The sequence below is a fragment of the Sceloporus occidentalis genome, unplaced genomic scaffold, assembly GCF_023333645.1.
Source record: "Sceloporus occidentalis isolate IW3139 unplaced genomic scaffold, rSceOcc1.0.p SCAF_9, whole genome shotgun sequence".
NCBI lineage: Eukaryota > Metazoa > Chordata > Lepidosauria > Squamata > Phrynosomatidae > Sceloporus > Sceloporus occidentalis.
This window is the reverse complement of record NW_028316989.1, coordinates 41,327,502-41,462,500: the sequence shown is the minus strand read 5'-3', so window position 1 is coordinate 41,462,500 and position 134,999 is coordinate 41,327,502. Positions and strand designations below refer to the sequence as shown.

At 41.4% G+C, this 134,999-nt stretch overlaps 2 protein-coding genes across 3 annotated transcripts in view; both read left to right on the top strand.

Moving 5' to 3' along the window:
* ABHD17C (abhydrolase domain containing 17C, depalmitoylase) overlaps positions 1–27,448 on the top strand; it is a 28,000-nt gene extending 552 nt beyond the window's left edge. The window contains exons 1-3 of one of the 2 annotated variants that reach the window (XM_089539060.1): positions 1–961; positions 19,529–19,708; positions 27,220–27,448. The exon at positions 1–961 is cut by the window's left edge and continues 552 nt beyond it. In XM_089539060.1, the coding sequence (XP_089395186.1) occupies positions 444–961; positions 19,529–19,708; positions 27,220–27,274 (753 nt within the window). In that variant the 5' untranslated portion in view covers positions 1–443 and the 3' untranslated portion in view covers positions 27,275–27,448. Of the gene's footprint in view, positions 962–19,528; positions 19,709–25,916 lie in introns of both variants that reach the window. The other variant, XM_089539059.1, reaches the window with a different exon arrangement.
* A 21,136-nt stretch (positions 27,449–48,584) lies between these two features.
* LOC149307385 (cell surface hyaluronidase CEMIP2-like) lies at positions 48,585–125,224 on the top strand (the record flags this gene model as incomplete). The annotated part of the gene is made up of 22 exons (XM_089539058.1): positions 48,585–48,885; positions 51,244–51,802; positions 54,424–54,593; positions 57,918–58,106; positions 58,673–58,842; positions 59,863–60,072; positions 62,894–63,099; positions 67,815–67,884; positions 69,791–69,919; positions 70,637–70,722; positions 72,716–72,847; positions 72,962–72,997; positions 74,090–74,242; positions 77,516–77,693; positions 83,572–83,787; positions 93,142–93,350; positions 111,351–111,536; positions 114,755–114,977; positions 116,457–116,558; positions 117,207–117,367; positions 119,718–119,827; positions 124,891–125,224. Coding segments are annotated over 22 exons (3,951 nt in total), but the record flags the coding sequence as incomplete, so codon positions are not given.
* Between the last annotated feature and the right edge of the window lie 9,775 nt (positions 125,225–134,999).

Genomic DNA, 134,999 nt, shown 5'->3' with positions numbered 1-134,999 from the left:
GGTCTGGGCAGATATATATTGGCTACAGGAGTTCATTATAGATCTAGATAGATAGATACATAGCAATTGTGTCCGTGGGTCACAGGGGTTCCTCTTAGATATATTTGGGGTTGTGTTTCTTGGGGAAGGGAGTCATGCTGGACTTTCAGGTCAGGTTTAGGTGACACTTCGAAGGCCGAGCGAAAGGAAGGCCTAGAGCTGCGCAAAGTGAAGGACCGCCCTTGGAAGGGGTTTGAGTGGCAGGTGTGGAAGCAATGACTGCTGCTAGAGACTGAGAGTTGGGATTACTTTAATGTGGAAGTCCGGATTCATTTCAAGCTGTTGGTAGCATGAGCTGCGGCTTCTCTGTATAGCTCCGGCCAAGACGTTTCCTCCGGCGTGGGTCCCGGATCCATCCCCGCTCGCTGTCTTCCTTTGGCCTGGTTTCCCCTCAAGCGTCTCTGATGCCAGAACAAGGCCCCAGAATGAACGGTTTCTCTCTGGGCGAGCTGTGTTGGCTCTTCTGCTGCCCGCCCTGCCCCAGCCGCATCGCTGCCAAGCTGGCTTTCCTGCCCCCGGAGCCCACTTACACGGTGATGCAGCCGGAACAGCAGGAAGGAGGGGCGGCCGTGGGGACGCCAACCGGAAGCTGCAGCCTGCACCTGACGGAGCGCGCAGACTGGCAGTACTCCCAGAGGGAGCTGGACGCCGTGGAGGTCTTCTTCTCGCGCACGGCCCGCGATAACCGGCTGGGATGCATGTTCGTGCGCTGCGCTCCTTCCAGCCGGTATACGCTGCTCTTCTCCCACGGCAACGCTGTCGACCTGGGCCAGATGTGCAGCTTCTACATCGGCTTAGGCTCCCGCATCAACTGCAACGTCTTCTCCTATGATTACTCCGGTTACGGAGTGAGCACTGGTAAACCGTCGGAAAAAAACCTTTACGCGGACATCGACGCGGCTTGGCAGGCCCTCAGAACAAGGTAGATCGCGTGTTTGGTGAGCCTGCCTTAAAAAAACGGCGGCTGGCGTTTCTAATCAAATGCTCATGCATTGCCCTGTTTTTATGTACCTACGTGTTCCAGTATTTGCGCATGTGGAAATACTGATGACTGGTCTGACGTTGCTGAGATCCTAAAGGCAGCGTCTAATTCTTCATATTTAATGGAGCTAGTCCAGTGTTGGTGAACCTTTTAGCGTCTGAGTGCCCACACTCAAAGGCGTTCCCACACCTGGTGTTGCCCAGTGCTGGGAGGGCAGGACTTCCACCTTCTGGGGCCAGGACGTCCCGGGAGACAGCTAAAGGTCTGGGAGGAACAGTGCGTACCTGTTCCTACTGTCCCCTCACCCTTCCATCTCGCTGTGTACCCTCAGTAATGGCTTTCCGTGTCAAAGAGGGCATGCATGCCATAGGTTTGCCACCACGGAGCTAGCGTTTCCTCACGTAGTCCCTCATAGAAGTCTCTCCTGTAACTGATTTCATTCTCAAAAGCAATTTGTGGTATAGCATTGTAGGACTGCAAGGTACCCATGAATGTTATTGTACTAGGGGTGACAAGGTCATAGAATCATAGAGTTGCAAGAGACTGCAAGGGCCATTCATTCCAATCCCCTGCCATGCAGGAACTCTCAATCAAAGCATCCCCGACAGATGGCCATCCAGCCTCTGTTTAAAGACCTCCAAAGAAGGAGCCTCCGAAACAGTGTGTTCCACTGTCAAACAGCCTTTACTATCAGGAAGTTCCTCCTAACGTTGAGGTGGAATCTCTTTTCCTCTGGCTTGCATCCATTGTTCCCTGGAGCAGCAGAAAACAAGCTTGCTCCCTCCTCAGTATGACATCCCTTCAAATACTTAAACAGGGCTATCATATCACCTCTTAACCTTCTCTTCTCCAGGCTAAACATCCCCAGCTCCCTAAGGCATTCCTCATAGGGCATGGCTTCCAGACCTTTCACCATTTTAGTCGCCCTCCTTTGGACGTGCTCCAGTTTCTCCGCATCCTTTTTGAATTGTGGTGCCCAGAACTGGACCCAGTATTCCAGGTGGGGCCTGACCAAAGCAGAACAGAGTGGCAATAAAGTTGTGCGAAAATCAGGCAGTTTTCCTAATTGTACCTAAAGCAACTGTACTCTGAAGGTGATGGTAATGTTACAGTGGCTTACTGATATGATCGAGGTGAAAGAAATGGAAAAGGTTAAAAATGCATGAGGCCTGCTTAGTCTATTGTATGTGCTCATAACATCTGTATGGTATCAGAGATGACCATGATAGTGATCACAGGGATTTTTTGGATTCTTGAACAATTCAACAAGTTAACTATGACAAGTCTGAAACACACTTACAGTAGTATTTTAAGACTGGTAATATTACCTAAGAACTGTAATTCATTTCATGGTGGTAGATATTTCAAATATTAGGCCAGGGGTGTTAGATTCCTTGATCTCATTAATAAAACATATACAATGACCTTTCATGCACACAAATTCCATTTTAGAGGGATACAAAGTTAGGGCAATTTTAAAGCATTTGTGACAAGAAATGTTATAGTACAGTGATGGTGAACCTTTTAGAGGCCGAGTGCCCAAATTGCAACCCAAAACCCACTTATTTATTGCAAAGTGCAGTGTCCCTCTGGCTTTCCAGTAACAAACTCTGGCAAACTCTGTGCTGGAGCAATGGCACATGTGCCCACAGAGAGGGCTCTGAGTGCCACCTCTGGCACACGTGCCATAGGTTCACCATCACTGTTATAGTAGAAGGTTATAGTAGTAGTCGCTTTTGGAACTTAGCCGCCTTACAGACGGATCTAAGCGGCGCCGTCGTTGCGCCAGGAATACGCACGAGGGGCGGCGCTTCCGGACGCGCCTTGCCCTTTGCGCGTATTCCGTACGGCAAGATGGCGGCGCCCTATACAGATGGGTGCGGCCATCTTGACGTAACGGATGCGCAGCGCCTGGACATCTAAACCCAGAAGAGCCGTCGCGAATGCGTGCTTTGGCACTTGCGGCGGCTCTTCTGGGTTGCCGGAAGGAGTGCGATTTCTGCACTCCTTTTTTGCAGCGCGGAGGAGTCGCGCGGTTTGGCTGCTGCGGCTCCTCCGCGCTGCAGCCGGCAGCGGTCCAAGACCGCCCCTTTTGGGCGGTCTGTAACTGGCCTTAGTTATTCTTAGCCGGCAGTCTGTGGTGTTTTGAATGTTTCTTCCAGAGAAACATAGCTGATCTCACTTTGGATGCAACTTATGTGGTAATGTCTGATAGGAAGCAAAAGTCTAGTAGATGCAGGCTTACATATGAGTGCTAACACTATTCATATTGGTAACTGTTCACTTTAAGACATTTCCCCTTGCAGTTTCTTAGCATATAAGACCTTTCACTCTTCATTTTGAAAGAATACAGGTTATGCCCACTTACCTGGCAGTAAGCCTCGCTGAACACAAAGGGACTAACTGTAAGTATGTATAGGATTACGTCATTAATGTCACATAATTCTTTCGTCTGAAATATCTTCAGTTTTTCTTTATTTACTATTCCAACATCTCAACAGTCCAAATACCATTCAGTTTGGAGGATTGTAAACCCATCATTTCATAGGACTATCCAGGTTTATGACTAAGCGTGTCATTGTTCTCCATACTCCCTTTAAGCAAACATCCTTATCCCCGTGAGCAGGCCATGACCTTTTCTCTCCAATTTATCTCCTTATATAGCCTTGATAAATAGTGAGAAATGAACCTGTTCCGAGTAGGTTGGCTCTTTTCTCAAGATCAGTTCCAACTTAATTTCTATAGACTTTTCTTTAGTTTTATGTACAGTTTATTCTGGTTCTGGGACAAAAATAAAAACTTTTCAAATTCAGAAAGTTGAATGCTATATGGTCACCATGAACAGAATAACCACTCGCATAAATTTTAGATGTTATTTGTCTAAAGTAAAAAATAATTAAATCACTAATTCAATTTGGGGAGAAAGGCTGACTGAAGATTCTGTTTTCGTTGCACAATATGGTCAAACAGCAGTGCTGGTAGAGTGGAATCTGTACTATTTTAGGGGGCAGTAGGTACACATAGAATAGAATCATAGACTTGGAAAAGACTACAAGGGCCATCCAGTCCAAGCCTCTGCAGGAATTCACAAGCAAAGCACCCCTGACAGATGGCCATCCAGCCTCTGTTTAAAAACTTCCAAAGAAGGAGACTCCATCACTGTCCGAGGAAGTGTGTTGCTCTGTCAAACAGCTCTTACTGTCAGGAAGGTCCTCCTAATGTTGAGGTGGAATCTCTTTTCCCGTAGCTTGCATCCATTGTTCAGTGTTCTAGTCTCTGGAGCAGCAGAAAACAATCTTGCTTCATCCTCAACATGACATCCTTTCAAATAGAATTGTTCTGTAGAAGTGTTCTTTCAAAAAATCTCTAGGTCCTCCAGTGTGACATCTGGCAGACGTTGCCCCTAAAATCATGCTAGAGGCACTAGAGCAGTGGTTTTCAACCTTCCTAATGCCGCGACCCTTTAATATAGTTCCTCATGTTGTGGTGACCCCCAGCCATAAAATTATTTTCATTGCTACATGCAAATATGTGTTTTCCGAAAGGGGTCCTGACCCACAGGTTGGGAACCGTTGCACTAGAGATTCTTAGAGAGATCATATTAATCAAATCTGTGCATAATCAAATCTGCAAAGGTCAAAGCTGCAAATGTGGATGGCTGACTCTAATAAGGTTAAAAGGAGACAAGCTAACTACTAAACCTGTCAAGTTAGGAACTGAAAGCCATAATTCTCTCTTTAATGTAAAGGATGATAAAATCTATTTAAAATCTTACTTCTTTAAAAAGCATGTGTGCTAATTGGTTGTCTTAATTTGAACATATTGCCCAGTTCTAAAGTGAGACCAGTTGAATTGGAACCATTTTGGCAACATTGAGAAACAAAAGTAAGGTACTGGTGTGTTTAGGGGAAACAATTGGTGTTCAGAAATACGTAACACATTTAAACTCTCCAGAGGGAACAAAGACTTGATGAATCCAATGAGGACATGCTAATTGGCTTTCAAGACATAATGGATTGTTGGGTATCATTTGTGAAGGGAAAGTGAGGGTAGCAGAACTGAATAGCTTGTTTGAGCTTCTACCAACTTAAAGTATCTAGTAGTGGGGCTACAGATGGCTCAAACTCTTACATATTCCTGTTAGAAGGAGGGAACACTATCAATACTAACAATTTCTATGGATTATTTTTCTTTTCCTCAGAAAGCTGTAATGCAGGAAGGGACTGAGCTGTCTCCATCTGTTATGGTGCTGGCCTTACTTCTATGATAAAATTAAACTTAGGTCGGTCTCATGACATTTCAACATACCTTTGTCCCTCAAGTCACCCATTAGTCTCAAGCACGTAGTGACTACAGTTGTGGGCTCTATTTTCCTTACTTTTTAACTTTTCTCCTTTGCCTGGTTAGTGTTAACCGTGGTACAGCATTGCACTGATTATTCTTTGCTTTTAAAATGGATTTTAGAACCTTGGTTAAAAGCTATTTGCAAACCCTGGTAATGCTAACACAGAATTTTGTTCCAGTGCCGAACAAATCCTGCAACAGGATGGGCATTAAAATTAAGCTGAAGGCTGGAATGTACCTGAAGCATGTACTCAATTGTGTCACCATGTTCAAATTTAACTAGCATTACATCTGTACCAAACAGAAAATGAAACCCCAAACCTGCCACTTTATATGTGATTAGACTGTTAAATCTCTTGCTGGGAAAATTTGTCTGTGTGCAAATCAATAGAAAGGCAAATCCCAGTAGTCTCTTTATAACAGATCTGTGCTATATTATGTTAGGTTACCATGTACCAAGAAGACTCCATGCAGTTGCTTTCTAGAGTGCTTCCACATAATTCCATCTGTTTTGCTCTAGCTGCAGAGGGAGAGGACAAGCAGCCAGGCACATTCCTTCATGCCAAGACTTAGCTGCTGATGTGTCCTGTTTTATTTAGGTTGTAGGCCCACTGGCAAAAACAGTCAAATTAACAGCTTCACTGTCACTTTGATAGCCTTTTTGGCTAAAAGGCAGTATCTAAATGCTTCAAATGTAAATAAATGAATGCATGCATATTCTCAGAGTTGGAAGTCTCATTTTCTGGAGTCCGTCTCATGTGGAGATGGAAGCAGATTGTTGTCCTTTAAGTATACACCATATGTAACTATGATGGGGAGCAGGACTAGGGCACCCCCTCCTTGTTCATTTTGGCACAGTTATCCACCTCTCTAGCCCTCTTTCCATTGGTGGACCAAGATTTTTTAAATGACAGACCTAAGGCTGATTTAAGGTGCTGCCCTGTGCTTTTATCTTTTTAGTTATTTTTAAAATCGGTTAAATTGTTTTACCCTTGTGTTTTTAATATAACTGGGTTTTTTTTTTAAAAAAACAAACCTTCTGTATAATATGACTTTAGTTGTACTATGCTTTAATTTATTCTAAAGTCCCATGTCAGGGAAAAGGTAGGATATAAAAAAGATAGATACTGTAAATAGATAGGTGTTCTGCTTATCATTGGTGTTCAAAAAGGCATTTGGGAAATCTGAAATAATTTCCTTTGTCCACTGGATCCAACAGGCGAACGCTAACTTTTTCAACTTAAGGAATTTTTCATTAGCTGAGCTGTGATCTTTTTATATTTCATGTTTGCAGCCCTGTTTGGGTGCTCCCTGTGCTTCTGCTCTGTGAAATGAACTCTTGCAACACAACTCTTTGTGTATGATAGTGCACTACAAACCAGCAAGGGTGTCATAACAGTATGCAAGTTGTTTGGAATCCATGTGCTGTTGTGTGGTTTTGATTCCTCAGACATTCACGTTGCTTAGATACAAGCTTCCGAAATCCCAGCTATTTGCTGGAATGGATAGCTTGGTGATCTCTGCATCCGGTTTCAGTTGCTTAAATTATCTTAGACCATAATTTCAGATCGCAGCCTGGTTGTTTGACAGCTCTGTGCTTTTTAAGGACAACTTGAAGGGAGCACTCCCCACAAAGGGGCCTTTATCCTGGGAGGGGTTTTGCATTGGAGAACCAAACCTTATTGTCTTTCTGTTGCTGCCTTTGTCCCCAGTCAGCTCAATGATGGCCACTGAGGGATGTATTCTGCTTTTATAGTCTACACACAGACCCTCTATGCCACCTCAAAATAACTGCAAAACTCTCACTATAATTTTCTTTCTCCTGCATGCTTTTTTACCATCTGTGCAGAGACAGCATGGTGTAGTAATTTGTGTGTTCAGGTGGGACTTTGAGAAACTAGGGTTGAATCCCCACTTGGCCATAGAAACCTTCTAAGTGACTTTGGATAAGTCACACTTAGCTGAAGAGGAAGGCATTAGCAAACCTCCTATGAATAGATCTTGCCAAGAAAAGACTATGATAGGGTTGTCATAATGCAGAGTTAATTTGAAAGCATGTAATAACAACAAACAAGCCCCATAATAATAAAAAAATGTTCTTCAAAAGCTAGCACATTTTAAAAATCCTTTTGGTTGGCCTAAAAATTGTAATACAGGTTGAATATCCCGTACCGGGAATGCCTGTATTAGGGTGGCTCTCCCACTGTGGGGACAGATGTGTTGTTTGAGGATTGCTCATGGATTCCTCTCTATTATGAGGGACCTTAGTGGCAAAGTTCAGAAGCTATGACCGTTCCTAGACAGAGATAATTTGGCCACACAGATCCATTATTTTGTAACTTCAAGGCTGGACTCTTGTGGTTTGAGACTGCACCTAGTACAGAATCAGTACAGTGGTCCCTCCACATTCACTGGGGTTAGGAGTGAAGGATTCCTACGAACATGGAAAAAACATAAATAAAAATAACTCTATTCTTTTTACCGAAGAGAACACCTCTCTAGGAATCTCCAGGTCCTCCAGTGAAACTTTCTGGTCAACATCTGCCAGAAGTTGATCATAGAATCATGCTGGAGGACCTACAAATGCCCCGAGAAGTGCTTTCTCTAGGAACATCTAGGTTCTCCAGCACAACTCTGAGATCAACTTCCAGCTGAATTGTGCTGGAAGACTTAAGAGATTCCTAGAGTGAACATATTAATCAAAACCGCAGATAATCATATCTGCAAAAGACAAAGCTGCAAACGTGGAGGGCCAACTGTAACTACAAGATTGCTTAGTAGGGTTTCCAACTAGGAACATATAAAACCTATGTGGAAAGACCTACACCGATTACCAGTTAAATACAAATGATACTTTGGTTTATGAGTCCCCTAGAGTTCAGAAATATCTGAGAGACCACCTTGTCCCGTGCAAACTAGAATCCATCCAAGTATATTGTGCATTTTGGTTGGCCAATAAAGGTATTACTGAGGGATTTTTGTTTGCATTTGTCAAATGGCCAACAAAGCTACCCCTGCATATTTCCCTGTTCTCCCATCTACACTTCCCTGGTATTTATGTTTGCATGTTTTCCCATTCTCTCATGTACACTTCCCTGGTATTTATGTTTGCATGTTTTCCCATTCTCTCATGTACACTTCCCTGGTATTTATGTTTGCATGTTTTCCCATTCTCTCATGTACACTTCCCTGGTATTTATGTTTGCATGTTTTCCCATTCTCTCATGTACACTTCCCTGGTATTTATGTTTGCATGTTTTCCCATTCTCTCATGTACACTTCCCTGGTATTTATGTTTGCATGTTTTCCCATTCTCTCATGTACACTTCCCTGGTATTTATGTTTGCATGTTTTCCCATTCTCTCATGTACACTTCCCTGGTATTTATGTTTGCATGTTTTCCCATTCTCTCATGTACACTTCCCTGGTATTTATGTTTGCATGTTTTCCCATTCTCTCATGTACACTTCCCTGGTATTTATGTTTGCATGTTTTCCCATTCTCTCATGTACACTTCCCTGGTATTTATGTTTGCATGTTTTCCCATTCTCTCATGTACACTTCCCTGGTATTTATGTTTGCATGTTTTCCCATTCTCTCATGTACACTTCCCTGGTATTTATGTTTGCATGTTTTCCCATTCTCTCATGTACACTTCCCTGGTATTTATGTTTGCATGTTTTCCCATTCTCTCATGTACACTTCCCTGGTATTTATGTTTGCATGTTTTCCCATTCTCTCATGTACACTTCCCTGGTATTTATGTTTGCATGTTTTCCCATTCTCTCATGTACACTTCCCTGGTATTTATGTTTGCATGTTTTCCCATTCTCTCATGTACACTTCCCTGGCATTTATGTTTGCATGTTTCCCCGTTCTCCCATGCACACTTCCCTGGTATTTATGTTATACCATGGCCTACTTATGCTTGTTTGGCAGTAGTAAAGAGGAGGGTGTCCTCCTATGGCTCCCACCATGCGCAGTGACTTTTCCTCTGAAATTTGGTGGGTTTCCAGCATTAATGTTTCTGTTGGAAAGATCTTCATCCGGGCAGTTTTCTGTTTATTTTCCTGATTGTTATATCTGTTGGTTATTTCTGGCTTTTAATGAATTTTGGATTTTTTAAAAAATCCCTTGTTTGACTGTGGTTGCTTTTATTGTGAAATGTTTTGGGCTTTTAAAAATTAAAAGCTGTATATCAGTGCTGAAAATAAATTTTGTGTAAGGTAAATCCACTTAAAATATTATGTGAGTTTAAATGTGTTGTCATTTGCAGGCGTTACTCTTTGCCACTTGAAATATGGAATGTAAATTGTGATGGTAAAATAACATACTTACAGTGATTAGTTAACAAGTCAGATTAATCAGGCAGTTTTTATATAAGGAGCCAAGCTTTATAAATTGTTAAAATGCGAGTTAGTGTTAACTTGTCTGGAATGTTTATGTGACCAATAAATCTCGGTTGGTGACAGCTGCTGTTGAGGATGGAAGTGGAGAGATCTAGTTCCATAAATACAAATGCTCCCCCATGAAAGGGAATTTATATGCAGTCAATTATATTCCTACTGTTTATGGATGTGTTAATGAGTGCTATAACTTCCCGAAAGCATCTTTCACAATAAAGGGGAGGAAATCTAGAAGAGTATATGTTTTCTTAATGAAAGCTGTATGTTTCCCATTGTCACATTTCTTGTATGGAGTACAGAACTCTGGTTAGTAGTTAGGTCTGACTGTGGAGAACTGAGGTTCATATTCTTGTTCTGTCATTTCGAAATGTGAGGCCCTATGCAGAGTACTATCCAGCAGTCTAATCTGTCTCAGGGTGGTGATGATCAATAGTGTAATTTGATGGTGCCCCAAGTTCTTTGGAAGAGTCTTAGGATAAATATATAACAAAACTGATGTTGTAGTTGTAGGAGTATACAGTCCTCCCTTGTCCTCACGGTCTTCGGACTTGCATCCCTCGCTTATACGCAACGGACAAATGGAGGGGTACGCACCCTCGCATGCCCACACATATATTCAAGCCAAAACTCCATTTTTACAAGGGGGTTTGGAACAGATCCCCCACAAAAAAGGAGAAGCGACTGTATACCATCCTCTCTGAGCTGTTTTGTAGTACAGTTTCCATCATTCCCAGCTAACATAGTCAGTGAATGAGGATGAAAGGAACTGTAATTCACAATATCTGGGAGTTGATGGATGCTGACGTTGACACTGTTGTCCCAACTGGATTATAAATTATTTTGAGGCAATGGCTTCAGACTGTAAACTGAAGAGATATTGCTTTACAAATAATGAACACAGCTTGGCAAATCAGTCCACAAAATTTATTAGTTTGTTTTTGTATTTCATTAGCCTGCTGCAGGCACTTCAGTGCTAGTCGCTTTTATAATATCAACTATTTGAAAGAGAAAGTACCAGTTTTCCAGTTTATATATAAACTAGGAAGTTAACACTTTTTAAGGCATGTGCATAAAACATTATGTGTTTATGAAATGCACAGTAAAAATGAAATCCTGTCTAGTGTCCTAGAGGCACTTTTTACTGAATATAGGTGAGCCAGAATAAATTTGTTTATAAAGCATTCAAATGGCAAAACCATCTAGCAAAGCATTTTTTTTTTCTTTTCCAGAAAACATTTTGGTTTCTGTTCTTTCCTGAAGATCAGGGAGGAGAACTTTCTGTGGTGGGTATCAGTTGCAGAAATATTCCCCCAAGGCTGGCTTTCTTTAGAGCTCTCACAGCAGTCCAGTAAAGTATATAATGGAGTGTAGCTTAGTTGTTCTGAATTATTAATGCTTTGGTCAGTGAAGGGAGTCTTTCAGTGGCCAGCAAATGCTTCCTGCCTGTGATAAGTAAGCTTTTAGATTTCCAACATTTCTTTGTTACAGGGCATCCTTAATTAAATGCCACTAACTCAGTTAAAGTAAATTTAGTGCACCGGATAGTTTTCTAGGTGAAGCCGAGTGTACAAAAGTGGTATCGTGCTTGGCCCATCTTCTCTGTTGCTTCTAAAAGTAATGCCACTATTTTAGATAATGAATGCAATAAAAGATGCAACAGCTCAACTTTCTTTTGCTGAATTATAACTAGTATATTCAGCGTTACTAACACACATTTCACATTACATGTCAGTTCCATTTTAAATAGAGACAATCTGATTCAATGCAACCAGTTGGCCGTTCTGTTTCACTAGAGGCTATATGTGAGTCTGTCAAGGCACAGGCAACATCACATTTTTTGTTATACTTGTGAGTGATTGCAAAGCAAGATATTTTTGTGAAGCAGAAACAAGCTTAGAAGTATGTTTATTTGTTAGTTTATTCCACTCAGCCCCAGACTGTGTCAGTTCTTATCTCCTGCTTAGATGACTAAGTAGAACGTATGCTATATTTAACTCATCTAGTCTGATTGATTGCAGCGGTCCAGACAAGTATGGATAAGTGTGTGAAGTGTGTGTGGAGGGCTGCACCTATGGCCCTTTGACAGTAAGATGATCTGCAGTCCTAGGAGAAAGGGATTAGTAGCATATGGACAAGCAACCAAAGATCCAGCTACCATTGTTCACCAGTTACAGCCTATTTCTTTGTCTTTGCATAAAGAAAATTGCTGCTGTCAGACACTGAGCAAAAGAGGACATGCTACTCCAGAACAATGTTTGGACTGGGTGAGAGGCAGTACGATTGTCAATGTATTGTATATTTATAAAAGCCATTTCATGCATCCTTCTGAATAAAAAAGTTGGATGGAAATGAACATATAATATGCTTTGCTTCCTGTATCATTCTCACTAAGCGATGCGGTCACATTAAAATGGGATGAGAGGACAAATGTGAGCTTATTGTAGTGCATACTTGTCCCACCTGTAAAGACAACACCCATCCCTCCTCATTCGCTGGGGTTAGGGGCACAGGACCCCCGTGAATGTGGGAAAATGCAAATAACGAAAACACTATATTTATACCTGAGAGAATACCTCTCTAGGAATCTCTAGGTCCTCCAGTGCAACTCTGTGGTCAACATCTGCCAGATATTGACCACAGAATTGTGCTGGAGGAGATACGAATACCTAGTGGAGTGTTTTCTCTAGGAATCTCTAGGTCCTTCAGTGCAACTTTTGGTTAATGTTGACCATAGAGTTGTGCTGGAGGACCTAGATATTCCTAGAGAGAGCATATTAATAAAATCTGTGAATAATGAAATCTGCAAAAGTCAATGCCGCAAATGTGGAGGGACAAGTGTATTTTCCTTACTTCTCAGAATACTTCATCATGGGCTAGCATTAATGGCAATCTACCTGTGAGAATAGCAACTTGTTTGTGCCTGGGTTAAGGTTTCAACAAGTGATGCTGCAGTTCATAGCATGTTCTAATGACTGTGAAGTGAGGGGAGTGGGGCTTGCCAGCCCATTGCTCAGCTTGCCCATACCATTACCACTCTTCTATTGTTGCTGCAGCATTGTCAAAATCTTACATCTGCATGTGCTGAGAGGCGTGCATGGAAATCACAAGAGTTAGATGGGAAAGCAGGGTGAGCAGAGCTAACCATTGCTTGCTTATTCATCTGACCATGAACTGTAAAATAATAATAATAATAATAATAATAATAATAATAATCCCACTGCAGTCTTTCCACCAGACTCTTTTCATGTAGCAGAATAAACAGGCTGCAGCTGTCTAGTCACATCTCAGCAGGTTTCTTGTAGCACCAGCATCTATATATATATTTCTTTTTTAAAATGTACAAATAAATTTCATAGCAAAATACTTACTCATTCTTTCAAGCTGTCTTGTAGCTCAAAAATACTAAGTTCTGAATCTACTTCCTAAATAAGCAGCTAATGTAAATATGTGTGTTATGCTAACTATCATAGAGCAAATAGGAATCAAACACAGTACACCAAGTTTCATTTTAACATACCAGTGCAGAAACAGCAGCCAGTTTCCAGGGTTTCTGTTTTTGTGTAAGTGAACATGACACAAACTATGCTCTGTATTCATTGTAAGAAGCTTAGGCCTAGCTTAGGGGTTTACACTTTAATTGACTGCTCCTGGTGATCTGTAAGACAAGGTTTTCATTCAAACTGACTTTGCCGTTGCCTTGTGTCACAAAGCAATTCCAGACTTCTCACACCTTTCTGCTTTCCTGTCATTGTTTCATCCTCATATTCTTGCTTTAGTAGGAGCGACTGAAGGAAAGAAAGTGTTCAGTATGGGAAGGGTGTGTGTGAAACTATTAGCCAGCTGCTTCCCAGTTGACAGGAACAGACCCATGTCTATTGTTGCTGCTTCCTGGTAAGTGGGGATTAGGGGACTTTCACAGTCCCTGTGTAGCCCCTAAACTAAACTAGGGCTTGCATAGGGATTGTGAATACATAACAATCTAGTAATGCATTATCTTAGTAAAGTACAGTTAAGTATTGTATCTTCACTCTATGAAGAGTGAAAGGTGAGAGCTTAGTGTCCATCCTGGGAGTGCTTAAAAGAAGCACTCATCCCATCTACTCTCTCCAAGCATCACAACTTCTAGCCTTTTCAAATGTCTGGGAAGAAAAATGGCAATGACTCTATGGGGTTTCCTTTCAAAGGGATAACAAGAGTAATTGGGCTTTGAAGGATTTGAATAAAACAGTTATGTATGTCTGTCGACTTTTCTGGGTTAAAATCAGGCAAAATTATCACAGTATTAAGAGCTGTAATCACTGCTAACATAGGGGGGATACAGATGGGCAGAAAGGGGCAGTGAGACACCGCCCCTTTCTCCCATGGATCATTGCCGTGGGACTGCACTTCGTGGCAACAATGCGCCATTTTCTTCACCTTTGCCAAGGCGCCATTAGTGCCCTGGAGCAGCGCACTGACGTCCCTTGTGTGCTGTGCTGTTTGGACGTGGTACATGAAGCATGTAAACGGTGCATGCATTGTATGAACACACACATCAAAATGGCACCCAGGCAGCACAGAAGGGCTCGAGAGCATGCTGACACTGTGCTCTCCCAAGCCCTAAAATCAGCCCCAGGCCGGCACTTTGCGCCAGTTTGTACCGGGCCATAGTTGCCATTTTCTTTGCTTTTGTCTTTTCATCCTTTTTGACATGTACACATTTTCCATGCTCCGCCTGGTCACCTCCCTTACACATTGCACAGCCACCATTTATTGTAGGTCCCTCCTCATTCATCTAGCCCAGTGAGTCCCAAACTCTGGCCTTCCAGAAGTTTTAGACTTCAGCTCCCAGAATCCCAGAGCATTGGCCAAAATGGCCAAGGCTTCTGGGAGTAAAGTCCCAAACACCTGGAGGACCAGAGTTTGGGAATCACTGAAATTCTTGCCTTTAGGGTGAACACAGTTATGCTGGAATTGGTAAGTTCATTGAAACCATTTTCCTTTGCTTTATCCTTTACATTTTTGTTACATTGCCCCTAAGTTTTATCCCTGACTTATTCATAGGTCATACCAAAATTCATAATTTTGGCCCTCAAACCTGTCCTCAATGTATGTATACATGAGCTGGACTTATAGTTGAGTATATATGGTCGACTCATGTGTAAATTTCTTTAAGGACAACTACTGGTATTTTTACTATACTCTATGAGTGATCTGAAAGTTGCCATAAATTCTGTGAAATGTGTTATTTCTTGAAAGGCAATCAAAAATTGGAGTAAACTTGTTCTTGTATTTGATTTGTCAAGTTTCTTCATTATATTCTTGTTAGTTTCCACTCTGAATATCTTTTTGTTGCAAAATAAAAAATAAAGAAAGGAGAAGGAGGTGCCTGCTAGTATCAATCTAAACATTCTGATTTTTACTTAATGAAGTAGAAAATGTTTTGACAACAGCAGTATTATATTTATCTGAATAGAGGAATTATCTGTGTTTATATGGCCTGCAAGACCAGGATGTTTAGGCAAAATGTTCCAGCGACCTTTAGGTCCAACAATACTTTCCCAAACGCATTGGACGTGATCGGTTTTGTAAATATAATAAAGATCAAAGTCAGATCTGGTCCAGTGAAACATATTTTCCAACTCCCAAACCAATGCAGAAACAGGAAATAAGAAGAAAAATTAAGAGGGCAGTGTTTGTAGGGAAGCATAGCAATGGATTCTCCAGAAAATGGAGCAACTCCAGTTGCTGAGTAGAAGTACTTTGGACAGAAACACTGTTATTGAAGAGGATATGACTAAAAGAAACACTACTTTAACTTGTTGATGTTTTGTTGGTGACATCCAACAGAAAGGGACCTTTCTGAATTTCTTCACTTATACCTCGTAAAACTTGAACGTTACAAGCATGTGTAAGATCAGCCTGATGATCTGCATATGATCATCACACAGCACAGCCTTGCGTATTTCCCAGCAAAAGAAAATCCTATCAAGCTAAATGTTTGCTAATTAGTATGCTGAGATTTATCCTCATGTTTACTAAGACATCTGAATAAAGGTCCCTCTCTGCTGGATGACAGTGTAACTGAAGAAATTCAGAAGCACCCCTCTGTGGAACCTGGAAAGAGTCTGTGCTGCTTATTAAATAAACTGGGAACAAACAGCAACAGTTTTTGCAAATGCTTTGCTAGTTAACATCTGCTAGAACAAGAGAAGGATCCAAAGTCCATAGATACTTCAGTTATTTTTTTCAAGAAAATAACGGGCACTTTAGTGGTTTTGACCCTTAAGCCCCCCAGCAGCTGAAAATCAAAGCCGCTCACCTGGCTGCTCACTTGCTAAGCAAAGATGAACAGCAGGATTAGAGTTCATCGACAAACTATAGTCCCTCAGTAATGGATTGAACAAAGATCATAGAATCAGAGTTGGAAGAGACCGCACGGGCCATCCAGTCCAACCCCCTGCCATGCAGGAAATCCAAACCAAAGCATCCCCAACAGATGGCCATCCAGCCTCTGTTTAAAGACCTCCAAGGAAGGACAATCCACTACACTCCAAGGGAGTTTGTTCCACTGTCGGACAGCCCTTACTGTCAGGAAGTTCTTCCTAATGTTGAGGTGGAATCTCTTTTCCTGTAGCTTGCATCCATTGTTCCGGGTCCTGTTCTCTGGAGCAGCAGAAACCAAGCTTGCTCCCTCCTCAATATGACATCCTTTCAAATATTTAAACAGGGCTATCATATCACCTCTTAACCTTCTCTTCTCCAGGCTAAACATCCCCAGCTCCCTGAGTCGTTCCTCATTGGGCAACGTTTCCAGACCTTTCACCATTTTAGTCACCCTCCTCTGGACACACTCCAGTTTCTCAATGTCCTTTTTGAATTGTGGTGCCCAGGTGGAGCCTGACCAGAGCAGAATACAGTGGCACTGTTACTTCTCTTGATCTAGACACTATACTTTTATTGATGCAGCCTAAAATTGCATTGGCCTTTTTAGCTGCCGCATCGCACTGTTGACTCATGTTCAACTTATGGTCTACTTGGACTCCTAGATCCCTTTCACATGTACTTTCATTCAGCAACGTGTCTTCCATCCTATATCTGTGCATTTCATTTTTCTGCCCTAAGTGCAGTACCTTACATTTCTCTGTGTTGATAATGGCTTCCTGGTACACTTCACATATTTCAACACTGTCTGGCCCCATCTTTATGGGGGCATCCTACACTCAAATATTCTCTTCACCACAGGATAGTTCCATTGCCAAACTGGATTTGCTACTTCATTACCATGCACAAAGGCTAGCTTACAATGTCTTTGTTCACACAGCCATCTTAAAACTGGGCTTGCCACTTCATTTCCATACACACAGGATTTTGAAATCAAATGGACATTCTCACACACCTACGACACATATAAATTTGTCCCTAGTTTACCACGCCACCAAATGCATTTGAGGAAGTAGACTTAAATCTATGAAAGCCTATGCTACCAACTTCGTTTTTTAGTTAGTCTCAAAGATGCTTCAAGATCTCTCTACATACTTGCTAAGCAGGTGTTCTTCCCTGTGCCAAGGTTACAAAATACCAACAATCGATTTCTCTACGCTTGAAGTGGATGGATGTCAGCTGAATATGTGAACTGACACTCTGTTGAACAACATTGTCTTTAGGAAACGTCACAGATCTGTCTGGAGTGTTCCATCTGCAGTGGTTTCTGTACAAATCCAACTTGTCACTTGATGCAACCAACACCATGTGATGAATACTTGTATATGAACCACCAAGGCTACTTACTACTTAATGGAGAGGCGGTTTTCCGGCTTCTAGGGCTCCTGAATGGAAAACTATGTTCAGATGTTGATGTGAACTTTAATTACTCATTAGTATTGTTTGTTGTTTTGTGCCTTTGTCATTTCCAGCTCGGTTTCCTTGGCAAGAATTGTCCAGAGGAAGTTTGCTGTTGCCTTCCTCAGAGGCTGAGGGTGTCACTTTCATGGTTGAGTCGGGATTAGAATCTTAGTCTCTGGAGTTCTTGTCCAACATTCAAATCACTACATCATGGTGGCTCCATTAGAGTCATGCTGTGTTTAAAACTGCTTAATTTGGGGTTAACTTGGGCTACCTTTTCCCTATCCCTTCTGTTCTCTCATTGAACTCTTGCTGAACTCTGTGGAAATTCCTTGTGTTTCTTGTCTTCAAAGTGAATTGTATAATTGGCCTTTTTGAAGTGATTGATTCTGATACTGCCTTTTCCTGTCTTCCCACTGTGTTTCCTCTATGTTCCCATCCTCAAACTGGGATTGGAATCCTGTTGTGCCTGGGATGCTTCTAAAGAGATCATCTTTGCAGGAGCAACTTGGGTGCATACCCATAAATTTTAACCTGGATGCTCCATTCAGTCATATGATTTTCTGTTTTCCTGGAGACAAAAACTCTTTTGATTCAAAGAAGGTATTTTTAGGAGCTGCTCCCTAGCTCTCCTTGAAAATGCACTGTGTACTCCAGGATAGACCACCAAGGAGCCTGGCTGGAACAGTTCGCTTCAAGCAGAGAGTTGTCTTGCAGGTCAAATATTTTTGTGTTAGACTGTGTTCTGAAACCTGTTAAATATTATAAAGTATATAAAAGTTACCTTCCCTCCCTGCATCTTGTTTAATTGATACACAACTGGCAAACTCTTTTGCCACAGGTATTTATGTCTTATGTAGCCTATAAAGGGTTTCCTTTACAAATGATCTCTTCATAACAGACGCATAAAATGGATCATGGCTCCCATTTTACAAGCAGGAAAACTGAGCCTGGAAGAGTTATTTGGTGAAAGCGTTGTAGAACTCTGTGTTCTTCATGATTATAAATATTAAAAACTAAATTCAGTCTCTGTCTCTCTCTCATATTAATATATATATATATATATATATATATATATATATATATATATAAAATGTAACTTTTCTTTGTGCCCAGGGCTGTATACACGTACCATAAGAAAGCCAATATGATATAGTCGCTTGAACATTGGACTATGGAGACCAGAGTCCAACTCCCCACTCGCTCATGGAAGCACACTGGGTGGCCTTTGGCAAGTCACACTCTCTCAGCCTCAGAGGGAGGCAAATGCAAACACCCATCAATTACTTGAAGGCATGCAACAAATAATCATGTGCACATCTATCTGGTTACCAGTTTTTCTTATCTATATTGCTAACTTAGCTTATTGTCATATGTTCCATCTACACTTCCTTTTCTCCCTTCTTCACCCATTGCTTTAGATTTTTCTACCTCAATGCAGTGCTTGAAGACTTCAGTCATTATGGGGTGACTATGGAAAACATTTGCACTTGGCTGAAATCCAAACACTGTGGGTAGCAGTAGGATCAGTGTGCGTTGCCTCAGATTTATTTTGAGTGGTGTGGTTATATTTTAAAATCTGCTTGTGCAATGAGGAAGTCTATGGCGTTAGTCACTGTCCAGGTACAGAAATCAAGGCCAAAATACCAACTTGAGGTCAGATTTCATGGCTGATACCTCTCACATCTTTTGCATTTTCCTCCCAGTACATTTTTGTATTACTGTATCCTAAGTGGCAAGTTGGTTTTTATCTACGAACACGGACGCAGAACTGTTTTTGCCTATAAACAGTATGCAGAACTGTTAAAAACAGCTGGAGTTAGCATTTAAGTATTCTTGACCCAAATAAGTGTTCTTAACTGCAACTTTCAAAATGCTCTGAGTTGTTTTAAATAAGATACGCTTCTGTTTCTCCCCTTTCCTATCCTTGCAGGTATGGTGTCAGTCCTGAAAACATCATTCTGTATGGACAAAGTATCGGAACTGTTCCCACTGTAGACTTGGCATCTCGGTATGAGTGTGCAGCTGTAATCCTTCATTCACCCTTGATGTCTGGGTTGCGGGTAGCTTTCCCGGACACTAGGAAAACATACTGCTTTGATGCTTTCCCAAGGTATGTGCAGAATTCTCTCTGAGGGTAGCATTCTTTATTGATGATACTTGAATTGAATATGTACCTTTTAAATAAACATCTGGGTCATGGGCACATTTACTTAATTGGCAGTACATGTGGCAGGCTCAAGTGAGTGCATATGTAGATTATTACCCTGTGCAAGCAGGCACAGCAAAATTTGAATGCTTAGCCTGAGGGTGATTCATAATTGAGGCCAGATCCCAAACTTTGCATGCATAAGGATTCCAGTTTCAACCTTTGACATTTCTCAGTTAAAGTTACTTTAGGTGAAAGCATGGGAATGACCTCTGAGAGTTCAGAGGGCTACTTCCAGTCAGAATAGACAGCAACTATGGATTTTATACAACTACTCATGCCCATATGTAATATTGATGATCACCATTCTATTTAATTAGAACTTCTTGGCTGTGGTGAACTACCAAGCTCTGCATAAGACTTAATTATTCCCACTGTTAGACCTTTTTTCAGTGTGACCTTTTTAAAGGTTGTGAAGCATCATCTTTAAATATTGCTTTCAAATAATGATACAAGTAATTGTATAATGCCATTAGTTATGAAAAAAGTAGGAACTTCAGAATCTCATTCCTCCACCTATCAGTGAAAATATTTGGCAGACTTATTGGGAATTCTGGATTGCATACACTGGCCCAGTTTGCACATCACAATAAATCTTTTTTATTTTAAAGAAGAAACCCAGACAGTTGTGCCTTTTCTTGATAGGGAAGTTACTCTAGCCTCGTGATTATTTTGACTGCCCATTTCCTGCACCTTTCCTTGCTCTGCAATATTCTTTTTGAAACGCCCAATCAGAACTCTGCACTATATGCCAACTGGGATGTCACAGTATATTTATATAAAGGCATTCCTACATTAATTCCTTTCCTAATGATCCCTCTTTCTTGACGATATAGATACAGACAATAGATACTCTTTTGGAGAGTAGATGTTTTGTAGATTCTTTTTGTGTTTTCATGAAACACAAATTTTACATATTTGCCCACAGCTCCAAAAATGCAATGATATTCTATTCACTATGTGAGTAGAGTCAGTGGGACTGAACAGACTGGTGCTTTGTGCTGGCCTCAGCCCAAACTAGAGGTGCATGGGGGCACCCTGGGCACCATCTTGGCATGCCCCCATACAGACAGGGCACTCCACGATGACGTCTGCACAACGCAGTGCCCAAACAGCACCACACCGATGTCATAATCACGTGTAAGCGCGCCCATGGGAGTCAGTGTGGTTTGGTTGGCACAGTCTCCATCCAGGGCAGAAAGGGGTGGCATCTCACCACCCCTTTCTGCCAGTCTGTATCACCTCAATAGATTGACTGAATCAGAATCATCCTAGAGTAGAGAATAGAATCTTCAGAGCTGTCACATAAAAAATGATGGTCTGTTACTGCATAATGTAAAATTCAAGGTTTTCAGTCAAGATAAATGAGTAGAAGGTACCCTTCTCAGTGTTTGAAATGAAGGACATGAGTATTTTAATAGTTTAATAGACTATATTCAGCAAGGATCTTTCAGCAAACTGTTCTAGTATCTTAGATATGACTTAATGTGGATCTGGGAAGATTTGTTTGCTGAATTTAACTGCTGAAAATTAGTTTAGTGCACCTCACAGTTATTATTATTATTATTTTGCTTGCTTTTAATATGCAGGAGAAAATAACAGAATAACTAGATGGGAGGAAAGTAAGAGAGGTGAGATACTAGCTTCTTGTCCGTGGTAGAGGGAATTGTGTCAGAACAGGGTTGTGGAGTAATGGAGAAGGAGGATCATAGTTTTTCTTAAGCTGCCTTGATCTTGAAGCCATGATCACAGTGCCTACAGTTTAGAATAGTAGCTGAGTTTTATTGTATATATTTATGTATAATTCTAGAAATTTTAGTCAGAAAATTGACACCCTCTCCCCCCCCCCCCCAAAAGTGAGTCAACTTATCCATAGGTCAATGTAAATAATGTACTTTAACTCTCATTTTTAAAAAAGCAACCATCTCCTGGTGAAAGGCAAGAGTATAATCTGTCCTGTAACTACCGACCCCCCCCCCACACTCTTTCTACTCTCCAGCCTTTAGTCTGAGTCCAAACAATTATGCCTGCTGAAATTTTGCAAGTTCTTTGGCATGTTTTTCCTTTGCATCATCCATCATGCTCCTAAGTTTTACCCTTGACTTATCCATGGGTCATATTAAAATCCATGATTGTGGCCCCCAAACCTGACCTTAGCTTATACATGAAGTTGACTTATAGTCGAGTATATACGGTAGTCACAATTTGTTTATGAAAACCAATGTTAACTCCCTAGCTGGCATCCAGTTCATTATGAATATACTGTTTCATTCCTGAAAAAGGCATGTAATACCAGTTAGCCCAAATGTTTATGGCATCTCTCCGATAGAGTACGAAAGTGTTGTCTCAAGAGATGCCATGATCCAGGGGGTCAATTGATTTGCTGGAACAAAATCCATTAAAAAAAGAATTAGAATCCTGGGACAGGACCCTAGCTAGGCAGAGGTTTATAACTAAGTAGGCAGTTCATCTGTTCACACAAGGTAGTTTCTAGTGGTATGGTATATTGCTTCCCCCTCCCTGGTTTTTTAAAGGTTACAAATATTTACAGTATGACAAACTCTTCCTCTGAGCATTTACATTTTCAAAGCTTACACATAAGGCTTTGGGACAGAGCTTGGATGAAAAGGGCCAAGTCAAATAGCAGGTGAAAAACACTAGTGGCAGAGACAACTTAACAGCAGAAGCATTATATCACCTCCCTTGTTATTTCTGCAGAGCTGTTCATTACTAACAGTTTACATTCAGTTTGTATGTTAAACATTTTGATACTCTAATGACTGCCTGCCTGCCTTGGTAGAAGAGAAAATTGTGCATTCACCCTTTGTGTTTTCTGATGTTGGGATTCCATCAGAATGTAGTCTCTGTAGATTCCTCTAGCTGCAGAGCGGTGTGGTTAGGAATACCAAGTAAGGTTAATGTGCTCTTTGAATGCTGCCTTGCTGAGCAGCTGAGCTGGCAGTGGGATGCCTTCCAGTGGTTTTGCAAGCTAGAAATATTGTTTTTCTGAAATGCCTGACTAGGGCTAAATGACACTAACTGTGTACATTCTAAAATGGAAGGACTTCCTTTTCATGCTTCCTAAACTTGAGGAATATATGCATACATTCTTAGCTCCTAAGAATATCAAAAAGATATCTGCATACATAGCTTAACACAAGTATTAACAGAGATGCCACCATGACTTACGCGTTATAGTAGTTGAGATACTTTAAACTCTGTTTGGGGGAAAGGGTAGCCAAATCCTTACACCAGTTCACCCCCTTGAGAGAAGAGTAAAAGACATCAAAAAGAGAGAACAAAAATAAGGAGACAGAATCTTGCTTGGGAGATGCTTTCTTTGTGTGTGCATGGTGCTGATGTGGAGAGATAGTTAGCCATTGACTAATGCCTAGGCCCAGTATCCCATGCAGCCATGGAGCTCATGCAGCAACCAGAACTGAGATCCTGGGAAAGTTAATTTCTCTTAACATAGTCCTACTTTCCATAGTGGTTGTATAAGTGAGGTTAGTGGGGAAGTTACACAGAATCTTGAATTCCTTGGAGCAAAGCTGTAATAGAATTTAGTGAGCGAATGTGCTTTCCAGTCCTGTGTATGTGTATTCAGAAAAACTACTAATTTCAGTAGAAGTAACCTGCAGGTGAGTGTTTACCTAAGAGCAGACTTAGTGTTTCTAAGAGCCAAACTCTTCATTGTGAATCCCAAATGTAGTGCTCTATTGGTTACAGTTTTTAGTTTATTGATCTGCTTGGCTGCTGTATGGAAATAAATATCTATCGTAACCTGCCATGAGCTGTTAATGAGATGATGGCATGAAATATTGCCATATATATTCGACTATAAGTCAACCTTATGTAAAAGCCGAGGGGAAGTTTTGAGGCCAAAATTATGGATTTTGCTATGACCTGTGGATAAATCAAGGATAAAACTTAGGGGCATATAGCAAAGGATCTGAAGGATGAAGCAAAGCAAAAAAATGTCAAAAACTCACAAATTACCAGCAGACATAACTCTTTGTGCTTACTCTCAAGGCTGGATAGATGAGAGAGTAGAGGGGGTCAGTGCTTCCAGAAGTGATTATACTCTTGCTTTTCACCCGGGGGTGGTTCCTTCTTTTAAATAAGAGTTAAGATACACTACTTACATTGACCTGTGGATAAACTGACTCAGATTTTTTGGGTCAATTTTTTGACCCAAATTTCTAGATTTATACATGAGTATATACAGTATTCCAGCCTTCAGTTGCCTTTTTGTTTTCTAATGTTTCTCTTTCTGGATTGCTGCACTGATGTTAGTTGCAAGCAACCCAGCAAGATAAATCTCTGGCAAACTGAAAGCTGTCTCTCCCAACCCTCATTGCCATTCTGTTTCCAATTAATTTTGGCCACTCTGTCTGACATATGGGCAAAGGCCTCTACCCAGCAATATGTAACACAGGATCTCTCAGTAGTGCATGGCAAGAGGTTCTTGCATGGTCTCCATTACTTCTTCCAGGGCGCGCAGGAGGCTTTGCCGGTGCGGCTTTCAGCATATGCTGAAAGCTGCATATGCCGCACCCGCATAAAATGTGGGTGTACTGTACTATTACAGTTTCCTACATTGTAGTAACTGGGAAGGTGTGGTGGTAATCCTTTGCTTTCTTTTTTCTCAAGATAAATTTATGCAGTTAGAAGTTTTAAGTTTCAGATTTGACAACCATGAGTGGCAAATTGCCTTGTTTTATGGGGGTGGGTGCATGTGTGTGTGTGTTCAACCTCTAAAATCCACCACAAACCTCAGGTCCTTTTTAGAGCAGATGCAACCCACATACCAGGCACAGTTGGACAGCATTGCTAGAAAAGAATGAACAAATGGCTTTCTTTTTAGGAACATTTTGGCGTGATGCTTTGAACATGAAACCAGTCCAATGTAATGGTACCATAACATCCCTGTTTAATTTCAGAAGTGGCCAGAGTGAATTGGCTATGATGTTACTCTTTGTCAGAGGCATTCAGAGAACAGTTAGTAAAAAATTGGTGATGTTATCCCAGAGTCTTTCCAGCTCCCTTCCAGGAACCATTTTTAAAAGAAAAGCAGTTCTGCTAGGTCACAACAGGAGTTTGGTTCGTTCAGCATCTTGCTTTCCACAGTGGGCAACCAGATGCCTCTGGAAAGGCAACATGCAAGACATGAAGGCAATGGTCTTCTTGTGTGCTTTGCTTCCTGTCAGCGAGAATTTAGAAATGTGCTGCCTCCAAAACCTGGGCTGTTGCATACAGCCATAGAGCTGAGGTGCACAGCTCCTAGGGTCCAGGGGCTCCATAGGCAAAGATCTTCCAATTTTGTTGACTTTTTAAAAATATATTTTACTCAAAATGCCACATATACTCATAAGACTGTGTGCTACTCAAAGCCAGTCTGCAAGTCATTGGCTGCTGATCATAGCAAGTTTACAGGAAGGAAAGAAACCATAGTCCATGGGCACAAATAGGGTGCTAGTCACTTGCACATTGAGGGGAAAAATCCTTCTAGTCCACTACTTTAGATGCCTTGGGAATCCCTGCTCTACAAGGTTTGCAGAGCAACTGCACCATGTTTTTGGCCTTCAATGTTTTTTTAGGCCCAGGAGCTTTAAAAAAATACCAGCAAGGAAATTGAAACCTCTTGACCTTTTATGGCTCACATTGACATTGACTTCAGTGCCATAAAATCTGTGTATTTTGCAAAGGGTTCTTGGCCATGTGGCAGGGAGTGGTCACACCTGTCCTTACCTCAGAATGGTGCCATAGAACACACCTGACACTGTTGCTGTGAGTTGCTAGCAAATACCAGTAATGAGTAAATGAGCACACTTCCAGGAATTATCTTCCGTGGCTGCTTTTCATGCAACAGGGTTTTAGAATCTGTGGCTCTCCAGATTGGTTGTACCCCAACTCCACTCGGCTTTGGCTGACAGTATGGCCAGCAAATGGGAGCTGTAGTTCAACATCTGGTGGCACAACTTCCCCACCCCACCCCACCTTTCTTGAGGAACCTCATGATTCCCTACAACAGTTGCAAAACTCACCAATGTTTTCTGATGGCTGATCTAACCTGTCATGGTCTCTTGGTTTTCTTTTTCTACTTCCTCAGCATTGACAAGATTTCTAAGGTTACCTCTCCTGTCTTGGTGATTCATGGTACCGAAGATGAAGTAATAGATTTCTCACATGGTTTGGCAATGTATGAGCGATGTCCCCGAGCGGTGGAGCCCCTCTGGGTGGAAGGGGCTGGTCACAACGACATAGAGCTTTATGCACAGTATCTAGAACGACTAAAACAGTTCATATCTCATGAACTCCCTAACTCCTGAAGAAAACCTACTTGATCTCTTTTTTCTTTTTCTTTTTTTTACCTCAGTTAACTGTGAATGGAAGAATTTACCTGTTTTTGCACACGCATTAACTGGATTAGCTGTAATAGCTTTATAACTATGAAGAAATGCCCTGACATTTGGGTGGATCCAAGCAAATCTTGACTGTCTTTTTTATATCAGGAAACTATTGTAATAGTCACTACTGTAATCCCCCAATTTTGTTTTGTTTTGTTTTTTACCTTCATTAACACTAGAAAGAGATGGAGTTGTGGAACGAAAACTAGCTTTGAACATGAGGATACTACTAGTCCAATATAATATTTCCAACCTTTTTCCTTTCCTGCCCATGATTTGTCTCATTTTTGAAAACTCTTCCCACAATTTGGAATGCAAGCAAGTCTGCACCTCAGCTTCCTATTTGATTTATGGATTTGGTCTAAGAGCATCATGTTACTCTCCATGTACCATTTTTAGCTGTGCTATTGTAACTGGAACGTTTTTGTGGTGATTTCTTATTGTGGTTTGGGGGATTCCTTTTCTTCCCTCCCCCTTCTTTTTTGAGGCAATGTTGCCTTCCTCAGTAAATTAATTAATAAATCCCAAGTACACTCATCATTTATACATGGCGCTAATTCTGGAAGATTTCATCAATTATCTGCATATTTAGAAAATGAAATATTGTTAAAGGTATAATGACTACATGACTAACCCTTTTCATTCTTTTTACTTAAAATATGTACATTTACTAAGCCCCAGTATTCAGACGATGTCTGCAGTCTGAATAAGAGCTAACTTTTGCATTTCTTTGTGTAAAGCATTCCTTATAAGAGGTTTTTAAAGAAAATTGTACATAAGTGAATTTACATTATGCATAATTCCTGAACAGTAGTTTTAAATTTAAGTCTAGTTAACAAATTCTGGTTTGTATATGGATATGTTTTGTTATAAGTTTTTATCCCTGCATTATTTTGCTATTAAAATTTTTATAAGATTTCCAAGACAACTAAAAAAAATTTACACATTTACTTTTGATGAATTTATGTAAGATACTTTCATTAAAACTGATCTTTTTTTGTTTAGGGAAATTTTTTCATTCTCAGACACTGGAATCGCACTGAATATGCAAGACACTTAAAATCATAACACTATGAGGCCTGTGGGGTTTCCCCCCCATATGGAACGGCCTTAAATGTACTGTAAGCCTCTGATTGTTGTAAAAATGGATTGCGATTGATTATGGTTTGTGTACTTGTTGCCAGAATGCAACAACAGTGGTTGTAATGGAATAAAGGATGCATGGAGTAAAGAATATTGGCTCTTACTTCATTTTGTTCTATAAGCAGATTTATATGGAAGGCATTAATGTGTTTATATTTATCAAAGGTTGAGAACATGAACACTTGTGTTATAATGTGGTTTAGTGGTTATAGTGCTAAGCTTGAACTCAGAGGCATTCAGATCTTTATAACTCATTTGGAAAGAGTCTTCGGCCGTAACTGTAGTGCAGGAAACTGATGCTCAGTCCCTTGCATCTCCATTTCTGCTTAGAGCCATACAAACCAGTGCTGTGACTTAATATAAGGCTTTGACCAAATCACTAGATGCTGATTTTCAGGAAATCATCATCTCCCAGACCAGTGGCATTCAAAGTCCAAAACACACTGCAGAAATAATGCAATTTGAGACTGCTTTAACTGTCCTGGCTCAGTGCTAGCAAATCCTGGGAATTGTACTTTCTTGCAGCACCAGAGCTCTCTGACAGAGAAGGCTAAATGGTTCACCAAACTACAGTTCCCAGAATTCCCTAGCATTGAGTCATGGCAGTTAAAGCGGTCTCAAACTGGATTATTTCCGCAGTGTTTTGGATCCACAATGCCTTCTAGAAAGCCACACTATCAGGACTGATCTAAAAGAGAGATTGAGTCTGAAGGTGTGTGTCAGAAAGGCTTTCTCCTACAAATTAATCCATTATATATTAGAACTGACAGTAACCCTAGTGCATTGTGCTCTGTGAATCTCAAAGTAAGAAAGGCAGCACTGTCTGAACCCTGGATGTCCACAGTTGTAGGGAATGATCAATAATGGAGTGGCAAGCTCTCTTTCAGGGAAACGTAGTCATCAGTATTGAAATAGGTAATTGGAGCATTCCTGCTGACAAACCCCAATGTCCCATAGAACAAACCCTTTCTCAGACTGATCTACCTAACAGAGCTATTTGCAGTAGCCAAACTTGTGCCACTTTGATGCTATAAATGTGATGGGTAAGTACAGTATTGCAAGATATACTAGAACTTGTTCCTGCTTTTTGACTTGTGTAATGCAGCTGAACATAGGTGACACTTGATCAGTACAGAGGCAGCTATGTGTTCACTGGTGTCACAGCTTGGTCCTTGTATTTCATGCTCATGCTGTGACAGGAATGGAGTGAATTAATGTCAGCGCTGTGGGGTGGCTGCGGTACCCCCTCAGATTTCATGGAACAACAGAGCCACAAGGTGTTGGATCTTCATGCCTGAAACACAGAGGAAACCCGCTTCTTATTATTCCTCAACATATACTGAGAGAGTCAGTCTCTAGAACAGGGGTTCCCAAACATTTTGACTTGCGAAGTCCTTAGGGCTCCATGGAGCACAGGTTGGGAACCTCTCCTCTAGAATATCCATTCTGGAACTTATTTCTGGTGATTTTATATTTGCTTTGTGATCTGCTGTGTGCTTGTATGTCATTTCTGACTTATGGTAACCCTAAGGTGGAACTTATCATGTGGTTTTCCTGGCAGAACTTGTTCAGAGGTGGTTGGCCTTTGCCTTCCTCTAAGGCTGAGAGCATGTGACTTGCCCAAGGCCACCAAGTGGGTTTCCATGGCTAGCACAAACCACTATGCCACACTGGCTCCATACTTTCTCATTATTGGCTACTCCCACTAGCTAGGTCTCTTGGGATCTGTAAGATGTAGACCACACTGGTTTATACCCAAGAACTATGGAGATACCAAATACCAAAATATGATGGGTCTCTCCTTGAATCAATATCAGGTGAAAATTAAAACCAAGAGGTAAAAGTCTCGAAATTGTGCTTTGGACTGGACTTTGTTCTTGCTCATCTCTTCATGCCTGTGGTAAGTACCTTAAGAATGTATTGGTCCTTCCACATTTGCTGGGGTTAGGGGTGAAGGACCCCCGTGAATGTGGAAAAACCACAAATAAAAAAGCACTTTTCTTTTAGCAAAGAGAACACCTCTCTACGAATCTCCAGGTCCTCCAGATCCTCTGGTCAGTATCTCCCAGATGTTGATCATGCTGGAGGACCTACAAATGCCTAGGGAAGTGTTTTCTCTAGGAACTTCTAGGTTCTCCAGCACAGCTCTAGGGTCAACATCTGGCAGAGTTGCACCGGAGGACCTAGAGATTCCTAGAGGAAACATATTAATCAAAACCACAAATAATCAAATCTGCAAAAGTCAGAACTGCAAATGTGGAGGGCCAAGTGTACTATCCAAAATGGGTGCAAACAGGGTGACATAAAATGAGTGGGGTTAAAAGAAATGAAATTCTTACATCTTCCGCAACCTGTTTTAAAGTGGAAATTAGCATCATTGTGGTAAGTAAGGGAATTTATCTAAACCGACTTGGTCCAAAGCCAAGCCAAAGATGGTATGGACTTGGTCCATACCATCTTAACTAAGAAGAGAAACCGCAAAATGCAGGCCTAGACTAACATCTTCACCCCCCCCCCTTCTATGGTTTGTTAACAACTTGCTTGATGAAGAAGCCAGTGAAGCTCCAAAAGCTTGCATCATGTATATTGTGCATTTTGGCTGGCCAATAAAGGTATCGATGTTGGGTGGATTTTTTTAATTGGATTGTTCCAAAGCCGTGTGATTCTATATGTCTCAATCTCACTCAAGCACTTTGGAGGTGTCACTAGTAGGAGATACAGTATTGGATCCTACCATGGGCTGCCATTTAGACCCTGAATTTGTGTGGAAAGATTTTTATCCTTGGTCAAGGCAATTCTCCTGAACCGAATAGCCAACTGTCTGTATCAGGAGCAAAGAAGGACAACTTTATTAGTACAAACCAGAAATGTAGAAGCTTGCATTTGTAATGATGCCGAAAGCTATAAACCCACATGAACAGTAGAGAGGTTCGTTCCCCTGACTTCATTAGCTGAAAAAGTATCAATTCAGAATTAATTTTAACAATTGACAATAGTGTCTGTCAGCATTGGTTAGCCCATTTTGCACAAATGTAGCAAACAGTAAATGATACAATGAGTAGAAGGAGCCACTTTTAATAAGTTTTTAGACTGTACATTGCTTTGGGTCCCAATTGTGGGAGAAAAGTGGGATACAAATTAAGATAACAACAACAACACTTAAACCAATACACCAACCACACTGGTTCCTCTGTTCATCTATACAGTATCACACCATTCAGATGCATTACTAGGGTGGGAATCATTGCGGAATATTTGCCCATAGGGAGTTACTGGAGAATACTTCCTCATAGGGAACCATTGGAGAATACTTGTCCATAGGGAATCATGGCAGAACACTTCCCCATAGAGACATATAGGAGAATACTTGTCTATAGGGAATCATAGGACAATGCTTGCCCATAGGGAAACATTGAAGAATACTTGCCCATAGGGAAACATTGGAAAAATAAGGAATCATAGAACACTTGTCCATAGGGAACCATTGGGGAATACTTTGCCATAGAGAATCATAAGAGAATACCTTTCCATAGGGAACCATTGGGGAATACTTGCCCATAGACATATACAGGAGAATACTTCCCCATAGGGAATCATAGGAGAATACTTGACCATAGGGAACCATTGGGGAATTCTTGCTCCTAGGGAACCAGTGGGGAATTCCTGTCCCTAGAGAATCATTGACTGCATGCTCCATGTTTCCCTCTGGGCAAGTGCTGTCATTTGTTGGACTTGAGCCCCTTTTCCTGGAGGCTTTCCTTTGCAAAGCAGAGAGACCAAGCCAAGCAGGGCAGAGCACTGAAAGCCTCAGGGACCCATCTGGAAAGCCGAGGAGGTGAATGGGCCACTGTTTGTGGGATCCTGAATGCAATATTGATGCAAGGTCCTTGGCCGCCTGGAGGGCTCCGGGGGCTGAAAGGCGGGGTAAAGTGGGCAAGGGAGGTGGCTTGAGTTGCCCACCTCTTTCTTCTTTGGGCATTTCTTAAGGTATTCCGCAGCCATTGCAGCAACTTTCGAGGCGAGAGAGAGATGCTGCGCAGCGCAGAGGATGCAGGTGAGGAAAGGAGGGAGGCTGGCCATCCTCACTGGAGAAATAACCCGCTTTGAGACCGCTTGAACTGCCCTGGCTCTAGTGCTAGGCAATGCTGGGAGCTGGACTTCCTTCATTGCAGCACCAGAGCGATCTCTGAAAAAGAAGGCTAAATTGTCTCACAAGACTACACTTCCCAGAATTCCCTAGCCAATAGCCAGGTCTTTTTAAAGCGGTCTCAAACTGGTTCATTTCTGCAGTGTGTTTGGGACCTATACCTGCCATGGCTCAAAGCTGTGGCATTCTGGGAATGGCAGTTAAACTGGATTATTTCTGCAGCGTGTTTTGGACCTCTCATTGCTAGGGCATCCTGGGAGTTGTAGTTTTATTGCAGCACCAGAGCTATCTCTGACACAGAAGGCTAAATTGTCTCACAAAACCACACTTCCCAGAATTCCCTAGCATTGAGTCAGGCAGTTCAAGCAGTCTGAAACTGGACTGTTTCTGCAGTGTGTTTTGGACTTATATCTGCTATGGCATTCTGGGAATGGCAGTTAAAGCAGTCTCAAACTGGATTATTTCTGCGGTGTGTTTTGGACCTACATCTGCCATGGCTCAAGGCTATGGCATTCTGCGAATAGCAGTTAAACTGGACTATTTCTGCAGTGTGTTTGGGACCTTTAATGTTTGGACCTTTAACAGCTAGGGCATCCTGGGAGTTGTAGTTTATTGCAGCGCCAGAGCTCTCGCTCTCTGACAGAGAAGGCTAAATGTCTCACCAAACTACAGTTCCAAGAATTCCCTAACTTCACTCTGGTGCCACAACAAACTTCACTTCCCAGAATTCCACCGTGCGAAGCTGTAGCCATAAAGTGGCATCAAACTGGATTATTTCTGCAATGAGGATGACTGTACCAAAGGGGTCTGGTGAAGGGGTCAAAAATACGTGGATTAAGCATGGCCCCGCTCTCTGAACCACTTCAGCAATTCGGTTCAAGTGGGAACCATGGTCATTGAAACCGGTTCAAACTGATTTGCGATCCAGTTTAAAAGGTAGTGGGAATGAGGCCCTAGTTTGGTTCTCCTTCTCCTACAAGGGCAAACCACAGTGTCTCCTTGCTGATCTGTTGAGGTGGGTGGCATCGGGTATTTTGGAGGTATGCATCTTTTCCATTTTTCTATGTCAGCCTTGTTCTTGAATATCAGCCCAGAGGGAAATCTGTCTCATCAAAAGACAATTCTCAGTGCATATGGAGAGAGAAAAATTGAAGAATGTTGGCATGGATAGCCATCTGTTTGCTTTTTTTGCAGGGTTTCCCTAGGGTTGGCCTGTCTTTTTCTTGCACCAAGATGTTGCAGGCTGGACCCATCCGCATCCCTTGGGGACTTCCAAGTTCACAATCCTTCCTGCAAGAGAGAGGATCAGAGCATCTCCGGTGCCAAAGAACTCGGCTGAAGAATCAGGTGGAGTGCCATGTACAGCTCCTGGCACCAGTCTCCCATTTTCTGGCATTTGCCAGTCTCCTCCTCCTCCTCTTTCTGCCCGCTTGCTGGCCAGGTGCTGACTTAAGATGTTTAAACATCAGTTAAAAAGAACACATTGTCCTGATGAAAGAAATGAGATTCCCCCATCAATGGACCAGAGACAGCTATGTGACCGCCACACATTCACATTCTGTAACTGGCTGTTTCTTCCTCATCCAGAATGTGGGAGAACCATGTTCCACTTAATGCAGTGAGCATGTTGCTCCTTATTCTAACCATTCACCTAACCTTCCCCTGCTTCATGGTCAGAAAGTTTTCTTTTTGGATTGTAACACCAAAATTTCTCCAGCCAGCATGGCTCCTGGGCCAGGGTACAGCTATGGGGGTGAGGAAGAATAAGGACATTGGCCCCACAAATACGATTTCAGTCCCCAAATTTCTAGCATTGCAGTGTCTTAAAACGTCGACTGAGCATTTACAAATACCATTTAGGCATCCAAAGAAAAGGCAGCATTACTGAGAGAATGCAAACACAGAGAATATAAGAGGTCTAGGTATGGATGCTTTTTGATGTTTGTGGCTTTGCAATGCTAGAAATTTGAAGGATGAAGGAAAATTCTTATTTGGGGGAGCAATGCTCTTATTTTGCCTGCCCCCAATAGCTATACCAGTGGTCCCCAAACTGTGCTCTTTGAGGGATTTTGGACTTCAGCTCCCAGAATCCCAGACTATTGGCTAACATGGCTGAGGCTTCTGGGACCTGAAATCCAAAATCTCTTAAAGGGAACACTTTGGGGACCACTGAGCTATATCCTTGCACTGGCTATGCTATCTGGGGGAGATGGACAACTATAGTCCAAAAAAACCACACCAATGTTCGGGGACTTGTAGTCTGAAAAAGCAACTTTTCTGGCAAGAACAGCGTGAGTTGGTTTGCAGTCAGGACCAGTCCAAGACAACATTAAAAGAAGATTCTCCCCAGTTTGCTAGTGTAGGCAGGGCAAAATGACCCAGACATCTCAGTCTCCCAACATTGGGAAATAACCACTAGGCTGCTATGCCTAAGCAATTGTTGACTGAGGTAATTGTTTCTCTCTGCCTAAAGATAGGGCTGCATAGCAGTACAAAGTTCTCAGTGTGTCGCCAGCATCAGCGCAACACATCATTCTGTGTTGTACGTCATCCTGAATTCTGTTTGTTGCAGCCTGGCTAGTGACTAATAAAGATAACATTTGCAGCGCTGAGTTATTGGAGTGACCCTTGCACTTTCCCTTGCCCCTATCCATTTTCGCCCTTGCACAGCAAAGAAAGAATAGGGATGGGTTGCTAACCAAAGAGGGAATGCGTGTTTAGGAAGGGACCTTGTATTTGTTCATAGAGAGAGCTAGTGTGGTGCAATGGTTTGAGTGTTGAATTAGCACTCTGGAGACCAGGGTTTGAATCCTGGCTCAGCCATGAAAACCCACTGAGTGACTATGGGCAAATTACAGTCTCTCACCCTCAGAGGATGGCAATGGCAAACCCCCTCTGAAGAAACCTGCCAAGAAAACCCTGTGATAGGTTCGCCTTAGAGTCACCATAAGTTGGAAACTACTTGAAGGCACACAATGCACACACATTTGTTCATACTTAGTCCAGTTTTGTCAATTCTGAACTTTCAGGACTTAGAAAGGAGAGGGAGGTATCTTTCTCTGTAACTCAGACCCTGCAGATGCATTGGATGTCAGCTCTCAGAATCGTTGGATAACTGTCCATGCTTACTGGACCATCTGGAAGTTGAAGTCCCATAACTCTGCACAAACAAATGTTGAGAATCACTGGCCTTTGAAGGATATTATTTTAAACGTGTTGGGCAGAACCACTGCAAAGGGGATGGAATCGAATCCCCCCTGCACCCACCCAGTGGGCAGTGCTTATAAGTCTGGTACTGGGAGTGATGTGATGTCACTTCCAGTTGCCATTTAGCATCCATGTTTCCCCAGTGGATCTGAGAGTGGGCCAGTTCACCCACAGCATCTGCAGGTGCTTTGCATGCATTTTGGGCTGAAAATAACCCTACAATCTATCCCTCTAATAGGAACTTTGGAGGCCACAACACTGAGGTTCGGTGGTTTTATGTGCACAGTAGGGGTATACTGGTATATCACTATCATTGCCTTGAACCTTCTTGGTTTTTCTTTCATGAGTGGATATAATCTATTCATTGTGAGGGCCTCCCTGAATTCATCTTAAGGAACAGGGATGTGCACATATAGGACCCTCCAGATGCTATTGGACTGCCTGCATTCATCACCATCAGCTATGTTGGCTAAGTGCCCAGACAGACAGGCTGCTTTGGGTCACTTTGGAGGTATGCTGTTTAAATGACACAAACATCCTAAGAGGCCAGAAGCTGCACCAAAGCTGCACTCCAGTCCTTAGGACTGGAGCATGGCTTTGGCACGGCGTCCAGACTTTTAGGATGCATGCACAATTTAATGCAGCATACCTCCAAAGTGACCCGAAGCAGCTTTATTTTGGCCTTTTGTTTGGGCCCTAAGGCTATTGGGGCTTGCAGTACAAAAACATCTGGAGAACCACACGATTCCTACCCAGTACTGGAGAAGGTGTTCTTTAAAGGTCTGATGGGCCTGGATAACTAATTTAAAATGGGGTGGAGAATTAGTGGCCTTCCAGATGCTCCCATCAAGCTATGCTTGCATAAAAATATGTCTCTAATCAGGCTAGGAAAAAGGGCCAACAGGATGGGTTCACACAACTCTATTGTCCAAAGGAATCATCTTGTAATAATCTTATGGGGAAATCAATTTCTTTTCAGGGCAAGGAGGTGTCACAAGTGGAATTCTTACTTCTATTTATGATTGTTTCAGAAAATAACCTAAATCCTAACAGTACCTCATGGGATATGGATTATAAGGAGCTATTTCAGAGGATTCTCTCAGAGGCCCCTGAATCTCATAAACTCACAAATCTGTTCAGAAGCAGCTTCCCTTTGAGTCACGAGGAACAATGGGAGTTGTCGACAAGTCAGAACCTAACGGCAAGAATGGGAGGAAAACATAGAACCTGTCACCAGCTCTTGCGTTTTTCCCAATACATACTGGTAAAAGCATTTGGACCTACCCTGGCGTCTGAAATTGTTCAACAGGAAAACTGCAGCCGTCCAGATGATCTGCCTCAAATTCGTCTTCATCTCCACAAGCTGCTGCATTCCAAAGTAAAGCCTGAATTCTTATACTGGGTCCTCCATCTGTTTGGAAAAGTGGGAGTGGTGGTCAAAATGAACCAATCCAAGATATCCACTGTGCCAAGGAAGCAGAAGTTTGAGAGAGGAAAATGGGTGGCTACATCTACGGCAAGACAGAATAGTAGGTACCCAAGGAGACAGTGTTTGTCCAATGATCTCTGCATCATATGGGATGGGATGGGATGCCTTCTGGTTTATAAGATCTATTCCCCTCTCTAGCCCACAAAAAAACCTCCAAGGTCCACGAGCGATAGAAACATAAAGCTGTGTTCAGCTGTACACCTGCACCATCCTTAGACACCTCCACTATGTCCATTGCCTCTTGGGGAGGAATAAATTGGGGGGACAATCTCTGCCTTGCATTCATGGGGTTTCAGTTTCATTTAGTTTAGTTGAGCTAGATATAACAAGTGACAGGAAAGCCCTTCTTATCCCAGTGCAATGCTGGAGAACTTCTGGTAAGCAGATGTTGGACAGATGGGGCAATAGTTAAACCTGGTTTAAAAGAATTTCTCATTCCCAATGGGCAGATTCCATGAGTGAGCAAGGCTGAGATGCACTCAATTGGCCTTTATCCATCTGCCCACTGATGCACACTAAAGAAGCTTTCAGAGATTGAAACACTGAAGCACACTACCAAAGGTAGTACATGCACATTAGGAACATAAGAACTGATATGCTGGAACAGATCAAAAGGTTATCTAGTCTAGCATTCTGTTACCACAGTGGCCACCTGAATGGCTCTGGAAGCCCACAAGCAATAGCACTCCTCAGCATCTGGTAATGAAAATCCTTCTACCTTCAAGGGCTTTGGTTCCTGCATCATGATGTGGTGGTGATGCCAGATGTGATGCAACATTGTTCTGAATTTTGGGTTGCCAACTGACCAGGAAAGCCCATATCCCTATTGTTGCCAAATGAGCAGGTTGGGAGAAGGGGGGGAGACACAACAGCCTCTACTTAAAAGTAAGCCGTATTGATATAATTAGAACTTACTGTCTGGTAAGTGTATATAGGAGTTAGGAGTGCAACTCTATTATTATTATTATTATTATTATTATTATTATTATTATTATTATGCTATTGCATGGCATTTAAAAAAAATTGGATACTTCATTCACTATGCTGTAGATTCACACAGCTCTTTTTACCTCTCCTGGCCTCCAAATACTGTCAACGTTGTTGATATTTTTGCTCTGAGTCATGGCAGTCTACCTATTTACGCGCACTAAGTATAAGCTTTGGCATGCTACAATTCAAAGTAAGTGAAACACGCACAGCCGAATTTCCTTTGAGATCAAGAAGGGAAAAGCCTAGTAGTGTGATCGGAGTGCCAATGAGACCTCTATTGGTAACAGGGAAATTGCAGCTGGTTGCATAAAACTGTCATCTTCAGTTTTCCTAGACCTGGTAACCCCAGGGCTATCTTTAAACCTTAAATGGGGGAAGGGTTTCTTTTCTCCAGCACCACATTTCAAATGAATTAATATATATATATCCCATCTGATTTCCCTCTTTTCTCTGACTTCTCCTCTCTTTTTCTTCAACTCTCCTTCCCCCGTCTTTGAAAGGTTTTTGATAATTCAATAAAGAGAGAACCCCATTAGTCTGTTTCTATGAAAGCTTTTGTTGTTGTTATCTACCCTCGAGTCGATCTCGACCCATGGCAACCCTGTAGATGAGACATCTCCAAGACTCCCTATGCTCCCCTGCTCTGCTCAGGTCCTGCAAATTCATACCCATGGACTCCTTAATAGAGTCCATCCATCTAGCATGTGGTCTTCCCCTCTTTCTATATCTAGCTTTCTTAGCATTATAGTCTTTTCCAGTGAGTCGTGTCTCCTCTTGATGTGACCAAAGTACAACAGCCTCTGTCTAGTCATCTTGGTTTCCAGAGAGATTTTTGGTTTGATTTGCTCTAGGACCCATTTGTTTGACTTCTTGGTAACCTCAGCACTTTTCTCCAGCACCACATCTCAAATGAATTAATTCTCTTCCTATCTGCTTTCTTAACTTTCCAGCTCTCACATTCGTACATGGTAATAGGGAATACTTGTACAGTGGGCCCTTGTTATCTGCTGGGGTTTGGTTCTAGGACCCTCCGTGGATAACAAAAGCAGTGGATGCTCAAGTCCCATTCAATCTAGCGGCATAACAAAATGGTGTCTCTTATATAAAATGGAAAATCAAGGTTTGCTATTTGGAATTTATACTTTTTCAGAATATTTTCAAGCTGTGGATGCTTAAATCCGTGAATAAAAAAATCTGTGGATAAGGAGGGCCAACTGTATGATTCTAACTTTTGTGTTGAGTTGTATATCTTTGCATTTTAGGATATTTTCTAGTTCTCTCATAGCTGCCCTCCCCATTCGTAGTCTTCTTATGATTTCTTGTCTGCAGTCCCCATGCTGATCAATATTTGATCCCGGGTATGAAAATGCTGTTACTATTTCTATTTCCTCATTGTCTGGGTTGAATCTGTGTAATTTTTCTGTGGTCATTATTTTTGTTCAATAATAAGCCTGCCTTTGCACTTTCCTCCTTGATCTTCCTTAGTAGTTGTTCCAAGTCTGTGATGTCTTCAGCTAGTAGTATGGTATCGTCTGCGTATCCTTCTTCCTATTTTCACTCCTCCTTCTGCGCCCAATCCTGCTTTTCGATTGCTCCCTCCCCTTTCCCTTTCTCCTTCTTTCTCCTGGATGGATCCTTCTTGGAGTAAGACCTGGAGTTATACAAGACACAGATTACAGAGTTGAAACCTATGTGACTGGTCCTCAAGGCAGACTTCTTGAGACAGGAGTCAGCTTTCCCCACAACATGCAGATAGCCATCTGAGGTGCAAACATACTGCAGAAATAATCCAGTTTGAGACAGCTTTAACTGCCCTGTCTCAGTGCTAGGAAATCCTGGAAATTGTGTAATTTATTGTGACAGAGAAGGTTAAATGTCTCACCAAACACTTCCCAGATTTCCCTATTATTGAGCCAGGGCAGTTAAAGTGGTCTCAAACTGGATTATTTCAGCAGTGTGTTTTGCACCTGAGTCAAAGCGGCATACTGAGAGAGGCCACTGAGCCTCAGAAAGGGCTAGTAGCCAAATGATACCTTGTATTGGAGAAGGCCATCAGAAATAGTAAGGAAGGCCTCCTTGTGTGTAGAGTTGCTCATGACAGTAACATACTCTCCAACATTTCAAAGATGAAAACAGAGAGAAAAATGTGGCCAAGCTACATCAGAATGTAGTCAAGATGGCAAAAGTATATATGATGAAGAATGCTCAAGCTAGCCAAGGCTGCATGCAGCAGTTAGCTTTTGCCTGAACTTCCCGCAAAGGGTAAGAGTCCATTCCCTCCCTTCTGCTGAGTTAATCAATTGCAAAGTACTTTTGCACTTAGAACTCATTTTACAACACCTGGAGTAAATTAAAGGCAAAGGGGGGAAATGTGGAGAACAAAAGAGCAAGTGGAAGATCTTAGAAGCTGTTGGAAAAGTGTGAGGACAGAGAATCAGAACTGTCCCTGCCTGGTCAGGAGAGGTGGAGGGTATGAAGGGTATTAGAAATAAGAGAGTTACTTTAAAAGCATCATATTTTGAGTTTAAGAGGACATAACAATGTTGTTGGTTGTTTTAAAGGAAAATTATATTGCAATACCAAGTAAGGGCTTTAATGTTCTGGTGTAGAAGCATTTACTCCTAAAACATCATTTTCAGGGCAATTTGTGGCAGCTTTTGGGCATGTTGGTATTTTTAATATACTTTAATATTAAAAAGTAATTGAGGGAATTCATTAGTAATTTCTTACTAACATGGCACTCTCTATATAATGTGTAAGTGCTAATGGCAGTGGGATATTTCTTCTTTTCTTAAAAAAAAGTAACAAATCCTGGCTTACCTGTAATGTAAGTTAACGTAAAGGTGATAAGCTCTTGTTACCCAAAATAGCGACAACATTGCTTGCAATTCTTTGCTTTCAAACTGTGGGAAAAACTCAGTCTAATGATGACTTAATGATGATTTAGCATGCTCCGCAACTGTGGGAAACTTAAGTGTTGAGAAGAAAAGAAAAACAGGGAGGGGTGAATGGAAAAACTGGGAGAGGGGAAGTGACTGAGTTCTTCAAGTCAGGCTGAGCAGAAGGTAGATCTGGTTGATTTGTAGATCGACTTATCAAAATGACTTTTCTATTAGAACTCAGGATGGTATGCAGTAAATCAGTCACCTGCCTAACAGTAGCAACCAGAAAATGATGCTTTCCAGCCTATTTAAATTAAAAAAGCATATGTTGACGAGGGAAATATTAACATGAAATGAGTAGTCCTAGTAGTAGTAGTAGTAGTAATAATAGTAATAGTAGCTAGAATCCTCTATCATGATCTGTGTTATGTAACCTTATATATACTTGTCTACATTGCAGAGGCACTAAGAAACCCTGTCAGTGAATTGTGAAGAAGCATAACGGGATGCCGGCATGAGTATCCCAATAAGCAATGAGCTCAATTGATGTACATTGGCATGCCCTAGCTAGTGTCTCAATGCTCAATGGGACTAATGTGCATCAGTACCTTTGTGTATTAGTCCTGTTGTGCATTGCTCACAAACACACTGGTTTTGTTGTGTATTGGTCCCAATGCACACTAGTCATTTTGATGGCTCCTCCACATTAGGAATGTGCAGTGGTCCCTTTACTTCACTGGGGCTATGCTTGAAGGACCCCTATGAATGTGGAAAAACTGCAAATAAAAAGACCACTATTTTTTTAACCTTTCTGGGAATCTCCAGATCCTCCAGTGCAACTCTATGGTCAACATCTGCCAGAAGTTAATCATAGAATCATGCTGGCGGACCTACAAATGCTTAGAGAAGTGTTTTCAAGAATTTCTAGGTTGTCCAGCACTACTCTATGGTCAACTTCTGGCAGAAAGGTACTGGAGGACCTAGAAATTCCTAGAAGGAACATATTAATAAAACCTGCAAATAATCAAATCTGCAAAAGCCAAAACTGCAAATGTGGTGGACCAACTGCATTATTGTTTTGTATGCCCCTTATGGGATACAGATGCTATGGAACAGCCTAGTGCTAGTTTCCACAGATGTAAGTCCACTTACAAAGACTTCAGTCTTCCAGCCAATAATAGCTTTTTGTGTGGAAGGATGTGAAGCGTGTTTAGTTCTGGTCCTTGAGATTAACACAAGAGCCACTGTCCCGTGAATAACCAGGCAATAAACAGCAAAAAGTCATTCATGGGAAAATCCAGTGAATGATTTGCTGCTGATTCATTGCCTGGTTATTCATCGGATAATGGCACTTTAATCACGTTTTATCTTGACATTGTGTGAAAACTATTAGTGCAATTGCAGGATTATCATGGGTTATTTACAGGATAATAGCACTTTGAACATGACGTTATATGAAAACCATTCTTAGCACTCCTGTAAGCCCATGTAGGTCCAAGAGTTGTCCTTTCAGAGAGTCTGGACCTAAGCCTTGTATGGCTTTATAGGTCATACCCAGCACTTTGGATTATGCCCAGAAACGAACTGGTAGCTGGTGAAGCTGGTTTTTGTTCGCTCACTCATTTCTAGGACAGAAAGTAAATGAAGTTTGTGTGCTAGGCACCCTTACTTGGCAGTTTACCTAGATTCAGTGGGAACTGGGTCATTGGGTCAAATGCCTTGAAAGGAAATCTCAATGCAAAACAGCAGCGACAAAAAAGGTATCTGAGAAGCGTTGTATCAGAATGCCTACTAAACTGACTTGATTTCTGTGAGCCGCATTCATTCATTGGTAAAATGTGGTTAGTCTTTCCTTTCTCCATGTGGGCAGAAGCGAGGAAACAGGATGCCAGCCAGAAGGGAGTGGACCAGAGAGGAAAGTGCCTTGTTTCCACAGCAGGGTCCACTCCTTTCTTTTCCTGCCTGCAATCTTGCAGGAAAGAGGTTGAGAAGCATCGTGGGAAACAGCCCAGAGAACTAGTTTTCCAATTGTGCAACTGGTAGTAGTTCTTTCTTACTCAGATACACCATCACCAGAATCGTCACTTGTGTTCTGCACAGGATAGGTGGGGATCTGTATATGAGCCCTTGATTTTCCTATTCTTTTATCCAAAACATCCTCTACAGATGACTATGAAATAAATCAGATTAATGACCAAGGAAGTATGTAGACTGGGCCAAGAAGCCAGTTTAAGTGTCCTCCCAGTGGCCATCTCGAGAGAAGACCAACAGACGTCATCTCACAATATTGTATGATATTAGCGAACATTATACTCGTCCCTCCACATTTGCAGCTTTGGCTTTTGCGGATTTGATTATTCACGGATTTAATTAATATGTTCTCTCTAGGAATATCTAGGTCCTCCTGCACAACTCTATGGTCAACTTTAACCAAAAGTCAGACTGGAGGACCTGGAAATTCCTAGAGAGAACACTCCACTAGGCCTTTGTAGCTCCTCCATGGTCAATGTCCGGCAGAAGTTGACCACAGAGTTGCGCTAAAGGATTCCTAGAGATGTGTTCTCTCAGGTAAAAAGATAGTGTTTTTATTATTTGCAGTTTTTCCATATCCATGGGAGTCCTGTGCCCCTAACCCCAGCCAATGTGGAGGGGAAAATGTAGTTGATTTTCTAGAGGGTGCCAAAGTATAGAATCAGTCTGTCTTTCGAACAGTCCTTGGGATGTGATGTGTCAGTGCCTAGTCAGAAACAAGACTCACTTTGAGGCTGCTTCCGCACTGCAACAATAACTCAGTTTGAGACCGTGGTAAGTGCCCTGGCTCCAGGCCCTGGTGTTCTGGAAATAGCAGTTTGTGATGGCACCAGAGCAAAAATGTTTGGGACACCTCAGTTTCTACTACCCTCTCCCTGTGCCCCATTTTGGAGGAAATTTGGGCTGCATCCTTATGGCAGAAATGATCCGGTTTGAGACCACTTTAACTGCCACGGCTGAAGGCTCTAGCATTCTGGAAATGGCTAGTGGTTGTGGCACCAGAGGGAAGCAGGGGCAAGCAGTGCAGGGAAATGGCAGTGCTCCACTTCTGCCTTTTGATACTTCTTGGCTCAAAAGCACACATTTCCTGTGGTTGCTAATTGATCTACTATTATTTTTTTATTCTGTGTTTTTCGTAGTGGGTGCAATACGCTTGAAGCCTAGTGCATACAATAAGTTGGGATTCTCCTTGGAAGCCAGGATAATCAAGTTGAGGCTGTTGTGCTTTGGCCACATAATGAGAAGGCATGACCACTAGAAGAGATAATAATGCTAGGAAAAGTGGAGGGTAGAAGAAGGCAAGGAAGACGCCATGCCAGTTGGATGGACTCAATCAAGGAGATCACGCATTTGCAGGACCTGACCAGAGCAGCAGAGGACAGCGGTCACTGAGATGCCTCATCTATAGGGTTGCCATGAGTCAGGGTTGAGTGGAGGGCAGCTAACAAACAATAAGCTGGATGGAGGGAGGGGGGGAGAGAGTTAAACAACAGCTGCATTGAAGTAATAAAATAAAGTTATAGTTTATTACATGGTACATCTTAGGTCCAAAGCGCACTGCAGAAATAATCCTGTTTGAGACTGCTTTAACTGCCCTGGCTCAATGCAAGGGAATTCTGGAAACTAGTTTTGTGAGACATTTAGCCTTCTCTGTCAGAGAGCTCTGGTACCACAATAAACTAGAATCTCTATGATTTTTTGGAGGTCTTTAAACAGAAGCTGGATGGCCATCTGTCAGGGCTGCTTTGATTGTGTATTCCTGCATGGCAGGGGTGGGATTGGATGACCCCTGAGGTCTCTTCCAACTCTGATTCTATGGTCCTGGTGTGGAACCAGTTTATTTCTGTGAAGTTTACACTTGTCATGACAGCACTTGGTGCAGTTTGGGCGGGGGGAGGCAACCAAAAAGCCCACTTAAACCAGTGCATTTGGCACTGGACCCTTTAGTGGTTTTTTTAAAAAGAGCTATAGTGATGTGCATCATCAGTAGTGTGACTGTTCTACCGCATTGACTTGGATCGCGCTGCATTGTTCTTGGAAATGGAGATGCCTCTCTTTTACATTGATATGGTGGCAAATGTGAACAGCAACAGGGTTAAAATAGCACCGAGAGACCTGATCGTGGTAAACGTTGTGGGAACACTGAACCGATTCTGAATTGGTGCGGAGATGTGTAAAGTAAAATATGTGTGAATGGCCCCTAGGATTCCCTGGCATTGAGCAGTTAAAGCAGCCTCAAATGGGATTATTTCTGCAGGGTGTTTTGGACCTCAGTTTTCTTCCTGGGAGCTAAGGGAGGCTTCTGCTAGGTCTCTTTAAAAGACTCCTCCAAGGGAGGTCAAGAGAGGCCAGGAAAGAAAAGTCCTTGCCTGACACCTATCGGGTGGCTTCCTTGAGAGCTGAGTCCTTTTGGGTCTGGGTCCCTCTACTGGCAGGCATGCTGGGTTATTTCAACCTGCGAAAAAGTGAAATTCAACAACAATATCCATGTCAGTCTGTAGAATCAGTCTTTGGAACTATCTTGTAGCACCTTTGAGACTAACTTGACTCACGCTCCCAACTTCTTTCTTTCAGTTGGGCTATGTTCCCACTATGATTTAAAGCGAATTGCTGATCGGGTTATAGGACCATCGTTCCCATTTGAAACCGGTTCCGATCCTGCTGTGATCGGTTTTGATCGCAATGAAGTGAGGCAAACGCAAAAACCCCGCTCTTTCCTGACACTAGTTCTTTGGCAGTTCTTTTGAAAAGAATCGATCCCGAAATGTGATCAAGAAGTGGGAACGTCGACAAATGAATTGCATCATTCTGGAAGGAAGGGACTAATGCCAGAGGGGTGTTTACCATCCCTCTTCAGTTTATATTAGATCCACCAGATTTGATGTTTTAGGGGAGGGTGGTGCATTGGGATGTGGGATTATATGTAATTTTAACTCATAAACCGCCTCGATTGTCATTGACAGAGAGGCAGGATAGAAATAAAAGTTTGATTTATCATTATTTATTTACTTGCAGTCGCCTGGGCAATCCGACGCCAGCTCACAGTGAGGCAAGTAGTTGCAAAACTAGTCAATCGAGTCTTCTGTCCATTGATTTTTTAATCTATAGTTCCCAAGCAGGGCTGCCGCTTAGGTCTCCAATGATGCGCAGATGATTGACATGCATTTCGAAGTGGCGCAAACTAGTGAGGATGACAACCGTGCCAAAAAAGAAGCAGTGGCAAAGGGAAGATGGAAAGATCCCCCTTCATAGTGGGAACAGCGGACCTTCTGGAATCGATTTGCCAACACAGAGGGAAGGCGAATTGCAAACCAGTTTAAATGTAAGAGGGAATGAGCCCCTGCTGTCAAAGGTGCTACAAGATCTCTCTACAATACTGCTAAAGAGGGTAACTAGAGGTCCTCACTGGAAAGGAGGGCTGAAGCGCCACAAAATGTAGGACAAAAATGGAGGACCTGACCAGGTAAAAGCTAAAGGCACCCAGATCAATGTGAACCCATGCTTCTTCATCGTGCTCCAAATGGAGGACATTCCAGAATTCCTTCTGGATGGGAGGCGGAAGTGGAGGACCTCTGCTCATCCTGTTTTAGAAGCAAGGTCAGGCTGATTAGACATCCCAACCGCAAAGGAGGACCAGGGCACCGCAAAATGTAGGACATTCGGGGGGGGGGAAGAAATGGAGGACCTGACTAGATAAAAGCTAGAAAGACTCAGATAAATGTTAATCCGTGCATTTTAATGATGCTCCAAATGGAAGCCATTCTGGAATTCCTCTTGGGCAAAAGGTGGAAAAGGAGGACGTGTCCTGGAAAAGGAGGACGGCACCCTGACCCTGCTTGGCTTCTAAGACACTCAGATAAATGTGAGACACTCAGTTAAATGTAAGATGCTCCGATAAGTGTAACAACTGCGTCTTAATGATGCTCCAAATGGAAGACATTCTGGAGATCCTCGAGGAGAGAAGATGGTAATGGAGGACGTGTCCTGGAAAAGGAGGACATCTGGCCACACTGACTCTGCTTAGCTTCTGAGACGCTCAGATCAATGTAAGACACTCAGATAATATAAAGCTATGCTTCCTAATGATGCTCCAAGTGGAGGACATTTGGGGAGTCCTCCTGGAGACAAGAGGGACATGGAGGACATGTCCTGGAAAGGGAGGACGTTTGGTCCTCCTGGACCCTGCTTAGCTTCTAGACACTCGGATCAATGTAAGGCACTCAATAGATAAGTGTAAAATCACCACTTCTTCATGATGCGCCAAATGGAGGACATTCTTGGATTTCTTCCTGGGCAGAAGGCGGAAAAGGAGGACGTGTCTTGGAAATGGAGGACCCGGGACCCTACTTGGCTTCTAGATGCATGGAAGAGACTCAGGTCCAGCATACGACGCTCAGATAATATAAATCCACGCTCCTTCATGGTGCTCCAAATGGAGGACGTTCTCGAATGTCTTCTCTGGGCGGAAGGCGGAAATGGAGGACGTGTCCTGGAAATGGAGGACGTGCCTGGCCACCGCCTGGGCCCTACTTAGCTACTTAGGTGCTAACGATGCTGCAAGTGGAGGACATTGGGGGATTCCCCCTGGAGACAAAGGGGTGGAGGGCATGGAGGACGTGTCCTGGGAATGGAGGACGTGTTTGATTACCCCCCCCCCACTCCGATCCCTGGAAGAGACTCCGATCCGTGCTAACGATGCTCCAAATGGAGGACGTCCTGGGATTTCCTCTGGAGCAAGGAGGAGGGCATGGAGGAGGCGTCCGGGGAAAGGAGGACGCGTCCAGCCATGCCCTTGAAGCTGCTTAGCCCCGGCAGCGGAGGAGGGAGGGCTGGCTGCCTAGATCCCCGGGGATGAGGGGCTCTGTCCGGGCGGAGGAGGCGCCGGGAAGAAGGAGGAGCCCCGAGAGAGAGAGAGAGCCTTAAAAGCCAAGCAGGAGCCCAGCGCAGGCGAAGCAGCCTCGGCCACTGCCCCGGAGCAGCCCCCGGCCAAGGAGGAGCAGGGAAGGGAAGCCGGCGCTGAAGAGGCAGGTGGCAGCAAAGCATGGAGAGCCCCAGGACCAAGTCCACTCATCAGGAGGAGATCTAGACCCGCTCGGAGGAGGCTGCTTCCACACGGCAGGAATTAACCCGCTTTGATCCCGCTTTAACTGCTGCCGCGGCTGCTCAAGGCTCTCTGGCGCCTCGGGAAGGAGGGCAGCAAAGGGAGAGGAGAGCAAAACTGTGTCTGCCTGTCTGTCATCTATCAATCATTTATTTGTCATCTATTTATCTATCCACCATCTGTCTATCATCTCTCTCTCTCTGTCGGTCTGTCTCTCTATCGTCTCTCATCTACCAACTCTTCCTCTCTTATCTATCTATCTATCTATCATCAACTATCACTTCTCTCATCTATCTATCTATCTATCTATCTATCATCAACTATCACTTCTCTCATCTATCTATCTATCTATCTATCTATCTATCTAGCATCTCTCTATATATATCTATCATCTCTCTTTCATCTATCATCAATGATCATTTCTCTCTCTCATCTATCTATTTATCTATCCATCATCTATTTAACTATCAACCATCTGTCTATCATCTCTCTCTCTTCTATCTATTTATTTATCAACCATCTATCATCTTCTCTCTCATTCTATCATCTCACTATCGTCTATCAACTATCATTATCTATCTATCTATCATCTATTTATCATCTCTCAACCAGCTATCATCTCTCTCTCTCTGATCTATCCATCATCTATCCATCCATCTATCTATCATCTATTGATCAACGATCTGTCACCTACCTGCCTGCCTACCTCTCTGTTGCTAAAAGTGTTCATCCTGGCAAAGGGATCTATCTGTCTTAGCATCTCTCTGGTGCCAAAACCAACAACCATCCCCACAATGCCAGAGCCTTGAGCCAGGGCAGTTAAAGTGGTCTCAAACTGGGTTATTCCTGCCGTGAGGACGCAGCCCAAAGCTCTTCCAAAAGGAGGAGAGGGTCGTGGAAACTCAGGCGTCCCAAACATTTTCTGGTGCCATCCCAAATGGGTCGTTCCTGGGATGCCAGTGCCTTGATCCAGGGCAGTTCAAGGGGCCTCAAAGTGGGTTATTTGTGACACAAAAAGGGTCACTTTCTCTCAGGTAAAAGGGGGGCAGAGGAGATGGCTGCCTGACTGGACCAAACCCCACATCGGTTTGTTTGTGTGCGCAAGTGTGAGTGGACTTCTCCGACGGTGCGAGGAGAGAGCGCTCTATTGGTGGTAACAGCATAATAATAATAATAATAATAATAATAATAATAATAATAGGAGGTGGTGATCAAGGTGGCACTCTGGAAGGAGGGAGCACAAGTAGGGTGCAAAGGGCCAGGTAAGGACTGGAAAATGGGGGCCATTTTGTGCCTCCACCTGTTGCCTCACGTTCCTGGAAAGGAAACAGGTGGGAAGTTCCTTGCCAAAAAGGCTACTCCAAATGGGATCCTCCATGACTGACAGAGCCTTCAGGACAAGTAGCTACTGAGGGAAGAATCCACGGCACGCACCAAGGTGGGTACCTCACCTTCGCCCTCTCCATCCTTTCCTGGGTGCTAAGGATTTCAGAGGCTTTCTCTCCTCCTCTGTCTTTTTCTTTCTTTCTCTCTTTTGCAGGGAATTGTTCGCTGCCAGGCGTGCTTCTCCTCCCGTGGCACCCAGGGCACAACCAGAGCCATGCCGCTGTGGTGGGCCGAGGGCAGGCCCTGCGCTTGGAGAGCTCTGCCACTTTCCATTCCTTGTTGGTCCAGGAAGGAGGTAAGAAGGGAAGAGAGGCACCTGGATGCTAGGTTTCCTTAGGAAAGGGTCAGCATCATGGACCCATGGGGGTGAAAAGACACACCGATGGGTCTTGGAACAGATCAAGCCGGAGATCTCATTAGGTTGGATCCAAATTCAAAAGGACGTGAGTAGATTAGAAAGCTGGGCCAAAGCTAACAAAAATGAAACACGTAGATATTGGATCAGGGATGCCTGGCTTAAAGAGACTACTACTTGTGAAGGGCATCTAGGATTTGGGCTAAACAAAGCAGCCCTGAGGAGAGACCACTATCTAGAGATGCTGCTTTCATTGGGAAGAAATGGTTTCCCGATTAGGGCTAAAACCAGGCTTCTCTCTTAAACAATTAATAAGGAAGGCTTAGGGGATTATCATATGGAGGCACTTACATTGCCGAAACGTTGCCGAACTGTTTCAGAAGCACGAAGGTGGGATCGTCCGTTGCACTTCTAAAACATAATTGAGGCTTCCCGCTTTCCTTCTATCGCCGAAGCGTTTGTGGGGAAGCCATTTTTTTGATAACGGGATATCCTGTTATTAAACAATGGCTTCTCCTGGCTTCTCTGCGAATGCTTCATCGACGGAAGGAAAGCGGAAAGCCTCAACTGCGTTTTAGAAGTGCGATGGATGATCCCATATTTGCCCTTCTGAAACAGTTCTGCAACGTTTTGGCAACGTCAGTGCCTCCGTGTGATAAAGGCCATAGGCTCTGCATAATACAGTACCTACTTCCCTCTTAAAATTTGTAAGATATCCTCCCCAGTGATGTTGCAGAGGTGAGAATTGTGTGGCCTTCCAGATGTTGTTGGACTGCACTGCCTATTATTCCTCACCATTGGCTATGTTGGCTAGGGCTTCTGCAATTTGCAGTCCAACAACATCTGATTCCCACCTCTGCATTTAATTCATGGTGAAAGGTGGTCTTTCCCACCCACTCCCCTTACCATGCAGAAGGCAGCTGGACTGACCATTGAAGCTTACTTCAGTACAGGCCATGGCACCTTTTTCTACACCTAAAGGCAGCAGACTGGCTTAAGGTGCACAAGACAAGGTGCATGGCACAGACAAGTGTTCCTTCTCAGCATCTTACTTGGACCTCACTGTTTGCTGAATCAAACGCTTCACTCATCATGATAGCAGAACTGGCTTGGACTACAACTCTCCATCATCCCTGACCACTGGCCCTGTTGGCTCAGGCTGATGAGAGTTACAGTCCAATAACACTTGGAAGGTCAAAAGCTGCCAATTTTGACGTATGAGTTGGGTCAAATATGTATAACCTTTGGATGTGAAGGAACTTTCACATTCCAATGTACATTCCTTCTGTCATATATATATATGTGTGTGTGTGGTCAAGGTTGCACATTCAGCTCCAACTCACCAAATGCAGGTATATAAAGTTAGATAACATGCAGGTGTGAACCTGCCCCAGTGTATTTTCTTGTAACTTGCAAGACCCAGCAGATAGAGATCTTAACCTTTCCAGTTTCAGTCCCAGTGCTTAGCATTGCTTCTTAACATACAAATGGGGCAGAATAACCACACTTAGAAGACTGCACTACAGGTGGACTAGTTCAGCCAAGAAAGCCGTGCACCCTGGTTTGCAAGGGCAAGGCAGTTGACATTTGGAGGTCTTTTAATCATAGGAATTGCAATAAGTTGAAGTTGACATGATGACACATTACAACAACAAAATAACATTTGGCATTATATGGCTAGCATGGTATGTTGGACTGGGACTTGAGAGATCCAGGTTCAAGTCCTTTCTTACTCTATAACGTGGATTGTTTATTGTCTTTCTCTCAGCCTAATCTAAATTATAGGGTTGATATGAAGATAAAGTGGGAAGGAAGAGAGTAATTTACATCATTGTCCCTCCATTGGAACTTTCTAATATTTAAGGCGCATTTCTTGCTGTTCTGTGCCTTCAAGTCATTTCTGACTGATGGCGACCCTAAGGCAAACCTGTCATGGGTTTTTCTTGGCAAGTTGTGTTCAGAGTAGGTTTGCCGTTATATAACTATAATCCTTACAACTCTGCCAAATGTTATTATTTCTTATATTCCCTATGGGAGGATTGAGGCTGAGGCTGAGTGGCTTATTAAAGGCTGTATAGTGAACTTATAAGGGAGAGATTCAGTCCAAGGTCTTCAGAGCTGACCTTGTTATGTTTCTATAGGAACTTTAGCTCTTCAGATGTTTTGGATTACTTTTTCATAGTTCCTTACTCTTGACTTTTGGAAGAAGGTCCAAAATATCTGGATGGCCAAATGCTATGTCACCTAACACATCTGTGGGGGGAAATCCACCCTGTTTTCTGTCCATCTTCCTTTCAGGGATTGTTGCCTTTGCAGATGATCCTGAACAACCCATCACCTTAAGAGCTCAGAGCATCCTCTTGGAGGATGGTGGCGCACTATACGTGGGGACTGCACATTGCCCTTACCATTCAAAGGCAACCATCTCTCTCTATGGGAAATCCACGGAAGGAGCTGATGTGGAAGGCTATGGCCAGAAATTCCTGGGTGTGGGTAGAGGTGGCATTCTGGAGTTGCATGGCAAGAAGCCTCGGCCCTGGACACTTCTGGCGAAAACGTTGTACCCAGGTGGGCTCCAGTACGGCCGCTACCTCTCTGAAAAGCGTTGGAGTAGCCGTGGCCTCAATGTCCGGGTCATTGATGCAGGCACAGCCCAAGTGGTGGCTGCTGATCGCTTCGACACGCACCTTCTTGTGGATGAAAGCCGACGCTTAAGGGAATTCCTTTTCCATCAGTCACCAGGACACCTGATAGCCATCGCAGTGGGAGATTCTGCTGCAAAGAGTCTAACCCTGGAAATGAGATTCTTCCTCAAGAACCTGCTTCATAGTGAACTAATTCTCCATCTGCAATACAGGTAAGCTTAATGGTGTGTGGCTTTCCTGGGAATTAAATAATTAAACCTGGTTTATTTCAGGGTGGGAGAACCTGCGGCTGTGAACTCTTGTTCCCATTAATTCTAGGCAGCATGACCAATAGTGAAGTATGGATATGGAAGATCTCAGCAATGGGTCTCAAAGGGGCAGTTTGACCAAGAGCATGAACAAACATGAACAGGAAGGATAATAATGACTGAGGCTGATCAATTGCAGCTGATACATAATGCATTAATTCAGTGTCCTTAACCAGAAATCCAGCCTGAACAGCTTCATGAGAGAGAGTGGGACACAATAATTTAGTCCACTTCCTAGCCAAGTTTTAATATGCGAACTTAAGAATGGCATTCTGGCTTAGAAGGGTGTATGTTTTGTTTTTTGTCCAAATTTTGTGGACAAAAATTTGTCTTGGAAAATATTCTTAATGAGGATGCACACATTTTGGCTTGGTTGACTAGCCAGCTGTACCTTCCTGACTGCTTTAAGTCCTTTGTACTTGCTAGAGAATTTGAGAGGAGAATAGGTGTAGAGACCACACTCTTCAGTCTTTTGCTGCTGCTTTTGTCTCCAGGGTCTAACTAGGTGATGTGAGCTTTTGCTCAGAGATAATTCCTTGGCGGAAAACCCCAAAGGACCTTCGCTCCTGACAAATGGGTTTGTAAAAGCTTCCAGATGTGCCCTGAAAGCCATAGAGATGTGATCTGCATGTTGCTGCTTCCCCCCATTAGATTGCCATTGTGCTACAAGTAGATCTTGTACTTTTGAATCTTATTTAGGGAAAGAGGTTTGTGGTATAAGCTTTCATAGAGAAAGTCTACTTGTGCTGCACTTGCTTTGCTTGGACTTTCTGTTTGTTTATATATATATATATGTGTGTGTGTGTGTGTCTGTGTGTCTGTGCGCACACACGTGCACTCTTTAATGCCAACTCAATGAGGATTAACTGGTTGTTGATGATAATGATGACTGTTTAGCAATATCTGTGTACTAGGTCCATAGAATGAAAGGAGAGGTCTCTGTCTCAAGCTCTTGTAATATAGCAGCTGATACAACAGAGAGAGGAGAGGACAGACATGAAATGAGTAAACATGGTTTTTCTGTTAGCAAATGAAACAATGCAAAGGAAGAAGGCTTGACTTGTTGGCTCTGGAAAAAAAAATCTTTACTTTCGTAGTAATAAAAATATATTACTAGGTCAAGACTAATAATGAGTACCTGTTGCACTCATATTTGGGCTTAATAATAGTTTACCTTGCTAATACTCTATATGCAAAACATTCAGAAACGGCCTCTAACTGTCTTGACTTTCAGTCAGCATTCAAGTAACCACAGATTTTGAACTTCTTTACATGAGAAGCTGTTAGGCACGTCCAGTTACAGTCATGTAGGGGATTCCGCAGTAGCCCTTGAACCTCTGGGGCTGGGCACTAGAGTGCCTGAGTTTGAACTTCTCCAAAGCAGCTCTGCTGAAAACCTGCAGAACCACCATGGACAGCTCCCAAGCTCTTTCCCTAACTCTTGTATCGCTGTCCACTGCAAGGTTGTTATTGCACATGGCAGTTTGTGGGGGGAAAAGACGTTCCACATTTGTATTCCTCAGAGTCTGGCACCAAATGTGAAAGATACCAATGCATAAACATGTACTGTGCTCACATATGGGCCCAAGCAGACAGGCCAAAATAAAGCTGCTTTGGGTCACTTTGGAGATATGCTATTTAAATGACACACGCATCCTAAGGGGCCGGAAGAACTGCGCATTGTTGTTGTTGTTGTTAACTGCCATCAAGTTGATTTGAACTTCTGACAACCTCATGAATGAGATACCTTCATGTCACCGTATCATTACCAACTCTGCTCAGGTCTTGTAGACTCAGGGCCATGGCTTCATTGATTTGAGTCTATCCACCAGTAATGGGGTCTTCCTCTTTTTCTACTGCTTTCTACCTTGCCAAGCATTGTTGTCTTTCCTAGTGATTCATGTCTTCTCATGATATGGCTAAAGCACATCAGTCTCAGGTTTAGTCATCTCGGCCTGATTTCAGGCTTGATTTGCTCTTGGACTCATTTCTTTGTTTGTTTTGGCAGTCTATGGTATCCACAGAACTCTCTTCCAGCACACCATTTTAAGCGAGTTGATTCTCTTACTATCAGATTTCTTCACAATCCAACTTTTACTGCCATACGTAGAAATTGGTATTACGATGGCATGGACAATCCTAACTTTAGTATTCAATGATATGCCCTCACACTTCAAGATCTTGTACAGTTCCTACATTTTATCTTGTGAGCTGCCTTGGATCCCTTTTTGGGAGAAAGGCGGCATAAAAATGACATAAATAAATAAATTCATAGCTGCCTTCCAAGCCCTAGTCTTCCTCTGATTTCTTACTGTTGTTTTCTTATTGCTACAGTGCATTATATATATCTATTGATTTAGAGTTACTGAATAAAAATGGATATGCTTCCACTCATATGAGACTTGGCGGGGGGAGGTATTCTTCTTTATGCTGAATGTAAAACTAGCCAAAAATATTTTGATGGCTGAGTGTTAACCTCCATGTCATGGGCCTGTTCTTCTCTCCTTTCTCCTCCTCTCCTGTAGACAGCCTTGGGCTCTGGTCGGGATCCTTGGAGGTGATGCATCTTCCACCATAGAAGATGCAGAGCACCCTCCAGGGAATGGAACAGCAAGACTGGCAATAGCAGCAAAAGACATGGAGACATATGATGGCATTGGCTTTAGAATAACTGCCTACAGTGGATGGATCAAAGGTTTTAAAGTCTTTTTCTATTTTGTTGTTGTTGAAGTATTCAGTTTGAACTTTAGTCGCTAATCCTCTCTGCCACCAATTTTAAATTATAACCACAGCAATGTGTATTTTAGCACTATTTTGGAGAAGGCATTCCTCCTTGGTTGACTTAAAATGAAGCATTTTGATCAACAATTGACTAAACATCGCAGTTCTGTCATGTACTTTGTCCTGGGTTTCCACAAATGACAGTTTCTGCTAGTGCACAACAGATAACCTGTTCTTTGACTGAAGTAAAATACTCCATGAAGCTAAGAATGCCCTGTGCCCAGATGGCAGCTTGCTGTTATTCATCTCACCATGGTTTCAAAAGGAGTAAAGCAGTTTCTGTTTCCTAGGCTACATCCGCACTGCAGAAATAATCCAGTTGGACACCGCTTTAACTGCCATGGTTCCATCCTATGGACCTTTGGAAATTATAGTTAGCTCTCTGACAGAGAAAGCAAAATGTCTCAGAAAACTACAGTTCCAATAATTCCATAGCATTGAACCATGGCAATTGAAATTGGATTATTTCTGCAATGTGGATGCAGCCCTAGTTCCCCAGTTTTCATATGAGCCTTTCTGAAACTTGAGATATGTTGGCATATCCCACCACCATCTCATGAAGCCAATAGTGTCATAGGAAAAAGCTTTCTCTGGACCAGTTCCCAAACGGTGCAACTCCCTCCCATGGCTCTATTGAGTATTTTGCTTGGTCTTTGAACCTTGAAATGGAGCTAGCTGTTTTAACTGTTCCATTTAAAATTATTCCATAAGAATGTGTGTAGTCTGTTTTTAAAGTCTTTTTTTTAATTACACATATACTCGAACAATTATTTTCATCCATTGTACGTTGCCTTGGGGGACTTGGCGAGCTGAGAGGTGAACATAAATGATTTAAATAGACAAATAAATTCTTCATGAGCTTTTCTCAGATAGATGCCTCCTGGGTTTTGTGGATTACGGCTCCTGTGATTCCCAGCCAGTATGGCTTAATTCAGGAGCACAGATCCCTTCTGAGCTATTGTATACACTTTATTTTATTGTTACATTTTTTATATCTTTTGTTTTCTCCAAGATACCCAGCGTGGCATTCCGTCTTTCCCAATCTCATTTTAACTTCACAATAACACCAAATAAACTTCAAATGAAATGAAGTGAGGCAGTTTTGCAACCTGAGGAACAGTGACTGTCAATGTCATGCTGTGAACTCCAGAGATGGTCGTGGTTTGATCTCAGCTTTCCCTGATCCTAGGCCAAAGCTTGAATTGTGGGGACTCACAAGCCTCTAGCTCAAGGGTATCAAAATGCATCTTGCTTTAAAAGCAAGGGAGTATTTAAAGGCCTAGGAGAGGACTTCTTAAGACATTGGGAACCTTTAGGGGCAATTTTTGATGATATTGGGGGATGGAGAACTCCTAATTCCTGGGGGGAACAGTGACTAGTCTAAATGTTGTGGGATTACAACGTTCCTATATTACTTCACAATTGGCTTGCTCACTGGGGAACTGTAGTTCAACAACTTCCATAGGGCCAGGCATTTCCCACAGTTGCCCTTATCATGACACCATATCAGTGCTTCAGAAACAAGTTCTCTAATTTCATACGTTTGATACATGCTTTTGATTACATTTGAGAAAAGGGAAAGAAAATCCGAAGGTCAGTGCCTGACCCTGCCCTTTTAGTGGCTAATATTCGAGCTGTCAGTTGACTGACAAAATCAGAAATTGACTTTGTGTGCAGACACGGCTTGTTTGCTCTTCTGGGATTAAAGCCAAGGAGGACTGTTTGATTTGTCGATTTCCAGTAGAGCAAGTCTACATCTGTTAACTAACAATTTTATACAGTAGATAAATGACTGTAGTAGCTTAGAATTTAACTTTCCTCTTTTGATAAGAGTTGAACCAGAGGTTTCTTTGTTTTTGCAGGGGTTAATCTGTACCGCTCCTTGTTCTTCTAAAGTCAACCTTTAAATCCCTGGTTACGAAGGATGTTGGTGGGGAATATGTGGCCCTTTGAGTGTTGTCAAACTCAGACTCCCATCATCCCCAGCCCAGAGCCTTTGGAAAATTACTGTTTTGTACTGTGACTTGCAGAATCTACCAGTCCACAAGGCCAGTGACCAAGGATGATGAAAGCTGCCGCTCACAACATCTGGAATATCACATCTTTCCCTTGGATAGTGCATGCTTTCCAACATGACCCAGTCGACTGGGACTATGGTTACCCAAATAAAAACTGGAGACAGAGCTGGTTGTGTAGAAGAGGGATTTTCAGCAGGTGTATGGCTTGTTCTCTGGCAGCATGAAAAGCAGTACTTGCTGAAATCCCCTCTTCTACAGAACCATGCAGGAGCCTTCTTTAGTTTTCAGTCTGGCAACCCTAGTCAGGACAAATTGGTATGTGTTTTATCTCCGTTATTGCATCCAGGATCTGTGTTCATCTCCCTGAGCTTTGTTTAGTCTGCCTGAGAACAGTCTTCCACTGTCTCTTTCAGTTATCTGCTGTCTGTTCCTTTTTAACTAGCAATGCCAGGGGACTGAACCTTCAGCACACAAAGCAAGCTATCTACCACTAACCTGGGTTTCCTGCCTTCTAAAGAAAGGGCATAATGGAGGCAGTGACTGAGACAGTTTGAGAACAAGTGCTTGCTGAAGCAGGGTCTTGGGGGAGGTTCTTTAAAAGGGTAGGATCTGTTTGCATGTAGTGGATTTGTTTGCATGTAGTGTTTGCATGTAGAGCCAGTGTGGTGTAGTGGTTTAGGACTCCAGAAGGCCAGGGTACAAATTCCTGCTTGACTTTGGAAAACGACTGAGTGACTGTGGGCAAGTCATGCTCTCTCAGGTCTAATCTGCACTGCAGAAATAAAATGCCGTTTGACCCAGCTTTAACTGCCATGGCTCAATGCTATGGAATCCTGGGATATGTATTTTGTTGCGGCACCAGAGCACTCTGACAGAGAAGGCTTAACATCTCACAAAACTATAAATTCCAGAATCCCATAGCATTGAGCCATGGGAGTTAAGGCAGTGTCAAACTGCATTATTTCTGCTGTGCAGATTAGACTTCGGTCTCAGGGGAAAGCAATGCAAAACTTCCTCTGAACAAATCTTGCTAAGAAAGCCCTATGATAGGTTTGCCTTAGGGTCACCACAAGTCGGAAACTATTGGAAGGCATACAGCAACAATTACTGTATTCATTCATTTTTATGCTGCCCTTTAAGACAAGTGGACTGATGAACAGATCACTAATGTTGGTAAACAGCTGTGAAGATGAATGAGGACAATTGTCTTTTCCCTCCAGGAGTTCCTCATCATGGATTTAAAGTTGAAGTTCTGGGTGGTGTAATTTTACATCTAGTGGATGAAGTGACAAGTTGGCAACCTGGAGATGAGATTGTCATTGCCAGCACTGACTACTCCATGCACCAAGCTGAAGAATTTCGCCTGCTGCCTTGCCCTGAATGTCAGAAGAACCAAGTGAAGATTGATGGTATCTCCCCACCTGACACTTGAACTGTCCTTTGCCAGAGAGGTTTTTAGTGTCTTTGATTCCCCGATTTATGAGTGAAGGTCACTCATTTTGCAAATAGCTACAAAAGAAAAGCATTTACAACTGATGCATGCTGATAGCATAGAAAAAGCTTGTGCATGCCATCGATTTATGAATAGATAGGGCAGCTACTGATTTTTCCTTGTGAAAGGATTGTGCTAGAGAGAAAAATGGGATAGGCTAGAGTTGAGAACAGTATGATTTGTTTTCCCTGTACTAAAGATCTTTGGAAAATTGCTAGTCATACAATTTAGTGTTCCAATTAATTTTTTCTCCCCCAAGGGCTGACTGTTAACTCTTCCTCTTGCTCAGTCCCCTTTTCTCCTTGAACACTGAATAGTTTCATGAAGGTCATATAGTTTCGCTAATATGACAACAGAACAGCAAACCAAGAGAGTGTCTGGGACATGAAGAAGTTAGTAGTTACATGTGGCTTTTTAAAAAATTGCTATTTATTAATGCATCATTTTAAACAAGAGGACCTAACTTCATTTTATTTTGACCAGGAATTCCACTTTACCTCCATATGGGTGAGATTGTCGATGGTGTAGACATGAGAGCGGAAGTTGGCCTTTTGACACGAAACATCCTTATACAAGGGGAAATGGAGGATTCCTGTTACGGACCAAACCACTGCCAGTTTTTCAGCTTTGATACATTTGGAGGTCAGATTAAAGTGAGTGCATTTCAATAAATACAGTATTGACAAAATCCAGATCCTGCTCCTGAAAAGGTTGACTCCAAAAGACCTGGTTAGAAAGAAAAGAAACACATACAGTGTTGTGTGTCTACTGAAGGAGTGTATTTCCAAATATCAGCCTCCTTGGGTTCTTCTGAAGAGCCTTTCTCTTGGTAATGCCACCTTCACAGGCATATGGGGCATGAGGCCTAAGAGAGGGTGGCTGCCCCCATGATGTGGCAGTCTCTTCCAAGGTTGGTTCTTCCTTGTCCTTCCACCAGCAGGGAAAAACCCATTTTGATTCAGATGTGTTTTTGATAATTAAATGGATGTACACTCTCCAACTTTGCTTTTAAATGCCTTTAAATTCAGTTCTTTTAATAAGAACTGTTTTAATTAATTATGTCATAATGTTGAAACTTACATTTTCTTGTCTGTGTTCTTAAATCCTCTTGAGAGCTTCCTTGAGTGGAAGTATAGGGAGAAAAATAAGTAATTACTACATTCATTTTATCCATTTCAAGGCACTGAAACAAAGGGTAACAGCTGCTCTTTACTCACTCCACTGCTACTGCCCTCCGCATCAACTACAGTTGGCTCTCCGTTTTCGCGAGGATTCGTTCCAGACCCCCCCTGCGAAAATGGAGGCTTGTGCTTATTCAAGCCCCATAGGCGTGAATGGCACATGCTCCTGTGTGTGCGGCAAGGGCTCATGCGCCATTGCAAACAGCGGAGGTCCCCCCTCCATGTATATTCAAGGCTGCGGATCCCAGATCTGCGCATTAGGAGGGGCGATTGTACTTCTATTCTTCTGCTGTTAAGCATGATCAGGTTGCTGTAAGTTCAGACTCATGAGATTTCCCATGAGCAGCCCATCTGTCCCAAGGCCCTGTTCTGTAAGACATTTCTGCACAAACAGATCTTCCGTATATACGCAATATATTTGTCCAGATATCATTTATGTTTTGTTTTTCTCCTGCAAATTCTTTCCTTGGGTTGTCTGGTTTGTCTCCATAGATCCAAAGGAATTTTACCTCTGTCCACATGGCAGGAGTGGAGTTGAAAAACATGGGCCAGCAAATACTGGGCAGCTACCCAGTGCATTTCCATCTGGCAGGGGATGTGGATGAGAGAGGAGGCTATGACCCACCATCCTACCTTGACAACCTGGCTATCCATCACTGCTTCTCCAGGTGTGTTGCCATCCATGGAACCAATGGCCTTCTGGTAGGAGTTCGTTTTGGTTTCTTTCCCCATCTTTTGTTTTATTCAAAAATTAGAGACAAATGTTAATGTATAAACAAATGTCTTTCAGTTTGGGTTCCATTGAACATTGGGCAAAGAATTGACATTATCGGCTGTGGTGCAACAGTAGATTTTGAAGTGCAGGCATTCATAGTGACGGCACCCATGGTCATGTACATGCACTCCCCAATTCTAAAAGTATAGGCTACTGTCCTGATCCAGATCAACAAACCAGTTCTGTCAGAGCTTGTAAACATTGCTATTTTGAACCACAGGTCTGCAACTAACATAGTCATTGGCCATGCAGGATGGGGGTATTCTGAGGGATTGTAGTCCAAAAAAGTAACTTCGGCAAGCTCTGCTCCTAGCAATTTCATTATACATCAGGAACAAGTATTTTGCAAAGCTAATGAACATTAGTTACTAATTCAAGACCAATCCTTTCTGCAGTACTGTTCTTTATGACAAGAGTAGCTCAAAATAATACGTTGTCTGGGAAAATCTATTCCTTCTGTTGGAATAATTTTTATATGTTCATTGGTAAAAAGAGAAGCGTCTTGTTCCTGTGAGTAAATGGTAGCATTCAAAAATATCAGTTTTACAAAAATGAAACTCCAAGAACCAAACGCATTGTCTGCTCTTACTAATTTTATGAGAATTTCTGAATTGGAATTACACTGTAAGTTTTTTATGTTCTCCTTGGAAAGCAGATTTTCCAAACTACTTCATTTTAACATTTATATGGTGCCTTAAAAACCTTCTTAAACATATATAGTCTCTTCTATAAATTGTCTTAATCATTCTTAATCCTTAATCCCAATTTAGGCAAAACGTAGGACTAAATCCTACTGATACCTACTCCTAAAGAATGTAACATTATTTGAACATGTCCCATGTGTCTCTATGTGTGCACTATAGGGTCTGGATTCTGCAGAGAGAGTTGGAGATCAAAATGCATTGCAATTATTGAATTGCTTGTCTGGGTTTTGGCATTCCTATATCACATTTTTGAAAAGAAAAGCAAGGTGACTAGGTTAGCGCGTGCCTAAAATTTCTTTCCTATAGTAATCTAAATGTCTTTTGGGGCTTTTAAATATGAGATGGCTTGGGATCCTTCCAAATAATAAATGTATATATATAGCTCGGCAACACAATAAATGACCTTCATATTCTCCAGCAATGTTCTGTGATGCTTGATCATGGATAGCTTTGGCATGCAACCTGAGGCTGAAGCAACCCGGCCAAATTGTGTTCAGAATATATCATCCAGGACTGTAGCCAAAAAAGGTCCCTGGTGTGTGATATGTGTACTTAATGAATGTTGAAGGGTGCCTAGCAGGAGGGGGTTGTTAAGTTAGCATTGAGCAAATGTTAATATGTGTGTCCCCCCTGCCACATCTAAAGTTTAAAAAATGGTGCCAAATGCTTTTCTTTTATTGTGATTGATGCAGGCTATTTTAGGGCTGGTTACACTATTAGGGAATGTGAGGTATTTGCCTCAGCTAGTAGAATCTGGATATTATGAAAGGGCAATCAGTAATCTGATTTATTGTTGTTACATATTTACTGTCAGGGATAGGCAGCGATGGTTTTAGGATTTTCTGCCTTGTGTGTGTAAAAATAACTGGGTTGGCTTTGGGTATTAGGCCCCTTAACTTGGATCAGGTGAGTTGCTATTTGGTGTTCTTCCAGGCAGCAACATTTCTCTGAGCAGCACTAGGCTTTGTATTGTAGTCGATGAAGGACCTGATCCTGAGTTCAGATCCTTGTACAATGATGAGGCATCTCAGGTGATTTCTGGGCTGGTTGCCATTCTTCAGATAACTCCCTTCTCTCACAAGTGTTGAGAGCTAAAATGGGCAACTCGGTGCACATTGTTCTGAATGCCTTGTGAAGTGGAACATTGACAGTTGCTTGTGTTGAATGGCCACAAAATGTGGAAGTAAAATTTCCCATGCAATAGTGCCGTGTGATTTGAAATGTTTATATTTAATATGTGCATGCATGTAATACAAATATGTTAAATATTTGTGTACATTTTACAATCCTATCATGCTTAAAACAGTGTCTTACCGGAGGGATTTGAGCTTTGCTGGGTGGCGAAAGGGGATTAATCTCTCCCATGCTACCATGGTCATATCTGACAATCTCCATCCTCAAAGCACTGATGTAAACTTTTCTCTGGAGCCTAATTAAAAATAAGTGGGGGAGAGAGAGAGAGACTTCTTTAGCATGTTATTTATTTATTAGGTTTAGATCCTGCCACTCCTACAGCAAGTTTAAGGGTTTACTTGGTTCCATGTCAGGGCCAGGCTTGGTATTCTGAAGCCAACTTGCAATAAGGGCATTGCTTTCTACCTTCCCAGCATCATAAAGGCTAAAATAAAATACCGAAATGGTTCCATGCACAAGTGGGAAGCTTATACTCTGGCTTCTCTTCAGATCGTATAAATAATTTGCCTTTCACAAGTGGGAACCTTGATCAAGAGGACCATGGCAGAGGGTTGAAAATGAAAAAGACAGAAGCTCCGATGAAATCGCAGTGCCATTTCCCTAACAAGCTCTTCCCACTTTTAGCCAAAAAACCCATGCTCCTGACTCTGAACATCTGCCCTAGTCTTTGATCAGAGAAGTCTTTCCTTAAAAAAACTCCAATCCACCAAAACATTATCCTGACATATTTATGAAGGGGCATAGCAGACCCCATCAAGATTTCTCCTGGATGCAGTCCTATCACCAAAGAAGATAACTCCCTTGTGCTCACAATTGTCACTCTTGTTTTTTGTGTGTACATTTCTCTTAGGTCAAAGATACCATCGGCTATGACACCCTGGGGCACTGTTTCTTCCTTGAAGATGGGACGGAGCAGCGGAACGTGTTCCATCACAACCTGGGGTTGCTTACCAAGGCTGGCACAATCTTACCAACAGATCGTGATGAAGCCATGTGCCTTGCCATGCGTGATAATGTCTATGGAGACTATGTTCCAGTACCAAGCAAGGATTGCATGTAAGTGTAGGAAACAAAAGAGGAACTGTTGCATTGGTTCTTGGATCTGATCTACCCCCTTTTGGCTTTTGACAAAGCATCTATTGGAACAATCTAGTACCTTGGGCACAGTATTTGCAAACTGGGGAACTATGGTCTGTGGGTAATTTCATTGTACAAATGATGTAAAGATCTGCTAACCAAGATGCAGGGCTGCATAATGGATGCTCTGCATTTTTGTTGCATCTGGTGCTCTTTTCTAGTTGGTCCCAAGTATCTTTTCAACAGGGAAGCTCAAATGTTGAGCAAGTAATGTTCTGGAACTGAACTGTATCTAAGTGACTTTCTTTGTCCAAATTATGTGAATGATTTCCTTCCACTACCATATATAACTTCTGACTTTTAAGGCCATTTCCTTGGCATAGCTGCTTGCTTTGCTCTATGAGGTCTCCTGTTTGTTCTCCGAGTATGCTTTTATTCTTTGTGGAAGGAATACTCTCATGTTGCAGCACTGCAAAATAAAATGCTTTTTTGTTTCCGGTTACATAATGGGGTGGCTTTTATCTGTTGTTCTAGCTGGAGATCAGTCTTTGAAAAGTAACTTCTACTTTTTCTTTTTTAAAAAGCAGTGTTTCAAAAACAATATTACAAAGAGCCTCATGGTATATTAAAGACTTAACATGTTTATTACAGCTAAAAATCAAGTTAGCTAGAATGCATTTTTGAGGGCAGGAAAGATAAAACCATAATAAATGTGTTAATTTTTTGCAAACATCATTGTTAAAATAGTCCTCTCTTTGATGCTGCAGAACAACCAAAGCATGGTAAAAGCTTGTTAATTCATTTGTTAAATGGATACTTTGCTAGACTTTTCTCCTCATGTGACTTAATGTGTGCATCTTAAAATTAATTAAATGAGGTTATTAGAATTTGTTAGTGCTCTGTCAGATTGAGTAAAATAGGTGGGGTCCTGGAAAAGATGGAGTCAAACTGAAAGAAGCAAGAACAAGGAGGTTTTAGGACTTGGCCACTGATGACTAGGAAGACCAGGCTGTTCAGAGTAAATGTTTTGGGTTGATTTAATCATCTGTAATAATTCAGGACTGCTTTGATTACTCCTGAATCTTTGCTGTAAACATTTCACATGTATTAATAGAATGAATGAATGAATGAATGAATGAATGAATGAATGAAAATCTTTATTTCTTTAGCCTTAGAGTTTAAGGTTAAAAGATTTAAATCTTTAAAAAAGTATTAAGGTAAAATGAGTACAGAGAATAATGGGCCCGATCTCCACGAACAGCCTAATCTTTTAAACTTGAGATATCATGGATTGAACTTTAGATCCTTAGCTCTTGAATGCAAAATGTGGTTGAACATTGATCTTTGTGCACCACGCATCCTGATTGTGAGAGTATGGGTGGAGTGGATTCATGATTCAGTTTTATAGAAAGACGTTCTGCATATATACAGATGCACTCCAAACATTTCTGATTAAGAAGTCTTCATCCTTGCTTCACTGACATTTTTTCAGCTGTCCACTTATTGCAGCATTTACAACATCCTCCAGCTGAAGGAACACATCTCTCCCTATTAACCTTTGTAACATAATTCCTTAGTAATCTTTTAGTCAATAAGGTATTTGAAGGATCAAAGAAGAATGTACAATAGTGACAGTAAGTGGAAAGAAGAGACACACCAATCAGTGAGAGAACAGGTTGTAAGGTGAAATATGTTTTAGGGCATGCTCTTCCAAACTAACAGTTTGTAGCCATGCTGGATTTCCACTATGCCTACCAGGAGTCATATTATATAGTCTAAAAAACAACCCTACCCTCCCAATCCCCCCAAAGATTCCACATTGGTGGAATTTTAAACTAACAAAAAGAGCACTTTTTGAAGATGCTGGTAACAAAATGTGCTGCTAGGAGTCAAGAGTGACAACTGCTGTGCCATTCTTTGTAAGTTCCATAGTCTGTTCCAAAAATGAATGTTTCGGGTAGAGAATCAACTAACATTGATTAATTAATCTCAGTTATTAATTTTAATGATAATTAATTCACTTCTCAATTTCTATTGAATTTTCAAATTCAATGTTTTAGCCTCTGACAACAGCTGCACCTATGAAAATTAAAATAATACGGTTAAAGCCAACAGCTGCGGATAGTCTGAGACTAGCTGATTGTGATGTAGCCTCAACCTGCCATCATGAGAATGGCCCTATACATTTGAATGGCTTTGCTCTGGTGCCTCACCAAACTACGACTCCCAGAATTCCATAGCATTGAGCCATGGCAGTTAAAATGGTGTCAAATTGGATTATTTCTGCTTTGCACTCACATCTTACTTTAATTCGTAGTTGGGGGATCTGTATCCTTCCAGCAGTTTTTGGACTCCTATTCCAATCAGTCTCAGCCAATCTTGCCAATGGCGAAGGATGCTGGGAGAAACAGTTTATCAGCTTCTGGAGGGCCCAGCTTCAGGTTCTGCACCCATCCATTAATTCGTTTCTCAGACCACAGCTATGGTTATCCTACAGCCCATGCCTAAGGGGGTACTGGGTAAAAAGTAATTAAAAATTGATTAATTTTGTCATCTGCCAGCTGATGAGCTGGTGGCAAAGTTGAGTGAGAATTCACACAGACCTTCTGCCACTATATATAGACTTCAGATAATAACCTAGCACTCTTTGTAATAAGAGTCCCTGCTATAACCTAATACTCTCTGTAATAAGACTCTGCTGTTCTTTATGGGGATTTCCTGGAAATTCTTATCAAGCCAGCAGCAGTGACTAAGAATACTGCTGCATTGTCAGTGATGTCTGCGCAGTAAGTTAGACTCTGAGCCTGTTTAAAGTGGAGATGACATATTCCCTCTTGTGTAGGATCTGTGGTTCCCCCTTTTACCTTTTTTTTCATATGGAATTTGAAACTCCAGCAGAAAAATTGTTCCCAGGCCAAGTCATCTAATGCAAGAGAGTGTGGATGTAAGCAATGGCTAGCTGCAAGCCATGGTTTGCAAGTGGGATACAGTCCATCTCTTACAGCTTTTTAGGTCAAATTCCTTAGTTGTTTCCCTTGTTGGTTTTAACCATTTTATATATGAATGACATATTGACCTTTTCAGACTAGGCCTTGCAAACCTACTTTAAACTGTACTTTCAGCTTTGGTGTACTTTTAAAATATATACTCATCAGCAGCAAAAAACAGTTCTTCATTCCAGTTTAAATGATTATGGCAAGGAAGAGTGGAGGAAGCTACTTCTCAAAACCTTGGACAGCTACATCCAAGCGATTTGGCGTAGGGCATCCAGTTTTCTTACCGCATCCAAAATCCTGCAGATACGCTGATGAATACATATTCCTTCTTTGGCTCTAGCAGTCTTTATTAAAAGTTGCGGGTGGAATTTACTGCTGAGATGTTCAGGCTTATGCCATTTTGGACATGCTTGTTCTTCTGTAGCTTTCCTCTTGTTCTGTCCAGGTCTGCTTTCCTTATATCCTGCCTGTTTGCATTCATCCATAGGTTGCCCCACCATGAAGTTATGAGAAACTGCTTTATATTGAGGCAGATCATTAGTCTCTTCTTTGTACCAAACTTTTAATCATTTTTATAGTGCAAGAAATGCCATTCAGAAAAAACATCCTTCATTTAACATAAGTTGAACCAAAACATGTTTTAAAAGATCACTTTTTAAAGAACAGTTATTGTTTTAGTGCCCATAACATCTGAATATCTGAAAAGGAGGACTAATGCTTGACATTTTTATTTTTATCTGTTTCTGAGAATACTTTATGTTTTATTAGTCTGATTTAATATGAATAATAAGCAGTAAAACTAGTGTTTTATTGAAAGATCTAAATCGTGCCAAAGCCTAATAGCTTTGGACTGTTAATGTTAGAAAGCATTAAAATGTGGTTGATCAATCTTTGTAATACATAAAGTAATGTTTCACAGTATTAATATAATAGACAGGGTTCAATTTTTTTCATTAAAACATTAATGAAAAAAAAAAACACCAAACAATTTAAGTTCTTGGTCTTGGCTGTAATGAATTAATTTCTGCATTTCTAATGATCAGCATCGTATATAATGAATTTTCAAAGCAAATGTTTCAAGCTGTGGGTCATTGGCCAACTCAGATGGTGGATTTTGGGTCCCATTCAAGGTGGCAGAGTTGGCAACGCGTAACTGAGCGATGGAATGCAGTGAACTGAAAAATAGATTCCAGAGTGGTTTGCATGACGTAGCTGTTGAATTTTCTGCCTTGGACACTGCAACCATAGGCTATTCCTGCTCTGTCTTGAGGTGGAGAGACTGTCACTTTCAAGAGGACTTTAGCAATGGAGTCCTCCCCTGGTGTTGCACTATATGGTTCTTAGTGTCCCTTTCAGTTGACAGATTTTGGTTCAGCGCAGTCCAGCTTTTGTGCCAACGGTTTGTGAAATGTAATTTGGAAAGTGGCCCACAGGAGGTTCTGTGAAATGTTTGACATCATTTGAGGCATTTAACTTTACATAAAGGTGTCATTTATTGAATGATGCAGTTAAAAATAACAACAACAAGCATAACACCTTAATGGCAGTATCATGGCTAAACTCCAGGTAGTGCTGTGTTGTATTTTTTATTTCTTCCTATTTAGGATTGCTAATGTTAGAAAGCATTAGAATGTGGTTGATCAATCTTTCTAATAAAATATGAAAAATAAACCACGTTTAACCCCATTTTCCCTCCAGGGCTGTCAGTTCATTCTGGATTGCTAACCCAAATAACCATCTGATAGACAATTCAGCAGCTGGTGCACAGGTAACCTGATGTTATTCATTAGTTACATTTATATCCTTCCTTTCTTTCAGAGAGCTTAAGGTGACGTATGTGTCTCTCTTCCTTTTCCTCCCTTTTATTCTCACAACAACCCTGTGAGGTAGGTCAGATTGAGACAGGGCCACTGTTCTAAGATGACTTCCAGTGATTTCCATGGCCTAGAAGGAAATAGAGCCCAGAGCATAGTGATTCTCTAACCGATGTGCAGGATATCCTGTATTCAGCCCTCCAAAGGAAACTTTGAGGGTATTTTTTCATTTTACTCTTAAATCTTATTCTTTACAAGGATTTTCCTTTCACCTTTTGGAACTGAGCACATGGTAGTTTTAGAGGAGTGCCAAGAACTTGCTGCAAGATCTTTGCCAACTATTCTTTTGGTGAAGACTACACAAATTATCAGCAGCTTAAAATCCTAAATAATAACACCTGTATTTAATCTATAATAAAAATGCTAATAAAAATTCATTTTTTTTAAAAAAAAATCTGGAGACCAAGTCAGTGGTACTTGTGCATTTTTTTACTCACGGGCCACAAAATTAGAAAGTTGTGCTCCATCTCTTTTCCTACGTTATTGGGTTGAATACTTGCATATATGGGGTTTCCTTCTTCTATACACAGGATAAGACACTTGGTTGATATTTCTGGGAAGAGCGTTGAATTTATTGTTCAGAAAACCTAATCCAGACCTGCATAACTTGCCAAACTAGATGTATCACAGTTGGAAAGGAATTTAGAGGTTTTGTAAGGGTGGCCAACATGTGGCCTGCAAGTCTGATTTTGTGGCCCCTACAGAAGACCCTCTGCTAAAACCAAAATAAAATAATGGGAAACACACTTCTAGAAGCCCCCTTTGAAATGTTATTCTCTCTTGTGTTGTCAAAAGTAAAGTTGTAGACTATAGGGCCCAAACAGACAGGCCAAAATAAAGCTGCTTCGGGTCACTTTGGAAGTGTGCTGTTTAAATGCTGCATGTGCCTAAGAGGCTAGAAGCTCCACCAAAGCCATGCTCCAGTCCTAAGGATTGGAGACTAGCTTTGCCGCAGCTTCTGGCCTCTTAAGATATGTGTGTCATTTAAACAGCAAACCTCCAAAATGACCCGAAGCAGCTGTATTTTGGCCTATAGTGTCCAACCCATCCTATACTTATTTCTAATTTTTGTGGACTGCTAGTAGCTACATTAAATGATGATGATGATGATGATGATGATGATAAATTTTACCCACCTCTCTCCAAGGCTTGACATAGGGTACAACATAGATTAAAACACACAAAACCATCTAAATACATGAAGTCAACTATCCTCATCAACCCTATCTCCCATCCCTCACACAGCAACTAGAAGTCTAAAGTGTCTTATCAGACACTGGCTTTCACATATTAGGCAGGGAAACAGACATTAAATGAGATTTAAAGCAAAGAAAACCTGGAAATGCCCAAAGTTTATCATACGACGTGGAAGTTAATGTGAAATATCACAAAGTTAATCCAAACGCAAAGCAGAGAAAACTTTTGGAACAACCCAAAAGTTAAAAAAAAGCTGCCATTTTTCTCTGCTTTGCGTTCGGATTAACTTCACATTATTTCACTTGGGCAGTCCTCTAGTGTGATAAACTAACCGAATTTGCAAGTTTTGTTTAAATTCGAATGTGCTTTAAATCGTGTTTAACTAGTGTGATAAAGCTCTAAGAAAGTGCTAGAAGTAAGACAGGCTGATCAAAATGATCAGAAATCTAGCATTATAGGGATGCTTTTGAAATGCCTTAATGCATGTTAGAATGTCTATTTGAGTTCTATAAAGTGTGCTGAGTTCATCAGGCAGAGAGTGGCATTCACAGGATCTGAGAATTCTATTGCAGCGTTTCTTGGCTTGTGTTTGTTTTTCCCCAGCATGTTGGAATATGGTATATCTTCCACTGGGTTCCCACCGGAGCGTCGGAGGGACAGTATCCAGCAGGGCAGTCTGAACTGACCCCCTTGGGAAGATTTTACAACAACAGAGCCCATTCCAACTTTAAGGCATGTAAACACTGATGCTTTTGGAATGTCTGGTTTTAAAACAAATTAAGATGTGAAGCTCTCCTTTGTTCATTCTCTTACCCAGCTTCCTTCTTTTGAGGTTCTGACTTTGGTCTTCTTCTGCTCATTTATCCTGTCTACTCTCTCTGAACCTCAAGCCTTCTTTCTCAACGCTTGCAGTGTCCGCTTGTCTGCCAGGGTTAGCCACAGGGGAAAAAGCAATAAGAATTCTGCTCCCACGTGACATTTAATTTTGGGTTAAATGGCCAATAGCAACCTTGCAAGGCTTATGGAGGCACTATTAGCCATTTTAGGAATACATGTTTTCCCTAGTGACTCAATATCTAGTGCAGAGTTATGGAATTTTGTAACCCTCCAGATATTGCTGGATTCCAATGCTCATCGGCCCAGTCGGCATGTCTAATGGTAAGGGTTGGTGGGAATTTCAGTTCAATAACATCTCCATAGGGTCATAGTTTGTCCGTCGCTGCTTTGTACTGTGTCTTCTGTTGCAATGCCAATTGCTGTCCCTGCTTAATATTCTCTTGACTTTGCAAACAAATAAAAAAAAGCAACTTTGGAACGTCTTTGCCAACTTAAGCACAATTTGCTTGTTCAAAAATAATTGGACTCAGATGGAGAAAACCACATACGCACACATACCCACATGCATATATATTTATATCTATATCTACTTGTATGTATATAATTTTCCAGGCTGGCTTGTTTATTGGGAAAGGAGTCAAGACAACGAAAGCTAGTGCTGAAAATCCCCGAGAATATCTGACGGTGGATAATGCCAGGTGTGTAAACAAGATGTCACACTGTCACTTGTGCTTGTTTAGTTTAATTTTTATTGCTTTAGGGGACTTTCCAGGCCTTACTAGTGGTTCTTCCTCCATTCCTTGGAAGGGTACAAGAGTTTATTGAGTAACAAAAATGCTCAGCACTGTCTAATAAGCGGAACACATTACAGTGGTCAGGTGTAGTGCAAGTATGGACCTCTGGGCTAAGTATGGGACTCCAGATTTCAGTGGATTGCAATGCCCAGTGTCTCTCATAGTGGGAGATTCTGGCTAAGATTAAGGGGAGCTGCAGACCAGGAATATCCAAAGGCCTGTAGTATTCTCGTCCCTAGTGCAGTGTTGAATTAAGACTACCAAGGATTCAAATATTCATTCAGCTATGAAGAGTTCACTAGCTCATCTGGGACCCCTCACTGTTCCTCACCTTGATCTCACAGAGTTGTTCTAAGAACAAAAGTGTATGTATATGTCTGAGAAAGAAATCATGCATGCCACCTAAAACACCTTATAGGAAAGATGGAACAAAGTTGGCAATATATAAGCTCCCCACAGTTGCCTGGAGGGGCTAAGAGATGTGGGGCCTTCCAAATCTTGTTGGACTGCAGGTTCTATCATTGCTGACTATGTTAGCTGACAAGCTAATATCTGGAGGGGCACATCTTTCACACCTTTGATGTGAATAGTGATGTACTTTGTCCTCATGAGGTCTGGGTTTCCCATTATATGGGTGGAGGATGACATGCACCCAAAGGTTTAAGTGGAAACAGTTGGCTCAGGATTAATCTTAGGACATCCTTTTCATAGGGGCTACATTTACTTCCACAGATTTTAGCCATTTGCATTCAAGCCTCCTCATGTTGACAGAACCCTGGTTTTATCCCCACCCTGGTTTTGTTTCTTCTTGACCATGTTAGTCTGGTCTTTTTTGTAAAGACGCTTTGCTTGATGCCCTATAAATAAGCAATAAAAATAAAGAGTATCTCAGGATTTCTAGAGATCAGTCTCCATGCTTCACATTGGTGCAGTGCCTTTTTAGTGTTTGAAAGAATGCATAGGCATTTTCTTGTCAGTTCTGCCATCAACCTTGTAAGGTATATAACAGGCTTATTCCTACATAAATGTGCTTAGCATCAGGACAATAGAAGCAAACTCTGTTTTATTCCTGAAATCATGACGATGTTATGATTTAAGGAAGTTTAAAGTGCAAAATGATACAGGGCATTAAAAAAAATCCAGATTAATAACATGCTCTTCTTTCCTTCCTCCTTTTGCTGTAACATATTAAGAATCTAGAATCAGTTGTAAAATTAAGGGGAAGAAAAGCATTAGTTGTGCACTTACAATGCTTTGTAATAACCTGCTTTGTAAAGTGGTGTGTGTGTAACTCCCTTCAGTGCTGGGTCTTAAACTATCTGGCTGTGCTGCTTCATTTGAATAAGCCATTGCAGACCAATCACCTCTGATGGAATGTGAGCATTAAGTGAAACCTCATGCTTTTCACTGGATTCAGTTTACACAGAGTGGATGTATAGCAAAATCCCATGATGATATGTATGTGTATGAGCTAGCCAAAGGTTTTGGAACAATTTTTTAAGAGGGGAGGCATAGACCCCTGGCATTAAGGTCTTGAGAGAAGAGAGAATATTCTGGAGAGTTTCCTGGAACAACATCCAGAACAATAAGACACCTCTGTTCCTTAGTGCTTATGGCCTGGAGGTCTCTTTCTACTGTACTGCTCTTCCTGCTTTTACTGTTTTTAGACCTGAGGTACATGATGCAGTAACATAAATCAGTATCCCATTTTGGAAAATGTTCCAGCTTGCATTCATGTGGCCAAAAAAAGCTGACATGCTATGGCTTTGTTTCAGTTGAGGTTTTTGGGGAGCATGGTTAGCATTTGATTGTCAGGCACACACTTACCACGCAGTACTTAAATTGGTGTTCCCATTTTCTCTGGATCGCAGCGATTAACTCTGATCCTTTGGCCCAGGTTCCGTCCTCACCAGGATGCTGACCCCAAAAAGCCTCGGGTTCCTGCTGTGATTGATGGCCTCGTTGCTTTCAAAAATAATGACCATGGAGCCTGGGCAAGAGGAGGAGAGGTCATCTTCCAGCACTGTGGGTAGGTGAACTGAAACATCACATTTGGTCCTTGTTACTGTGCTCTCTAGGGAAGATGAGCATTTTGCATTCCCCAAAACTTCACCTTTTTTTTGGTATGTTTGTTCTTTTCTAGCTTTGCCGACAATGGGATTGGACTAACTCTGGCTAGGTGAGTTGTCCTTTCTGAGTGGGAAGTCTTTGATGCAAATGCAGAAAGTTGGGGTGCTGTCTGAATTAAATCTACAAGCTCCACCTTCTTTGTTGTTGTTTCTCTCTTTGTTGTTGTTGTGTGCTTTCAAGTCATTTCTGACTTATACTGATCCTGAGGTGAACCTATAGGGGTTTTCTTGGCAAGATTTGTTCAGAAGGGGGTTTGCCTTTGCCTTCCTAAGGCTATGAGAGTGGGGCTTGCCCAGGTCACCCAATGCCAGTGCCAAACCCTGGTCACCAGAGGCATAGCCCAATGTTCAAACTACTACACTATATGTCTCTGTTTTACCCAAATCAAGAGAGCCACCCTGTCCCCTTGTAACCTTCTGAACCCCAGATCTGAGATGGTCCTCCATGCTTCCTGTAATTCTTATTGCCAGAAACTTGGCAATGTAATCTTTTAAATTTTGGGGGGAAACTCTGCCAAGCAACATAGAAAAAGAGCCTAAAATCCTTTTATGCTACTTGGGTAGGATTAGGAAGTAATTAATTGCAAATGATGGGTTGCATAATTTATTCCTCTAATAACTGGGGAGACTGTATATTACATTATATAATTTAATGTGGGACAACCACACTTTTTGTTGTGTACCTTGCCTTTTACTTTTACTGTATAACCATACGTTGTGAAGGAGGTACTGGCTTTTGTTTTGCCGTGTTCTACTGAAGTAAAAGCATTTAATTTTTTTTAAACGAATGCAATTAAAACTACTTTAGTTATTTTGAGAAATGGGAAAGCATCCCTGCACAACTCCCCCATAAAGTAACTAACTTTTTGGATCTTGGAACTGTAACTAAAAAGTAATTTTAAAACTAACTTTCTAAGTTCTGCTTCAGTCCAAAGTTCAACATTTGTATGGTGTAGTGGTTTGATGATGGGAATTGTAGCCTAAAATGGCTACAGGTTTCCCACCACAGCTCTTGATCATTATGCTTGGCCTTTCCTCTCCTTTAACCACAGAATGGGAATATTGACATGCCCTGCTGGCAGATAGCTTTGAACCAAGTTGCATATTATCAATCTGACTCTTCCATGTTCATCTAATTATAGTGATGGAACTTTCCCCATAGATGAAGGCTGCAGCTTAGAAGTGTCTCACTCTGTCTTTGTTGGTGAAAGCAGCAATGTTGGATCCCAGGGAGGACAAAACAGCTACTGGGGGAGAGGAGCCACTGGAGAATATAGAACACTGCCCCGAAACAAGTAAGTATTTTGCAGATTGTGGTTTCCCTTGGAAATTAGTGTGAAAAGAAATGCACAAGAAATTGGAACCTCTGAGAACAAGAAAAGCTAATATATCACAGATGCTTTAAATTTATTCCGTGCATCATAATGGCATGTGATATATTGGTGGCTGGAGAGCATATGTATTACACCACCCATATTGAGGAGTTGCTTTCCCTTCATAATAGGGGTGTGAATCTTGTGGCCCTCCAGATGCTGTTGGACTGCAGCTCCCAGCATTCATCATTATTGGCTATGCTGACTATTGCTGCTGGGGATTGTAGTTCCATCACATCTGGAGGGCTGCCTGGTTCCCACCCTATAATGTTATTCCTGAGTATGGGGATGAATTTTATTTTTCTCCATGTCATGAGTGGCAGCCATACACTTGTTGAAAAGAAAGGGTACAATGGTTTCCCTGTTTGGAAACTGGGTACAATGAGATGGGGGATTATCTGAACTTGGTGGCTCCAGTGTCTCAAGTGTGTGCCAGGTTCACTTACTTTATCTGAACAATCCTGCAATTCAGACCTGCAACAAATTGTTGCATTGTATTCTAGTTTTCTAACAGATGTGCTTCTGTGCTAGCTAGCCAAGCCCTCCTCCAGCATCCTCCATTCCATCTCTAACCAATTCAAATTCTTTTCCAACTGATGCTCAATGTTCTGTGACTACTTGGCATGCTTAGTCCTCACTGCCTTTTACATCTGTGTGTCTGTCTTCCAGTGTGCAAGTGCACATTTAACTGCCCTTCTGCAGACCTTAAGGACTTCCTGAGCATGCTCATACTTCCCTTTTGTTCCTTAGTGTCTCTGTTTTGGCTCTACTTCCATTGGCATTTTGTTGGTGCTAGAAGGAGTGCTAGGAAATGAAAACTCTGTGTCCCACCCATAGGGGAAATGCATTGTCGGGGGAGAGGGCCTTCTCTGTGGTGGCACCCCACTAATGGAATACCCTCCCCTTGAGTCCTGATTGCCACCAACATTGGTATTATTTTGGCACCAAGTCAAAACTTGGATTTTTATTAAAGCTTTTGGGACCAAACTGATTTCATCCAGGCTGCACATGTGCTTTTGGCACATTGTTTTAAATTGGTTTAATTAGTTTTAACTTGCCTGGTTTTTAATGGACAAATGATTTAATATATGATTAATCTTTTAAGTTGTGGTTATTTTATTAAATGGATTTCATTGTAAGCCACCTTGAGACCTTTGGTAAATCAGTCCATCTTGTCTAGTTCCTTTTTCTGCTACTACAGCAGCCTTCTCCAGATTGGTGCAAGGATAAAGGCAATGTTGGTTGGTGATGGTGGAAGCTTGGGACCACCAGATTGGGATAGACTATGAGTGAGCATGAAAGAGCCTTGTAACTGACTTCAAGTCCTTCCCCATGTCAGGGAGGGGTGCAGTTAGAGGTACAACATGTGCTTCACATACAAAGATTACAAGTTTAATACCTGGCATCTCCACATAGGGCATGGAAAGACTCAAGTGTGAAACTGTGGAGAGCTGTTTGCAATCATTGTTAACAGCACAGGGTTAGAAGTGGCAATAATTTAATTCAAAATGAACTAGCTTCTTGCATGCTGTCAGAAATTGTCAGGGGGCAACAGGTAGACCAAGGGGAACGCCAGGAGCGCAACTGATCTGTGAGAAGGGGGAAAGCTGAAAAACCAAATGAAAAGCAGGAGTGGGTAAAATCTGGCTTCAATAAATCTGAATAGTTTTTGTCATGCAAACAGTAAGGATAAATGATGGTGCAAGAATGTATACAGTAGACTGAGAATTGTAGATCACCTGAGGGCATTAAGGCGGCATGTGTTTAGACAGCAGGAATGGCAAGGTAATGTGCTAAAAATGAAGAGTAGATCTTCAAAGTGTATGTGTGCACGCACACACACACATGTATGTGAGTATGTAAACAGGGAGAGAGGCTAATGGAGCAGATCAGGGCAAGTATTGCAGAAAGAATCATTAGCAAAAAAGCAACAAGAGAATAACAGATTGAAGGGATGCTTAACAGTAAGAGTTCTCTTGAGTAAAAGGGAAGGGTTCACAGAGTAAAATTAATCAGAATTAAAAAAACAACCCTAAGTTGTGCTGCATGTGTTTCAAAGTGTAACTGAAGAATGTGCAATATGTGTTTTTTAAAAACAAAACAAAACAGGGGCTTTCACAGTTACCATTATCAGACTGTCCCTATCAAAAATGGTAGATAGGAGAATATCACACGGGAGGCTTGCCATGTGTAAATCATCAGGAAATTGTCATAAATTGTGGGAAAACCATGATCTACTTTCACACCCCCATGTGCTTCTCTCATAAGTGAATTGTCATGGAAGCATCAGCGCTCGCTCGTCCCGTCAGTAAAGCGTTCTTGGAGCTGCCATTTGGCAATAATGGAAGATCCCATTATTGCTAAATGGCAGCTCCAAGAACATTTTACTGATGGGATGAGTGACTGCCGACATGTGTCAAAAATAACTTGGTACTGTGCACCTTGACTTATAGGGGAGCATCATTTGGTTCTCTGCTTCAAGAGGCAAACTGTTTAGTAACAGTTCAGTTCCTTATATATTATAGTGTTCACAATGGAGAAGTTGCTGACTCCTTGTAGTGTATCTAAGGCCCCATACAGACAGGCCAAAATAAAGCTGCTTCGGGCCACTTTGGAGGTATGCTATTTAAATGATGCATGCATCCTAAGAGTTCAGAAGCTGCATCAAAGCTGCGCTCCAGTCCTTAGGACTGGATTGTGGCTTTAGCGTGGCTTCCGTACTCTTAGGACGCATACATCATTTAAATAGCATACCTCCAAAATGGCCTGAAGCAGCTTTATTCTGGCCTGTCTGTATGGGGCCAAAGCTACTACAGATTGAGTCTCCCTTATCCAGAATTCCAAAATTCAAAATATTCCAAAACCCAAAATTATTTTCATGAGGGGCTGAGATAGTGACACCTTTGCTTTCTGATGGTTCAGTGTGCACAAACTTGGTTTCATGCACAAAATTATTAAAGAATATCGTATAAAATTACCTTCAGGCTATGTTTATAAGGTGTATATGAAACATAAGTGAATGTTATGTTTAGACTTGGGTCCCATCTCCAAGACATCTCATTATGTACATATATGCAAATAAGAGGTATTCCGAAATCCCCCAAAAAATCCAAAAGACATCTGGCCCCAGGCATTTCGGATAAGGGAGGCTCAACCTGTATTCATATCTTTCTGTTTTCTTATTTTTTATCATAGGACCTTTCCAATCCGTGGCTTCCAGATATATGATGGTCCTGTCAGGTTGACAAAAAGTACTTTTAGGAAATTCATTCCCACTGCTGACAGACACACAAGCGCACTTGGCTTCTTCATGAAGAATGCCTGGCAAATAAGTCCTCAGAACAACGTCTCACTGATCAGAATGGAGAAAAGTGTAAGAGAGGGGTTGATGAATGAAAATGGGCTTTGTTTAGTGTGTGTGTGTGGAGGGGAGAGACTCCAAACTGAAAGCTAATTCAAACACTCATTTGGTCTTTTAGGATTATATAATCTCTGGTTTATGCAGTAGAAAAGTTTGTTTCAAAGTGATGCCATGTTTTAAAAAAGTCCAGACCCTTGTTGAACTGGGGCATTTGTGAGAAAAGAGTGTTCTTTCTAACTTATCTTTTCACTGCAGAGATAAACTTTGACATAGAGTGGGAATTTTGGCATGGCACGGTTTTGGAGAATTCCTCTTTCAGTGTTGAGATTGTATGGTCCTGGGAGGGCTATCCATTTTACCAGTTAACATTTTAGATTAGTACAGATCTTTAGGTGTGGGACGCTCTTGACACACCACTTGACTGAATTCTAACAAATGGCCTGTATGTGACCAATCGTACAAATGATTCAATCAGAACTTGACAAACATTAATTAATTTGCATACTCTAAACTAACTTTCTGCCCAGCAAGACCTAAACATAAACACAGTCAGTATTGAGCACACTGTGAGTAAGCAAGCATACTCCTACCTTTAACACATGGCTGGAAATAGTCTGCGTTGTTCTGTTTGCTCTGCACTTGTTTGTTCTGAGCTGCTGGAAGAAGAGAGGAAGGACTCAGTTGGTCTCATGCCTTTGGACTGCTTCCTTGTGGTTTACTGGTGGTATGTGTACTGGTGCTGGTCTGTGAGCCATCAGCTGCTGGTTTGTGGTGAGTTTCCAGGAAAGCGAGGAACACTTGTAGCCAATGGTCACAAATATGGTACTTGTGTCTGGCACATTAGTGGAAAAAATAATCTTAGTAACCTTAGGGTTATCGAGTGAAAACTGGAGATGTCGCCTGAACCTTTAATGGTTGTGCAGAAGAGGAAATTTTATCAGATGCTGCTTGTCATGCTGAAATGGTTCTACACAACCATTAAAGGTTCCAGAGCTGTTCCCAGTTTTCACTCTGGCAGACTACCAGTCCTGCACATCAGATAACAGCAGACATAATGGCTTAGAGTTGGACCAGAACCAAGCCTCTCCAAGAGGAGAGAGATCCATTTTGATCCAGCCATTCTCCACAGTTCCTTTTTCACAGAGGAATATCACACTACATGGTATTCAGCTGCCCAGGTTCATTCATGCAGAAGAATTGACAGGTGCATGTTCCTGTGACCTCACAATAAAAGCCAAAAACTTGGGTTCAGTGCATGAAGTATTCAGTGTTGCATTGGATCAGTGGCCTGCGACTGGAACCAAAACATCAGTCTTAAACCAATGGCTAAATGGGGATTACTCTAATTGGGATTTGCCTTTAATTTCCTTTTAACCCCCTGTAATCCAGACAAACAATGCACAGTATCTAATAAGAGGGAGAATGACACACATATTGACAGTAAGTGAAGAAGGAATGAAAGGAGATAAATAGACAAGTTGTCACATACCATGCTTCTGGACAGCCTTCCCCAACATGGCAGTTTTCAGATGTGTTGGATTACAAACCCCAGGCTCCTTAGCTAGCAACTGAATTGTGGAACTCAAAGAATCTCAAAACTGCCAAGTTGGGGACGACAATTTAAAATACAAATACAACTAAAAAACAACAAATAGTGCCACTAGGGGGAAACAGTGTCAATCAGAGGAACGTATGCCATCTTCTCCTAGAATTGGTCTTAAAACTAACCAATAACTTCATGTGTAATTTAAAAATTAATTTAAAACTCCTGTCGCTAATGATAATGTGAACTTAATTAGGTTTTGGGGCCCTCTATCTAAATTCCGAAAAGGTTTTGCTTTTTGTATTAATTTCTCTAGCTTTTGATTCAGCTAGCATGTAGACCTGGAATTCATCACATTTTGCCAACTGTGCCCAGTTAACATGGCGATCCAGTCACTAGACCAGCTCAGTTGCTTATGTTTGACTTGACTATGTAAAAGTGTATCACTGAATCACACTGTTGGCTCCATTCCAGCATTGTAATCTGTCATCATGTTCCATTATGTTTCCTGCAATCAAGTTTATTGATCATTAAACTGAGACCAGTCACTTATATAACTGGAGATTTTTGGGCAGGAACAAACAGCAGAGCTATTGCCAGAGTTAATGAAAGGGAGCAGACATCTGAGAGAATTATTTTGCCTAACACTTCAGAGATGCTCTTGACTTTAGATGGTCATAAACCAATGTAAACATTTGACAAGATTTGTCCCATTCATTTATTGCTTAGGATATGATAGGAAGGGCTGAATCTCGGTGCTAGAGCACATATTTGAATGCAAGTACATGCCAGGTTCAATTTCTGGGCTTTCCAGCCAGAACTGGAAAAAGACTACCAGAATCCTTGGCTAGCTGCTGTTAGTCAGTCTACACTAATGTGGTATATTTAATCTAGTTATGCCCCATCATCCCCAACCATCATAGAAGGAATAGGAGTTGTAATCTAATAGATCCAGAGGGCACCAAATATAGGAGTCTGGTATTAACAATACAGAGGTAGGTGAACCACTGTGTTTCAAGACAAGATAGACTCACATACAGAATTCCAGTGTTTGGTTGACTCTAAAACTATGTTGAGTGGTCAGCACCTTCCTACTTATTATAGTAGTCTGCTGTTGTTGTTATTGTTTACAAAACATGGATATGCCCCATGCACCCATCTGTTTCTTGTGTCTTTGTGGTGAAGGAAACATCCTTTTGACCTTAGAGAGTCACATTTCACAATGTCTTACTTGTCTACATTTAGAGAGTCACGTTTCACAATGTCTTACTTGTCTACAAGTTTCCTACAAAAATCAGAGGGCAAACAAGGAATCATTCAGTAGTATATCATAGAATCATAGAATTGGAAGAGACCACAAGGGCCATCCAGTCCAACTCCCTGCCATGCAGGAAATCCAAATCAAAGCATCCCCGACAGATGGCCATCCAGCCTCTGTTTGAAGACCTCTAAGGAAGGAGACTCCACTACACTCCAAGGGAGTTTGTTCCACTGTCGAACAGCCCTTACTGTCAGGAAGTTCCTCCTAATGTTGAGGTGGAATCTCTTTTCCTGTAGCTTGCATCCATTGCTCTGGGTCCTAGTCTCTGGAGCAGCAGAAAACAAGCTTGCTCCCTCCTCAATATGACATCCCTTCAAATATTTAAACAGGGCTATCATATCACCTCTTAACCTTCTCTTCTCCAGGCTGAACATCCCCAGCTCCCTAAGTCGTTCCTCATAGGGCATGGTTTCCAGACCCATCACCATTTTAGTTGCTCTCCTTTGGACATGCTCCAGTTTCTCCACATCCTTTTTAAATTGTGGTGCCCAGAACTGTATCATCCTTGTGAGCATATGCCACTAAGAGTTAGCTGTGCAAAGCAAGAGCACAAGGAATTCATGGAGATCTCACCCCTAGTTAAAGAGGAATCCAGACAATGTTCAACCAGTCACTACCAAATGCAAATCCAAATCAAGGCCCCACATCCTTCATCCACCTTTTGTGGTAGGAGAAGGCAAGAAGCAGGGCCTTTACAACTGTCTCTGTCTGCTGCATGTTCTATTAGGCATTTATCACACTGGGGCTGATTTCGACATTAAAAGAAGATTAAAACACATTTAAAGCATCCCACAAATGAAGTGGAAATGGCGAGTAATTGCGCAAATGATTGTCACACGCAATTGCACAAATAAAGCGATATCAGAAATGCATTGTCGCTGAAATCTCGAAAGTAAAAAGATGTGCATTAATGCTTCTTTATGACCACTGTAATGGCGGGTTTTGCACAATGTCACGTGAAATCGTTATGCTTAATTACATAATTTTTTTCGGGATATTCACATGGTAAACTCCTTAGAAGCTCATGTTTGGTTGTCTTTCAGGGCTGTACTGTCTATGCTACTCTGTCTACTTTATGCTAACATGGCCAATTCCACATTCCAGTGCTGCTGTAAAGCAGAGTACGGTAGACCGGGCCACAGATTTTGGGCCTTATGAAAAGGGTGGCAAATGGTTAGTTATTTAATTTGTTGTTTTGTATTTTTACTACCAGGAGTGAAAAGAAGCAAGTGCGCTTCTTTGTTTTGCTTTGTTTGTCTCATGTGCCAAAATAAACTTGCCCGTCTTTAATTGCCATGTAGTAAAGGTGTGCCGTTTGCGGCTCTGATTCAGAGAGTGAATTTTCTTAAATCTGCCCTGGAGTGCAGAGCGAATGTAAAGCTATTGCTCATCCAGGCACTTGAGTAGCTGTTCATACTAACTGGCAATGTGTGGATGTAATAGCTACAAAGAATGAGTTACTTGTGATTAAGTATCTTTGTAAAAAACACACAACTGATATGCTTGTAAAGGAGTAAAAGAACAAGCTTTTCCTTAGGGTTGCTATCAGTTGGTAATGACCTGAAGACACACAACAACTACAACAACAAATTTGCTAGTAGTGTTCTCCTTTTAAAGAACAATAACTAACAATCTGGTTACTTTAAAAAACTGTAACTAATCAGTTTTTTTTCCCAGTGATGTTCAAAATTCTTCTAATTAGCCTGAACAGAAGATCAAAGATTGAAGTAGACATTTTAAATTGCATAATTAGGAATAATGCCTGAGGTTGGGAGTCAGAAATCCTTGCCAACCTGCAAATTGTCCAGAGATCTCTGCCTAGATTATGACTTAGTTAGAGGACCTAGGCCTGAACCTGTTTATCTTCATAAAGCCTAATTCTTTTTGTGCCTCTGCTTTTCCCCTGAGCAGCATTATGTTTTTTTAAAAACAATAGTAATGTTGAAATAGTGTTTAAATGGACTTTTATTATACCTATAATCTTTTGAAAAGAAAATGAAGTAAATGGAGAGAAGAACTATAGGTCACAGTTAGTCATGAACTGATCCACAATAAGTAAGGTATCCACTGTGCTTGTCTATGACTGTAGTACAGATGAACTGAAGTGAAGGTGTCCAATGTTCTAAGACTTTAGATAAGTGTTACACTGTGAGGACAGCAGGGAATTGCAGTGAGAAACCTGAAACTGGACCCAAGAGACCTTGGCAGTTACAGTCAATAGACAGCCTTGGGTTAAATTGCTCATTCTTGGCTTATATGATCTTCTGTGGTGGCCACGAGAGCAAAATGGGGGCAAATGCATTGAACAACTTGGGAAAAGTGTGCACTGCAAAAATCCTAAATTAGGATTTGTGGAGGAAAAACAAAGTCCAGTGCAACAACCTAAGGTTGCTACATTTCTTGCATTCTTCAAGGAAATTCTGTGTACAGGGCTGTCCCTATCATTATGTATAATGAGGCAAACACAATAGGCAGCAGAAGCTGGGTGACAGTTTCAGAAGTCTCCTTGCCACCCTTCCAGAACCTCCTGATCATTCCTTTTAGATGGAGGACTGAACTATGCAAGCCTTTAAGACCAATCCTCCCACCCCCAAACTTTCAGGTGTGGCAGAGGGTAATGTCAATTCACTAGTGTTGAAGTGAAACTCAGCTGCTAGTCTGTTTTGCTTCTGAATGTGGAACTGGGGTTATCTTGTTCTTTGATCTAAGCAGCAAAATGTCTGGGATCAGCTCTGTTTGTGAGGCGAATTTCAACAGCTGCATCCTTTTCATCCCAGAGATGCAGCACTGGGGAAGTATCGCTGGTTATCTTTCTGCCTATTAGGTAACCATTAAAGAACACAGGAGTTGTAACCCCAGCCTGGGATTCCTACTGTAGAAACATATTGGCCAGATTTTAAAAGGAAAGAAAAAAGAACTGGAATGCAATTGCATTGAGCACTGAATTGCAGTTAGCTGTAGTAATAATGCTATTGTTCCTCTGCTAATGGCAATGTTTATTTTCTTTGGTTTGTCTGTCTCTGAAGGTTGGCCTCAAGGTGTTCCTGGGCAAGCGAGGCCAGTGGTTTGGAGATAACAATAATGATGGTGACAAAGTCTCCATTTTCCATGATTTGGATGGTTCCGTGACAGGCTATCTGGACAGCTTTGTGGGCAGGGCAGACAACTATTTGATTCGTCACCCAGGCTGCCTAATTGTTCCAAGGTGGAATGGGATGATATGCGCTGAGAAATATGCACAGGTAAGACTCAGTTATTGGTATGCACATGAGGATGTTGCCAAACGCTGAGTAGGTTAATAGAAGATAACACTGGCTGTGTTGAACATCTTGGGAGCGATGGAGTCTGATTTGCTGTGGACACCACTTTCGTATTTCTTTCCCTGGCATTTATGTAAATATGTCCAAGCCTAGATCACTTTTTGACATATTAACAAGGGACTATGCGTAGACAGCCAGAGTAGTGCACTACTTCGAATGTTGAACAAGGGCCTGATTCCCACTATCTTTTAAACCAGATTGCAAATCAGTTTAAACTGGTTCAAATGACCCTGTTTCCCACTTGAATCGATTCACTGAAGTGATTCAGAGAGAGGGGCCACGCGCTAGACTCATTTAACCCACATCTTGTTGACACCAATGTTTTTTGCGTCCTTTTGGATAAATCGATTCTGTGCAAGAGTGAACCAGATACAGATCGGAACTAATTGAAATTTGCTTTTGGGCCAGCTCGAGTGGGTCCATTTTGAACCGAATCATTTATGAATGTGAAAATGTGGGAGCTCTGGGCCATTGCAACTAAACCCTGTTTTCTTGGGTCTTTTTCTCAGAGCTTGTTCTTGAAGCCTTAGTAGGTATTTTCAGCCTATCCTTCCTTTGCAGCCATGAGTACTAGTAGCTTGCTTCTAAATTATAGGATTCTCAGGATGCTAAATTGAGCTGCATTCCATGAGCATATGTTTCCAAAGGCTGGCTAAAATCAAGACTGTAGCTTCATTTTTCTTTTGCTCAGTGGGCCCATTTCTGTGTTATGAGTTCTGGTTAGCATCAGAAATGTGACTTAATATGTTAACAGTTGCCAAAAATGGGGTGTGGGCCATTGTTCTTCTTCTCCTTTTCCCTCCATCTCTTAAATCCTTGGATACGTGATTAATGTTCCCCAGGACTTTTTCATTAGCAGCCGAAAAATTTGTAACTGGAGGAGTTTAAATTATGAAATCAGACGTTAGGCTCAGCTAATGTCTGCTTAATATCCTTCACTTCACTTAATATCCACTGCAGTGGACCACTTTTCTACATCGGCACGCAGTATGGGAATAGCCTGTTGTAGGAATTGCAGTTCACCCTGAATATGAAATTGAGCCAAGGGCAAATGTTGAAACCATCAAAAGGTGTAGCCTCATTCTAAGGTGATCTCTACACTTCCATTCAGGTGGTCATTTCAGATAAAAGCAGGGTTTTGTTTAAAGTGCCTGTGTGAACCTCTTTTGACTGCAAATTGAATAGGATACTCTCCTATGTGTATGTGTATTTGTGTATGTGTTTAGGAGCATGAGGGAGAAGCCCTACCATTATTGCAGTTTCATGGTCAGAGATGGGTTGTGTGTACACGCATCTACACTGTAGAAATAATGCACTTTGACACCATTTTAACTGTCATGGCTCCATTGGAACGAATCCTTGGATTTATAGTGTTGTGAGGCACCAGCATTCTTTGACAGAGAAGACAAAACACCTTGTAAAATTAGAAAGCCCAGGAGTCACAGCCATCATGGACAAGAGCTTGCTTTGTTTGAATGGCCCGGAGGAGGAATAAAACCATTTTTGGTTGGTTTCATGTTGTAAACTATGTATACAACTGGATGCCATGATTTAAAGTAAACTTTAGCCAATAGTTGAAAGAGCAGACTACAAGTTCTGGATTGTTTACCATAGCTTGTTTAGCAAATCAGAATTTATTTTAAATCATGATTCTACATTAGCACTTCATGACAAGCCAAAGACTAGGTGAAGTAAAACTGAATGTTGATGTAGTTAGTTCTCCAACTGACTCTTCAGGAGGAGGAGGAGGAGGAGGAGAGAGGAGAATGCTTGAGCTGGGCACTTTGTGCATTATCCTTTATTTTTATGTGTATAGTATTAAAGCGGTAAAAAAAGTGCAGGTCCTAGGCTACATGAAGCCCCCAGTGCCATGTTTCTATTACATTTGACAGTCCCTGCCTTGCTGATATATAAGTCTATCAGAGAGGCTACACTTCATGCACCTGATGAGATGCATCCTGGAAATTTTTCTCAATTAGTCTCAAAAGTTCTACAGTGTTCCCTTATATCTTTTTATGCTGTAACAGATTAACATGGCTGTATATTTATACATGCTTTGTATTATTAATGAGGAAGTGTCCAAATTGATAGTGACTACATCTGGCCCTTCCTATTTGCATTCGCTCCACTTGTACCAAAATGCACTCCCTCAGACCCTTCCCATACTGAATTTCATCTTGCAAGCCCCTAAAGCTTCCCCTTCCCTGCTTTATATCATGTGCAAACATATGTATTTTGCAATTGCCTGTACTGAAGGAATCTATGTAGACCTTTTGTCTCAGACTCTGGTGAGCGATAGCCAGCTCCAGTTAGGCAACACAGAGCTAAGTAGACTTAAAGGCAGCTTTGTCTGTCATGTGTGCCAGACTTTGAATTACAGAGAATTCTCTCCATCAGACAATTTGGAAAAATGGCTAGATCCCAAGTGTCTTTGCTGAACTATGTACTCTCAAGCAGGAAATGGAGCAAGCAAATAGATGCCAATGTACAATAAGCATAATTTTACAGGTTCTTCATGCAAGATTTTATTTTTGTGCAGGGCACACATAGGTCATGGGAAAAGAGTACTTTATATGTGCTCTGTGCATGATAGGTTGTTGTCTCAATGCAAACTTGTTCTATTTTGAAAGATATAAGAGTCTTATTTTACAGTTTGTGTGTGTGTATGTGTATAAGAGAGAGAATAAGAGAGTGCAGATTACCCTTTGAGCAACCTTTTGGACCCATGATCACTAGTTTTGTGAACTGCCATGAACAGAGCACCTTTTTTCCCCTCAGAGTGTTTATATTGTTTCCTTTATCATCTTCTAAGTAATGATACAAATAATGATCGCTTATAGATTTCTTGCATTCCTTTTGGGATGGGAGAATTTTGTTCCAGACCACCTTTGGTGAGAATTTAACCAAATTTGCAAATTTCTTCATATTCACCTTTAATAGCATATCAGACCTTTTAAAAAAAGAAACAAACTTTAATGTGGAAAAAGGCACGCCAAGCTCTTAAAAACGGCTGATTTCTTTATATTCAGGATACAAGAAATTTGAGGTTTGAAAACTCCGTAGGAAAAAGCAAAATGGCCAGTTTTCCTCATCTCTGCATCACTCGCCTCACACAGAAGCAATGTAAAAACTGCTAACATGCTTTCTATGGCACAACCAACATCTCACCTGCACCCACTTAATCTGACACCATAGCTACAGAATTCATGTATTCATAAGAAATCAGTTATGTGCAGTTTTGTCCCTGTGTTTACATTTGACTGGTAATTGTGGGCATACACATGATGGTATGTGTAACTGTGGCCTGTTTCTTGTGCTGTGTGTACTTCGTGATTACAAAAATCATGTTAAGTCTGAATTCAGTGCAAACAACATTTGTGTTGTGGGGTCTGTTCAATTGAAATATAAGCTCTCTCTCTTGCTCTTTCTCTCTTAGTACTGCCACTTTCCTTCTTTATTTCTTGCAAAATGTGTATGGTTTGTTGACTAATTTGCACAATTCAAAGTCCATCCAAACAACATATGGGCTAGGTATTTTTTAAAAAGTGAAAACCACAGTCTGGACTATTTCTGTAGTCACAGGAGACATTTGAAGTTGGGTCTCAATTCTGGAAATGTTTGTATTTCTCCATGGAGTGATGTTTTAAGGTACTGGGGGAAGCTATCCAAGGTTTGTTGGGTGCACAGCCTCATTCACTGGGCCTTATAGAGCCATGAGGAGAGGCGGGTAAGAAATAGATGATGATGATGATGATGATGATGATGATGATGATGATGATGATGATGATCCCACCTTTTTCTCAATAATGTGACTCATGGTGGCTAAAAAGAATATAGATTAAAACTATACAAAAGCTTCAGTAGAAGTATAAATATATTATAATGAGTCCTTGGGGGTTTGGCTCCAGGAGCCCCTATGGATAACAAAATCCATGGATGCTCAAGTCCCACTAAATACAATGGCCCAATAAAATGGCATCAGATAATCTGATTAACCTTTGGCTATGCTTATATTTCATTGGCATCTTTTATTTGCCTACTTTATATCAGTAAGACAACCTGTGAATCATTGAAGAATGTGTGTGGTGGGCTTCTTCATTTAATGCTGGGTTGGGTAACTGCAATAATGGTGGCATTTTGCTCTTGCATGCCTCTAGCAGGCTATATGCTTTCTGGTTGTGATGTCCTGGTGTGTCGAGCACATTTTCATGGACTTAGGGATATATTAATCAAATCTGCTTATCATGGAAGCCTCCAAGACAAGGTAGAGATCTTTGGTATGTTATTGCCTCCCTGAAAGGGGAGATTTAGGGGCTCCACCAAAAAGGCCCTTGCGGCTCTTGTCACCCAAGGGCCACACTTTCCTTGCTCCTGCATTACATTCAGGACTGCTTTTTTTAACGTGGAGCTGTTCTTTCTTCTTTCCTTTTGGGCCATTTATATACTTGTTTCTTTATGGCAGTCCACATAGCGAGACCTTTTTTTCCATCCTAAAAACTTTCCTTGGCTGAGTTTTAAAGCAAGGACCAACAGTAATTTTCTTGGTGATCTGACTCTTCTCTCTTTAGCCAGGTTTTCTCGTTCAATCCACATCTAAAATTGGTGATATATTTCAGCTCAGACCATGCCGAGGCTAAGGAAATATATCAGAATTTGGCATTAGCATAGGAGAGGTGTTTATTTTGAAGGAGAACACAATTTTTAGCTTTCAAAATGCCCATCAGTGTCAGGACCTAAATGTAGCATCCAACTTGCCTGGCTTTTTTCAGACAGACTGGTGTTAGATGCATGCTTAGAGTTTTAGTCCAGAAAAGGCATAAAAGGAGTAATCCAATCATGAAGGCCTGTGAAACCTTTTGGTTCACTTTGATCTTGGAAACTCCATTACTAAATCTGCTTTTCTTTCCCCTCCGGGAGACAAGACCCTGTATTCATCATATAGGCAGGTGAAATCTCCATTGAGTCAATGTGTGTCTTGATCATTTTTATGCCGGGTTTGAATTTGATCCAAGTGTGTGTGGTTGTGGGTGCATGCAACCATACACACATGGATATGAATTATAGACATACACACACACACATCCAAGCATTTTCCCTTGCAGTTTGAATTACATGAAACACTGGCTTAGAATAGTATTCTGGGAGAATCCTGGGGTTTGTCAGGAGCTTATCGGAGTGAGACTTTTGGGAACGCTACAAGTACATTCACTTAGCAGATGGTTAGACAAGATGACCGTCCAACTCCAAAGTTCTCTGAAGTTTCGCCACCCGTAATGGATGAACAGCTAATGATAATGCCACTGGGGAGAAATTATTTATACATTCACAAAGAAAAATTTGGGCTGTAGGTTGAATTGATGTGTGTGTGTACTCCAGAATATTTCCTCAATGCTTAAGGGTCCTGTGCATACTCAAAGATTATGTGGCAGGCTTTTGGAGAAGATCCTCAACAGGCATGTTGAACGTCAAAGCTTTAAACAATATAATCGGCCCTTGTTATTCATTGGGGTTTGGTTCCAAGACCCCCATGGACACCACAATGCATGGATGCTCAAGTCCCATTAAATACAATGGCATAATAACATGGTGTCTCACACAAAATGGGAGAAACAAGGTTTGCTATTTGGAATTTATACTTTCTAAAAAATATTTTCAAGCCATGGATGTTTGAATCTGTGGACGAAGGATCAGTGGATACCGAGGGCCGACTATATTTTGCAAGTTTAGAAACTGTAGTTGTTTTGTGTAGTTTCACACAATATGTGTGGTGTGTATACAAAACTGACTGGACCAAAGACCTTGCTAGTTTAGCATTTTGTTTCCATAGTCACAGCCTATGGGAAACCTAAGTTGCAAGGAGCATGTGAGTGTGATAATACTCTCTTGATCATGTTTCCCAGTGCTGCCTCTGACAGCAGAAACAAAACATAGCTGTTATGTCCAGTAACCACTGATAACCTTATTCTGTGTTAACTTGCTTTATTCTCTTTCAACATTGTTCTGGTTGACCACCATAGCTATGTCTTTTGGAAGCAAATTCCATACTTTATCTGCTGTGTGAAGACGTCTTCTATGGGTAGTTGCACTTGTATTTTGCTATGCTTTATTTCTGTTCTTATTGTATATTGTTTTTAACTGTATATTTTCACTGCAGTAAACTTAAAATGTGAGTTTGGCTCTGGCTTTTTATGATTAAAAGGAGGGATAAAATATTTTAAGCAAATGAGGAATAGGCAGATGTTAAAGGCATTGGAAGTGCCCTGCAAAAGAAGTCATGTTTTTAATTGTAGCTATCAAAGATTACAAACAGTTCCATAAATCTGTGTCTTGCACCCAGCCTGTAGTAAGTCAGCTTTGGATTTCCATATGCATGCAGACAATTTCTACTTTCTTGCAGTGCAAGATAAGGCTGGATTCTCATTCCAATCTAAGTAGTAAAAATTTAACATATAGATTTCAGTGTTGCCTTGTCATAAGGTAGCAGTGAGTTGGAAAGTGAAAAATTGATATGATTATGATTCTTAAAATCTTGCATGTGTTGGATAAAGCTAGAAATGAACCTGGAAATATTCCTACCTCAAAGCTGCCCCTCACATTTATTCTTTTGCTCACTTACTGTATCATTGTTTATATTCATTGCTGGGCTTTCTATTTTGCTTGAAGCATAACATTTCAGGGGAAAGCTACCCTTATTAAAAATACACCATTTGTAAATACTCATTGAGAGAATGATCCACATACAGGAGTGACAAGACTGTCAGAGAGAAGACCCTGTGTTCATCAGTACTAGAGAATGGTAAAATCACCATTTAGTCATTGTGTGTTTTGATCATTCTTATTCTAGGTTTGGATTTGGTCCAAGTGTGTGTTTGCATCCATGCACATGCGCGCGCACACACACACACACACACACACAAAAAGAGTCGGGCACATCCAAATATTTTCCTCACAATTTGGACGCTATGGTGCAGTGGCTATAAATACCAGTTAAATTCCTAGTTTTGCATAAAAGCCATGGAATAAATGAAGTTAATAATATGTCGCCATTGCTAAGATTATTGTTCAGTGTGTGTGTGTGTGTGTGTGATGCATATGTGGATGTGCACACATGTATGTGTGCATGTGTGAACCTGAATGTGTATTGGTGGAGTTCATGGATTCTTAGCAACTGTGGGATAAGGAGACATTCAACAACTGAACCTCTACCTGCAGTTTCATTCCTTGCCAGGAAAAGCTGCATCTGTTGAATCTCTGCCAGTTTACAGAGTTGGATCCTTGCCCAAACTGTCTTGAAATGCTGAAGTAGTAGTCACTGCAGTAGTATCAAGGGGCTGGATTAAAATGTTGTCAGTTGCTTTACTGTATCAGGAAGCAGGGACTTAGAATGTTATAGCAAATCTAATACCCTCAACACAAATAAAGAAGTCTGATACAGGTTTTTTGAACTGGGTTGAGTAGCCCGTGGGTTCTTCCCATCACATGATCTACAGACTGGCAGAGACTCTCCAGGGTCTTGGGCAGTGCTTCTTCCAAGCTGTTCTGAAGATCTTTGGGATTAAACCAAGGAATTTCTGCATGCAATGCATATTCTTTACTACTGACCTACTATGACCCAACCCCATTTAAAGAGGCATTAAACTGACAGTTTTAAAAAGCTTAGAACTGATTCTACTTCCCTTCCACCCAGCCCCAAAATATAAGTTGTTGGGGTTTTATTTGCTTTAGAAGTGATCTGAGTGAATTTTCACATGGATGCCCATTTCTGCCCAAATGTGTGTATCGAGCATCTGACTTTTCTGTAATTTTAGTATAACATCCATGTGAGTTCCAGCCACCTCATTAAAAGAGCTTTTTAAAGGAATGGATGTTCCTTCTACAAGCTTCTGCATGCCCTTAATAGCTTTACTTTTGTACAGCCTTTATTTAGATTTTGTCTTGTTTTTCATAGCTAAAGTAACAAGTACTTCAGAATCGATCTTTGTTATGATCATTAGGTTCTGTCTCCTGACCTACATTGTCCAGGGGAACATGCCAACTCCATACAGAATAATGATTTCACCATGTTTGCAGTTGTATAACACACACACACAGAGGAAACTCCATGTTGTCCAGTTGGAAGAGCAGTATGTTTCTATGCAGTTTATTGCGCTGGGGCTGATTTCGACATTAAAGAGAGATTAAAGCGCATTTAAAGCATCCTGCAAATGAAACGGAAATGGCGACTAACTGCGCGAATGATTATCACACACAATTGTGCAAATAAAGTGATATCAGAAATGCATTGTCGCTGAAATCCTGAAAGTAAAAAGATGCACATTAATGCTTCTTTGTGACCAGTTTAATGGCGGGTTTTGTGAAATTGTTATGCGTAATTATGCAATTTTTCAGATATTCACAGGATATACTCCCGATTTCCTTTGTCTGGTAAACGTCTATGACATCTTTAATTTACTGTATATCTTATTCTTCCTCCAAAGAGGCAAAGGCAGTCCTTTAAGACAGTCACTCCTTTAATTTTTATCCTGCCTTCATTCCGAAGAGCTAAAGACAGTGAAGAAGATGCTCTCTTCCATCCTTATCCTCACAAGAACCCCATGAGATAGGTTAAGACAAAAGAGTATTAGTTGTTCCAGTCCCTTCAGTAAGCTTTGTGGCTAAGCTAGAATTTGAACCTGTGTTTCTCTATGTACACTACACTACAATAGGATACAATAGGATCTGCTGGTAGATCACTGGGTAATGAGAAGCAGAGACTGGAAAAATAACCTTTTTAGACTTTTGCTCTCCAGAGACTAGTATTCAGCGTCCTATGGATCAGTAGTACTAAGTAACCTATGCTGAAGTTACATAGTACCTCTGATCCTGGAAATACTATGCACCCTCAGCATTACAACCATTCATAGCCTCATCCTGTTCTTTCAGGAGACATGTTAGTGTCACATCAGTTATGCAGTCCTTTATCTTGTAACTGCCATATCACCATCTTCTTCCCTTAATTTTTTTTAGCCAATTGAATAATAAACCATCTCTTGCAAGTTTCATTTCAGCGATGCCTATATGGCCCAGGGTTGAACAGAGCTCTGTTAAATGCTATTTGTGTCACACTTGTGCTATTTACATTGGAAACGCTCCATTGGCTTCAGCCCTGGATGCTGAGAACTCTTTTGCTGACAAAAATATTTAAAGGGTATGTGGCTGATCAAATGCATATGTGAAGGCCGAGCTTGGTTGGCTCTTCAACATGCAACCTTTTCTCTCCCCTTTTCTCTCTTTCAGCTCTATATTCAAGCCTGGCGTCCTGAGAATTTGACCTTATCCATTGCCAGAGCTGCATATGATTCCCACCCTCTGAGGCTACAGGGAGTAAACAGAGGGGTATCATACCAACAATACCAGCCTGTGGTGATGCTGGAGCAAGCCTATATTGTCCAGTGGGATGGCAGAGCACCAGAGGAGGTCATCCTTTATCCAGTCAACTTCAATAGGTAGTTAACTGGAGAACAATATGTGTTTTAGATGAAATTTGTCTTTGCTGACTTTTTTAAAAGGTGTAATTTATGCTTCCTGGGACCCTTATGCTAATATAGCAATATGATTCCATTGTGGATGGATTCCAGTATCCATCCACTACCATGGCAACATCCTATGGAACCATAGGATTTGCAGTTTATGGATGGATATTTAAATGTTTCAACCACAAGAGCTCTACTGCCTTACCAAACTACAAGCCCCATGATTCCATAAGATGTTGCCATGGCAATTAAAGTGGAATCAAAATGGTTTAATTGTGAAAGGGATCCTGATTATTTCATTTATAAACTCCTGGAAACATTGGCCTATTTAAAAAACAACAACATGTTAACAAAAGAGGGGAAAATGCATCTGCTTTTAACTTCTGCTGCTATTTCTCTGATGTGCAAAGCTGTTTCTCCTTCCAAGATTTAAGTTACTGTTGGCATCTTGGCTTCAAGATCAAATCCAAGGGATCCCTGGCATGCTCAATCTCATTAGTTTACATTAGCTGCTGAACTCATGATTAATTTCCCATCCACGGTTTCTGTGTGTATATATGTGTAAAGGGCAGCAGTGGTTATGATGAATGCCTTTGCAGGGTTATGTGTTTTCCCCTCTAGTAGTTTAAAAACTGCACTTGCTATTTAATTTTTCTGTTATGTAAAGCTAAAAGAACAAAACACAGGACTTTTCTTTGCTGAAAAGGTAGCACATACCAAATCTGGGCATTTCTCCCACCCCGTCTTCTTTGTTTTCTGTTAAGTAAAATTTAGAAGGTATTCAGTACTACCCTGGAGGCTTTTCTGTGTTGTACTTATTACTGCTTTTTTCTCCTCTGTAATAGACTTTGTGCATAATTCCTTAGTTGATTAGATTCTCAGTTAGTAATCCAGTTGAGATTACTGTTTTTGGGGAGGTACGGGGGCTGGTAAATAGGCTCTTCAGAAAATGAGGTTGTACAAAATCCAGTCCTTGCATTGTTACCTCTGAGCCTGCAAAAACACTCCCCTCCATATGCACTTCAACATTTTATGTGACACAGTCATAGAATCACAGAATCGTAGAGTTGGAAGAGATACCCAAGGGCCATCCATTCCAACCTCCTGCCATGCAGGAACTCATAATCAAAGCACCCCAAACAGATGGTCATTCAATCTCTGTTTAAAAACCCCCAAAGGAGATTCCATCACATATATTCCAACAAAAAGTGTTTCTAGGTTTTTTTTTTCTTACAATGCTGTAAAAATGAAAGTATAAGTAATACAATTTTAATATTTCCAGAGAGCTGGCCTTGCTATTCTATACCCTCTAAGTTTTACATAATAAAAATCAGAGAAGAAGAACATGAAATCTGGAATGGAGTGAATGTCCAACTTTGCTGTGTGTTGGCCACAAGCTTTTGCAGACTACAGTCCACTTGCTCAGATGCATGAGAAATAATCTCAGAAGTTCAGGCCATTGTGATGCAGTATTTTGAGTGCTGGACTAAGACTCAGAGACCAGGGTTCAAATCTCCATTTGGCCATGGAAGCCCACTGGGTAACGTTGGGCAAGTTGTTCCCATTCTGTTTCAGATGGCAATGGCAAAATCCACTGAACAACACTGTGATAGGGTTGCCATAAATCAGAAATGACTTGAACAACAACAACAACAACAACAAATGTTGAGGATGGAATGTGGAGTGCAGAAACTGTTGTTGTGTGCTTCCAAGTTGTTTCTGACTTATAGCAACCCTAAGGCAAACTTATCATGGGGTTTTCTTGGCAAGATTTGTTCAGTGTGGTTTTTGCTTTTCCCTTCTTCTGATGCTGAGAGATTGTGACTTGCCCAAGGTCACTACAATTAAACTACAATTTTATTTTAACAACACTGGCCCGAAACAAACATGACGATAAAAACATATTTAGGCATTGAGCATGACAGTAAACAGAAGTTGGATAAGTGTATGTTCTTGAAGTGGTTTTTTTCTTCCAAGATGTATCCTGTTTCAAAGGGGTGTCTGTGCTGTGCAATGGTTGGGAGGAAAAATATGATGATACTGTTTGTTGTTAACTGCCTTCAAGTTGATCCCGACTAATGTCGACCCTGTGGATGAGACACTTCCAAGACTCCCTATCCTCCTCTGTTCTGCATAGGTCTTGCAAATTCATACCCATGACCTATTTAATAGAGTTCATCTATCTAGCATACAGTCTTTCTCTTTCTACATCCCTCCACCTTTCCTAGCATTATTGTGTTTTCCAATGAGTTGTGCCTTCTCATAATGTGAGACCTCAGCTTTATCATCTTGGATTCCAGAGAGATTTCAGGTTTGATCTGTTCTAGGACCCATTTGTTTGTCTTTTTTGGCTTTCATGGTATCATCACCACTCTTCTTCAGCACTCCTTCTCAAACGAATTGACTTTCCTCCTATCTGCTTTCCTCACTGTCCAGCTCTTGCAACCATACTTAATGATGGGGAATACTGTAGTATTTTGATCCAAGGTGCGGGAACTGTGTTACTATTTCAATTTCCTCATTGTCTAGGTTGAACTTGTGTAGATCCTCCATGGTCATTATTTTTGTTTCCTTTATGTTCAGCAGTAATCCTGCCTTTGCATTTTCTGTGTACTCTATGGTAAATTCAGTGGGCGAGTGTCTGTGTTGCGTTGTAAATGGTCTCCCAGTTCCAGTTCTTGGTGCCTTCATTGAAAACAAAACAAAACACACACAACAAAATCAAATGATTGGGGAGCAGATTAGTGGACACCTCTGCCTGTAATGCATGAGAACTACTGTCACAGCGAGCAGATACTATTGATTTATGGGAACAAATAATCTGATCTTGTAAAGTCAACTTCCTTTGGGAAATTTTCAGTGTGGATTTCCTGTCACTTTAATAAATCACTACTCCAGAATATTTTGTTTTTGTTTTGTGTCACATCATAATATGAGAAGTGGTGTCAGCTCTCCAGTAACACTGGGAAGAAAACTTCCACCGGGGAGATCTTTCAATGTAGGGTAATGAAATATCCTCAGCTACACAGGCTCCTCAAGTATAGTGGCAAAAATTAAAAGGTGGAGGGTTGTAACCTCTGCATAAGGGAACCTCTGACATCTTGTAGAATACAGTTTAAGGTAAAGACTATTCCAGAAGGAAGCACTGAAAGACTAGTGTCTCCACACATGTCTAAAGGAGAGGTTTAAATTGTCCATAATAACATGAGAAGAAAAATATGAAGTTGAAGGCTTTCATGGCTTCCATAGTTTTCTGTGGTTTTTCAGGCTATGTGGCCACGTTCTGGAAGAATTTATTCCCGATGTTTTGCTTGCAACTGTGGCTGGCATTTTCAGAGGGTGGTGGCATGGAAGAGTATGGAGTATATATACCTGTGGGACCCTTATTTGGGAGGAAGTAAGGTGTTTTTTTACGTGTCAGTGGTGGAGTTAACTTGTGTGTTGTCCTCACAAAAAAGGGTCCTAGTTCAAGACCACTTTAACTGCCATGGCTCCATCCTACCGATTTATGGCTTTGTGAGGCACCAGCACTCTTTCAGACCTTGGAGAGCTTACAAATCCCATGTTTCCAAAGGATGGAGCTGCAGTACTTAAAGTGGTGACAAAGTGCATCATTTCTACAGTGTAGAAGCACCTTTAGTTGGCACAGAATAGGGTAATTCAAGGGAAACAGTCTTGGCTTCTGCTGCCTTATGTTTTGCTTGCTAGTAGGCGACTGATATTTTTCTGCTTAAAGTGGCAATTTTTGTCATTCTTGAGGATGTTCCTTAGGTTAAATATATCACGATCATTTGCACCTGGGTCTCATTTTATTAAGCGAAAAGAGTTGGAATGGGAATGGGGCTTTAAGAAACCCCATGGTTGATGATTAACTATTTGACATGAGGAAGAATGCAGAAAATGCCTATTTTGCAAAAGCAGGAAATATGATTGACATGTTTAATAGTAATCTCCTGGTCTTGCTAAGCACAGCATGATAGCATAATGAAGTTATTTTTACCCCAGTGGACCTAGATAGTGGGGGATGTGGATGTTTTTGGAGCGGCAACCATAATGTATCTGGAAGAAATATCCAACGTTGGCTAAGAAAAGATCATAGGGGAAATTAAGAATTTTAACATTGGGATTTAGACAGTTCCTGAGGTCATCTGTAATTCTGACACTGAAGATGTGTGTGTGATTAACTCCTCTATTGTCCTTGGGATATGAGAGGTTTGCCAGAAGAGTGTAAAGTGGAATGAGCTTGAAAAGATTTGAACCTTTTGAGTTGGCATAGCTTTATTAATTGGCTCTGACAAAATATCAGTGCCTAGTTCTGACTGCTAAATCTTTAACAGGGTATTTGTATATATGTGTGTGAATGGCCTACATACCCTAAAGGCACCAGATCCCATCTGATCTTGGAAGCTAAGCAGAGTCACCCCTAGTTAGTACTTGAATGGCCAACCGCCAAGGAATACCAGGTGCTGTAGGCTATATTTCAGAGGAAGGAACTGACAAAACCACCTCTGAGTATCCCTTGCCTAAGAAAATGTTATGAAATTCATGGAGTCACCATAAGTCAACAGAAGACTTGAAGGTGCCTACCCACACATGTATGTATATAAGTATGAATGTATGTGTTGGAAGGGACAGTAAATGATGCGGCTAGAAGAATTCCCCTATCTGGAAAAGTATTTAGGACTATTTAGCTTGTGGGGGGGGGGGGGAAGCATATTGTCCCTCTCTCATATAATGAGCATTCAGGGTCAAGCATATAAAATACAGTAACTTATATTAATATTGCACCTGACAGATTTTGTTGTGTGATAATGTGGAATAGAAATTGATTAAATTGGCTTTAGCCAATCCACACTGCAGAAGTAATCTGCTTTGACACCACTTTAACTACCGTCGCTCAATGCTGTGGAATTCTGGGAATTGCAGTTTGTTGTGGCACCAAAGTGGAATTGATGTACATGAGATAGTTAACACTGTGAAGGTGAAAAATATTTGAAGGGAGTGCAGAAGTTAAATAAACAAAAGCCTTCTGGCTTTTGTAAGTGGCATAACTATTCACTCCCCTAGTCAGTACTTGGTAGAAGCATTTTTGGAAGCAATTAGAGCTGTGCGTCTTCTTGGGTGAGTCTCTACCAGCTTTGGCACATTTGGATCCTGCAATTTTTGTCCCTTCTCTTTGGCAAAATTGCACCACCTCTGCTAGGTTGGATTGGGAATATTGGTGAACAGCTACTTTCAGCAGATTTTAACAGGACTGAGGTCTGAGCATTGACTGGGCTGCTCAGGTTCTTCTTTTTAAAACACTCAAATGTTACATTGGCTGTGTGTTTAGAGTCATTGTGCTGCTTGCAGAGTGGAACAGATTTTTCTAACTATATGGTTCCTTCCATCTTACCCTCAGTCTGGATCATTCTCCTAGTTCCTACTGAGGAAAAGCATCACCATAACATGATGCTTCCACTGCCATGCTTCATTATGGAAATGGTGTTCTTAGGGTCATGAATATTGTTGGCTTTGCAACACATATAGGTTTCCCCCCAGCAAAGCCAAATAGTTCAATTTGGGTCTCATCAGACCATAAGATCTTTTTTATATGTTTTCTGTATCTCCCACGTACCTTTTTTGCAAATTCCAAATGGGCTTTGATATGGGTCTGTTCAAGCAATGGCTTTCTTGCCACACTCTTGTTAACCTCAGCTATGGTCCAAAGCATTGCAGAAATAATCCAGTTTGAAACTGCTTTAACTGCTGTGGCTCAGTACTAGGGCATTCTGGGAACTGTCATTTTGTGAGACATTTAGCCTTCTCAGTCAGAAAAGTCTGGTGCCACAATAAACTATATTTCCCAGGATTCCCTAGCACTGAGCCAGGGCAGCTAAAGCTGTCTCAAACTGGATTATTTCTGCTGTGTGTTTTGGACCCATGCGGAGCTACTGAATCATAATTGTTGCATGGACAGTTTCTCCCAACTCAGCAGCCATATGCTTTGGAAGGGTTAGAGAAGAGCAGCTACTGCAGCAGCCAACACTTTGTGCACATTCATAGCCAGCTTCAGGAGGTGGTTGGCAGCCATGATTATGCACTCACCTTCTTCCTCCTGGAAAGCGGTATTTGGCAATGTGGAAAATAGTTCATGTGACCATGGATTGCCAAAGCACTATCATGGGGAAATGTATGATAAGAAATGATGCCAACCTGGCATGCTTCCATTCTTAAACTAGTGCAGTTGTGATGGGACAGCAGGTTGCTGTGATGAAGTCCTAAACTGGTTCTGTTTGTACTTTCTTTTGGCTTCCCCAACTTGACAGTTTCCATATTCTTTATTTATAACCTCCATAATTCCACTGCTAGCTCTTATGAACATTTAAATAAATTTCAGCTCCCTTCCTCTTGCACTAAAATACCAGTATATCAGAATCAAAGGTAGAATACCAGCCACCTATATATTTTTCCTGGTTTTTCTGCATTTTAAAAGGTGTTTGTGAGCCCCAAGGATAAAAATAATAATAAATTGGCCCCTGGACTTGACACAGATGCCCATCCCTTGCCTAAATGGAATGTAACTTCACAAAAATATAAAGAAATGGTGAGGCTCAAGAGACTAAGCATATTAAAAGCGGAGTTTGCCAAAAGGAGAGTTTGCGGAGGTGGATAGGTGCAGTTGGCAAGGCTGGATCAGAACCTGGCCAAGAAGTAAACCTAAGGTAAGCATTTGGTACAGCAAGCTAAGACGTGCTTCCCTGAGAACTTTTGTCTTTGCTTGTTTTGAAAGGACAAAATTGAATTGGTATTCTTAAATTCAATAAGCTGGCTAGGTTGGATGCATGATTTAATTGCAAGCTGAAATGCTTTCAGAGTCAAATGGTAAGAGGACTGAAGAGGCAGGCTGTATTTACCATTTGTAGTCAGAAAGGTGACAGTAAATAGGATTAAGCACTCAGTAGTACTAATAAGCCTGAGCATGTTTGAGACTTGGTTAGTTGCCTAAAGGAGAAGCAGTTGCAAACTTCTCCTCTGGGCATTTCTTCAGAATGGGTTCCCAGGTAGAAAACGTGTCTCCATATGGATTTATATTTATTTACCCTTATCAGGGTAAAATGCATAGTTATTCTTTCTCTGCATTTTATCCCTTCAGCAATGTGGAATAGTCTGGGAGAGGGGTCAGAGAAATAGGCTTCACAGCTGAGTGAGGACTGGAAACCTTCCTTGGCAGAAACACTAATGACCACATAATGTGGTATATCCATTTTGTTAATATCCATTGAGACATTATTATGCATTGGATGCTGAATTTGAGACTTAAGAATATCATTGGGAATTCAACCATTGTGCCACACAAAGGAACCAAAAGGTTATAATAGCAGAGAAGCTTCTTAAAAGTGTAGGCCAGAGCAGATATTCTCTCTCTTGTGTGTCTGTGTTTATTTATGTGCCTAGAAGTTGACGGTCAGTTTATAGCAACTCCATGAATTTCATAGGGTTTTATTAGGCAAGGAATTCTCAGAGGTGGTTTTTGCCATTTCCTTCCTCTGAAATCAAGCCTGCAGCAGCTGATATTTGTTGGCAGCCAAGTACTAACCAGAGCTGGCCCTGCTTTGCTTCCAAGATCAGACACGATCTGGTGCCTTTAGGGCATTAGATATTCTGACCCTTCTAAAAGTGCTCAGACTTGCTCATTAGCCAGGCAACAAGGAGCATTTCACTTTGTTCCATGGGACTGCTGTGCATTCTGCTTTCTCCTTGCAGTTTTTATGGGATGCTTCTAAAGGGGAACCCCTGTTACATGTATTTACCAGCCTAGCAAATTCATCACAGTGTTGTTTTTTGCTGTCATGGAGAGGAAGAGTGCTTATAGGATTGTTGGCTATAACTCAACTACTCAAGTTTTGCTTTGACTATATATTCCTGCATTGCAAGGGTTTGGACTATATGGCCCTTTTGTGTCTTCCAACCCTATGTTTGGATAGAATAAGTTTGTAAAAGTTCATATTAGGAGTGTTATTCCAAAAAACTAACTTTTCCAGCTATGGAAGGGACTTTGTAAGCTAAGATTCATAAAATCATTTGTTTTTCTCTGGAAATTTTAGCGATTCTACCTCTTGGGATGGAAAGCTGCCGTTAATGTCGGCTGAGCCGAAAGTGTTTCACTATTAATTCTTATCTAAACCCTTGTCGTTTTCTCTGCGGTGTAATTGGCATTGGAGACAAGCAGGATGAATTGGCAGGCTCATACTCTATCTTGGACCAACAATAGCAACACTAACCAGAGACCCGTGCAAGAAGCTTATCTTAGCTGGTTCACTGCAAGTCAGTTAAGATTAAAACTAACTGGGCAGAACAAAAGACCAAAAAAAGATTCTTTTAAGTGCCTGTTCAGTCTTAATGCTCTGGCAGTGGAAGTGGAGAAATGTTTAACATAAGACTGGAAGGAATGCAGATATTAAAATTCTTAGATTTATTGGGTTGACCTCAGATGGAAGACTTTAGGGTGGTAGGATTTGGCACAGAGTGCCACCTAGAAATTGCTGGCGTAGTACAGTAGCTGAGGCGGGAACAAAATTTAAGGGAGGAAATGAAAAATTGCCACTCTTGGCGAGATTTACGAATGTTCTATAATAAATTCTAGTACTTAGGAGAGCACCCTGTATTGCATCCAAAGAAGTGGATTTATATCCATGAAAGCTCATGTGGAAATAAAATAGTTAGTTTTAAAGGTGTTGCCACATTTATTTTTCTTTTCTCCCCTTCCCTCTTTTCCATCTTTCTTTTAATGCAAGGGGTTAAGGGGATATATGCCCCCCAGCAGAATCTGCCTGCCTTCTTTGCTTCCATGTTCCCCAAACGTATCCCCAACATTTTGGAGTCAATCTTGTTTTACAGGTGTAAGGACCAGTAAGGGCTTCAAAAACAGCCTTAGGGGTTGTATGTGTCCTGTCGTCTCTACTTTTCCCACCCAGGATCTAATAATTCAAAATATGTGATGAGCCATTGCCATATTCCAACTTTCCCAGCCTTTCCACCCCTTCCTTGGCCGCTATTTGCAAAAGCAGGTAAAAGCGAAGAATACAAGACTATTTCCACATTCTGTAGTATTAGTGTATTGTGGGGCAGCAAGGAAGAAAAGATGTACCAATACCAGAGGCAATAAGCTGGAGAGTGCAAACAAGGGATAGATCTTAATAGAATCACATTTGGCCCCATACAGACAGGCCAAAATAAAGCTGCTTCGGGTCACTTTGGAGGTTTGCTGTTTAAATGTTGCATGCGTCCTAAGAGTTTGGAAGCCGTACCAAAGCCTCAATCCAATCCTAAGGACTGGAACACAGCTTTGGCACACCTTCTCTTAGGATGCATGCAACATTTAAACAGCATACCTCCAAAGTGACTCAAAGCAGCTTTATTTGGCAGTCTGTATGGGGCCATTTGTTAGCTTTCTGTGGGTAACTGACTGGACTAGATAGGCCAGTGGTTCACCTTTTCTTTATCACAAAACCCCTTTAAATATCTTTTGTTACCACAGACCACCAAGACTTAAGACATAGAACCCTAAAGTTCATCACATGGGGACTGGACGGGTTCAGGTGCGCAGCAGATCACTTTCCCATCTTTGTCTCAATTGTGTGAAAACATTTCAGAGACGTCACGCTGTGTCCCATCATTTAAGTGGAATTGTATTAATGTGAACTCGCAGTAATACAAAATGACAGGACAATTCCACTTCAGTGACAGGACAATGACAGGATAAGCACAACATCATGTCAAAGTCTTTCATGCAGTCGTGGTCAGTTGTGATTCAGTGATGGGACAATGACCAGATAAACGTGACATCATCTGAAAATGATAAGGATGGGACAAGGACATCCTTTTCCCTGTGTGATAATCTCCGAGGCCTAGTCCCCTTGTTCCTCCCCTCCTATGCTTTTTGGCCACCAAAGACCTCTCTGATGTAACTCTACTGCTGCATATGGCTCCATCTGCACTGCAGAAACAAACTAGTTTGACACCGCTTTAACTGCCCTGGCTCAATCTATGGAATTCTAGGAATTGGAGTTTGTTGTGGTCCCAGAGCAGAGCAGAGTTTACAGCAGGTGTGCACAGTTCCCTTACTATACTATGAAAAATTATAACCCCCACCATGCTCTGTAAAGCCCCCTCCCCGTTTTGTTTTTACTTTAATTTTGCTTTTTACTCATGCCCCTGCAACCTCTAGGAGTCTAGGAGTTGTGGGGGGCAGTACTGCCATAGCTTGTCCCTAAAGCTTAGAATCTGGGCCAGCTAATGGTCCAGACTGTTGCTCAGTTGGATTCCTAGACTCCAGATAAAATACAGCTGATATTGCAACCCTATCCTGTTGCCATTGGGAAACATAATACTGGTGTATCTTCTCATCTGTATTTGAGGAGCTTTGAATAGGAGTGGGGGCAGGGGAGGAAAGAATGAACAAGACAAATGAAATTTTATGCAAGCACATTCCCTGATCTCTTTCTCAGGCTTCATTTTGGTTGAGGATATCATTTGCTTTGTTGAATTAGGATAAAGTTTCTGTCTGTCTCTCGCACAGACACATACCCATCTCAGAATATTTTAGTGTCTGGTCCTTGAGACAACAGACAAATGGCATCCCCTCTCATATTCTACACGTACTGAATTCTACAACCAGACTGCCAGTTGAATGCAGGTTGAGTATGTTTGAGACCAGATGTGTTTCAGAGTTTGGACTTTTTTTTAGAATTTTGGAATACAGGTAGTGTAGTATGTACCTGTTTGTATTTATGAGCCTGGAGATGTGATGATGGAGAGAGATGTGAGGATCTGTAAAATGGTGGGAATCGAAGTAGAGTACTTGGCATGAATCCATGCCTTCTACCATTTCACAGATTCTTATGTCTCTTTCTAGCTGCATGTCTCTTGCATCTCTCTGTAGTCTCACATCTCTCATATCTTTCTCCAGCCATGTGTGTCTTTGATGTTATTGTCTGCCTTCAAGTCATTTCTACCTTATAGCGACCTTAAGGTGAATCTATCATAGGGTTTTCTTGGTAAATTTCTTCAGAGGGGGCTTGCCATTGTCATCCTCTGAGGCTGAGAGAGTGTGATTTTCCCAAGGTCACCCAGTGGGTTTACATGGCTGAGCCAGGATTTGAATCCTGCTCTCCGGAGTCCTAGTTCAAATCTCAGAGCACTACACCATGCTGGTTCTCCAGACTTTCAGATGCAGTACATACTATGTATATTCCAGAATTGAAGCCTTAAAGTGCCATGTCAGTGCTCAAACATGCTCAGATTTTAGAGCATTTTGAATTTTCAGGTGGACACTCATCCTTAATCTTCTAGCCAGTTTAGAGGATTGGATGGGTTTGTGGCACACACAGCTCTGCCTTCTTATAGGGGCCACAGGAAGAAGGGCCAAGGGATGACACACATTCCTGGTACCTAAGACAGTTGCTTCGTTCTGCCTAATACAAGGTATACCCCTGTCCTGGACAGTAATATATAGAGCAGTATTTCTCAAAGTTTGGTCCTCCAGGTGTTTGGGACTTCAACTCCTAGAAGCTCTATGCAATTTGGCCAACAATCAAGTATTCTGGGAGTTGAAGTTCAAAACATTTTTGGAGGACCAAAGTTTGGGTACAATTGATGTAAAGGATGGAGCTTGAGCTCTTGGCCAAAGAGCCACAAATGAGAGGGTGAAATGCATTTTGAAGTGATGGGTAGAAGGGCAGGTACTCCGTGCTTTTGTACACACCTCTTGCACCCACCCCTTTGTCCCTTCTGGCATCTTGCGGTGTGCTGTATTTCTGGGGGAAAGCAACAGAGAAAGGAACTGTCTTAACCACTGCTCTCTGTTGAATGCCTAGCTGTGCTTTTGAGCAAGCAGTAATAATTGACACTCTCAGGCAGCGTGTGTTCAGCTGTCCTCCCACCATTATGCCTGCCTTGTTAAGTGTTATTCTTTCTTGCTTCCTAAGCTGTTAATCATACTCTGATTAAATTCCTTGCCAGTGATGCACTCTGGTGGGAAGCTAAGATAAATGGAGCAAGGCTTGAACAAGCCTGTTGCAAGCATGCCCAACATAAGGCACTATTTTAATTTTCCTTCCCCTGCCTGCACCCACCTTTATGAGCAATCTTCTCTGCGGGGCAGGATAGAAGAAGAGGAGGATGAAAGAAACTCTTGGCAAGCCCAAGAGCTATTAGGCACTGAATGTTATTGTGTACAGTCTGCAATTTGAATTTCAATTAGCATCAGCTGACCATTCTACCTAAAATGACCCCCAGTGTGTTTTTGGTAAGGGGGGCAGGGGGGCTTGCTCGGCCACCTTCTCCGTTCATCTTGGATCAGCATTAAAGTACTGTTTCCGCCAGCTCACATGAGAGGGATTGCAAAGGGCACCACGAAAGGTGAAGAAATAGCACCTTTGTTCTTGAATTTAGTTAAAAAAACAACAACCAGAGCTTGGAAAAGTGTCTTTTGGGGGTTTACAGTTCTCAGAATATTCCAGCCAGCATGGCCACTGCCCTTACTAGTGTGTGTATGTAGGGAGGGAAAGGGATTATGGGAATTATAGTTAAAAAGGAAAGTGGATTTTCCAGTTAAACACACAGCCAATCTTCTGACTTGCCTTTCATATTATAAATTCATGTGTATTGCCATTTTCGTTGCATATTTTATAATGTACAACTGCATGTGAAAAACATAAACATCCAAGATGAATGTTGCCTTAAATTTTCAAAGTCATACTGTTCCTGCAACCTTTTACTGGTAGGATGCTTCATGCAGGTCTGAAATAAGGAACTGCACTTAGGGCGGAAAAATGAAATGCATGGATATAGGATGGGAGACACCTGGCTTAAGGAGACTATATGTGAAAGGGATCTAGGAGTCCTAGTAGACCACAAGTTGAACATGAGTCAGCAGTGTGATGCACCAGCTAAAAAGGCCAGTGTGGTTTATAGTATCTAGATCAATGGAGGTTGGACTGTAAGGCCCTTAGGGTCTCTTCCAACTCTATGATTCTATGAACTGCATGGCTGGTAATGTGCCTCATTTGGTAGGGCCTCAAAGAATGACTTTGGGTCCAAGTGGGTAATTATGAGAGAAAGAAAAACTCTGGGGACAGTACTGCATGAACCCTCTTCTCATTGCAATTGCACTTGTCAATGAAAATGGAAATATACCTCTTTGTGTAATAGCCATTATTGCATGTCTTTCTGATTGTGCGATTGGGGCTGCCGTTGCACTCTCTTTCTGACTCCCTCTTAACTCTGCCTTATGGCCTACCCAGCATGCCTTTGGTTTTATTTTAATTTTTATTTATTTTACTTTTAGAAAGAACAGATATAGAAAAGTAATTCAGACAACCAGCCTACTTGGGAATAGCAAGGCGGAGAGGGGAAAGGGGAGAGGAGGGGACACTGACATATGACTGCCAATATCACGACTGTCCCAACAGCAACATTTCGTACATGGGGATTAGAGTGATTGGGAGCTCATTGACAGGGTCCCCCCATCAATGAAAAAGGATGCCCTCAGGGAGCAGAACAGTAATGGGTTAGAGAAGTCAATGTACTATAAGAATTGCCAAAGCCTCTTTTTTCCAAATTTAATTGCAGTTTAAAAGAGGTGTGTAGTAATCTCGTTAGATAACTTGGCCCCAAGCTACTTAGGCTAGTTCATGCCATTTTCAGCACTCTCCTAGACAATCTATAGCCAATAAAATTTCTGCTATTCCTCCTGTGCTTTCTTCAAATTTCTGCATGAAACCAACTTAGTATAGATAGCTTTAAAACACACACACACATTTTTCACTGGGTGTTTGTGTTTTCAGGATCTCAAAACTGAAAATGTGAACAGTAATTTTTTAAAAAGAAAGAAAAGGGAATGACCACAGAATGGCTATTAGATCTTTCCTCCCAGTCATTTGCAAGAGGATGCAAACAAAACTAAATCATGGAAACCATCTGAGGTACACTGTGTGGATTGCTGGATGACAGTGATGTGGCAAGGATGACTGCAGTCTTGAGATTCCTGCCTCTGGAATTTTTTAAGAGGTTCCTTGTAGGTTTTAGAGATGTTTAGCGTGCCAGGGAATGCAGTAACCTCGCAATAGTTTGCACTGATCCCTGCTTCTTCAAAGGCAAATATTCGAGATGGAAAGCAGAAAGGTAAAATACCTTTCTGATAATAAAAGCTAAAAAAATATGTTATTGCCAAGTAAACTGGCCTATGTTGCTCAACTAGGCAATAAGGAGGGATTTGTCCTTATCTCAGCTTGCTTCCTCCTTAAATATAGTTTCATTAAATGGGCAGCAGCATCAGTTTAAGTAAACAGGTATTTTATGTATTAGGGGAACACTGTGGTTTTCATTAGGATTTGCTATAATTAAATAAAGTATGGCCACACACAGGTCTTTAACAACATCTGTCAGTTAAGTTTTTTTTTTCTGTGGCAAAGATAAGTAATTTTAAAACCTTGAAGCACTACATTTCTATCAATCAGGTTGCTATTAAAGGCCCAGGAGCAGAGTCAATTTTTTTAATGGCAACCTTGTCACACAAATAATCATTACTTGGAAAAAACCTTCTAATTTCCAACTCTTTTTTTAAACCTAAGTCCATTCTGTGTGTTTCTAAGTTGATGTTTTCCATGTTTACTCTTGAGGCCTCAAACAGATTATTACACAAGAATTACTGGCATAGTTTGAGAAAGTTACTTTTGGATTACAGCACTCACAATCCCAAAGTCTTCATGGCTATGGGACTTTGTAATCCGAAAAGGAACATTTCTAAGCATTGTTTGCTATCTTGTATTCACAAGTAAATGGAGGCAAACAGCTATGAGTCTTGAAATGGAAAGTTTGAAAGCATACAAGCCAGGCCTTCATGATCTGGCTTTCCCATCATGTTGCCTAGTAAGTCAACAGATCTAGCACATTTTACAAGGGAGGCTAAAGGAAGGACAAGCTGTTCTAGATATCAGAAGCCAAAATCAAATTCATGCTCCTTTCTTCCTCCATTCCAGCCTTTGCAAGAGCGTGCCTTTTCAAGAACTGTTGGGGCTTCAATCCACACTAGTTGTGAATTACTGAATATGAAGAAATGTACAGTCACAGCTACTAGAGATCTGTTTGTCTGTGCATTTCTGAGAATGTCCCCTTTTCATGACATTTTCCTGTTGTTATTATTTAAAAAGAAACAACAGAAAATGTGTGGGTTTATTTTACTTAGTGCGCGTGTAGTTCCCTAAAGATGGAACTGCCTATAACATTCTTGAGTGCAAAATAGTTGGCAATAGTTTTTGCACTGATACCATCCAGAGTGCTAAATAAAAATGCTAAATAACAAACAAAATCTGTAGAAAGTGGAGGAATGGGATATAATAATAGAACAGCTGGATGAAGACTCCCTGGGAAGACATTTCCCTTTACAACTGCTTCAGGCTTTTGGCCAAAGAATTGAGTGATGGGAGGGGGGGGGGCTTTAAAAATCCTCCATCAACTAAGTTTAGAAATGATAGTGTGATATATTTGTGCATTTTTGTTCTTAACAAGCAAAACACACCCAGATATGCTCAGAAAATCACTGCATAATAATGGATATTTTGGCAGGGGAAAGATCGGGTGAAAGGTAAAGAGGCAGTTTTGCTAAATATGGAGAAAAAGCAAATCAATGCAATGTTGCCTACTTCTTGTTTATCTCAATCGTAATAGCCACCTATTTCACTTGGATTTGTCAGTTTTGTGCTAAACTGTAAAATAAAATTGGATATGTGACATATAAAAGACACAATGCATGTTCTGTTGTATGGCTGAATCCATTGCCATGGACTGGGCTTATGTAGACTGCACCGGATCTACTCTAAGTATGATTTAGGATTGATCTAACCCAACCACCCAAATCCTGTTGTTAGTCCTGACTAGAATAGAACCAACACAGTTCGATTTACCCATGTGTTGACTCACTATTTAATAATTCAACTCCTAACTGAATGGATTTACTTAGGAAAGCCAAAAAGATGCTACCTCCTTGCTCTTAAGCAGGGCTGGGTAGCTTCATTGACTCAAGCTTCATTGTCTCCTGGAACACACCATAGGCTACTCAGATTGCTAAAAATTACAAAGAACAGAATGAGAAAAACTGGAAGTCTTATTCTGGTTTTGAGAAATAAAGCTATTTAGCGATGTTAAAACACTCCAAGGGCCCCATTATCATCTTTTAATAAAAGTTCGTTGTTGCTCTTGCCAGCTTCTAGGAATGGCAGTGTAGACGAAGGCGTAGAAGAGTTTGGGAGGACTAAGGGCTGGATGCTTTCTCCAAATTGCACTTTGCCCATCCCTGCTCTATGGATTCAAAAAGGTTCAAAAGGACAAATGGTGCTAGAGTTTATCTGGAGTCAATTCTGGAAAACAGGGATTGTTCCCCGAGGAAAACTGAAAAATTGGTTCATGGAGAGGACTGTTCTCAGAACAAGTTGTCAGAGTGCTGTTTTGCCACTGAAACTGTTACCCAGAACATTCATAAGACCAATGAGTCATGACTGTTTTGAAAATGGAACAGGAGCCAAAAAATTACCAAAGCGATTTATTTGGTTTTTCTCCCCCCAAAATGCAACCTTCCAATACTTGTTCTGGACAGACTTTTCCAGGTAGCATGCATTCTGGGAAGTCATTTGCTGGAAAAAAATCACCGCTTGGATTTTCACAGCTTGGTCATTGCCCTGGCCAAAGGTTTATGCCTTGTTTCAGTAACTATAGTGATACTGAAGTAACAGGGGGGGAAAAACCCACAATAATATGAGGTTTCAAGATTGATTTTTTTCGCTCCTAACCCCATCACTTTCAACAATTTTTTTATTTCTTTATTTATATTCTACCTTTTACACAGTATTGAGTCTCAATGACTGACTTTTGCAAAATATGTTAACTCAAAATATGAGTTAGTATGGCAGTATGGGTAACTAGTGTGCCATGGCATCACAGTAAACTCCCTGGCATGCCTCGAAAATGTGAATGACTGCAGTAGACTATGGAAGATCCTTGTGCTAATTTCTTAATAGTTTGGTCTAGTTTGTGAGTGAATACAGAAAATATGTGCTTTGGCCTTAAGCTTGAAGTATATGTTGCAAATACATATGCAAAAGTGACAAAGTTTGTGGTATACTCTTTTTTGGAGGCACTAGCCATGTACACTGAATTATGGAACTTCAATTTATGCTGAAACAGGGCAGACTTGAGATATTTCCTTTACTCAGAACAAGATTGTATTTGCCTTCTCATTTGATGTAGAAAGAAATAGTTGACTGGGCAGAGGAAGCACTCTTTAGCATTGGCAATGAGACAGTGTCCTTTGCTAACTCTGAAAGCAGAAAGGAGCATAGAATCATCTGCATTATATGCAGTTCTTTCCTCCAATACTTTGCTGCCTAATGGTAGGACCAGCCTCATGCAGAAAGCTAACATGGGGAAAAGGCTAAATGAAGACCATTCATCCAGATACAGTATAGTTTTCATTTGCAGGGAACTGTTTTTTTGTGTTTGTAGTATTTTTTTTTAACATAGGGAATCCCCCCTGTGCGCAACCACGCTTCCAAGGCTACAGAAGGACAGAATGTCTAAGGTTGGTTCCAGATGTGAGATCTGCATAAAATCCTTTTGCTCATCCTGGTCAATGAGAGCCAATCTGTTTTTAAGCATTCCTGAAGTAATTGGAGGCATAATCTGAAGATCAAGAGCCATTGCTGCCCTTCAGCTCCTGTGGATGTTATATCAGTCCAGTAATAAAAACCAGCGGCAGATGTGAATCTTCCATGGCATGTGAAGGAGTGGGATGGATTGGGGATTATGAGATGTGTTTGTGCTTTTTCCGCTTAAAGATAGATCCCTCAGCTGGAGACGCTTCCTTCCTTTTTAATAGCTCTTGTATTTTCTGCCAGTTTGCCTGCTTAACCTTTTCCTTTCTTCTTTCATCATCAGGGGAGACTGGATTGACGTTGCTTTGTGCTACCCAAAGGGTACCGTGTTCACTGTTGTGGGAGACATTTATCATCAACAGGCAGGGAAGGCGCACAGTGTGAAGCACTACATGGCGGCTTCTTCCCATCTAAGCATGTTGAACGGGACTGATGATGAACGGCTCTTTTATTTTGACAATGCATCAGGGTGAGTGAAAGTGGCAACTTTGTATTGGTCTTTACACTTGCCAGTGAGTTGCAGACACCTATGTTATATATAGCTGTATTGTATACGCTTGGAGAAGTTATTTGCTGGACCAAGCTTACCATTGGCAGTGCTGAGACTCTGGGATTTGTAATCCAAATAATTAACTCTCCCTAGACTTTGTATCCTGTTTGAAAACACAACTAAAGAGAGAGATTATGGAACGTATCACTTGGTTTAAATCAGCTCCAGCTTGATGGGCTGCAGCTGGGATGTGGGATGGAGGCAGGGGTTATTTCACACTAACTCGCTGTTGAATCGCCGGATGCCATGAGCCTGGTTCCAAGCCTTGCTCCACCAGCACTTCTTAGAAGTTGGAAAACTTTCCGACTTGTAAAAAGTGCTGGCGGAGTGCGGCTTGGAACCGGCTGGGACCTGGGCTGATGGCAGCTGGCGATTGGGTGGCAATTTAGTGTGCGATAATCCAGCCTCCAGGAGACTGGAACCGATTTAAAACGCCAAGCGCTAAGCCTACTTTGCACCACCTCACCACATCCAAGGCATTAACCATCTGTCCAACACCTATTTTGTATGGGCACTTTAAGAATTGCCTGAGTATAAGAAAAGACCGACCTCTTGAGACCCGTTTCTCAGGGAACTTGGGAGGGTTGAGCAGAGATCTGAAGCTTCCCTATCTTCAGAGCCCATTTCAAACTGCACAGTTATCGCCCTATGATTACACTTTAACTGCCATTGCAACATCCCATGGAATCCTGGGTTTTTTAGTTTGGTGAAGCACTAGAGCTCTCTGGTTGAAAATTCTAAGTAACCTCCCTAAGCTGCAAATCCCAGGGATCCATGTGATGGCACCATGGCCGATAAAAGTGAATTCATACCACTGGGATTGTGTGATATGAATGGGCTTTTGGCCTATCGAGCTTCAGTCAGGAATTTCTCCTCTCCTGAGCTGTATTGACAATAGTATTGAACTTAGGACCTTTGGTATGCAAAGCATGTTCACTCTCACTGAGCTGCATCCCTTCCAAAGTAGTCCCCCTGCTTCCATAACCCACGTACTGCACATGTGCCTGTTTATATGTCCCGAAGCTCAGTTATGAATTTTTGGTGCTTCCGTGGTACAGATGAGAATAAAAAGCTAGCTAAAAATAGTAACAGCTACATATGTTTGTCCACAATGTAGACCACATGTTTGTAGTTAATTAAAAAAGCAACTAACCATATGGAGGGAGACGGTAGGATTATCTACTGAAGTTGGGGCAGGGGGAGTGTACACTGTGTACTGACATGTTTTCCCTGCATTGCTTAACCCTAACCTCATAGTTTGTAACTGTCAGTTTGGGAGCTAAAAATAGAATCTCGAGTTGTATATTTAGATATCATCATTGGCCCATCGAACCTTGGAATGGATTTTGCAGAATGCAAAGAGACAGTCTTGTACTTTGCATCCTTTACAATGGCAATTGGGAAATAATTGTTTTCGTCTAGTCTTTCTTGGTGTAGCTGCCTGGAATGTTTCTGCAAAATTATGTAAACAGATTGTTTACCAATGTGCAGTTTCATCATGCAGTGTCTCATAATGACATTTTGTAAATGCTCTCTCCTTTTAAATTATCAGAACATTGATTCAATTTATTTCTGGTTTTTGGCTTTGGCCTTCCAGGGTTCAATGGTTTTTCCATATAGCAAATAGCTGCTTTTTCTTTTTTCCCAGTCTACTCTTCAGAGCTTACATTTCATGATGACAGTGAAGCTTCCATTTACTTTTCTGGGGGAAGTATAATGGCTAAGAAAATGTCAAAATGAGGATGTTCCCTTGGTTCTAATCCCGATTTTTCCCCAGGCGCTCACTAAAAGATGAACACAATGTGTTATGATTCACACATTGTGATGTATTTTGTTTTGCTTTGTTTGCCCTTTTACTGAATAGCTATGACTACATTATAGATGGATTGATTCAGACATGGAAGCCACAACCCTGAGTTTGCAAGATGTATTCAGGCCTACTAATGGCCGTGGCTCTTGGAAGTCTCTCATTCATAGGGTTACAATGATGGTAAATAACAACAAACAGCTTGATGGCAAATAACAATTGCATGGAGAGGCAGATTGGGACCATAGCTTTGGAAGTTGGATATAGGGGTTTACCTCTTTGTCCCCACCACAGATTCAGCTTGAGTTGAGGATTTCTGTCCCCTACCTTTGCATGCATGCTTTCTCTCTCATTTGTATTACAGTCGGCCCTTCTTATACACAGATTTTTTTATACATGGATTCAAGCATCCATTGTTTGAAAATGTTTCAAAAAAGTATAAATTTCAAATATCAAACCTTGATTTTCCATTTTTTAATAAGGGACACCATTTTGCTATGTCATTATATTTAATGGGACTTGAGCATCCATGGATTTTGTTATCCACGGTGATCTTGGAACCAAACCCCAGCATATAACAAAGGTCCACTGTAGTATACTTCACGCAGGGAACTGTGGACTAGACTGCCTTGAAGGGTAGGTAATGGACTCTCTGTCTTTGGAGGTCTTTAAACAGAGGGTTGGATGGACATCTTTCAGGAAGAATATTTGTAGAATAGTTCTAGACCCAGTCTGGTATAGCTGTTAGGCTATTAGACTGGGAGTCTGGAGATAGGAACAAGTATGGTGTAGTGGTTTGAGAATTGGACTCCATTAGACCAGAGTTTGAATCCCCACTCAGCCTTGGAAACCCACTTGAGAAAGTCATACACTTAGCCTCAAAGGAAGGCAAACCCCATAAGTTGGAAATGACTTGAAGACACACAACAACTGTGAAGATCCAGGTTCTGCTCCACGAGGATCAGTTATTCATTGCCTCATCCTGATATATCTGGCAGGGTTGTTTTGAGGATAAAGTAGGGAGGATGTAAGCTATATATGCTGCTTTGAGGAAGAACAAAATATAAGTGTGAAAAATGACATGTTTGAATGGTCAGACAAATACACTCAAATTGTTGGCGAGTTACTAATTTTCCTGGGCTTTTTTGCAGCTTTAGCATCTTTAGCATCTGTACTTTTAGCAAACTAGTCACCTTTTCCTTGCCATGTACTCAGGAGCAAAGTAAATGGAAAACTGTGCAGTGTCAGAAGTGTTCTGATTCCAAATGGTGACTGTGTTTAATAATTGGTTGTTATTTTTAATTTATTGCTATGCTCTTTGTGTTGCTAGGTATCTCTTTGTCCACCTTCAAGCTCATGAATTTCGGAAGGGACATAGCTACTGCTCTCAACATGGCTGCGAACGTCTTAAAATAATGGCCTCTATGTCCTCTAGCCTTCCTGGGAGCTGTGCTCTAAATCCCTTTTTGGAGAAAGATTTCTGGAAGAAAGCTTCACAGCCGATGAGGATTTTGCAGCGGGCTCAGCCTTGCAGTCAGTGTGGTTCTCCTTGGGTACAGTACAAAATTGTTTTTCGTTGTGTTAAGAAGGATACGTTTGAGGCAACCTGTAGTGCTAAAGTGATCTGCAAATACTATCATGACAGTCCATATAGCCATGTCCCAAGGAAAAATCGAAAAATGCAGTCATAGGTGCTAATCTGTATCAACAAACTAGCTCAAGCACTTTCTGCTATTAATATGTCCTAGAAAGTAAGCCTGTTGTTGTTGTATGCTACAATAGGCTAACACAGTTATTCATTTGAAAGACCCTTATTGGTATAGCGGATAGAAAAGTATCCAGAGTCAAATGAATGATCAGTTTTACAACAAATTGTAACTTTCAGTTAAGTGTGTCAGGTTTTTGGGATAAGCTCTGCCTTGTTCGGAGATGCTGGAGAGATGGTCCCTTTCCCTCCTAAAAGGAAACAATAATGCTGTACTCCATGAGCTTCCCAAATTACAGTTGCACAAAATTGTTATCCTTCAACCATCTGTTTAAGGATACGCTGCTGACTTTAGTTTTAAGAACATAATTGCCATGATGGATCAGATTAAAGGCCTGCTGTTGTGCCTCCAAACTGTGGATAGCCACTCAGACCCCTGGGGAGAACCACACTAATGTACGCACCCACACCCACATATCTGCTGCTGTAAATGTTCTGTTTTCTCTAGACAATTGTTTTGTGCTAGCACCCAGAGCTTCTGGGAAAACATCCAACCCACCCAGGCTTCTGTAAACTGATGCTAATGTGTGTGCGGTGCTTGAATGGTTGCTACCATGACTTATGCGGTTGTGGAACTTTGGAAATAATTCCAATGTGGTGGAGGCTCTGATTTACAAAATGGGTGCTTTGGGGTGCTGAATTTCAGGCCTGTGGGTGGCTCAACCCTGCTAGCTATTGTATGTGGTTTGCCTATCATTTCAACTGGGTCATTCTTTCAGAGAGTTCCTTGTCATCTGTAAACTAAGATATTATCCTTCAACACAGATGTTCCAACCTACATATTCATTCTTTCACCTATTGCATGTGGTAGCCAAAACAGCATCTGAAAGAAGGAGGGAATCAGCAGATGTGGAAGAACCTCCTAGTTTGCAGAAATGTGCAAAAAAGGAGAGAAAGCCCCCAAAACAGCCCTGTGAAGAACTGAACACACTGCAATGGTACATAATGCTGACAGAGGAGAGCAGATTACATAGAAATGATGGGAAAGGGACAATGCAGTGGAGTGTTCTGGGGAGGACTGGCTGGACCCATAGTCAAAAGAGCTGTACACTGCAGTATTTTGTTGCAGATGCTATTTTATTTTCCCCTGTTATCCACTGTGAGACTCTGAGATTTATTTATTTGTCCTATAAGCAGAGTAGTTTACAATATTTTCATTTAGCTAATCCTAGTGTAAAGCCAACCCTGCTTGTAAACTTTACAACTTCCTAAAGCAACAAGTTCCATAGATGAATTCAAAATGACTCTTCTTCTTTTATCACTGCAGGTTGCAATCACTAGTACACCATTAGTTGAATATGTACGTATTCAGATTCAGTCTTCCAAGAGGGGAGATGTGGAGAACTATTCAAAGTTGGCTTTTATTAAGGTATGTCTGACCTTATATTTCCAACAGATACACAGATGTTAATGTTTACTAAACCTAAAACATACACTTCAGTAAGGGCCAGTGGTGTATAGTACAGTAGTTAGTGCAAGAGTGGGAAACCTCTAATCTTTCAGATATTGTTGGATGACAACTCCCCTCACCAGTGACTATGCTTTTTTGGGATAATAGGATTGGCACTCCAGTATCTGGAGAGCCACGTACTCTTCATCGGTTAGTTAGATTGTTGGAATAGATCCAACAAGAACTGGGCTTAGATCCCCATTCTGAAATGAATTTGCTCAGTAACTTTGTACAATCTCTCAGCTAGGCCTACCTCACAAGGTTAGCTGGGAGGATAAAAACAGGGGAGAGGATTAGGATGTGTGGGGAGAGAAATTATGAGTACTATACTGAGTACTTTAGAGGAAGGGTTAAGATCTAGAATTGAAGCTGGAGGAGGTAAGACGGCTTATTTGCCCAAGCAATAAGCTCCAAAGTCAGCTCTCATCAGAATGGACATTTTAGCACATATGAACTGAACATGCGCCTGGAGTGTTTCATTTTTCCACTGCACAGTGACACAGTTTTGTATTAGATATTTGGATGCAGAATGTCCATAGACAATGCTTATCTTCCTCTTTGTTGCAGATCAATGATGAAGTCTTCTTATTCCACAACCGGGGGATGCTTTTTGTGGTTCTAGATGCCTGCTCTGGCACAGTTGTGAGTCGGCAGCACTTTGATACAGCCGGTGCTGCAAAGACTGCCAGCACAGTAACCAATTATGTTGAAATGTCTATAAAAGAGAGGTGAGACCTGCACAGTAAATTGATGGGTGACTTTACTGGGAGTACAATGGGAGTACACTTTTGCAGCTAAAATATGTATGTGAAAGAATGTAACAAAGGAAAAATTAATATTTTTAATCCAAATTTTGACCCTCTCTGAAGACGGCTTCCTATGTCATAGCAGATGGAAATGTAACCTTGGAAAGCTGGCTGCAACTTTTAAGTTAATGGTTTCTTTTCCACCAAACATTAGATAAGACTTTTTTTTTACTGTTTCCTTCACCAAATACCCAAGATGAAAATCACAGCTATTTCCTGGCAGCCAATGAATCCCTTTTCCATTTCTCATACTTGGCCTATTTTTTTCTTGCCAGGTTCTTCCTCCAGGTTCTCTGCTCCTACTTTTTTAAGTGACAGATTAGACTCAGAGTTGTTGCTAGACTATCCTGTGAACCTGATGGTAGGACCCCCCTTTAAAAAAAGCAAGTAACTCACTGACTTATCTATATGCATGCTGAATCCTTTTTGACTTAGATATGTTTTCAGCAGCAAAGTTGGATCATCTCCATTTTGCAGCTGTTCCACATTCTTTGTGGTTTTCTCTGTTGCCACATGAACATGAAACAACAGAGATTTATAGACAAAAGTCTTGGCTGCTAGCAAAAGCAGGTCAAATAACCTGAAAACAGATTTCACATCCAAGTCATTCCAAATTAGTTCATGACCACACAGACCCCAAATGCTCTGAAGCTATTGCATGAGTCTATATACTTTCATTGTTTTTAATTTCTACAGATTTTTTCAGTCCCTGCTTGGCTATAGTTCAAATCCCTGCTTGGTCATAGAAACCCATTGGGTGACCTTGACAAGACACATTCTCTCAGCCTCAGAGGAAGGCAAAGGGAAAGCCCCTCTGATTAAATCTAGCCATGAAACCCCGTGATAGGGTTATCTTAGGATTGTCATGAGTCAGAATGGCTTGAAGGCATGCAACAACAATAAAGGTTATTACCATCTTGTTGATATTAACCCGAGAATGCTGTATGATGCTCTCCAGATGTTTTGGATTGCAATTCCCACTTGCTCAAGTTAGCATGGCTAATGGTACAGAATTATGGGAGTCATATTTCAAAATATCTGGAGGCACTAAATTGCCACCTAAAGACTTTAGTCATTATTACTTAAAATGAAAGCAATTGAATAACAGGCTGAACACAGTTTGAATTTATCTCTCATGAGGTGAATCCCAGCACGGTTACCCCATTGCACATTAATTGTAAAATAATCTTAATTGCATTGCAATATTTCTCCCAAGGGCCACAGGTCCCTACATCTTTGTCCTTAGGACACATTGTGTAGGAAATGTGTTGGACTGCAGTTTCCACAATCCCAAACTATTGGCCATTCTAAAAGGGGCTTTGAATAGTTAAAATCCAAAAGTTTCCAGAGGACTGTAGGCCCTTCTTTTGGACTAAGGGTGTGTGGTAATGTACTCTCCCGTTATCTGGGCAACACAGGTGAGCAGAACGTCTCCTCTCCAGGTAAACAAAGGGTTAATGATGTGATGGTCCATTTATTGGGGTCAACATCATGAGAGTAACAGAAGCCTGAGAGGCAATTGTCCAATATGATGACCAGTTGGGGTGATGTGCCAAAGGGTTTTCTTAGGCAAGGGATCCTCAGAGATGTTTTTACCAGTTCCTTCCTCTGAAACAAAGGCCCTATACAGACAGGCCAAAATAAAGCAGATTCAGGTCACTTTGGAGGTACGGTGTTTCAATGATACATGTGTCTTAAGAGTCTGGAAGCTGCACCAAAGCTGCACTCCAGTCCTTAGGACTGGAGCGTGGCTTTGGTGCGGCTTCTGGACTCTTAAGACACATGTATCATTTAAACACCATACCTCCAAAGTGACTCGTAGCATCTTTATTTTGGCCTGTCTGTATCAGGCCAAAGTTCACATCACCTGTTATTCATTGGTAGTCTCCCATCCAGGTAGTAACAAAGGCTGATCCTGTTTAGCTTCCAAGATTAGATGGGATCTGGCACCGTTGGGGTATTTTGACCACTTGCTATAAGGTATGTGTTGGCTAAGTCGTTCCTTCAATTGACCCTTAATACATTCCAGCAGAGACAGTAGGCATTGAGGGAGAGATCAGGCAGACCCAGCAACATCTTGGACTGCCTGAAGGATGAGACTTCTCCCTCCTTTAACTCTATTTTGTATTTTTTACGATTTTACTGTACACCGCTATGATCATCGCGGAATAGCGGTCTATCAATAAAACATATTATTATTTATTATTATTATTATTGATCTTGCCATTCACAGTGTTGTCTCTCCCCTCCCGCATTTCTCTTTTTCTTCCAGATCAATTGTTCTTGTTTGTACTAGAGACACCCCAGATGTAATGGCAGCCTACGAGATGCCCATATTTACAAAGTTAGGTTCTGCAAAGCCTGTTGTCTTCCACAAAAAAGGTGACTGTATGAATCACAAAACCTTTTATTCAGCAGAAGGTGACTCTTTTGTTACTGCATGAATTACAGTGGGCCCTTGGTATCTGCTGGGGTTTGGTTCCAGGATCAAATACCAAAATTCATGGCTGTTCAAGTCTCCTTATAGACAATTGGATGGTAAAATGGTATCCCTTGTATAAAATGGCAAAATCAAGGTTTGCTTTTTGGAATTTTAAAAAATATATATTTGACATAAAATATATTTGAGATAAAGCATTGTATAACATGGTGACCCAAAGTGTTTAAAACAATATCCCTAAATTTTAGCCACTTACCATGTATAGCTGTAATTGTTTTGCAGACAACTTGTGAAGATAAATCTATTGTATTTTATCATCAAGGTATTTCTGTGCCCAACATGGTATAATGTATTGAGACAAAAAAAAAATGCTCTTCACTATGTTGTAGTTAAAATATGGCAGTGCAGGTGCTCAGATGAGAGAAACAGCCTCTTCTCCTTCTACTATTCTACTCCAGTAAATGACATTTGGGAATGCTCAGAGCCAAGGAAGGATGCGAACAAAGAAATAGGGCTAGAAATCTTTGAACTGTTTCACCATGGGAATCATTCTTTGCCCCACAGTCTGTGAAACAGAGAGAGACAGCATAGATTCAGGGTGCTGAAAAGAATTGGAAGAACCCTGTTAATTCCAAAGTGTAGAAGCCCTTTGACCTTACTGAGATTAAGGCATACATTGGCCTGGTGCATCATAGGCAACAAGAAACTCTGGAGGAACTGTGGCATCCAGCCTCAGGGCATTGCCAATCCACATTTGCAAGGCATTTCAGGTTTGACAGCAAGGAAACAACAGGGATGCACAGAGTCGCTGATAAACTGGCTGCCTTTCAGGACATGTGGTCTATGTTGGTTGAGGAGCTTTGAACTTAGTACACAAATGTGTCGGATCTTACCACTGATGAATAGCTTGTTCAGTTCAAAGACAAAATGCCCATTTGAGCAGCAGATGCCAAAGAAAATGAGAAACTATGGCATGAAAGTGTAGTACTGCTGTGATGCTAAGACATCATATCCTCTGAAGGATTTACCTGGGCAGGCAGCCTTGGTGACAGTGCTAGTTCAATGTCAATTGAACTTTATTTCCTCGGTGGTTGAAATGTGGTGAGAGATTCTCTCCCCCCCCCCACCACCACCAGCTTAGAAATGGAAGAAGGTCAGCTAATGAAAGACTTAAACCTACACTGTCACCTTCAACAGAATAAGAGCTCCCTCTTTCCAGTGTTACCTCTGCAGTAGGGGAATGGATAGGAAGACCAGTAGACAGCAAACCATTAGTGGAAAAGGTGCTTATAAGGACCATGCTCCATCCAAATGAAATCCTCTGGTTGTCTGTAGAGTGGCTGGCCCAAAGAATGGTCCTTCACTGGGAGACATTTCCCGCAGCAGGAACTGTTTGTTATTGGGGTAGGAAATTACTTCATGATACCTTTAGTGCTAGGTCTTCCTGCCAATAAATGAAAACAACTGTTTTCCTTTCCAGTTTGTGTCCATTTCCGAATTTCGGGGGTTTGAAAAAGGGTTTATTTTGTTTTTTGTTGGGAATAACAGTAGGACACAGAAATTGGTGGTTACATTTTTTCTGCAGAAAAGAAGATTTAACATTTCCTTGAAACAAATCTATCTCATGTGAACATAACATTTCAGACTCTGGATATTTAGGACTTGTGGAATACCCCTCATTCTATACCCATAAACACACCTGTGGATGTGGGGCTTTTAAACCCCTTGTAATACATTGCGATTCTTAATGGATCTGAAAAAGTTAAAGCTGCTCAATTGCTATTTAATTATTGCTGGTGTGGACAACTGAAATTGATTCATGGGTAATGTAAAATAATCAGGCGAGATTATGAAAAATACTCATATCTAAAAGTGAATCCAGTATAACAGTACTTAAATGAACTGTATTTAAATGGCCATTTTTTTCCAGTGGCCCAGTGGATTATTACTTGACTAGACCCTAGATAGCCATCTTTAACATTCAAAGCAAAATGAATAAAGTGGCAGAAAGTAAATGAAAGGGCAGCTATTATTAGAAATAGAATTAAACCGACATATGCAAAGAGTCCATTGCTATTCTGACTAGTCCAGAATATATACTACCATTGTTGCCTTAAAAAATTATTTCTTTGGTATAGTAAAAAATTCCATCATTTGGAAACAAGTAGGTAATGGAAGAATAGGAAAAGAAAAGGGCCCCTGACCTTTTTTTGTCATTGTCTAGAAGGAGTGAAAGCCAGTCAGCAGCTAAAAGCCATTCCCAAAACATTTGGCTGAATAAAACATTTGCTTCCACCTTCACTCCTCAAGGCTAGGAACAGACATTCCAGCTGATCATATGCAAGGTTCTTGTTTAGCTGAATCCTTAAGTTGTTTGGGGTAGAGGCTCACTTCCAAACCAAAGAGGAACAGATAATTTTAGATAACGCTGTCTGGACAGAATTGGCTCCCTTTACTTTTGAGTATTTGACCATGACGGCAGCCAAGACTGCCTTTGGTAAAGTAATTATTCCCATGTTGGTTCACTGCACTAATGTCACTTCTAAACCAGAGGATAGGAATTACTGTGCTGGTTCTGAGTGAAGTCCATCTAACAGACCGGTGTTTCTCACTGCTATTATGCTGTGTGTAATGATGGGTCCTTGGCCTGGGTCAATATATCCATGAGTCAATGTCACTACTCTATGTTAACTCTTATTTTAATAAATGGAATGATCCCTTGGTGAAAGGCAAAAGTATAATCTGTTCTGGAAGCACTGGCTCCCTCTACTTTCTCACCCACCCAGCCTTAAGAGCGAGCACAAACAGTTAGGCCTGCTGGAATTTTGTAACTTCTTTGGCATTGTTTTCTTTTGCTTTAGAGCCTTTGCTATATGCCCCTAGATTTTACCATCAACTTATCCATGGGTCATATCAAAATCCACAATTTTGGCCCCCAAACATGCCCTCGACTTATACATTATGGTTGGGTATATATGATATTCATTCCTGGGTCTTCTGTATCAGTGATATCTGTTGATCCAGTAATGGATGAGAATCTTTTCACCTATGGTTCTTTTTGCTAATTAAATACACCATCTGGGGCAGGGGGATGTTAGAAACCACTTTTACAGGAGTGGCTTTGTCTTATTGGAAATCCAAAGAACTAACAGTCTCTGCACATTTGAGAGGCAGCCTGCCCCCCACTCCAGTAATGGATAAATTCCTCAACATGGTGTCTAGTGGGGTCATGCCATTCATGACTGGGAGAGAGCTTGAAGGTTGATCACATTCAGCCTTACTCCTTTCAGATTTCCCCAAAGAACAAGGGGCATTTAACCCCCACCTACCCACAGCTATCCTAGTCAAATTCCTGTCTGGATCATCACAGTTGGGCTAATTAAAATCCATCCCTTGGCAGCTTTGGAGCATGTGGTATTTGCCCTTACCTTCTTTAATTACATAGCTTTTGGAAAGGGACCGTCACATTCCACTTGGGAGGTGGCCATAGCAGGATGCGGAGAAGAAATGTTTGCCAGATAATTACAAAGTCTGCTTTTCTCTCCCCCCCCCCTTTTTTTTTTCAATCAGTAGATTTGTTAGTCCTCCATAGATACTCAGTCTGTATGTGTGATGCTAGTGGGGGGAGCTTTCCTGGCTCTCACACCCCACACATCTCTGCAACGCACTGGGATTCATGATAGCGGCCTAATGGTGTGGACCTCCATTGCAGCATGCATTTTAATGTTCCTGTTGCACAGATGGGACCCTTGCAAAAGTGAACTCAGATGCATGAATGCATGCAGGATAAGGTGACCCCACTGCGCAGGCAAGGGATCGAATTTAACAAAATTCCAAATTGCCCTCTGTGATGAAAGAGTTTCTGTAACAACAATCCTTAGAACATTAGGGATACTACTGCCCGATTTAAGAATTGCTCAGACTGTTTCTTGTTTGGGAAGCCTTCTAATAAATGTCTTACAGCCTGGGCTGTGTTGTGAAAATGGCAAATAGGATCATGATGTGGGATCTTCAATGTGTGGCTATGTATCTCTGCTAAATATGCATGTTGTTGATATTAATCACCTTTGTGTCCTAGAGTGTTCAAAACTATGTACATGGCTCTCCTCCCTTTTACTTTTGTCTCCTCTCTGATAAATCCTTTGAGGCACGTCATCCTGGTGGAGAGCGACTGATACAAATTAACCCTGTGAATTCATGGGAACTAGAACCTAGGATCTCCAAAATCTCAGTCCAGTATTCTAATAACCCAGTGATTCTCAAAGTTTGAGCATCCAGATATTCTTGATATCATGTCTCAGTTGGTCCAGCGAGCATAACTAATGCTCAGGGATTGTGGGTGCTGAAGATCAAAATATCTGGACAGGAAGAGCTTGAGAAACACTACTCCAACTACATCTCTGTGAATGTGTTGGACTGTGTCATAAGATAAGTGCCCTGTCTTATTAATGGTTATTTTTTTAAAGACTATTTATACCCCACCTTTCAGCCTAAAAGTCTGGTTGCTATGGTTAATTCATTAGTGATACCCACTTAAGTTTTGAGCAGCAATTTTAGTGTCACTGTGTGGCGATTTTATCTTCAGTTCCCCTTGCATATTTTCTCTTTAAGGTTCAGATATTCAACCCTGTTTGTAAGGAGTTCTCAGAAATCAGATCTGACAGTTAAGCAGCATTAAGAAGCTTGGGTTGCAAGTCGGCTGAGTGATGCCCAGGATCTGAAACCAAACATTAACAAAATATGAATGAATAGGTGATAGGGAATCCTTGATTGGTTTCTTTCAAAATACGTATGTTTCAAATGCATGCACGAATTCGGAAAATGCTATCTGCATAGGGTTTCCCATTAAGGGCAAGACTTAACTGGAATTTGGAGAACCTAACATTGCACAAATTGTAATGATTTATTATATGTTATTTGCCAAATGATTCAATACTAATTATATCAAATTTCTCTCTCCCTCTGCCTCTCTTCTTCTTTTCTCCCTCTCCTGTCCTCCCAACAGGCAGTTTTGCTATGCTTGGATATAATGGAAACCCCAGACCCTCTTGGATTAAAATCCATAGCCAAACCGCTCATCAGAAATCTGCTTCCCTCCAATATTATGTACCTCTGAGGTTGAGGGAATATGGATGCTCAGCTGATGTGACAAAACTTTAAGACTGTGTTAGACTAAGGGAGGACATTATTCCACACAGCCTGGCAAACCTGTGCAACTGGATCTGCTGTGTCCATTGCCTTACTTGTGGAGAGGGAGCATATCTCCAACATTCTTGTTTATATAAGGAAACTGCAATTGTACAGTAACTTCGTTTTACAATGAATAAAATATATTCTGATCTGACAAATTGAGGGTGGGGAGTACAACTTATTTGTTTTCCAGTTCGGGATCCAGCACATGTATTAACAGATTGCTCTACAAGTCTGAGAGCACACTGGGCTTGTGCTTCGAGTTGTTTACAGGGAAAGTCAAAACATGTCTACTTAGAGGTAAGTTCTGTTTAATTCAGTGGGATTTATATTAGATGTTCTTAGCTGTATCTCCTGTTTGCTCAGGAATGTAGCCAGGCTCATGGTCACCCTACATGCAACATAGGATACAAAATTACAGAGGAAAATCAATTACTGTAAGCAAGGCAAGCGTATCATTAAGCAGAGTGAGTTAGCCTCATCACTGATTTTGATGTAATAACAGAGGAACTAATATTTTGGTTTTCTTGCAATGGAAGGGGGAAGGTGCTTGTTTTCGGACTATAATTGCTATCATCCCTGGCACACTGTTGGCTGTGCTGACTGAGACTGATAACAGACAGAGCCCAGAAATATCTGGAGAGCCACAAGTCCTTCTGTCCTAATATAGGACCCGAACAGACAGGCCAAAATAAAGCTGCTTCGGGTCACTTTGGAGGTATGCTGTTTAAATGACACACCTATCTTAAGAGGTCAGAAGCTGCGCCAAAGCTGTGCTCCAGTCCTTAGGACTGGAGCGCATCTTTGGCATGGCTTCCAGCCTCTTAGGACGCATGCATCATTTAAATAGCATACCTCCAAAGTGACCTGAAGCAGTTTTATTTTGGCCTGTCTGTTCGGGCCCACGGTCAGTAGCCAGCTCCATACATGACTAGGTATAAGGCCATTTCCTATGTTTTTAGCCTGCCTTAGAAGCCTTTGCAAGAGACAGGAATTCAGAATGCATAACCATAGGACCCATTGTAGAAAACTGATATGGAAAGATTCTCTGAAGAGAGAATACAGTTGTGAAAACTAAGGTTTCAAAGAAAGTGTGTCCTCCAAACCCAGTTGTTTTGGAACACTGTTTGAATAGAAAGTTGCCTTGACAGAATTGTCTGCTCTGAGGCTTGTTTTGAACGAAAGCAGCTGATCTCTTTCATTTAGGAGTAAATATTTTCTTCAGTATAATTATATAGTGAGGTGGCTAAGAGTAAGGTGAAACCGATAATTGGTTGTTGAGGCCAGCATGGTACACCTCTGTCCTGTTGTTCTGCTGAGTTGCTGATCGATCTTGCTAAGGTTGCCTTAGCACAGGGTTTCTACAACTTTATCTGTGTTTTAACCGAAAGGCCTCAAGACCCAGATAGATCCTCTGCACTTCTGAGGTTAGCTGTGTTGTCCAAAGTTTTGCTCTCTGGTTTCTTGCTTGAGCTGGCAGTCTTGCCCGCCCGCCCGCCTGCCTGACATCATGCTGGCTGCTGAGTCACTTCCAAACCACGGAGCATCAATTGCTAATGCAGTTCAAAACTATGTCAAATAAAATGCGGGGTCTCTTGAGAATCCTGTGGCAGAAGGACACCTGAGGCTGCCAGAGAGAAAACAAGACTGAGGAGCAAGGAAAGGAGAGCCAAGATTGATTTGCTAAGTAGCAGGTAGGAGAGCTGTTGTCTTTTCTTTTAACTGCCACTGGAGAGAATATTGCAGAATACTTGAGCATGGGCTTATTTTTTATTTTTCTTGCATAACACAGAATGCCATGATAGTATTGAAACAGTTGCATATAAATCATTCTAGGTGTATGGCTGCTAACAAAAATTATGGCTCTTGGACCTGTGTGGTCTTCAAGTCCATAAAGAAAGAGCCCCTCCAGAAGCACAAAATGGTTATATAAACATATCACAAGCTAATATTTATTAATCTTTTTTAAAAATTTACATCTCTGTCCCCAATAACTCCTTAATCCTGCTGAGAACAGCTTGATCAGCAGCAGTTAGCAGGTGTTGGGAATCTAGGTAGCACCGTGCCAGGCAAATCTTTGCTTGCACAGATCTGCTGGTTAAATGTTTGAAAGGGAAAGAAGCAAACTAGGACTATGTGTATGTATTTTCGTGGCCAGCTGGCGCCAAGCCCCATCTATGAACCAAGTGAGCAAAGATGGTTTGCTTGACTACCATAAGCAGTTTGAAATTCTGCTCCACAGTAAGTCCAGTTCTGTTCCAATTGAAATAGCTGTGTTTGGTCAATTAAAATAGGTTTCATAATATCCTTTTGAATGTATTTAGCTTTTAACTAGCTGTGGGAGGAAACAAAGAATTCTGTAGATCATAGGAGCCCTAAAAGCGACCACAAGAAAATCTGGTTGAGCCTTTCCCTTGCTTCTGAGAGTCTGTTTGTGTTGTTCACACCCTTTCAAGCTTACCTGTGTAACCTTGAGGACTAGAAATTGCTGCATTTTTTAACAAAGTAAAAGTGATTGTCATAGCATGGAATCATAGAGTTGGAAGAGACCACAAGGGCCATTTACTGTGCAACTGTTGAATATCTACAAATGTTCCAATACTTTGGCCACATCAAGAAAAAATCCAAGATGTTCTATTTCCTATATCCAATATCCTATATATCCTATGTCCCATTCCTATATTTTTATCCAGTAAAGTGAACGATTAGAAATCTAGGGGCTGAAATGATCTCTACTTGTTCTCAGACTTTGCATGGGTAAGATGCCCATCTTGCTTGCCTGAAGCTGGGTGCGGAATGTGGAAATGCCTGCAGTTTTATCTGGTATTTATTGTAACTATCTTCTCCTCAAAGACATTTTCTTTGCCTGTATGGAAGAGGCCTAAACACCTAAAGATATCAGATCTTGTCTGATCTTAGAAGCTAAGCAGGGTCAGCCCTGGTTAGTAGTTTGATGGGAGATTGCCAACAAATACTAGGTGCTGCAGGCGGAGGAAGGAACTGGTAAAACCACCTCTGAGTGTTCCTTGCCTCAGAAAACTGGTTTTTTAATTCATGACATTGGCATATATTCCTTATGAAATTCATGGGGTTGCCATTATGGAACATACATTCCCCCTCCCATCAGATACAGTTTACATGGCATACCCTGGTTTGGCAGAGACAGTATTTATTCTCTGCTGTCCCACTTTTCCAGCTTCATTTAATATGTCCCAGTTTCTCTCTCTCCCTTCCATTTCCCCACTAGCTTGCTTCAGGTAATGCAAACCGAGGGGGCGTTCACACTCAGGAGAAGCGGATCGGCATGCTGATGCATATCAAGATCATTGTTCCCATTACGTTTTGGGTTTGCAAATCTCTCCAAGTAATTTTGACCTTTGTGTTATTCACACATGTCATTGTTTCAGGATGAGCTGGAGCCGCCTTCATTCTCTTGAATGATATAGAGCGACCCAAATCGATTCGGAAGTGTATTCAGACTTCTGAAGATGTGGGTCAATGCATTCTTTCAGGAAAACTTGGGAAAAAACCTGGTATCAAATATCTCAGGTTAAGTGGGTTTTATGGTAACCTCCCCAAAGTGTACCGAGTGCATTTGGGGCGAGTGTGAACTCGAAGGAAATAAACCAGATTCATGCTGAATTATTTTCATAGTGTGAATGGGGCCTGAGTTAAAAGTGCAAAAGTAGTTTATACTCAACTCTGCAAGAGGGAGAGGAGAGGAAGGGTGGAACATGTGCTTCCCAGTAGACTCAGGCAAAAGCAAACTGCTCCAGACTCTCCTAGCTTTGTGTGTTCTTCCTTATTAATAACATTTGCCATCTTGACCACACACTGATGTTTCTTTGCTTTACATGTCCCAGTTTTCATCCGTAAAATATTGGAGGGTTTGACATGGAGATGATGTTTTTTGCATTGGAGCAGTGGAAGCATGAAAAATATCCCACCACCACTAAAGAAATTTAATTTAAAACACTCATTTTAAACAGAGACTAAACTTTCAGGGAACATACTTGGGTTTTTCTTCTTCTTTCCCCCCCTTTTGCCCTATCTAAGAGGTTTGGCCTTCATGTACCAAGACGATGATGATGCCCTAAATTTTCTTCTTCAGCCAAGGGCAGAAGAGCTGACAACACAGAAGTCTGAAGAAACAATAAGCTTGACCTTCTGGAAAATTACACATATTCCAAATCCACGCTGAAAGAGGGGGAGGCAAGGTGAGAGGAGCCATTTGTAAACAAGATTGGTGCCACCGAGGCACAAAAGAAAACAATCCCCACCCTGCTGCATAAAGGCAAGCAGTTACAAAAACAGCAAATGGCAGGCGGTTTCGGCAGCAAGCCTGCTGGGCCAGTGGAAAGGTGATTATTGCACCGTGGAGGGGAAAAAGCCATCTGTTCAGCCAGAGAGAGTCAGTAGAAGAAAATCAAATGTACTGGGATGCTGCAGGTAGGTCTCAAATTGTTACCTTTCAATAGGCATGGGCAAGTCTCAGTTTAGCTTTTAATCTTATTTGAATTTTGTGGAATTTGGTAAGTTTCCAGTCTTAATAATGAGCTGATATTCTCACCCGTCCCTACCAAGGTGCATCTCCAAATGTGTTCCCTGGGTGGATTAGGACAGGCAGACTTCATCCCTGACAGGTTTTCATTTCATCTTGGCCAGTGATGGGAAATCATTGGAGACAAGAGTGTTTTAGTGAATCCAATATGTACTGGATTAAATAATGTCACACTCAGGGCAGAGCATCTGTCGTCACCTTGCAGTAGACCTGCTGACAGAAATAACAAGAGACAAAAAAGTCTATAATAGATTAGCAGAGTAGGCTCTTGCAAAACAGCAAATACAGCAAGGCAGTATAATTGTATACTTCTGTATCTGGAAGTGAGCCCTATTATAGAGGCGGGCAAAGTGTGGGCTCAGGACCCCATATTGACCCCGGTGTTTTTCACAGTGACCAGTTCTCCCCTTTCACCTTTTTTTCTGGCAAAAAAAAAGGTTAATTGTCCCTCTTGGAAACTTCCAGGAGTGGTGATTCATCTTTTAAATAGGTTGCAACCCTCCATGTGCACAGTTCATTAGTCTTTAAAAGTCTTTAAAAGTGTCCATTTTACAAAATCAAAGTTTGATGTTAGGCCATGGGTCGCAAAGGAGATTCATGTGACTTCTGGAGTGTTTTAGGGCCAACAAATGGGCCCCTGGATCTGCTCCAATTGCCCCCCACCCTATTGTATTCAATGGGGCTTACTCCCAGAGAAGAAAGTACAGTGGCCATATTGATGGAGGTTCGATTTCAGGCATCCCCCACAGATGCCAAAAAATGTGGATGATAACACCCCATATTATTCAGTGGCAGTGATGTGAATGCAAATGCTTCAGTGTGTATATCTTCATGAATAATATGGAGCATGGCAATCCGCAGGCAGAATGAGCAGATCTGAAGTCTGCTGATATGGAGAGTGCTCTGCATTGCATTGAAACCACAGCATTCTGTAGTATCTGAAATTTCCATATATGTCATTCTGGCACTTTGTATTTGCAAAGGTTATCCCCGGTTGTGAGGAATCGATAAAAAAAATCCCCTCCACCCTATTTGTTTAAAATTACAATTTTGCTGAAGGTTGGATAAATCAGATCAGATAAATCCCTAAAACATTTTCTGAGAATACAAAATAAGGGTAAGGATAAAGAAAAAGAGACTTCTCAAAATATGACCAAGAATGCTAACACATCTGCATAGTTTTTTGATGTTACATGGAATTTTTCCCATTGTCTTTCAAAGCATGTTTCTGGTCCTTAAGTGTGAATACAGGCCTGAAAATGTGTGGGCATCATCTTTGGAGAGAAACATTAAAAGAGTGTGTGCTTGGTGCATAGTTTCTGGAGATCTGCCAATGTAATGTTAAATGTTCAGTATATTTCCTTTTCCTGGGATTAGCACAACAAACCGTGCAGTAAGTACTTATTACTTCAACTCAATTTTAGTTGTTTTATACATCTAAATTGAGTGGGCAAAATGTGGCACCTCAGGGTTAAAAAAGATGTTTTGCTCCCAAATGCCCCCAATGCACTCTAGGGTTTGTGGAGGGCATTTCCACCACATCTAGGGGTCTTTTGGGCCCCTGAGATCAAAAACAAATTTTGCAATTTGTTAAAAAAATTGCCCCCAAATGCCCAGAAATGTCCTCTAGAGAGCATCTCAAGCATGTTCCCCCTCCCTAGGCCAATAGAAGAGATTATTGCACTGCCAATTCCCACCAGGATAGCCATAGGTTGTAACCATAAGACCGATCTTATCAGAACGTGCTGTGGCCGAGCAATAAACACATTGTATTAAATCTGGGTTTCGCCCGCAGTTTATCAAGAAGTCCAGATTTAATACAGGTTGCCCGGCCACTGGGCTGTCTGATAAGATCCGTCTGTTATGGTTGTAACCCATGTCCATCCCAGCAGGAATTGGTGGTGTGATAATATCCTTAGGCACAGGCGAGGCCTTTTTTGAAACAAGAAATGAACAGGAGATGACTTCCGTTTAGTTCCTGTATTTTTAAAAAGAAGTCTTCTCCTGGGTTCCCAAACATGATGAAAATTCTCCATATACTTCTAGAAGGCATTTGGAGTTGCAAAAAAGAGACTTTTTTGCAGGAGCATGTATATAGAGAAGTGTGGCCCTCCACAGTCTCTGGGCATGTGTGTGTTAATGCAGCTCCCTAGCCTTCCACAATTGGCCATCCTTAATGTATCTGAATCTATATACCTTTATAGCACAAATGTTTTAATTGTCTCCATTAAAAAACACAAGCTTGTTTTAGATTGGTTTTGGTTCGCTAACAAATGCATGGTGATGATTATTCCGTCTGTTTTAGTCTGTAATGTGTTGAAATGTGTTTTGATTCATGTCAGAGTGCAAAAGAGAAAATACAATTGCAGCAGCCAACCTCCTGGAATAACCCAGCACCAGCCACTGTTGAGGAAGAAAAGGCAGAGTGAGAGGAGCATTAGCAAATTGAGTGTTAGGAGACTGTTAGAGACTCTAACTCTACTAATTGATTCTTCATGTCTTCTGTCCTGAGTAGAAATTGGACAGATTTGAAGCCTCTCTTTGCAATAATTTATGTCGGGAGATTGACACCTGCAGTCAGCAGCTGGTGAAGGCCCTGACTAACTGCGTTCTCTATCTGCTTTTTGCATTCTTGGCTAATACTTGCTCTTTGGAAATATCTCAGCAGCTGGGAGTCTTTTTTCAAAGCGAGCCTCTTGCCAGAATCGGAGACGCAAATCCCACTCTCTTTTTATTGCCAAACGGTATTTTAACAGCTATATTTTCTTGCTCAGTAGACAATTTTGAAGAGGGAACTGGAGCAGCCTCCAGTAGTTTCCCCGGATCGGCCGCCTGATAAGCCTGCTGCCTTTAAATACGAGATACGGGAGAAGAGCATTCAAAAGCTGCCTTACAGACCAAAATTAAATTAAACCTTTGTTAAACTCTCCTTCTCAGCCACACATCCATGCTTGAAAATGATGCCACTCTTAGATTCTTCTGTGTGAAAGCAGAAATATAGACTACTGTCTTTGGGCCTTCCAGATCTTGTTGTACTGCAACTCCTATTATTCTGCACTAATGCTTCACTGTCTAGACATGATAGGAATTCTAGTTCTGCAGTATGTGGAGGGCCACCCAATCCTCATTCCTGGTGTAGGTCTCTGTGTTTAAAACAAGGATATTGAATCATGTATGGATCTGTTAGATTCCAACTTCTATCAGCCCTAGCCAGCATAGGCAGCTTTGAAACATAATAGGAATTGTAGTCCCAAAACATCTAGAGAGGCTCATGTTGCTCACTAGGGTCTCCAGATCTCTCGGCAAAGTAGAGGAATCTCAGGGCAAGGATGCTGGCTTGAAAAGTGTGTGCGTATATCTGAGAAAAAAGAGTATATCCCAAAGGGTTTAGCCTTTTGGGGGAAAATATGAAGGCTGGATCTGTTAGGATGGAAACATCCTCCCACAGCAACATTTAGCAGAAGAGGCCTTTATTCTTTACTACCTTCCTGGCTGAGACTGGATTATGTTTTTTATAAAATAACAGGCAGTATCAAGTTACAAACTAAAGAGCTTTACTAATTGCTTTTAGATTGCAAAGACAATTGAAGTCCTCACATCCTAGACAACTACTGAAAAGAGCAGGTAAAAAGAAGAACTCCAGGGAACTTAAAACTTCAGCTCTTCATCTTGCAGCTGAGAGCCAAGCATTGTGCTTAATGATAGATTTTATCCCATGGAGGCAAATCCTATGCAGAAACAGGATTTTAAAATCTGCTAAACACATGCAAATGTGGCTTGTTTTTCAGATGCATTGGTGGAAAGAGAAATAATGCGAAAATAGCCTGAACAGAAAGCCAACAAAACCCGTGCCTTTCTACTTTTGGAATTTCCTGAGAGTAAAAAGGAGTGGGTTTTGTTGGCTTTCTGTTCGGGTTATTTTCACATTATTTCTCTTTCACGCAAACGTTGTCTGAAAAACAACCCGCATTTGCAGTGTTTTTCTTCTTTCTATTCGGGTTAACCCCAAACATCATGTGAAAAACAATGTGCAAAAGCAAGTTGTTTTCACTTTAAATCTAGTTCCTGCATGGGATTCGTCCTGTGTGATAAACTTCGATGTCACCAGAAGTTGCCCTTTGTAATACCAACTTTATAACATCACCAGGACCTGCCCCTGTGACATTACGGGGGTGGGGGGGATCCCAAAATCTCATAGCCTGGGATGGTCTTGACCTGGCAACTCAGTATCCCTTATTTCAGAAAACAAAAGGTCTTAGGTTTTACAAGCTGTTGCAGCCTTGTGATAGAGGCAACCAAAAACTGTCTCACTAGTGGTTATAGAGCTCCCTGGACTTTGGAGGCAAAGAGGTCTGAGACAAGATGCCCTGAATTTGTCCATCCTTACTCCACGCCATTATTGTCAGTGCCAATTGTTGTATTCATGTATAAGTTTGGCCCTCCCAGAATATTTAATCATATTAATGATGACAGAAAAGATTACTTCACAGTAGATCCTAATAAGGTGGCAGCTATTCAAGTTAAGATAAAATGCAATTGCTTTATTTCCACATGACTCTGGAATTACAAGCTTATTAAAATAGCCAGCTGGCAGCAGGCAATATACTAAAATTCTCCTTGGCTTTAGGAGCTCATAAATAGATCTGAAAGAATGTGATTTCTGTGTCTCCCTCGCTTTCCCCACCAAATACCTCTATATTGCTTTAATGTACTGTGTCAGTCCTTTGAAACGTGGTTCTTGTTTGCCAAGGAATAATAGTGATGACCTTTCCATGTTGCCCATGCAATTCAAAACATGGAAAGCTCCTCTTCTATAAGGTTGGTGTCTCTGCAATGGTTCAGGTTTCTATGACTTTCACAGCTCAGCTATTTGAGGCAGGACACCAAAAGGTGAGACTTGTTTTGGGAAAATCTTGATGTAACTTGAAACATAAGACACCCTTCCCAGACTTGGGAAATAGGAATTGACCAGATGATCTCCTGAGTTTTTAGAATACAGCTCCCATCATCCCTACCCAATAGGAGTTGTTGGGAATTGTGGGGAAAGGAGTCCAAAACGTCTGCACTGCTTCAACCTGTCCTAGGAGTTTATCACACTGGGGCTAATTTTGGCATTAAAGAGAGATTAAAGCACATTTAAAGCATCCCACGATTAAAGCGAAAATGGCACGTAATTACACAAATGATTATCACATGCATTTGTGCAAATAAAGTGATATTGGTAATACAGTTGCTGAAATCCTGAAAGTAAAAAGTAATGATGACAATTCAGTTACAATTTTATTTGTGGTGATTTTAATGTTGAGATACCGTCAGCCCTTTTGCAGTGTAAATGTAACTTTTAAGTTACTTTTATGTTTGTG